The 128,167-nt window shown below is 42.3% G+C and overlaps 4 protein-coding genes and 2 long non-coding RNA genes across 7 annotated transcripts; 3 read left to right on the top strand and 3 right to left on the bottom strand.

Moving 5' to 3' along the window:
• The first annotated feature begins 6,582 nt into the window (after positions 1 to 6,582).
• si:ch211-225h24.2 (testis development-related protein) lies at positions 6,583 to 31,011 on the top strand. Its single transcript, XM_029745436.1, has 4 exons — positions 6,583 to 6,969; positions 14,090 to 14,143; positions 27,396 to 27,511; positions 28,771 to 31,011. Exons 1-4 carry the CDS (start codon positions 6,883 to 6,885, stop codon positions 29,198 to 29,200), a joined length of 687 nt encoding a protein of 228 aa, XP_029601296.1. The 5' UTR covers positions 6,583 to 6,882; the 3' UTR covers positions 29,201 to 31,011.
• Positions 25,900 to 27,315, top strand: LOC115184752 (uncharacterized). Its single transcript, XR_003874630.1, has 2 exons — positions 25,900 to 26,391; positions 26,769 to 27,315. It is a non-coding gene; the product is annotated as an uncharacterized LOC115184752 (long non-coding RNA).
• Positions 31,012 to 31,366: 355 nt separating the features above from the next.
• fbxo25 (F-box protein 25) lies at positions 31,367 to 57,126 on the bottom strand. Its single transcript, XM_029745376.1, has 10 exons — positions 57,019 to 57,126; positions 56,480 to 56,614; positions 44,057 to 44,160; positions 43,816 to 43,865; positions 43,527 to 43,619; positions 43,265 to 43,358; positions 42,320 to 42,504; positions 39,723 to 39,905; positions 39,298 to 39,441; positions 31,367 to 32,156 (listed from the first exon to the last, which is right to left on the bottom strand). The coding sequence occupies exons 2-10, from the start codon at positions 56,605 to 56,607 to the stop codon at positions 32,067 to 32,069; spliced, it is 1,071 nt and encodes a 356-aa protein (XP_029601236.1). The 5' UTR covers positions 56,608 to 56,614; positions 57,019 to 57,126; the 3' UTR covers positions 31,367 to 32,066.
• A 16,592-nt stretch (positions 57,127 to 73,718) lies between these two features.
• On the bottom strand, positions 73,719 to 76,218 carry fam110c (family with sequence similarity 110 member C). The gene has a single exon (XM_029745347.1). The coding sequence runs from the start codon at positions 75,839 to 75,841 to the stop codon at positions 74,762 to 74,764; it is 1,080 nt and encodes a 359-aa protein (XP_029601207.1). The 5' UTR covers positions 75,842 to 76,218; the 3' UTR covers positions 73,719 to 74,761.
• A 24,771-nt stretch (positions 76,219 to 100,989) lies between these two features.
• On the top strand, positions 100,990 to 113,891 carry acp1 (acid phosphatase 1). 2 transcript variants are annotated; one of them, XM_029745307.1, is made up of 6 exons: positions 100,990 to 101,073; positions 102,162 to 102,235; positions 104,309 to 104,422; positions 107,491 to 107,552; positions 109,508 to 109,613; positions 113,533 to 113,891. In XM_029745307.1, the coding sequence occupies exons 1-6, from the start codon at positions 101,031 to 101,033 to the stop codon at positions 113,608 to 113,610; spliced, it is 477 nt and encodes a 158-aa protein (XP_029601167.1). In that variant the 5' UTR covers positions 100,990 to 101,030; the 3' UTR covers positions 113,611 to 113,891. The 2 variants fall into 2 exon arrangements, with proteins under 2 accessions (XP_029601167.1, XP_029601093.1); XM_029745233.1 differs by lacking the exon at positions 104,309 to 104,422 and adding an exon at positions 104,132 to 104,245.
• Positions 113,892 to 116,988: 3,097 nt separating this feature from the next.
• Positions 116,989 to 121,263, bottom strand: LOC115184141 (uncharacterized). The gene is made up of 6 exons (XR_003874209.1): positions 120,471 to 121,263; positions 119,619 to 119,965; positions 118,953 to 119,006; positions 118,729 to 118,809; positions 118,498 to 118,572; positions 116,989 to 117,920 (listed from the first exon to the last, which is right to left on the bottom strand). It is a non-coding gene; the product is annotated as an uncharacterized LOC115184141 (long non-coding RNA).
• Positions 121,264 to 128,167: the final 6,904 nt, after the last annotated feature.

Raw genomic sequence — 128,167 nt, 5'->3', positions numbered from 1 at the left:
TTTTATACCAAAAGGCTTACAATAGGCCTATCTTTGTATCGTTGCTAAATGTAACAATGTTGTCAATGTGGTTTAGGAATGCCATAGTGAATTGAAGCATTATGACTGCTTCACAAAGCACCTTTCAATATCTATTCATGTTAGTTGTTATGATACAGCATGTATCAATACTATGAATAAAAACCTATAAAGTGATGAAATTGTCCCTCTATTCTTCACCTTTCTTGTCATGATTGGTAGTAAAAAAAAGAAGCACAGATTACAATGAAATGCTGATTCTACTCACTAGATGTCAGTAATGATTTTACTTTTGCAGGCCCACATTTTTCCCAATTTCCCATTTCATGTATTATTTTTTATTGAACCTTTATTTAACTAGGCAAGCCCATTTCATGTACCGCTAATATTTTAAGAACAATGTGCTCAGTAAGCAGATTGCTGCGGTCCCAGTAAAGTGATCACCGACTCAAACTGGTGGTTAGCACAACGCTGTTCACGGTCAAGGCTATGGCTGCACGGCCGCCCGGTGCTAAGAACTGACCCAGTTAGCGGTAAGCTCCTTCAGGGGCCCAGCCCGCTCCAAAATCCATCCCAGTAACGGCTAGTACAGGTTACGGCGACACGCCATCCGCCCAGGGCTTTCATACAAACAACAGCTTAGAGCTGAGGAGCTTTCCAGTAAGAAATGAACCGAAATAAACAGGGAATGACAAAGTACCACACACACACACACACACACACACACACACACACACACACACACACACACACACACACACACACACACACACACACACACACACACACACACACACACACACACACACACACACGCTTGTCTGGGCTTTCATGAGGTCACTATCGGCCTCAGGGACGGGAGACAGACACACATTAATACTCTCTCTCTTACATAGCTTCGTACATACAGTATATACGCATACATACACTCGCTGTAACACTTTCTCTACTGAAAAACACATACACACACACACACACTACTCCATTGTGTGTCTGTGTCAGTATCTGGTGGCTCTTGTTACACTCTCTTACAGCCAGTAACAAAGAAATGAATGTCTCTGCAACTGAGGACAGGGATAAGAGAGAGGGAGAGGGAGAGAGAATGAGATCTAACCAATCCCTCCCATACCATGCCTGAGGTCTTTTAGGACCGTTTGTGCGTGCGTGTGCGTGCGTGCGTGTGTGTGTGTGGACGTGTTTAACTATTCTTGTGGGGACCAGAAGTCCCCACAAGAATAGTAAACAAACAAACATTTGACCAACTGGGGACATTTTGTTGGTCCCCACAATGCTATTATATGAAGAGTGCCTTGGTCCTCCTTTCTTTTTGATGACCTATTCACCCCTTTTACCAAAGAGCACCTTCTGTCTACCAAAATGTACTATTGTGTACCTTAGTAGCGTTTCCCTTCCTCCTCTTTCTGCTATTTCTAGGGGGTTTAGGGTTAAGGTTAAAATTACTGTTAGAGTTAGAACTATGTTAAGGGTTAATTTTAGGGTTAGGAGCTAGGGTTAGTCTTATGGTTAGGAGCTCGGGTTAGTTTTAGGGTTAGGAGCTAGGGTTAGTTTTAGGGTTAGGAGCTAGGGTTAATCTTATGGTTAGGAGCTCGGGTTAGTTTTAGGGTTAGGAGCTAGGGTTAGTCTTATGGTTAGGAGCTCGGGTTAGTTTTAGGGTTAGGAGCTAGGGTCAGTTTTAGTTGTAGGGTTAGAAGCTAGGGTTAGTTTTAGGGTTAGGGGCTAGGGTTAGTTTTAGGGTTAGGAGCTCGGGTTAGGAGCTAGGGTTAGTTTTAGGGTTAGGAGCTAGGTTTAGTGTTAGGGTTAGGAGCTAGGGTTAGTTTTAGGGTTAGGAGCTAGGTTTAGTGTTAGGGTTAGGAGCTAGGGTTAGTGTTAGGGTTAGGAGCTAGGGTTAGTTTTAGGGTTAGGAGCTAGGGTTAGTTTTAGGGTTAGGAGCTAGGGTTAGTTTTAGGGTTAGGAGCTAGGGTTAGTTTTAGGGTTAGGAGCTCGGGTTAGGAGCTAGGGTTAGTTTTAGGGTTAGGAGCTAGGTTTAGTGTTAGGGTTAAGGTTAGGTTTTTGGGTTAAGGTTAGGGTTAGGGTAAGAGTATGGGTTAGGGTTAGGTTTAGATTTAGGGTTAGGGGTTAGGGAAAATAGGATTTTGAATGGGACTGAATTGTTTGTCCCCACAAGGTTAGCTGTACAAGACTGTGTGTGTGTGTGTGTGTGTGTGTGTGTGTGTGTGTGTGTGTGTGTGTGTGTGTGTGTGTGTGTGTGTGTGTGTGTGAGAGTCTATTCCCCTGAGCTGAGCTATCCTAATCACACTGCAGTACACAACGTACCTGTGTCAAAAGAGAACAGACACACGGCCTAATACAGTCCAATGGGACCTAACGGCCTGTGAAGAATCAGTACATTTTATATAATAGCATAAAGCCTTTAAAACAAACTGAATTGTTAAAAACCCATACACCTGTGGAGTCTGCCTGGTTGGTGCCTGTAAGATAAGAAAGATCGGCTGGGTTTTATCTGATGTGACATGGAGTTACTCTGAATTCTGTCAGTCTGAAAATGAGAACTGATGAAATAAAGATTCAATAGAATAGATGGATACACTTTACATTACAGTACCCCTATAACTGTGTAACTATTCAATACTCATGTAATTACAGGGTAACAATATTGTAATTACTCATTATTACACTGTGCTCACAGCACTAATCTTAACCTTAGCCATAACCCTAACTCTAACTTCAAGTCCACATACCGGCTCAACCCCATCCCCAACCTTAGCCATAGCCACTTGTAACACAGGAATAATTACACATTAGTAAAGACAGCAGTGTACACTGTTCAGTATCCTGCTTTTGTTAGAACATAAGGTTCAAACAATGAATCACACTCTTTTTTTAACTCTTTGAACAGTGTGTGTGTCCTCAGTGTGATGCAGCACATTCCTGTGGTGGTCCTTCTTTAACTGTGGAATGGTTAAGCCTGGTTTCAGTGTGTCCTCTTCTTCTGATCTCATTAAACCCTATCTCCTGTGTAAGGACTTTTTTCCAACCCCTCCATAACACACACACACACACACACACACACACACACACACACACACACACACACACACACACACACACACACACACACACACACACACACACACACACACACACACACACACACACACACTAACCTGAAAGGTCAGCTATTGATCTCTGGACAGAAGATAGCTGCCCACTTTTACACAATAACAAATAGGTTTTATGCAAAGACACATCCGCCCTATTTTAGGGCTCTGTTAGCATGCAGGTTATGGTGATACAGAGTTGACGACATGTCTTGAATGGATCTTGTTCTGAATGGTAATGGACCGGCCTCATTGGAAGAGTTAATCAGATACTGACAGTAAGTCATACTGTAGGTAGAGAGGATGATTCTAACACAGATGAGTTTGGTTGCTACAGTGGATTGCAAGAAGCCCAAACTCCATTCACAACCGCCTTCCCTGGGGCAAGAAGTGGAGATGGAAATAAAAACTTGAGCTGCTTCATTCAAAGCACCAAGTCTTCATTTTTGAGGAAGGGCACGTATTTTCCGCTGGTTTTAGTGTTAAAGTGTAACTGATGATGCAGTTGCTGCAAAAACAGGCAGGTTGCCCTACTACACTCAAATACCTGTTCAGCATCATTAGACCCTCTGACTATTTAAAAAAAAACGAGTTATTTGAACATGTTTTGAACATCCCCCTTTCCCCCTTCAATCTCTAACCTTTGACCCCTTCTGTTAGTCTCACATTCCATTCCCCACTGTCCCTTTTTATTTGGTACTCTTTAACGAGCCTGCCGCTAACAATCTGCTTTGACAAACACCCCTCACAAACACAGCCATTGTTGGGAGCCAGAGACTCTGAGAGGGAGAGAGAGAGCAGGAGGAAAACCCTTGAGAGAATCAACAACAGCAGTATCTCTCTGTGACCTTCTCCTGCGGTTATTATGATGAATGGAGGGTTTTGACTTGAGGAGGAGGGGAAAACGTTTTAAAATAAAAGGAAAAGGGTTTTGAACTTGATCCTACTCAGTTGTGAGAGCGCATCATAGTGACTGTCCTTCCAGGTCTTGGCTAAAGAGACTTATGATGGTCCCTCAGGTTATCATGGTGGCTAAAATCCAATCAGATAGATGCTGAGTTAGGGTAGTCCCATTTCAGACTTCTAACACTGTGTTAACCCTGAAACCCTGGGAGCAGTTACAGATCATTATTATTAGTGTTGTGGGAGAGAGCTATAATTGACCACGCACACACACACACCGTCTTGTATAACTAACCTTGTGGGGACACACAATTCAGTCCCATTCAAAATCATACTTTCCCTAACCCCTAACCACTAACCCTAAACCTAACCCTAACCCATAGCCTTACCCTAACTCTAACCTTAACCCTAACCTTAAATCAAAAACCTAACTCTAGCTCCTGACACTAACCCTAAAACTAACCCTAGCTCCTAACCCTAAACCTAATTTTAACCCTAACAATAATTCTCACTTTAACACTTAACCCACTAGAAATAGCATTTGAACTTGGGGGGACTAACAAAATGTCCCCAGTTGGTTAAAAAGAAATTCAGTTTATTGTTCTTGTGGGGACTTCTGGTCGACACAAGTATAGTTAAACACGTCCACACGCACACGTCCACACGCACACGTCCACACGCACACGTCCACACGCACGCACACACACACACACACACACACACACACACACACACACACACACACACACACACACACACACACACACACACACACACACACACACACACACAGTACAGGGATCTTCCCAGTGGATGGAGTGAGAGTAGGCCATTGAGTGCAGATCATGATGTGATTGGTAGTGTGGGTGGGGTGTGAGAACTCTGACCTTTGACAAAGTCGTCATTGTCAATGGACAGAGACGATTAAACAATTAGCCTACTGTCTGATGACGATTATGGACACTTGTTCTACAAGTGGCCAGTTGGGTCATGTCCAAGGGAAACACTAAACCCTCATTTACATATGTATACAACTCCTGGAAATGTTAATTTATGGCAACTTGCTCTTATTGTGACCCACAGTGATAGGTCAATAAAAATGATCTACCTCATTTAATAGGTAACTCTTGTTATGGACACACCACCTTGTAGGCGAGACACTGACCTTAATGATTGGACATTAACCCTCACTTACAGTACAACACATCACCAGCTTGCCATACAGAACTCACAAAAGTGGGGATGTCGTCAGAGCTAAGGCATTGAGCAAGCGCATGAGCTATTTGTTCCTAATCTAGGGCTAGAGTTAGGGCTAGGGGGGTTAAAGTTAGTGTCAGAGGTTAAGATTGCATGTATGGTTTGAAAGCACTTCCATTAATCCACGCACGCACACATGACCAGATAACGACAACTCTCAATACACCACTTTCAGGGAATTCCTCAACCTACACAGTACCTCTTCCTGTAAAGACCAAACAACATCCAGAAAGTTGCTTCCATAATGTACACAAGTGATCAAAAATTGTAGTTGCTTTAGATGTGAATTCCACATGCTATACCATCACAGATCCCTAGTAGAGTGTGTCAAAGGAACAACATACATTGTTTAGAGGTACATCTAAAAGAGGATGCAGAAACTCTGAAACCCTAATTGTTATAGTTATTCAACAATCTTACAATCCTAATTGATTTAGCTGTGAAGTTGCAGCCATAGAAATTTATCCAGATCCTGAGGATCAGGTGAACAGTGTTAGCAAGGCTATTTTAGGGACCAGTCAGCAACATAATGTGCAATTTGTTCCCGAGGCCTCAGGCTTTCTTTATTCAGAGAGGAGGGAGGGATGGAAGGGGGGGGGGGGTGAAAAGTAGCAGGAGCCCAGCTTTTTGACCGCTCTGTTAAACCACAAGGCTAACTTTAATCAGAGCTGCCTGGTTTCATGCATACTCACACCACTGAACAGAACTCCAATTGTTTTTCTGAGTTACATATAGGCTATTATGATGAGTCATGAAATCACATTGTTTTTGTTGGTTTATTTGCATTTCCTTACATTTATTGATCTTCCAATAGGGATGATTGTGATGCAACCTGCCCCCCACCACTACCCCTGATAACACAGAACACAATCTCTGAGATGATGAGAAGTATTTGCATATCACATTTACATTCAAATTACTTCAAGAGATGATAGGGCATAGTCCACTGAGTTGGAAAACATTGTGTGCTGTCTTGACACCTCATTTGTTCAACTAGGCCTATGGGCTACTAAGCCAAGGCACAATGCCCAATTCATTTCCAAATCAGTCCTAAAGCTCCCAAATCATTGCATGAATGCATATAATGGTTGGTTGGTTTGAATCTAAATATAAGGTTTCAGAAGCACTGCCATAAAAGATTTCTACAAATCCTAGTTTTAAGTTTAGAAAAAGTTCCAACACTTCTGCCTAATCTCAGCCCAGTGACTTCAAAGGTGGAAAATACAACACTCCTCAAAGTACCATGGCAACCATAAAACGGGACTCATGTGGGGGGATATGGGAGGAGCGACGTGGGAGGAGATCCAGGTGGTGGTCGAGATTCCGCAAACAGACAGGCTACATCAAATAGGCCTACACCAAAACGTCTTTGAACTGGAGTTTGGCGCTGCATAAAGTCGCTTGCCTAAAAATCTGTTTTCATGGAAAGGCTCCAAGATCTGTTGTAGTAACCACAGCGGTGGTGCTTACTTGCGATCTCTCGAGAAACGGGAAAAATTGACTCGGCCTGGAAGCGGCAGACGCAGCCAAGTTTGACAGAACGAATGTGCGCGCGTCCAATTTGATTAAAGAGAAATTTGGAAAGATGTTCAAGAAAAGCAAAAGCAAAGTGTTAGTGGACTATGCGTCGGAGGAGGACGAAATATCCTGGCATCATCAGCACACTTACAAGGTAAGGAGAGCAGCCAAGCAGCTGGCACAAATAAAGTAGAGGGATTATAGCGCACATAGGATGCAGTGGTTCACTTAGCTGTTTTAGCCGGTGTTTTCGTTTCGTGTGCTTATGATCAACAGTTAGATCTGAGGCCTAGTCCAAATAATTTGTCCCTGAAACACACACAGAGCACAGCCCTAAATATTTGACTTGTTATCGGAATAATAACGAGGTTGGCTATATACTCCAGAATTTTGGATTTGAGATCAAATGTTTTATATGAGGCAATAGTAAAGAATGTCACCTTTAGAGGGTATATTCTCGTACATATCTGTTTTACCGTTTAGAAATGAATGCACTTTATGTATGTAGTCCTCCCATTTGAAGGTGTCTAAAGAGTATTACATTTAGTCGAAAGTGTATTATTTGGTCCCATATTCCTAGCACGCAATGACTACATCAAGCTTGTGACTGACTCTAGATAGTTTGTTTTGGTTGTGTTCAGTATTATTTTGTGCCCAATAGAAATGAATGGCTAATAATGTTGGCCTATTGTGTCATTTTGGAGTCACTTTTATTGTAAATAAGAATATAATATGTTTCTGAACACTTCTATGTTAATGTGGATCAGTGGAGGCTCCTCAGAGGAGGAAGGGAAGGATCATCCTACTCAGTGAATTCCAGAAAAAGTCAAATGAGGACAGCTATTTTCTGTCCTCCTCTGGGTACAGTGTCTTCAATTCAAAACCTAGGAGGTTGATGGTTCTCAATCCCTTCAATAGACTTACATAGTAATTATTATGACTTCTGGAGGACGTCCTCCAACCTATCAGAGCTCTTGCGGCATGAACTGTCATGTTGTCCATCCAATCAAAGGATCAGAGGATGAATCTAGTACTGGAAGCATAAGCTACAGCTAGCTAGCACTGCAGTGCATAAAATGTGATGAGTAGTTGACTCAAAGAGAGAGAAAGACAATAGTTGAACAGTTTTGAGAAAATTAATTTCTGTCTCGGGCAAGTCATTTCATAATTTCAAATCATTTCATGATCATTGTAGAAAGCTAGAATAATGGCTAGATGCAACAAAAATGTTAGACTTAACCTACACGGCTACCAAGCAAAGAAATACATTTCTTCAAAAATGAAGGAGAAGGAAGCAGCAGAGAGGGAGAGCTAGCTATATTTTGTTGTATTTTTTTCTCCTTCTTAGTTTACCTTTCACTTACTTAGCTAGTGAATGCAGATCATTTAGCCTACTCAACAACCTGACTCAAACAGAGAGGAATGCAAGCAAAGTGAAATGGTGAGAGAAGGAGAAGAAATTATACAACGAGCAAAGTGATGATGGCTGCGATGAAAGTGAATTGTGTGTGCTGGTGATTCCGCCGATTCTGTTGCAAAACGATTCTTAAACGTGGTTACAGATAATGATTATGGATTATCATGAATTAATTGTGAATAATGATAAGTGAGAAAGTTACAGAAGCATAAATAGCATACCCCCCCCCCAAAGTATATATGAAAATATGTTGCCTCATAAAAAACATTTTATCGCAAATGCAAAATGCTGGAGTAAAGAGCCAAATGAAAGGTGTGAGCTTCACTGTCCAAATAAATACGTACGGGGAGTGTGGATTTCAATACACTTTAGTCATATATGCAACCCTTAAGTGCATCACTGAAGCTGTCCAATTGTACAAAATGTTTTATTGAAGCATACTGTAAATTATGGTGCATTGTGGAAATTACTGTATTTCGAATGGTGCTGTAATTCCACCCCACAGAATACAGTACCGTACCATATCTTTGGAGCACCAAACACTTTTTGACCACTACTGGGTGCGTGGTATTGTTGTTTCTAGCTTATTAACATATTTTGAGGCGTGCCTTGTTAGAGTCTATATCTGTTGCACCCTTAGGAGCTAAATTGGTACATCATTCTCTCATATGTGGTTATAGTGCCCCATGAAATGTAAAATGTATAGGGGATAGATTGGAGTGGCAGCAAGTCTAAAATGGTTTAGCATTTTAACATTTCGTCCTTTTTGTCTGTTTGGTCCTGTAGTCGCTGCCAGTTTAGAAGCCTTTGTTAAGGCCTATAATAGTGCAAGTGATATAAAACACCAAATATTCACCTCCCGAGTGACAGTGGTCTAAGGCATTGCAGGCGGGTTCGATCCCAGGCTGTGTCACAGCCAGCCGTGACCAAACAGTTCTGCCAGGTAAGTAATACAAAACAAAAATTAACCACCCACAAAACCCAAAGGAAAACAGGCTACCTAAGTATGGCTCCCAATCAGCGACAACGATGTACAGCTGTCCCTGATTGAGAGCCATACCAGGCCAAAACAAAGAAATACAAAACATAGAAAAAAGGACATAGAATGCCCACCGTAGTCACACCCTGGCCTAACCAAAATAGAGAATAAAACCCTCTCTATGGCCAGGGCGTGACAACATGGAGTTTAATTGTAGCCTACACTAGCTTCAATATCATCATACAGGTGTCGATCTTAATTTGAGCCAGTTTGCTATATCAGGAAAATAATCCTGCAGCAACAGGAAATGTGGATTATAATTAATGGACATTTTTGTAGGGGCTGCTAAATTTTTTGTAATGGCAATCATGTCTGAAATGTCAAAGTGGAAATTACAAACTTCAGAAGCCTTTTTAAACCTCAAATACACTACACGTTAATTTCCTGCTTTGTAGGACAGTTCTCCTGCAACAGGGGTATCAAAATAAGATCCTACATCTGTACACCGGCATGGAAAGTGTTCTAGGGGTCAAATCTGAAGCTATGGAGTCAGCCCTCTGTTATGGAAAACAACGGATAAGAACAGATAAGCAGATCCTCACACACAAAAATAAAATAGCACATCAGCTGCTCAGTTAAGATCCCCTTAAACAAAACTGCCTCACACACACACACACACACACACACACACACACACACACACACACACACACACACACACACACACACACACACACACACACACACACACACATGCAGACACACTCTGCTCCCATCTAGCATATTTACCAGGTGAGTACCAGCAGCATTTGTGGGGCCTAAGAGGTCCTCCTACCCCCCATACTTGCCCAAGCAGCTGGCCTCTGTCAGGCTGCTGGGGACAGGGAGAGAGCCCCAGATAGGAGAGAACATCCCCTTTCTCACATACACACACTCAGGGCCTATTACGGTGAGGATGAGGCCAAAACTGCACTGTTCCGTTTAAGAAATGTTTTTCAACAGAATCGGTGGAATGAGTACACCCCTGATCACGCTCAAACAGAGTTAACTTTCATAGTTGTATTCCTTCTCTTCACTTTGCTTGTGGAATTCAATGCACAACATATCAGTTGTATGTGACCAGGCGAAAAAAAACTTTCCAAGCCAAACCGCTACACACAGCCTACATCATTGTCACCATTAAAGTAACGTCATAGTCAGCATAGATAATATAACTAAAGCATTAGTAAGCCCGCTACAATCATGCAGCAATGTTTGTGTACAGTCAGTAAACAGTTACACCCACGGGCCCCGGTGGCAATAAATTAGTAATACTTAAAGCTCACCTTGACTTGGAAGGGTTCCAGTGTTGTGTTGGAAAGTCATAGCCAGCTAGCTAACATAGCACCCCTCTGTTTGAGCAGGATGTTTCAGTAGGCTAAGTAAGTGAAACTGAAAGTGAAAAAAATGATAATCTCTCTCTATTTCTCTCTTGATTGTTCTTCATTTTAGAATAAATTAATTTGTTCAAAACTGTTCAACTATTGTCTTTCTCTCTCTTTGAGTCAACTACTCACCCCATTGTATACACTGCAGTGCTAGCTAGCTGTAGTTCATGCTCATGCTTCCAGTACTAGATTAATTCTCTGATCCTTTGATTGGGTGGACAACATGTCAGTTCATGCTGAAAGAGCTCTGATAGGCTGGAGGACGTCCTCCGGAAATGGTCATAATTACTGTGTAAGTCTGTGGAAGGGGGTGAGAACCAAGAGCCTCTTAGGTTTTGTATTGAAGTTAATGTACCAAGAGGAGGACGGAAGCTAGCGGTCCTCTGGCTACACCATGGTGCTACCCTACAGAGTGCTGCTGAGACTACTGTAGACCTTTGCAAAATAGTGTTTTCATCAGTTATTTGGTGATGTAATTATATGTAGTATAGTTTTATCTAAAAAGGCTAACTTTTTTAATGTCTTAAAATTGAAATTTTTATAAAGTTCACTGAGGAGGATGGTCCTCCCATTCTTCCTCTGAGGAGGCTCCACTGATGTACACTATCTGAAGGCTTATCTTTAGAGGGCATTTCTGCTTTCCCAAAACAGTGTCCAAGCTTTCTAACCATCAGGGGCATATTTACACTACTTGTTCTAACATCAACCTTAGTGTTCTCTAATGTGGGATTGATCGTGTGGAGAGAAACGGTTAGCCAACACTCTCACATGAGTCTGTTAAATATTGTAAATCACCAAAGGAAAATCATGGCCCCTGCCTTATTGGGTGGTCCCTGATGCTGCCCTGGGAAAGTCTATATGTGGAGGTTACCCATAAGAACTGATTCAGGGTTAGTTTTATGTTATCATTCCAGATGGTGAATGTTATGAGTAAAACTGATCCCAGTCCAGGTTTAGTTATAACCTATCCCTGGGGCCTGGGAAAGTAATCAGGGAGGTCTCCTCATGAAGCCATGCATGGCATTAAAGTGCATCCAGGGTCAGAGGTCTAATCATAAAATGTTCTTACAGAAGCTTTCTCCCCTCGTATCAGGGAAAAATGGTTACCAGAACAAGGTCTGACGAGAGTCTCTGAATGTTCTGTTCTTTATTTTCTCTGAGAAGAGTTTTTTTCCTTCCTTCAGTTTAGGTCCCTGGGCAAAACAGGTTCTATTGGGAGAGGGCCAGGTGGCAGATCTGCCTCACCCAGAGAGAGGAAGGGAGGGAAGGGCAGATGCAAGGAGAGAGAGCGGGAGAGAGTGAGAGATGCACTCAGTAAGAGACAGAAAGAAGGTAGAGAGAACGGAGGTAGAGAGAAAGGAGGTAGAGAAAAAGTGAGAGAGGCATTAAAGAAGGAGAGACAACTATTTGTAGACAGGGAGAGAGTGTTTAGGGGGTAAGAAGGAGAGAATAGATTGGAAGTTAATATCTTCTTTCTACACCGCGCTCTAGGGCTCCGGGGCCATGCTACAGCTTGCTTTCTCTCCACTCTCCTCGCAACAAGATCCTCCTAGTCCTGACTGTCTCTGTGATATTACTGTGGGAGGAAGGTTCACCGGAGTGAGAGAGGAGGGGGTAGTGTTTGCAGGGCACTGAGTGTATGAACTATCATACTGCTTTAATACTACTGTAATACCACTGTAATACTGCTCCCTGTGAAGCAGGATTACCAGATTTTGAATCTAAATGCTGACTTCAGAGGACTTCACCTCTACTCATTTAATCATGAACGGTGGAGGAAAATAAAGGAGAGGAGAGCTAATCCTGCTGTGGAGGATCAAACACTGCCTCTGCCCCGTAGGCCCCAATTATACAAATATAATAATCATGCCATGATACAAACAGAAAAAAGTCTTTGTCATATTGCAGTAATGTGTTCCCTATTGCAATATGATGTTGATTATTTTATCTTGACTGATGCCTCTAAATCATCACAGGTGACTTTCTGAACTTGCAGTGCTAAAATCAGTTGTATGTGTATTCACCTGGATATCTGGCTTTCATCAAACACCCCAGTGCCAAAAATGGAAGCTTCAAACACCTAAAGAGATAGAGACACAGAGCGAGCGAGATGCAGATAGATAGAGATTAAAGCCCTAAGGAGGGCAACCAACCTCTCTCTGCCTATCTCCTGTTGTTGGGACATTTTTACTTAATCACAGCATTCTCCCTCTATTTCTCCTTCTTCTGCTCTTTTCCTCTCTCTCTCGCCCGAACTCTCCCCCTCTCTCCCCCCACTCTCTCTCCTCTCTCACTCGATCTCTCCCTCTTTCTCTCTCTCTCCCTCTGTCATCTTTCTACGTCTCACTCTCTTTCTTCTGTCCCCCCCTCTCTCTCTCCCTCTGTCTCTCTGTCATCTTTCTACGTCTCACTCTCTCTTTCTTCCTCTGTCTCCCTCCTCTCCCCCCCTCTCTCTGTCCATCTACCTCTCATCTTTCTCTCCTCTCCCTCTCTTCTCTGTCTGTGTGTCGTTAATGCTTTCTGCATCCATAAATAGTAGTAATTAGACTGGGCCTGTTGTGACTGTGGTGTCTTTGATCTGTTTAGGTGGCTGTGTCCCAGAAGGCTCTGCCCTGACACGTCAAACCACCACCTCACTCCCACCCCACTGACAAAACCCAATCATTTACCTCACACACAACACAGTCAGCTGTCCTCAGGGGCAGCAATGTAAAACCAAAAAATATATTATCTACAAGATTTACAGTGCAACTTTGATAATGCAACATTCACACTCTATCAATGTAAATGACTATCAATCACCATATCTATTTTTAAGTCCAGACTGATACATGTTATAGAGCAGAACAGAGGACCCCTATTTGTCGTCTATATCCTCTCCTGTGTCACTTCCCCTAGGTGGTCTCTCTGTTCTCTGAGTAAAGGGAGAGATCTGAGGCCTTCCTCTCCCCCCTGAGGCAGTGTTGATGTTACTGTTCCATAAATACCTCTGCCTTACAGGAAGGCCTGCACACACTCCTCTAGACTCAGCTCCTGTGTGTGTCTATGTGTGACCATGTCTACAACAGTGTGTTTATGTGTGTGTGTGTGGGGGGGGGGGGGGGGGGGGGGGGGGGGAGTAGTGTAGGAGATGTACTCTGAGATGTAGTTTGTGGCTGTTAGCCTCAGGGACCAGAGTAATAGGGCTGAGTATGCTGTATAGGGCTGAGTATGCTGTATAGGGCTGAGTATGCTGTATAGGGCTGGGTATGCTGTATGATGTTCCACTCAGTGTACTATGTGTATGTTATATCTCTTTAGTTAACTCTGTGTGTGTGTGTGTGTGTGTGTGTGTGTGTGTGTGTGTGTGTGTGTGTGTGTGTGTGTGTGTGTGTGTGTGTGTGTGTGTGTGTGTGTGTGTGTGTGTGTGTGTTGCCTCTGGTTACTGACCCTGCTGTTTGTTGCTTTTCAGGATAAGGACCCAGAGGGGGAGGATGAGGAAGAAGCAGTGAGCCCTGTATCCAAGGTAAACAGCCCAATCCCTCCAAACACCACAACTGTTTAGTTACTCCATCTCAACCCCACACACCTCCAGTATCTCAACCCCACACACCTCCAGTATCTCAACCCCACACACCTCCAGTATCTCAACCCCACACACCTCCAGTATCTCAACCCCACACACCTCCAGTATCTCAACCCCACCCCACACACCTCCAGTATCTCAACCCCACACACCTCCAGTATCTCAACCCCACACACGCCAGTATCTCAACCCCACACACCTCCAGTATCTCAACCCCACACACCTCCAGTATCTCAACCCCCGACACCCCAGTATCTCAACCCACACACCTCCAGTATCTCAACCCCAACACACCTCCAGTATCTCAACCCCCACACACCTACAGTATCTCAACCCCACACACCTCCAGTATCTCAACCCCACACACCTCCAGTATCTCAACCCCACACACCTCCAGTATCTCAAACCCCACACACCTCCAGTATCTCAACCCCACACACACCCTCCAGTATCTCAACCCCACACACCTCCAGTATCTCAACCCCACACACCTCCAGTATCTCAACCCCACACACCTCCAGTATCTCAACCCCACACACCTCCAGTATCTCAACCCCACACACCTCCAGTATCTCAACCCCACACACCTCCAGTATCTCAACCCCACACACCTCCAGTATCTCAACCCCACACACCTCCAGTATCTCAACCCCACACACCTCCAGTATCTCAACCCCACACACCTCCAGTATCTCAACCCCACACACCTCCAGTATCTCAACCCCACACACCTCCAGTATCTCAACCCCACACACCTCCAGTATCTCAACCCCACACACCTCCCAGTATCTCAACCCCACACACCTCCAGTATCTCAACCCCACACACCTCCAGTATCTCAACCCCACACACCTCCAGTATCTCAACCCCACACACCTCCAGTATCTCAACCCCACACACCTCCAGTATCTCAACCCCACACACCTCCAGTATCTCAACCCCACACACCTCCAGTATCTCAACCCCACACACCTCCAGTATCTCAACCCCACACACCTCCAGTATCTCAACCCCACACACCTCCAGTATCTCAACCCCACACACCTCCAGTATCTCAACCCCACACACCTCCAGTATCTCAACCCCACACACCTCCAGTATCTCAACCCCACACACCTCCAGTATCTCAACCCCACACACCTCCAGTATCTCAACCCCACACACCTCCAGTATCTCAACCCCACACACCTCCAGTATCTCAACCCCCACACACCTCCAGTATCTCAACCCCACACACCTCCAGTATCTCAACCCCACACACCTCCAGTATCTCAACCCCACACACCTACCAGTATCTCAACCCCACACACCTCCAGTATCTCAACCCCACCACACCTCCAGTATCTCAACCCCACACACCTCCAGTATCTCAACCCCACACACCCCAGTATCTCAACCCCACACACCTCCAGTATCTCAACCCCACACACCTCCAGTATCTCAACCCCACACACCTCCAGTATCTCAACCCCACACACCTCCAGTATCTCAACCCCCACACACCCTCCAGTATCTCAACCCCACACACCTCCAGTATCTCAACCCCACACACCTCCAGTATCTCAACCCCACACACCTCCAGTATCTCAACCCCACACACCTCCAGTATCTCAACCCCACACACCTCCAGTATCTCAACCCACACACCTCCAGTATCTCAACCCCACACACCTCCAGTATCTCAACCCCACACACCTCCAGTATCTCAACCCCACACACCTCCAGTATCTCAACCCCACACACCTCCAGTATCTCAACCCCACACACCTCCAGTATCTCAACCCCACACACCTCCAGTATCTCAACCCCCACACACCTCCAGTATCTCAACCCCCACACACCTCCAGTATCTCAACCCCACACACCTCCAGTATCTCAACCCCACACACCTCCAGTATCTCAACCCCACACACCTCCAGTATCTCAACCCACACACCTCCAGTATCTCAACCCCACACACCTCCAGTATCTCAACCCCACACACCTCCAGTATCTCAACCCCACACACCTCCAGTATCTCAACCCCACACACCTCCAGTATCTCAACCCCACACACTCCAGTATCTCAACCCCACACACCTCCAGTATCTCAACCCCACACACCTCCAGTATCTCAACCCCACACACCTCCAGTATCTCAACCCCACACACCTCCAGTATCTCAACCCCACACACCTCCAGTATCTCAACCCCACACACCTCCAGTATCTCAACCCCACACACCTCCAGTATCTCACCCCACACACCTCCAGTATCTCAACCCCACACACCTCCAGTATCTCACCTCCAGTATCACACCTCCAGTATCTCAACCCCACACACCTCCAGTATCTCAACCCCACACACCTCCAGTATCTCAACCCCACACACCTCCAGTATCTCAACCCCACACACCCTCCAGTATCTCAACCCCACACACCTCCAGTATCTCAACCCCACACACCTCCAGTATCTCAACCCCACACACCTCCAGTATCTCAACCCCACACACCTCCAGTATCTCAACCCCACACACCTCCAGTATCTCAACCCCACACACCTCCAGTATCACACCTCCAGTATCTCAACCCCACACACCTCCAGTATCTCAACCCCACACACCTCCAGTATCTCAACCCCACACACCTCCAGTATCACACCTCCAGTATCTCAACCCCACACACCTCCAGTATCACACCTCCAGTATCACACCTCCAGTATCTCAACCCCACACACCTCCAGTATCACACCTCCAGTATCACACCTCCAGTATCACACCTCCAGTATCACACCTCCAGTATCTCAACCCCACACACCTCCAGTATCACACCTCCAGTATCACACCTCCAGTATCTCAACCCCACACACCTCCAGTATCTCAACCCCACACACCTCCAGTATCACACCTCCAGTATCACACCTCCAGTATCACACCTCCAGTATCACACCTCCAGTATCACACCTCCAGTATCACACCTCCAGTATCTCACCTCCAGTATCACACCTCCAGTATCACACCTCCAGTATCACACCTCCAGTATCACACCTCCAGTATCACACCTCCAGTATCACACCTCCAGTATCACACCTCCAGTATCTCACCTCCAGTATCACACCTCCAGTATCACACCTCCAGTATCACACCTCCAGTATCACACCTCCAGTATCACACCTCCAGTATCTCACCTCCAGTATCACACCTCCAGTATCACACCTCCAGTATCACACCTCCAGTATCTCACCTCCAGTATCACACCTCCAGTATCACACCTCCAGTATCACACCTCCAGTATCTAGCCCTAGACCCTCTATGTGTCAACCTCAACCCCTTTTCATTCCTACTTTCCTATATCCCTCCCCCTTATCTTCATATCATTCCCACAACCCCACTCCACCCTTCCTTCCAAACCCTTCTTGCTCAAACCTTATTCCTACTCACTCTACCTCCACGTATACACTCCCCTACGTATATATTTTGGACAATGAATCAAAAACTATATTTCATCATTTTGGATTTGAGATCAAATGTTTTATATGAGGCAACAGTACAGAATGTCAGCTTTTATTTGAGGGTATTTTCATATATGTTTTACCGTTTTAAAATTAAATGTATCTAGTCCCCCCCATTTGAAGGACAAATTCATTTATAGTGTTATACATTTAGTCAAAAGTTTAGTATTTGGTCCCATATTCCTAGCATTCAATGACTACATCAAGCTTGTGACTCTACAAACTTGTTGGACGCATTTGCAATTTGTTTTGGTTGTGTTTCAGGTTATGTTGTGCCCACTTGAAATTAATGGTCACTAATGCATTGTGCCATTTTTGAGTCGCTTTTATTGTAAATAAGAATATAATACAGTATGTTTCTGAACACATCTACGTTAATGTGGATGCTACCACCATTTTGGATAATCATGAATGAATCATGAATAATGATGAGTGAGAAAGTTAGTGTCATAAATACCATACCTTCAAGACATGCTAACCCAATTGCGATTCATTCATGATTATCCGTAATCATGGTAGAATCCACATGAATGTAGAAGTGTTCAGAAACATACTAGAACAGAATAGCATACTCTGAGTTGTCCTGTTAGGCCCTGATCTGGCTATGCCATATGGCTGTGGGCTACACTAGTTCATTTAGCAGACAAGATTTGGTTAGAATTCCGAGACATTATTTTATATTATTTTATAGTATGAAGAATACAATTGAACATAGCTGAATAAAATATAAATTATATTTTCTCCAAATGATTTGAGGGAGTGCACGCACATGCAACTATTCTGTGTTGAGGTGTTAACAAAGAAACAGGTCCTCCTATATGCTTAATTTAGAGTTATTTATATAACTTATTTGTGATACAAACGTTGGGCTATATGTTTTGATTTTTAATACATTCTAAGGCTGCATTATGCGACTCTAATTTGAAAAAAATTGCATGAAAGGCAATGAGCTGTGCTTTGTTCTTTGCACAGGCTGCACACACTTCATCAGTCTCTCATTCACAATTTGATAAGCACTTGATAAAGTCTATGTCAATACTATCCCCCATAGTACAAAAGTGAACCTATTCTGTGCGAGAAATAAATATTCCAAACATAGTCTGGGACAGTTGTGGGATGCGATAGATCCCAAATTAATACAACCACTAGCATCAAAAAAACATTTTTAAGCAATGAGTCTGACGCAACAGATCAGAACTTTTAGCTTAACATGTTGATAAACTGTTAGGCTATTTCTTCACATTATAAGCACAGCAATACACACACGGCAGTAGGCTATAAGGCTGAATGTTCCAAAATGCAATCAATTAGCGGGAAAACACCATTCTCAAAAGTGACTGCAAATGTGATTATGTATGTAATGCTTTTATTATGAAGGTGCATTTTTATGGTGAAAATGATCTTCCCCAAGCTTGAAACTCACACACTGCATATGGATGCCAGATAGTCTCTTCACCTGTTGTAAAGCGGATTAATATGCTTAATTTTGCAAAGTTATTTGGCCACTTTAGTTGATATACACACCTTATGGGCTAGGCTACATGAACAGAATAGATGATGATTTGAAAAAGTTGCAAAAAAAGGCATGCACTATTTCTTACTGCACACAAGCTGGGCATCATTCACAAATGATAATATATCATTCACAAGTGATAGGCTAATATTGTCACCATTAGACTGTTCTTGATTTAATCTTGTCTTTACATATACTAAATAATATACTGTATGTGTTAAATTTGTTTTGATATAGAATGAACCATTATCATGCCACTGTCTCGAAACAGGAGCGGGGAAAAAATACATGTTATTTATGCACATAAATAGCGAACGGAGGACGCTTTTCCCGTGGTTAATTTTTATGCCAGCCAGGTAGGCTGAAATCCTGTTTTAAAGAGAAGCAATGTGCTTAATATTAGGAAAGTTGAGAAATAAATATTGTAAGCCTATAGAAAGCTGATGGGATCCTCCTCTTTTTAATAGAGGCCATCACTGTGTTTTCTCACGCAATTGCATAGCCTATAGAAATGTTGTGCAACATGAGCTCATGGGCTCTCATGGATTGTTTGATTAGATTTTTGATTACATTTGCATTGATGTCAGAGTAATTAGAGGGACAATAGAGTGATGAGTACCAGACAGTTATCAAGTTTGGTAGGCTACTAATGACCATCAGTAGCATCAGAACTTGGAGAAACCTAATTACCGTGACTAAACGGTCACATGGAATTTGACTGCCGTCATGACTCGTGACCGCCGGTGTGGCGGAAAAATGGTCACTGTAACAGCCCTAGTTGTAGCTTCACTGTCCAAATAAATACGTAGGGGAATGTACGTACACATCATTCCCTTGTATCACACCCCCTCAACCCCCATCCACTGTGGCCAGATTTTATGACACAGTGGATATCCGTCCACCTCCACCTTCAACCCTCATCATCCCTCAGCCCCGCCCTCAGTGTCTCTGCTCTGTTTCTCAGCCCAGGTCACCTTCATATCTGTTTGTGGTGATGTTATTAGGTCTGTGTATGTGTGTTTGGTGTGTTTTTGTGTCTTAGCTTTTGTTATCGGTTTGTTGTGGTACGATAAACAGGTGTCCGTTGTTGTTTCTGTCAACAGAGGTTTGTTGCTCTCCCCTAGTGTGTGTGTGTGTGTGTGTGTGTGTGTGTGTGTGTGTGTGTGTGTGTGTGTGTGTGTGTGTGTGTGTGTGTGTGTGTGTGTGTGTGTGTGTGTGTGTGTGTGTGTGTATGATCTCATGGGGTATTTCATAACCTGTTTTGATGAGATGCTGCTGGAATGTGTACAATTTGCTAAACCACAATACTTCCTAACCATGTCGTGTTTGTGTGTAGATACCCCAGGGAGCTGTGCTAACTGTTACTGTAGCTGTTTAAATCAGTGGACAAGAAGTGGTGGTATTTCATAACCTGCTTGTAAGTGAGGATGGGGGACGGCTGGGTTGGTACGAGGGGGAAGGAAGCCGAACAATCTTTCGAGGAGTCAGGATTTGTTGGAGAATAATCGGTGTGAAACAAAGCAAAGCTGAAAATAGCAAGAATTGTCCGCATTGAAAGCCATGATTAGAATCGCCAAAAGCATGGGTCAGTTTTATGCTTAGACAGAGTTATAGACTTCAGTATAATGCCTTCATTACTTTGTATGGTAAAAAACAACATATTAAATTGTAGAACTTGATGTATACCCATTTGATCATGCAGACTGCAGTAATACTAAGTTATGGACGAAAGAAATTCTTTCCAATAAGACGTCCATTGTTCTGTGTGGCATGGAGGGAAAAGTTGCCATCTCACACACAGAGAGCTTAGTGAGGTGAATAGCCTGCTTGCTGGGCTGCATGGAGATTACACTGGGCTGTTGCGGCTACGCTGGCTTTGGTGTCCTGGAGGTGAAGGTTAAGGAGATCGCTGAGTAGCTTACTGTATACTATGGTACACGCGTACACGCGCGCACACACACACAGCTGCATACCTGGGTCAGGGTCAAAGCTTTGGCGTCGCTGCTGGTCTCAGTGTTTCTGCATGGATTTGGACTGTAGTAAACCTGATCCACAGTTTACACCAGACAACACAAGGAGAGACTACACCAATAAATAACAGAACAGCCTTGGGGGGAGAGGGAGAGAGAGAGATGGTATGGAATTACATTTGAATTGATTAGGATTCCCATTAGCTGACGCCAATGAAGACAACTAGTCTTACTGGGGTCCGACACATAACGAAAAAGACATTACAGACAAAATACTTTACAATTGACATACATTTATAAGCATGAACATCTAGTGTGTGTGTGCATTTATCAGTTACAGTACTGTACTGTACTGTACACATACAGTGCATTCAGAAATACTATTCCCACATTTTGTTACTTTACAGCCTTATTCTAAAATAGATTGAATACATTTTTTTCCCTCATCAATCTACACACAATAACCCATAATGACAAAGCGAAAACAAGTTTTTAGAAATGTTTGCAAATGTATTCAAAATAAAAAACATAAATACTTTATTTATAGTACCAGTCAAAAGTTTGGACATACCTATTCATTCAAGGGTTTTTATTTTTACTATTTTCTACATTGTAGAATAATAGTGAAGACATCAAAACTATGAAATAACACATATGGAATCATGTATTATACATAAAAGGGCTCGATTTGATACACCTGTCAGTAACGGGTGTGGCTGAAATAGATGAATCCACTAACTTTGGGAAATGTAGTATATTGGAAACAATTTAAAAGTAGGCTACAGCCCACACTTCAAAATTATGAAATAACACATGGAATCATGTAGTAACCAAAAAAGTGTTAAACAAATTAGATTCTTCAAAGTACTTGAGTACCTTAAATGAAATTATGGGCAGAAAGACAAATTCAACACCATCTTTCATCGAATCAGATGGCTTAAATATCACATTTACCTAAGTATTCAGACCCTTTACTCAGTACTTTGTTGAAGCACCTTTGGCAGCGATTACAGCCTTGAGTCTTCTTGGGTATAACACTACAAGCTTGGCACACCTGTATTTGGGGAGTTTCTCCCATTCTTCTCTGCAGATCCTCTCAAGCTCTGTCAGGTTTGATGGGGAGCGTTGCTACACAGCTATTTTCGGGTCTCTCCAGAGATGTTAGATCGGGTTCAAGTCCGGGCTCTGGCTGGGCCACTCAAAGACATTCAGAGACTTTTCCCGATGCTACTCCTGCGTTGTCTTGGTTGTGTGCTTAGGGTTGTTGTCCTGTTGGAAGGTGAATCTTCTCCCCAGTCTGAGGTCCTGAGCGGTCTGGAGCAGATTTTCATCAAGGATCTCTCTGTACTTTGCTCCGTTCATCTTTCCCTCGAACCTGACTAGTCTCCCAGTCCCTGCCGCTGATAAACATCCCCACAGCATGATGCTGCCAACACCACACGTGACGCTTGGCATTCAGGCCAAAGAGTTCAATCTTGGTTTCATCAGACCTCATGGTCTGAGAGTCCTTTAAGGTGCTTTTTGGCAAACTCCAAGCGGACTGTCACGTACCTCTGTCACGGCTTCCTTTTGGCCACTCTACCATAAAGGCCTGATTGGTGGAGTGCTGCAGAGATGGTTGTTCTTCTGAAAGGTTCTTCCATCTCCACAGAGGAATTCAGGAGCTCTGTCAGAGTGACCATCAGGTTCTTGGTCACCACCCTGACTAAGGCCCTTCTCCCCCGATTGCTCATTTTGGCTGGGCGGCCAACTCTAGGAAGAGTCTTGGTGGTTCTACACATTTTCCATTTAAGAACGATGGAGGCCACTGTGTTCTTGGGGACCTTCAATGCTGCATACATTTTTTTGGTACCCTTCCCCACATCTGTTTCTCGACACAATGCTATCTCGGAGCTCTACAGACAATTCCTTCGACCTCATGGCTTGGTTTTTGCTCTGACATGCACAGTCAACTGTGGGACCTTATATAGACAGGTGTGTGCCTTTCCAATTCATGTCCAATCAATTGAATTTACCACAGGTGGACTCCAATCAAGTTGTAGAAACATCTCAAGGATGATCAATGGAAACAGGAAGCACCTGAGCTAATTTTTGAGTCTCCTAGAAAAGGAGTATTCTGAATATTTATGTAAATCATTTTTTTCAGTTTTTAATTTTTTATAAATCTGCAAAAAAATTGAAACCTGTTTTCACTTTGATATTATGGGGTATTGTGTGTAGATTGATGCTTTTTTTTATTTAATCCATTTTAGAATAAGGCTGTAACGTAACAAAATGTGGAAAAAGTCAAGGGGTCTGAATACATTCCGAATGCCCTGTAGCCTACAGTTTTCTTGTAATCTATGTTTAATTAGTGTAACCAGTGTACCCCCACAATAATTTTTTCGGCTAACTTGCAGCCCTGCTATTAGGCCTATATATAAATTAGGTGTATGTTTTTAAAATACTATTTCTCTCTCTCGCTCTTGGACACTGTGGTGGACTGTCAGCTCTCAGACCTTTGTGAAAAAAATACCACCATTCACTAAAGCTGCTCTAATTCATTCACAGTAAAAGGTATTACTATTCTGATTTCCGATTACCAATCCTTACAAAATAAGGAAGACCTGATACTCTCTGTTTTCTCCATCTTGCTTGGAAAAAAGCGTATAAAATGCACACTTTCACAGGTGTTTTTTCTTAACCCCATAAGGTCGATGAGATGCACCCAATTCAGAAAACGGATATCTCTAGCTTAAACTGACAGATTTTAATGGGGATTTTTGTTTTATGCTAATTTGATTTCCCCTGTGGAAATCAATGTGTCAATTTAAGCTAGAGATATCTGTTTTTTTGCATTGGATGAGTCTCAATCCACCACATCCACCTATGCTGCACTTCCGCATCTGCGGTGAAAAGCAACAGAGCTAGAGCGGTGTTTGTCAGACCATGAGACATGTTATTCAATGCATTTCTATGGGCTAATAGCAGTAAAGTCAAAAATATACACTACTGTTCAAAAGTTTGTGGTCACTTGGAAATGTCCTTGTTTTTGAAAGTAAAGCACATTTTTTGTCCATTAAAATAACATGAAATTGATCAAAAATACAGTATAGACATCTACATAGGCGTACAGAGGCCCATTATCAGCAACCATCACTCCTGTGTTCCAATGGCACGTTGTTTTAGCTAATCCAAGTTTCATTAGAAAACCCTTTTGCAATTATGTTAGTGTAACCGATGTGAAATGGCTAGTTAGTTAGCGGTGGTGCGCGCTAATAGCGTTTCAATCGGTGACGTCACTCGCTCTGAGACTTGAAGTAGGGTTTCCCCTTGCGTCGCAAGGGCCGCGGCTTTTGTGGCGCGATGGGTAACGATGCTTCGGTGGGTGTCAGTTGTTGATGTGTGCAAGGGTCCCTGGTTCGAGCCCGGGTTGGGGCGAAGAGAGGGACGGAACCTACACTGTTACATTAGCACAGCTGAAAACTGTTGTTCTGATTAAAGAAGCAATAAAACTGGCTTTCTTTAGACTAGTTGAGTATCTGGAGCATAAGCATTTGAGGGTTCGATTACAGGCTCAAAATGGCCAGAAACAAATAACTTTCTTCTGAAACTCGTCAGTCTATTCTTGTTCTGAGAAATGAAGGCTATTCCATGTGAGAAATTGACAAGAAACTGAAGATCTCGTACAACACTGTGTACTACTCCCTTCACAGAACAACGCAAACTGGCTCTAACCAGAATAGAAAGAGGAGTGGGAGGCCCCGGTGCACAACTGAGCAAGAGGACAAGTACATTAGAGGGTCTAGTTTGAGAAACAGACACCTTACAATTCCTCAACTGGCAGCTTCATTAAATAGTACCCACAAAACACCAGACTCAACGTCAACATTGAAGAGGCGACTCCGGGATGCTGGCCTTCTAGGCAGAGTTCCTCTGTCCAGTGTCTGTGTTCTTTTGCCCATCTTAATCTTTTCTTTTTATTGGACAGCCTGAGACATAGCTTTTTCTTTGCAAATATACCTAGAAGGCCAGAACCCCAGAGTCACCTCTTCACTGTTGACGTTAATATTGCTGTTTTGCTGATACTATTTAATGAAGCTGCCAAAAATCAGCCGTTTCCAACTACAATAGTAATTTACAACATTAACAATCTCTACACTGTATTTCTGATCAATTTGATGTTATTTTAATGGACAAAAAAATGTGCTTTTCTTTAAAAAACAAGGACATTTCTAAGTGACCCCAAACTTTTGAACGGTAGTGTATATATAGATTTTTGATACTTCTTAAAATTCTAAATCAAATAGCTAAAGGATCCTTGGTATGACCATCTTAAAATAATTCCACATAGCTTAGTAGAACCCCTTCCCTGCTTAGACAGGGCTTAGACTCTGGTGGGTTAACTGATTACCACTATTTATTGCATGTCATATCATTTTAAAGGGCTGTTTCTCATCTTTCAAAAAATGGATCATGTTTGAAACGCTCAGAATGTTATGTGGTTCTCAGAATGTTATGTGGTTCTCAGAATAACATTGTGCGTGCGTGCGTGTGTGCGTGTGAATTGAGCAGAGGATATAGTGTGGAGGGGTGCAGCCAACTATGCAGTGGTAGAGGGCTCATGTCTGTGTGTGTGTGGCATTGTAGAGAGTGTGCCTGTCTGTTGCCTACTTCACTGCAAAGAGGGAAAATAGGACCCTGCCTTTAGTAAACTGAGGTCTCTGGGTTCAACGATCTGGGATTATAAGAGCTTTCATGGCCCTTTGTGTTTCTGTTTATATTTTGTCTGCAGACTTCTGTTTGTTTGTGTTGTCCTGTGTTCTCTGTCCTGTGTTCCAGAACAACAAGGACTGAACCGGGGAAAAGGGTGTGTGTGTGTGTGTTTTAGTTCCATAGAAACAGCCTCTTACACAGTGGCTTGTTGACAGGTAACCTCAAACGTTATGAGGGAACAGATCATTTGGAGTCCAAATAATACGTCTATTACGAGTATCCTGAATATTTATCAGAAATGGCAGGAATGTACTAATGTTAAAAGAACAGGTCAGATGTGAGTTGGTGTAAACGATATGACCTTGATATTTGACATTGGAATAAAGTGGGACAAGAACAAAAAGAGGGACATGAGCCAACTACTGCTAAAGGGCCGGGATCAGGATGGGCGTTCCCTGTGCGGATCGCAAACCTGCGTTCAAATACTATTTTAAGTATTTCAGTTACTTTCACATTTCAATGTAAGTATTTGGACACATTTTCTTTGAAAATACAAGTAGTTGAATAATGGAATGTATTTGGAAATACATTTGGAAAGTATTGGCATGTATTTGAAAATACTCATACACAAATACAGTTTTCAAATACAAATATTTAAATGCTCCATGCACTTGAACCCATGTCCGTTTGGTCCTAGGCGTATTTATAATGTATTTGGAAACATTTGAAAATAGTTTCAAATAGCCTAGATTTAGAGGACATTATTTGAAAATAATAAGGCTGGAATTCCGATGTGACAGATGAGTGGGGGTTAGGTGGGAGGGTATTCTACTGGAATGTACTGACCAGCCAAGCGAGTAGTGACTGCTCTCTCTCCCCCCACTCTCTCTCTCCTCAGTGCCAGGGCTGGAGCCGAGATGACCAAGCTGTAACTGTTACCCCATTTTACACATAAATGACCAATACCTGTATTCAATCTCCATTCAATCCATTAATTTGAGTTAATCTCTTCACTTAAAAACAGACTGTTCTGGTGGTGGAAGTCAATAGTCATAAAACACCATAGAACTGTTCTGATGATCATTCTAGAGCTTATGAAAATCTATTTAGGATTTACAGTCGTGTTTACAGTAGAGCCCGACCGATATATCGGTTCACAGATATTGACCTTTTAGTGCTATATCGGCATCGTCCGATAACTCCACCTATAAATGAAAAAGGGAATCTCATGCTAATCTGAACGTTTGCGGCCATTTTCATGATGTGTCATTGTCACAATGTATGAAATCAACAGTTGAAGCATAGTTATTGGAAAATTGCTATTTTGAATGGCAATGTATGAGAATTCAGTGTGGAGGAATGCCACTTTTTAATTTCGCTGATGTAAACAGTATATTGGCAGATATATCGGTATCGGTAAGTTTTGCACCCCCCACCCCAAAAAAGTTTAATCTGTATCGGACCCCAAAAACATATAGGTCGGGCTCTAGTTTACAGTGGTGCTCTGTTTGTTTGGGTCTCCCAGGAGGTGAAAGTGAAGAAAGTCAAGTCCAAGAAGGAGAGGAGGGATAAGAAGATGTTTTCTTCTCAGGATGACGAGCACTTCCTACTGACAGGGGTCACACTGGCCGACCGCAGAGGGTGAGATTGATCATATACTGTACTACCATCATGACATATAACATAAAGTGCATGCAAGTATTCGTATGTCATACTTTTGCTACCTCTAGCCCCACTATAACTCTTATTTCCCCAATTAGCTACAAGGTGCAATAGGACTGGCCCCATAGAACATTTATTTGGGCTCAGAGGGAGAGGGCGAGGTGAGCAGTCTGTCTTCCATCCTTCAGTGAGATGAATGTCCTGTCTCCTTTGACCTCTCTGAGAAGGTGAGGCCTACAGTAAGCTCTGCTGGCGCTGCTGCTCGCCCAAAACCACCTAATCCTGGATAGAGCCTCCTGAACAGACAGACAGACAGACAAAGAGAGAGAGTCCGATAGCGAGACAGACAGTCTGCCAGAACACAGAGAGACATCCAAGGTAGTATGGCAGACTGACACTAGGCACTAGGCAGTGTTCATGTGAGGATGACACAGGGTTGAGTTCGAGCAATGCTATACAACATGGGTCATTTCATGTTAAATGGGGCTATGTTCAATGACTCATGTCATGTTAGATACAAGACAGGGCTGCATTCACTGGCTCACGTCAACATCCTGTCTCCACAGGGTAGTGGTATGTATGGAGGGTAAATCATCATTCAGTGGCAGAAGTACAATACCTCTGGTATCCCTATACAATGCCCTTCTCAATGGGGAACGCACCACACTCCTACTTTAATGTCCTACCAACGCAGTAGGGGAAGTGAGGGGGAGGGGAAGACAATATGTCTCTAAAGGAGTAGGTGTGGGGGCTTAGGATGCCCCGTTGTCATGCATACTTCTACTGGATAAGCAGAGCTGTAAATATAAAGTAGGGGTAAAAAATGTCTACTTTACCATCCCACACCCTCATGTCCTAGTATCCTGCATGTTCTACACGCTTAGAAAAAAGGGTTCCAAAAGGGTTCTTCGGTTATCCCAATAGGATAACCTTTTTTGGTTCCAGGTAGAACACTTTTGTCTTCCATGTAGAACCCTCTGTGTAAAGGGTTCTACCTGGAACCAAAAATAGTTCTTCAAAGGGTTCTCCTATGGGGACAGCCAAAGAACCCTTTTAGGTTCTAGATAGCACCTTTTTTATAATAGTGTATTTAGGATGTGGGCATGGGAGTACCATGCGTACATGTACACAACTACATTGGACTTCAAGGAACAATGATACATGTATTTTAGTATGTTCTTACTGCTTTTTGTACTCATAGTCCTCTTCATCCTCCCCTCTCTCTGTCTTTGATCAAGGTCCCACAAGAAGAACAAGGAGGAAGGGAAGGAGAAGAACAAGCCAATCACAGAGAAGGGCCACTGCTTCTGGGACAGCGTCACCATGACGATGAGGCAGATCACGCCCACCAGGAAACTGGACAAGCTGGAGGGCTGGGAGCCGCCGCAGTTGCCCGACCAAACCGAGACACCCACCGAGGAGGCAATGGAGGCTCAGAGTGGGACCAGGGACTCGCCTGTGTCCTTCCCCCAGGCCCTGGGGCTCCCGCTGGGGCTGCCCTCCTGGACAGGTCTGGGTCTAGAGGAAGACTCGTCGCACTACGCCAACCTGTCAGAATCACGGGATTCCACGGCCGTCAGGTGGACGGCCCGCGCCAAAGGCAAGCTGGCCGGAATCAGGAGGCGGAGCCGAGGCAGCGTTTCGGAGACATGGGAGGGGTTTAAATAAAAGCTTTACCCCTTACCTGCCAGCAATCCCTGCCCCTCACCTCTTTCCTCAAATTAAGAGGAGGGAAAAAGACATGCCTGTCTGTCTCTGTGCTGCATAAAGAACTGATTTTGTATTCCTCCATTGACATTCTGAGTGCAGTCCTGACTTTTCCGTACAGCATAGATGAACACAGCCCATATATCCCTATGACTGTTCACTCCTCAACATAGCAGATGAACTTACAAAGCAGACAAGGTCATTCAAATCTATTATTGTTGACTGTGTTGAAATTGTGGTGTTTTAATGTTGCAGAGACATTGAGCCTGGGAACACTTTATGCTAGGTTGATCTGAGTGGACTCATTTGGCAGTGTAGAGAAAAGGGTCACCATCTTGAAAAGGATGTCATAGATAAGAGGTTGGAAAGTAAAAAAGCAAACACATGAAGGCCTTACACTACCTTAAACTGTGCTATCCACTGGCCTTTGACCATTTTATATTATCAAGCCAAGAGAATGATTTCCAAAATAGATTTTGTATTGTGACATAGGCATTCATGTTTTATGCTAGAGTGTAGTTTGAGAACAAGACCAACTATGCTACTGTAGGCCAAATTTAATGATGCGTTTTCCATGCTGTTTGCCCTCCCTGGCCCTGCAGTAAATGTCTATTGGGAGAGGAATGTGTCAGAAGTCTTAGCTCCTAATAAGCATAGCTAAAAGGCTTAAAATGCTTTGTCCAATAACGTGTAATAAGCCTTCCAGGCTCTGAACCATAAGTGCGAATGTGTGTTTGTGAATATAGGCTGCTGAATCTGGAGTATTGTTAATGAATGATATGATCCAAATGTTGTTACAAGTCCAGCAAATGGCGGTCCACTGGAGTGTCATGAATACTGTACAGTCAAATCTAATGATAGTAAGAAACATTTTCCATGCAATAAGAGGACTGAGCGCCATTTTCTGCATGCAGTCTGTTTCCCCAATTAGACAAAATGCCATGATGTGCCTTTCTCTACAGTATGTGTTGTGGCATGCTTCTCTGCTCACCATATTGGAATAGACTACTACTAGACCAAGCTCACTATGAGGATCAAATGATGTGATGGGCAATCCCAGCATGCATCACTGCGGCACCCCTCCCTGGTTTTGACTAAATGGTTTTCAGCTACGGACAGAATGTACTTTTTGTAGCAGGCTAGGAGAACTTACACAGCAGGTTAGGATAATTTAGGTTAAGGTTAGGAAAAGGGTTAGGGTTAGCTAAAATGCAAAAACTCCCGGCACGACTAGAAAATACAACTTTTTTACCGTAGCTGTATACCATCTAGCCACACCCCTCCCTTCTCATTCACGGCCATGAGAAACTTCCTGTATTCCAGTTTTCATGGTTTCCAACAATTTTGCCAGCAGCCGAGGTGCTTTTGGGACTGTGACAAACTAATTCAACAGACAATGTTAACATGAGATCTGCTGTTGTATGTGCCTGTGTAAATGTGTGTGTTGGTGCTTTAATAGGATAGCAGTGAGTTATTGAAGAATCATTTTATTTCATTTTCATAGCAAAAACACTGATTGTTTTGTGTGTGATTGCAAATGTATATTTTAATTCCAAACAGAATCAGGCTTTCCACTTGTAGGTGGTTAGACTTGGACAATCCTTTCATTTAAATATGTGCCTTTATTTTCAAATTCTACTTAGTCCCTTTTTCCACAGCCACGTTTGTGCACAGATACAGGTTCCTTGCCGACGATGGCTGTTAGAGCTTCTGTATTTACTAAAAAGAAGGGTCACATTTGTTCAGAAGAATAAAGACCTGCCCTGCCTGGATTGTCTGGATCTGCTTATTTCAACAAGGTGTCATTGTGTTCACTCCTAGGTAAATGCACGGTCCGATTTACTGTGCCGGACTTCAACAACAGAATAGTTTACAATGTGGAGAAACATGCAGGAACACTCTCCTTCATACAGCCTAGCCGCTCGCTAGCCAACTAGCTTACATTGGCTGTCATGACTGTTTAGGACTCCAGTTATGAATGCTCTATGCATGGCCTTAACCTCAGACGGAGGGTTCATGTGAATGTTGTCGAACATGCTCTGCTCAGTCTCCTGTGCTGCTGTGATCTGCCTGGATGTTAAGGGTCTATGTCATATTATAGTGGATTTTAAAAGGAAAAAGGTCAGATGATTCCCATAGCAACCACAGCCATGAACGCCTTTATTATTTTTTATAATTAGATCGCTTCTATCCCAGGAAATGAATGATAATACCAACAAGAGTAGCCAACTATAAGTTACATATCAGTTGGAATGTTAAAGCAATATTACAAACCCCCCCATAAAGTCATGTTTACATTTCATTTTTTTACTGTCTACTTGAAAGTTCTTCTGACAAAAGGTGTATCGTAAAAAGTAATTGTTACAGCAAACGTACATTTATTTTTAGTGTTGACGCCTCAAATATGCAGGGTGAAAATACACAGAAGGAGATATACTGTACATAAACAGAGACCTACAACTACATTGGACATACATTATGTTACCAAGGAAACTAACAAAAAAAAAACAGGCAAACTGGCCTAAAATGGCCACCAAGCCATCACATGGAATAATCAGTTATTTCCCAACAAGGTGTCAATAACGAGCACTGCAGTTCTCTTTAATGCCATCCATGCCTCACACTCAAAAACGTAATATCATCTCTCCTTTTCCTCTCTGTTGTTTTCAGTCAGAGTCAAAAATATGCAGAAAAATATGAAACAACAAAACACGTCTTCTTCCTCTGAGCCCTTTGTTTTATACACACACTATACACGGTGAGGAGAGGCAAGGCGAGGAGGGGTTGAAAGTCACCCCTCTCCTGGTCTGGAGTATCAAAAGGAGGTCTAGAATTTGAAGAGGTCTATGAAGTGCTGAGGTGAAACAGGCATGAGGCAGTTGTCAGGATCGTTGGCTGTACAAGGATGTCCAGAGTCCTAGGAGACAGGAGGGAGAGCCGTTGTTACTATACTGTAGCATCACACATTCATACGAGTTCCATGTCAGACAGGACAACAGTGCCTAAAATACAGTCAACATTTTCTCAAATTAAATAAATTCACAACCTTAGTCATTTTCTAAGCAAAAATGCATAACAAACCAGAAGACGAGTGACCACAAGTCGAGTCTAAAACATAATTCATCACCAGGACAACAGAAAACAAAATGGTGGCCAGAGAGTCAGACATGATGGGAAGGAAAGTACCTTGAATAATAAGGCCAGGTGGCAGTCCTTTAGGGGTCAGGGACAAGTACAGGGGGAGTCAGGAAGAGAGGCAGGAAGTAAGGAACAAGAGAGGGATGGAGAGGGATGCAGAAAGGTTAAAAGATTAGAAACAGAAGGATGGGAGGCTGTCTGGTTCTAACAAAGCCTTGGTTGGCACTGAGAGGAAAGAGGGGTCAATCTACGATGCCAGAGGAGAGAGGGGAAATAGAAGGCACATTGCTCTAAATTTAGGAGAGTTACAGTACTTGCAGGAGGAGCCCAGTACAATACTCAGGTTGTTTAGAGTCTAGCACTGCATCATACCATTAGTTAGTGGTGACAGGAGCTGGCAAGGTGATGTACTCATATGTGCTCAGTCTGCTCACACATTTGAGTCTTAATAGCAATGGTGTGACCAGTCCTTCTATTCATGAGCATCATAAGTGGGGCTATAAAGGTGAAACAAATATTCATAATAGTCATTAACAATAACCTTGCTATAACCCATGCTTTTGAATCCAATGGGTGGTCGGTTTCTTATAAAGAAAATAGGTAAAATCTGTCAATGAGGGTTAGTCAGTTCATTCATTGATCTTTGAGCTGCATGTGAATAATTTGTCTGGTTTCACAGATTAGTTTCCTCCTTAGGTTCAGGATTAGCACAGTCATAAGCATTAACGTTAGCAAACTAAAGCCAACTAAAGCCCAACCAACATTCTAAACCTGTAGATCCCCAGGGAATAGTCCATTTATAGTGTAGAAAATTTAAATTATTCATGTTCTGGGTTCAACTGAGAAGGTTTTTAAAAGGGTAACTCAACCCCAATTTCAGCATTTTCCCACCCCTTCAAATAAAAAAAATGCATTCAGGTGAGAAGTTCTGGGTGGGTAGGTAAACATAGTTGTACCTGATCCCCACATTTTCTCACTAATGCATACTTACCAGTCCACTGGCACACTCTGATAAGAAAATGATGTTCACCGTGAACAAATATCTCTGGATATTTATCTCAGTGGTAAGGCGCAGCGTTCCTGACATCTATTGCCATTTGCGGTGTAAATTAAAATCCCTCATGGGTCGCAAAAACAATATTTGAAATGTGGACTTACATTTATTGCGGTATTGTTTTGGGAAGAAAAGTGCAATCACCTTGAAAATGAAAATTAGGGACTCAATTCAATCCAACCCGCATTGCAGTATTTACACAGTAGCTCTTTTTCCAATTGTCAAATTAACTCAGATTGGTCTTGGGTACTGTATAAAAACCTACAACTACTACAAGGGCAACCCCTCTCCCAGGGATGCTTTCACTTTTCAGAATGAAAAAATGCGTGGGTACAGGACAAATATTGTAAATAAAGGATATCTGCCCTGTGTGATTAGAACACCCAACCATTAAACTATGAGCCAAGTGTCTTCGCAGACCGTGCCACCAATCAGTCATAGCAGTTGGAAAAAGAAGAAGCCGGATGTGGAGGTCCTGGGCTGGCATGGTTACACGTGGTCTTTGGTTGTGGGGCCAGTTGGACATACTGCCAAAATCTCTAAAACGACATTGGAGGCAGCTTATGGTAGATAAATTAACATACAATTCCCTGGCAATAGCTCTGGTGGACATTCCTGCAGTCAGCATCCCAATTGCACACTCCCTGTGTTGTGCACATTTTAGAGTGGTCTTTTATTGCCCCCAGCACAAGGTGCACCTGTGTAATGACCATGCTGTTTAAATCAGCTTCTTGATATGCCAAACCTGTCAGGTGGATGGATTATCTTGGCAATGGAAAAATGCTCACTAACAGGGATAAACAAATTTGTGCACATAATTTGAGAGAAATAATATTTTGTGCATATGGAACATTGCTGGGACCTTTTATTTCAGCTCATGAATCATGGGACAAACACTTTACATGTTGCGTTTATATTTTTGTTCAGTATATATGAAGACCAGAATTGACTTGCTTCACTATAATTAAGCCTAAAACATCTGGCTTTCGAATGACTTAAAAAAAAATAATAAAAAAAAAAATCATGAAAATTACTAAGGGCTGAGGTGAGAGGAATGTGCTAGAGTTATATGCTGCTAGCAAAAAGGAGAGGGGCAGTTAAGCAGTTTGTTGGTTCTGGAAAAGAGGCTGGTTTTCTCCACCCAAATGATGAATCACTTCTAATAGCATAAGTTGAGAATGTATTTATTTAAAAAGTGCATAAACAAAAGTCTCAATACACAGAGAGACTATTCTTTTTGGGGGTGGTTGTGACTACACATTACTGATAAAGATTGTTTTGGCTGTACATTTTCCTCACAGTACATCCCTGTTTTGGCTGTACATTTTCCTCACAGTACATCCCTGTCCAGCTCTTGAGAACCCAACGGGGGCATACAGCCATCCCTAGGGTTCTAAGGTGAATGTATATGGACCACAGCTGGCTCCATGTGGACTACAATCCCGACGCTCCGTTTTAACGCTTAGAAGGGTCTTTCTATAAACTAGGGTACCAGTGAGGATATGTTTTTTCTCTCATGTCATTACATTAAGATATGGGGGGGGGGGTCATAGCTATATAGCCAACCTATGTTTAACCCTTAATCATGATTGGCGTCTTGACGGATTTGTCCAAAATCGTGTGACAACTTACTTCTCTCCTTGCATTTATGGCAGTGTAAGCTGTCGTTATATCATATGTTAATCATTAAATCAGTTAAATTAGACATCGCACTTGAACCCTGTAAGGATCCTGGACCTAGCTGTCAGACAGTTTTTTGTATAGAGATCTCAGAAATGTGAAAGTACGTAACATTTAGTGTCTCCTTATGTTAAGGGGTGAAAACAGTTTATGGGCACACAAATCGAAAATTATGTAAGCATTGCAAATTCAAATGTTCTAACAAAAAGAGCCACCTTACCTTTATACTTAAAATCGATATGATCATTAACGTGCCTCTTCAATAATTATGCATACTACTTGTTAGATGCTCATTTGGTGTCCATCCAGCTGATTAGTTACGCTGTGATATTTTAACACATCTACTGATCCAGGAAGGAATTTTCCGAATAACAGTCAAGTGCTGTGATGACACATGCGATGCAACAATAGCCCAAGTGCTGTAAAAAAAGGTGTTTGCAAGGAATGAAGAATATTTTGGCGTCTCATTGGTTACACCAGTGAAGACAGTTGGATCTAATATCCCTAGCGAATTGATGTTTACCATCTATCATTGTCTGCTTGATTTTCAGCAGGGTCTCATTAGATTTAACAGAGAAAGCAAAAAGGCAATGAGTTTGTGTTTTCATATATTTTTGTTCCTCGGCTTAGAGACAGAGTCTACTGTGTGCAATTGTGTAGAATAGACTATTGCGCAACACCAACGGTATTCCTATTAATTATTCTGGATATAATGACAACAAATTACATAACCTACTGGACTTATTCACAATAATGTATTTGACATGTTATTTCATTACCAGATCACATTAAGATCTGGTAATGAAATAACATGTCAAATACATTTTGTTTTCCATGTTAGAACTGCAATTTTAAAAACAATACAAGGGGCTTGAAGTAGCCTACGTGAACTTGTTGCTCATAAATTCAAGTACTGGAATAGGCCTACCTTGGATTATTATTTTTTTAAATCCTCAATTTTGTGCTTGAAAAGTTATTGGAATGATTGTAGCCAATTTATAAGTTCTCCTGCTCCCTTGTAACTACCCATGATTATTACTTACATTTTAGTCATTTAGCAGACACTTTTATCCAGAGTGACTTACAGTAGTGAGTGCCTAAATGTTTTTACTTTCATTAGGATGACAACATCTAATGTTGGATTCAACTAGTCTTTCTATATAAATTCTTCCAGAAAAAAAAGAAAAAAGAAAAAGGGCAGCAGGTAGCCTAGCAGTTAAGAGCATTGGACCAGTTACCGAAAGGTAGCAGGTTTGAATCCCAGAGCTGACTAGCTGAAAATTCTGCAATTAAAATCAAATAAAATTGCTCCTGTAAGTCGTTCTGGATAAGAGTCTACTAAATTACTACACTTTAAAAAGAGACCTGGTTTTCGGTCACTTACTCATGATAAAAACAGCGATGGTGAGATTAATGCTACCGCTATTCATGACTTTATTACATGTGCCTACATCTGGCACATACAAATCTCCATGCATGCATCCAATCTATTTAGTCAGGAAATGTCCACATTCTCACATTCTGTTAGGTAAAAATACTTTCAATATCAATGCATTGGCAAGGCCCAAAAACTCAAAGAAATAATAATTATTAAAGTAGTAATGGCCTACTTTTTTTGGACACTTTTTATTGTGTGCGTGGGGGGGGGTTATATTAGGACCTATATGTACAGTTATATACACACAATTGTATAACATTGAGGTTCTTTAAAAAAGTACCATTAAGTTCTTGAAAATGTCTGAAAGTCCTTGAATTTGACTAGCTAATAGCTGTAAGAACCCTGCTTAAAGGATGTAGAGCTCCATTTTTATGGAATGGTCTGCCTATCCATGTGAGAGACGCAGACTCGGTCTCAACCTTCAAGTCATTACTGAAGACTCATCTCTTCAGTAGGTCCTATGATTGAGTGTAGTCTAGCCCAGGGGTGCGAAGGTGAACGGAAAGGCACTTGCCGTCTCTGCCTGGCCGGCTCCCCTCTCTCCACTGGGATTCTCTGCCTCGGACCCTATTACAGGGGCTGAGTCACTGGCTTACTGGTGCTCTTCCATGCTGTCCCTAGGAGGGGTGCATCACTTGAGTGGGTTGAGTCACAGACGTGATCTTTCTGTCCGGGTTTCTGCCCCCTCAGGCTCGTGCGGTGGAGGAGATCTTCGTGGACTATACTCAGCCTTGTCTCAGGGTAGTAAGTTGGTGGTCTGTTGATATCCCTCTAGTGGTGTGGAGGAGATCTTCGTGGACTATACTCAGCCTTGTCTCAGGGTAGTAAGTTGGTGGTCTGTTGATATCCCTCTAGTGGTATGGAGGAGATCTTCGTGGACTATACTCAGCCTTGTCTCAGGGTAGTAAGTTGGTGGTCTGTTGATATCCCTCTAGTGGTGTGGAGGAGATCTTCGTGGACTATACTCAGCCTTGTCTCAGGGTAGTAAGTTGGCGGTCTGTTGATATCCCCCTAGTGGTGTGGGGGCTGTGCTTCTGGAAAGTGGGTGGGGTTATATCCTGCCTGGTTGGTCCTGTCCGGGGGTATCGTCGGACAGGGCCACAGTGTCCCACGACCCACCAGTCTCTGTCTCCAGTATCTATACTGCAATAGTCCACGTTCTGGGGGGGCTAGGGTCAGTCTGTTATATCTGGTGTAATTCTCCGGGCACATCTGGTGTCCTGTGTGAATTTAAGTATGCACCCTCTAATTCTCTCTTGCTCTCTCTCTCCTCCAGGAGAGACCGGAGCACCAGGATCATGCCTCAGAACTACCTGGCCTGATGACTCCTGGCTGTCCCCAGTCCACCTGGTCATACTGCTGCTCCAGTTTCAACTGTTCTGCCTGTGGCTAAGGAACACTGAGCTGTTCACCGGACGTGCTGCCTTGTCCTGGACCGGCTGTCTTGACCTCTGAATGCTCGGCTATGAAAAGCCAACTGACATTTACTCTTGGAGGTGCTGACCTGTTGCACCCTCTACAACCACTGATTATTATTTGACCCTGCTGGTCATCTATGAACGTTTGAACATCTTGAAGAACAATCTGGCCTTAAATGGCCATGTACTCTTATAATCTCCACCTGGCACAGCCAGAAGAGGACTGACTGGCCACCCCTCAGAGCCTGGTTCCTCTCTAGGTTTCTTCCAAGGTTCCTGTCTTTCTAGGGAGTTTTTCCTAGCCACCGTGCTTCTACATCTGCATTGCTTGCAGTTTGTGGTTTTAGGCTGGGTTTCTGTATAGCACTTTGTGACATCTGCTGATGTAAAAAGGGCTTTATAAATACATTTGATTGATTGATATGTTGTTGTATAGGTGGAGTTATGGGCCAATTTGCATATATTCACTTTTATTCCTCGAAGAACACGTGAAACTACATGAAAATCCTTTTGATTTTTGTTTCATACGATTTTGAAATGTTGATCCCAATGTCACACATTGTTCATAGAAAGACCCAGACACATTAATAATCCTTGCTGGCGATACAGTTTTGGAAACTTTTGTAACTTTACTTTCATATCAGCGAGAAATAATCTTTCAAATACAAAAGATACCTACTGTACGCAGTTTTAGCACAATAACAGCCTCCAGCTGACATACGTCATCCTCCCACCTTGCGCTCACATTTCCATTGTGAGCATGCATGCATTATTCACAACACAGTCATGTGCAACTGTGCTAAAACTGCATACAGTAAGTGTATCTTTTGGATTTGAAAAATAATTTCTCGCTGATATGAAAGTCAAGTTCCAAATGTTTCCAAAACCGTATCACAAGTGAGGCATATTAACACAGATAGTCGGGGCATTTCCTTCTTACGGCAGAAACATTTGTAAATCGACGCAAATGCGCTACCGTTTATTAATGGGCAAATCTCAGTCCTGAGCTGACCCCAAACTCCATAAACACAGCCAAAGGTCACCATGACATCACATGCAAAGATTTCTCCTGGCTAGGACTCAAAAACTCACTCTCCACTTTATTTAACATTTTAGTTTACTTTTCTTTCTTGCTAAGCACATTAGGAACTTGGAAAAATGCTTAATAAATCTATTATTAATATCAACCTAAAAATAGGCATATGTATTATGGGAGTCCCCCCTGACATGCAGCTATGGAACCCATATAACACGTCCGAAATGGCACTGTAGGGAATAGGGTGCCTTTTGAGATGCTGTCATGTTGTCTAGTGTGTCTTCTTGTTCTTACCTTCCAGAAGAGGATGCTACAGTGTCTGCAGAAGTGCAGTGTGTCTCCGTACTGCTCTCTCTTGGGGTAGTATTTCTGTAGGGTGAAGTACATGACCTTCCAGTCCACATGGCCCCTCTCTGACAAGATCAGATGCCTGCAGAACTACACACACACACGACGAGAAAACACGGTTGACACCAGGGGGAAAGGAAAGAAAGAGATGCTAAGGTAACTGAAGGGTAATTCCAGAGTTATTTTCTAAATGACCACCATTTCATGTTCAACTCCATAGACCTTATGTAGAATGCCTCCCTTATATTAAATGTGGCAACACTGCACTCTGGTGGTCACTGTGTACTACTCACTGAACATGACCCTGTATTCAAGCAGTTTGTGACACTGATTACATTGAATGCCATGTTTAGATACCCAGTGACTTCTACCTGTTTCTCTGCAAAGTGAAACTGACACAGCTTCTTCCACAGGCGCCGGTCCTCACTGAGCATGTGAAGAGTGGGCGTGGCCTGTCCCAGGTTGATGATGTCACAGGCGTCGGAGAACTTGTACAGGATGTTGTTCTGCATGTCTAGCGGCAGGTCACGCAGCGTCATCCCATTGGACAGTTGCTGGGGGGGGGGGGGGTGGATATACATATATGTTGAAACTATGGCAAGACTGTCACATAACTACCAGGTCAATTTTCAAGAGGTCTCGTCTCTTGAAACTAAACAGACGGCACACATGTCTAAGTACAGAAGTTACAACTTTTTACAAAGCAAACACATTAACCACCTTGATAATGAGACAGAAAATGAACCAGTCTATCTCTGAAGCCTAGCCAGTCTGATTCGGATTGAGCCAAACATCAGCACAAGAGTTGGCTAAAGCAGAACCAGATTGACACCTAGTTAAGGTTATCCCAGGCTGGCTGGGGCTGCAGCATTCCACTACACAATACAACACTGAGAGGACCCGATGACTGAACACTGTCACCGTGCCAAATCATATCAAATCTTATTGGTCACATACACGTAACTAGCAGATGTTATTGGTCACATACACGTAATTAGCAGATGTCATTGGTCACATACACGTAATTAGCAGATGTCATTGGTCACATACACGTAATTAGCAGATGTCATTGGTCACATACACGTAATTAGCAGATGTCATTGGTCACATACACGTAATTAGCCAATGTTATTGGTCACATACACGTAATTAGCAGATGTCATTGGTCACATACACGTAATTAGCAGATGTCATTGGTCACATACACGTAATTAGCCGATGTTATTGGTCACATACACGTAATTAGCAGATGTTATTGGTCACATACACGTAATTAGCAGATGTCATTGGTCACATACACGTAACTAGCAGATGTCATTGGTCACATACAATTAACTAGCAGATGTTATTGGTCACATACACGTAATTAGCAGATGTTATTGGTCACATACACGTAATTAGCAGATGTTATTGGTCACATACACGTAATTAGCAGATGTTATTGGTCACATACACGTAACTAGCAGATGTTATTGGTCACATACACGTAATTAGCCGATGTTATTGGTCACATACACGTAATTAGCAGATGTTATTGCAGGTGTAGCGAAATGCTTTTGCTTCTAGCTCCGACAGTGCAGTAATATCTAACAAGTAATATCTAACAAATTACACAACATATACCCAATACACACAAATCTAAGTAGGAATGAATTAAGACTATATACATATGGACGAGCAATTTCAAGGCGGAACGGACTAAGATACAGTAGAATAGTATAGAAAACAGTATATACACATGAGATGAGTAATGCAAGATAGGTAAACATTATTAAGTGAATGAGATACCATAGAATAGTTTAGAATACAATATATACATATGAGATGAGTAATGCAAGATATGTAAACATTATTAAAGTGACTAGTGTTCCATTCCTTAAAGTGGCCAGTGATTCCTAGTCTATGTCTATAGGCAGCAGTCTCTAATGTGCTAGTGATGGCTGTTTAACAGTCTGATGTCCTTGAGATAGGAGCTGTTTCAGTCTCCCGGTCCCAGCTTTGATACACCTGTACTGACCTCACCTTCTGGATGATAGCGGTGTGAACAGGCAGTGGCTCGGGTGGTTGATGTCCTTGATTATCTTTTTGGCCTTCCTGTGACATTGGGTGCTGTAGGTGTCCTGGAGGATGCGTAGTTTGCCCCCTGGTAATGCGTTGGCCAGACCGCACCACCCGATCATCTCCTTTGTTTTGTTGACGTTGAGTGAGAGGTTGTTTTCCAGGCACCACACTCCCAGAGCCCTCACCTCCTCCCTGTAGCCTGTCTCATCATCGTTGGTAACCAAGCCCACTACTGTTGTGTCGTCTGCAAACTTGATGATCGAATTGGATGCGTGCTTGGCCCCGCAGTCATGGGTGAACAGGGAGTACAGGAGGGGGCTGAGCACGCACCCTTGTGGGGCCCCAGTATTGAGGATCAGCGGAGTGGTGGTGATGTTTCCTACCTTCACCACCTGGGGGCGGCCCGTCAGGAAGTCCAGGACCCAGTTGCACAGGGCGGGGTTCAGACCCAAGGCACCAAGCTTAATGATGAGCTTGGAGGGTACTATGGTGTTGAATGCTGAGCTATAGTCAATAAACAGCATTCTTACATAGGTATTCCTCTTGTCTAGATGGGATAGGGCAGTGTGCAGAGTGATGGCGATTGCATCGTCTGTGGATCTATTGGGGCGGTAAGCAAATTGAAGTGGGTCTAGGGTGGCAGGTAAGGTGGAGGTGATATGATCCTTGACTAGTCTCTCAAAGCACTTCATGACGACAGAGGTGAGTGCTACGGGGCGAGTCATTTAGTTCAGTTACATTTGCCTTCTTGGGTACAGGAACAATGGTGGCCATCTTGAAGCGTGTGGGGACTGTACCCAGGTCAGTAGAAGCCTTCCCTTATAGAGCCATGGCTGAACTATTAGGTGTGAGGGCTTTTAGGTCCATAATCATCTGTTTAAAAAGGACCCACCCCCCCATACTCTACCTTGGGTATCTGCAGGTTGTTGAGCTGCTGCTGCCAGTTGAGGATGGTCTCCAGCCTGCAGACCCAGATGTTGATGTTGCCCACCAGGACAGACTTGCCCATGCCCCGGGTCAGGATGCACAGGGTGGAGCTCAGGTCCTGCAGCAGCTCCTTGATAAGGCGAGGGTTATGATGGTCCTCCAGAACTGGACACAAAGAAAGAACAAAGACGTTAAAACAGTGTAAAGAAACCCACCATATAACTACGTCAACATTCACTGTCGTTCATACCAGGTCTCTCGAGAGATAAATGTTATGTTTTTTGTAATGGAATAAACATAGTCAAAAATTCAATAATTAAAATAAAATAAAAAACCTTTAAAATCTTTATCAAAAGTTGAAGCATTTTGCCATTACTCCCAAAGCAAAACCACCATTTGAAGAACGTACTGTACTCTCAAGGCATCCATGAAGCCAAAGCAAAATAGGTCTTTATATACTGCAGCTAATTCATGTTTTCCTTCCTGAGGCGTGTGGTTGTGTGACATAAAGCTTAGATCTGATGGCTCCTTTGATCCGCCCGGCAACAGCAGCTAAGTAATGATGGGGCACTACAGCTGTGTGGTTTAGTGGCGGGACAATCACTGACACAGCAGCAGTGGGACCGGTTCTACTGCCACACTGATGAGACCAAACAATACCAAGAAACCCAGTATTAGACTGTCAGTTTGAGGGCATAGAATTGAGGACAGAGAGACGTGTGTTCTCAGAGAAAGCATGAGGCTGCATTTCACTTCTCCAACCAGGGAGCAGTGCCAACACTAATGTAAGTATGGCTCAGAGCTAAAACCAGGGGCTGTGCCATTAGGCAATGTGCTGTGGTTACACTGTGTTATTCTGACAGGCCATTGAGTACAGACCAGGGAGGTACAGCATGATGAGGACATATCCCTCTGTCTCTCTCACCCTTCCGTACAATCTTCTCCAGCACGTTGAAGTAGTTCTTCTGAGCTGCTCCACTTAGGGATGGCAGCTGAGACCTGGCTATGAGCTGGAGGAGCTGCACAGAGGGAGAGAGAGGGGGTGAGAGAGAGAGAAGTAAAAGAGTGAAAGGACAGGACACAAACCAAGGACTAGTATCAACACATATCCAGTAGAATAGATACACACAGTTTTAGTGATCAAGCTAAATCATGCTTATAATTCAGATAGTTAGCCAGCAGCTTACTTTTGCCACATAGGTAAATCTCTGGATGTCCTGAGTGGCACTGGAAAAATCTAGACGGTTGAAGGCTTCCCCTAGTGTGCAGTATCCATGTCTCTAAGGTAATAACACACAAACTTAATTACCAAAACACATACCATGTATGGTAAAGAGTAGAATGGGCAATAAATAAAATCTAGTGGACATTCTCAGTATTATTTACTGTCCATTAAATTTTGCATAAACAGTGTATCCACATTCCAGGTCTTGGGTCACACAGTTATATGGTGCAGTTGACCTAAACTTTCCTCACCTCTCTTGTGCTCTCCTTCTGAACATAGATCCACTTCTCCTGGTAAACAACTGGGAAAAGAGAGAAAATAAAGAGTCAAAGAGAGAGAGATTTACTTTGCTATTTATCAGAACTGTTTTGTTAAACCACGGTTGCCAAACCTCATATTAGTTGGCTAGCATTCCTAACAGCTCTTGTGGTTGGCCTTTTTCCCCCAAAGACCTTTAATGGGAATAAAATGGATGTGGTCAGTGCTACTCACACTGTGATTTGGTGTTGTTGTTGTACAAGTCTTTTTTCCTCTTTTTGGCGACTACCTCGCACACATTTCCAGTAAACAGATTCTCTTTGTTTTCATCGCAGAGTCTGTTTCAGAAAAACAAGGTAGACATGAAAGGAGTGAGTTAATAGCATTGTTTATGAGCGTTGGCATGGTGGACGTCAGTGTATTTATGTAACAAACTAAGTGGCTGTCCACGCTGCAGAAGCACACAGCCTGGCCATGCCCAGATGACTGCCTGACTACCCCTCTGAGGTGATTAAGACTGGCACAGCCCTGATCTGACCTGGCTGACCTCTTGTTTCTCAGAAAGACTCGTGGAGAAGGTCAGGGACTATTTTCTGACCATAACATCAGCTCTAATGCTGGACAAGATCTGCTAATCTCTATCTCGGAAACCACTTTGGGACAAACACTAACTTCAGATTTCCGAAAATCTCTGATTTGCATTAATGCCAGGTAGTGTATATGGCTGTATGCCAATAGGTCAGAGATAGCAGCTTGTATCCATGAGGTTGTATCACTGTCATTGTATAATTGAGGCAAGCATAAGATATCTAGCAGCAAATCAACTTCCTATCATAGGCAGCTAATCTCAAAACCCAGATTATATCGCAACTATCAACTTCCTACAGTCCTGTTTAGGTCTATGTTCCGTGTGCACCCGTGGCTACACGGCTGCCTGTAGGGTGGAGATGCAGAGTATGTCTTGTTTTGCGTTCATGGCTACAATTCATAGTGATACTTCTGTTGGGGCTATACTTAAGAGACGTTTCAGTACTCTGACAAATTTCAGATTACATCTTCAAACAGGTTTGTGAAAGTATGACTCGAGGCCAGTATCTCTGAGGGCTCCAGTATACTAAAACACAAATTATGAATGCACTTTTTAGCCCAACTCAGACCATATGATAATCTTCCTGAATCTTCCACTGCCACGAAGGCCAAAGGAATGAACGGAAAATAAATAGGTTAAATAAATAAAACTTCTGTTCTTGCCCTTGACAGAGATTGGTTTGCCCTCTTTGTATCAGCAGAGCTTTCATTACTTTCAGTGGACTTCATTACATTTCAAATATTTGGCAACAGGCTTTCATCCTCAGTCCAACAGCATACCTGTAACACAGGGAAATGTATTGGCTATATCAGTCAGGTTTTTGAAATATATTTTAAAAAGACTAAAAACTATTTCCCAGATTAAATAGTCAACACAGGTTCTCCATAAAATGAGTTTATAGTAATTTGGGTGAACTACCTCTTTAACCCCTAGTCCATGTTGTTGCTCCTACATGGTTTTATGTTGTTGCTACTGTTATCTGAACATAGTGCATCTGGAACATCATTGACCATTACCTTGCTCTGATCTCTATGGGTGTGGCGTTCTCTCTCTACACAGACAATCAGCAGGTTTAATGAGGACTGGCTGCTAGATCAAAGTGAGTGGTCCACTGATGTTCTCCATGCATTAGTAATCCACGTGCTCAGTCTTATCACGTGACCATCTCGGGATGCAGAGCTCTGAGACTCTCCCTCCAGCCTGTCTCAGATCCACACAGACTGACCACAGGTAGGGGGCTGGAGATGAAGCAATGCATTGGTGTGGATCAAAGTTTTTTGCGTGTGACACATACAGCTTATCTAGGCTGGAGGCTAATTCAGGCCGTTTTATGCAATGGTTCCACTGCTTAATGCATGCACGCACGAACGTGCACACACACACCAATCAGTAACAGGGAATTAGAGGTCAGGAATGCAATAACCTAACATTTTACAGAGGATTCTCACTGCAGCATGCCTGGACAGAGAAGGAAAAACAAAAACCCTCAGACAAGAGGAACAGAGCAATGTTGGCTCTCAAACTACTCGAAATATACTCTGTACAGTCAATGTAGGTCTTTGACAGTCGATGTTTACCTTTTACATGGCATCAGCTAAATGGCTGAGAGAGGGCTGAACTACTGTGTTGGACTTGGATCAGTACAATAGCAGGCATAATGATGTCTGTCTGTCTGTGGGAGTGTTTGTTTAGCAGTCAATGGCTACTGTGGGGGGGGGGTACTGTATGATGTTATTGGCCTTTGAGTCGGGATGTTTTTTGGAGGATAGTCACTGAGAGGAAATTATGTCATCGGTTATTGTGTGGTGCAATGTCATTGTCTGTTTTTCTGTGAGGTATTTGTAGGATGTTTATTGTCAACTGTTGTACTGTGAGGTACTGGATGGCCAACTCTAGATTTGATGACATCATAAAAAAAAGGTACTCAGCGACTAGCCTATACTATTATAACCATCTGAGATAAATAGCGACTGCATCACCACATTAAAAAACATGTAGCAAATCATAACAATGAGATTTAATACTCTGCCAAATCTAGAGTTGGCCATCCAGTACCTCACAATCAAAATAGAAGATTTTTGTTTTGTTTGTCTAGACTGGAGCACCAGACTGGAGCACCACAGGCGTTAGACAGAGCTAGCTCTGAATGGGAAAACCCATGGTCTAAAAGCCTCATCATTCACTACCACCACAGTCCACAACAGAACATGTTTCCTGCAGATAACAAGCCAGCACTCCTGCTGAGAGAAGTCAAAGACCGCCCAAAACACTACTTTAACAGACAAGAGAAAGAGACAGACAAAAATAACTTGTTTGTAGCCACTGCTATAACATAAAACGCCATGCTGATTTGATGAACACAATAACTCCCTGCATAGTACATCCTTCTACGGCAATACGATGCAGGGTCAAACCCATGCACCCAATTATAGCAATCCATAAATATGAATCAGCCACAAAACCTGACAGAGAGAGGAGGGTAGAAAAATTCATTATTCATAAATTCTTTATTCAATAGGTTTGCTAGTGAATGTTAAATTGAACCACATGTCAGAACAGATGTGAGATAGAGGGTGTTAATATTTCATTCAGTACAGAAATGTGTAGATGTGGATTTTTTTTTACCTCAACTTACACTGTCCCTATACTCAATTTAGGCTACCCCACAACCAGGATAAGTTGTGCCAAGAGATGAGACCACTTTTTTTGGACAAGCTATGTTTACATTAATGCGGATTATTTCCAGGGATCCACAACATCCTGAAATATATGTAGATATCTTTGTTAGAAAGAAAACTATATTTCTCTTGGCGTAGTGAAGATGAATGTCATTTCTTTTCTTTTTTAACGGCTCCAAATACCCCCCTCTCTCCTACTGACTTATGAATCTGTCAGTCATGTCTATTTCACAGGTTGCATAGCTGGGGACGGAAACTGAGAGAAACTAGACACGTTTGGGTATCCTTCTCCGGCTAGTGGGTATGGAGTCAGTTCCCTCAGACAATCAGTCACAAACAACTATTATCAGTACTCACACTTATTGTCTGACAGGCTGTGGGAGAAACAGGAACCAGACACATCTGTTTAAAAACACTCTGTCCTTAACCCACACTGATGATAACACACACACACACAGATCTTTCCTACTCGCTCAGTTTACCGTCATCCTACGGCACATCTTCATCAGCTGGATCTGTTTTATTAGGTGACCTACTCACTTTACTCTGAGTCTTGCTTCAACAACCCCATCATTAAATTGCCTTGCCATGATGCCCTGGTGATGACAGGTGCTAACCATGGAATGGAAATCACTTCCTGAATGAGGTCTCTCTTAGTATGAAAATAAGAACAGGTTATGGCTCGTGCTTTTGATACCATCGATCACCACATTCTTTTGGAGAGATTGGTCTACACGGACAAGTTCTGGCCTGGTTTAGATCTTATCTGTCGGAAAGATATCAGTTTGTCTCTGTGAATGGTTCATCCTCCTCAAGGATCCGTTTTAGGACCACTATTGTTTTCACTATATATTTTACCTCTTGGGGATGTAATTCGAAAACATAATGTTTAATTTCACTGCTATGCGGATGACACACAGCTGTACATTTTAATGAAATATGGTGAAGCCCCAAAATTGCCCTCGCTAGAAGCCTGTGTTTCAGACATAAGGAAGTGGATGGCTGCAAACTTTCTACTTTTAAACTCGGACAAAACAGAGATGCTTGTTCTAGGTCCCAAGAAACAAAGAGATCTTCTGTTAAATCTGACAATTAATCTTGATGGTTGTATAGTCGTCTCAAATAAAACTGTGAAGGACCTCGGCGTTACTCTGGACCCTGATCTCTCTTTTGAAGAACATATCAAGACTGTTTCAAGGGCAGCTTTTTTCCATCTACGTAACATTGCAAAAATCAGAAACTTTCTGTCCACAAATGATGCAGAAAAATTCATCCATGCTTTTGTTACTTCTAGGTTGGACTACTGCAATGTTCTACTTTCCGGCTACCCGGATAAAGCACTAAATAAACTTCAGTTAGTGCTAAAGACGGCTGCTAGAATCCTGACTAGAACCAAACATTTTGATCATATTACTCCAGTGCTAGCCTCCCTACACTGGCTTCCTGTTAAGGCAAGGGCTGATTTCAAGGTTTTACTGCTAACCTACAAAGCATTACATGGGCTTGCTCCTACCTATCTTTCCAATTTGGTCCTGCCGTACATACCTACACGTACACTATGGTCACAAGACGCAGGCCTCCTAATTGTCCCTAGAATTTCTAAGCAAACAGCTGGAGGCAGGGCTTTCTCCTATAGAGCTCCATTTTTATGGAATAGTCTGCCTACCCATGTGAGAGATGCAGACTCGGTCTCAACCTTTAAGTCTTTACTGAAGACTCATCTCTTCAGTGGGTTCTATGATTGAGTGTAGTCTGGCCCAGGAGTGTGAAGGTGAACGGAAAGGCTCTGGAGCAACAAACCGCCCTTGCTGTCTCTGCCTGGCCGGTTCCCCTCTCTCCACTGGGATTCTCTGCCTCTAACCCTATTACAGGGGCTGAGTCACTGGCTTATTGGTGTTCTCCCATGCCGTCCCTAGGAGGGGTGCGTCACTTGAGTGGGTTGAGTCACTGACGTGGTCTTCCTGTCTGGGTTGGCGCCCCCCCTTGGGTTGTGCCGTGGCGGAGATCTTTGTGGGCTATACTCGGCCTTGTCTCAGGATGGTAAGTTGGTGGTCGAAGATATCCCTCTAGTGGTGTGGGGGCTGTGCTTTGGCAAAGTGGGTGGGGTTATATCCTTCCTGTTTGGCCCTGTCCGGGGGTATCGTCAGATGGGGCCACAGTGTCTCCTGACCTCTCCTGTCTCAGCCTCCAGTATTTATGCTGCAGTAGTTTATGTGTTAGGGGGCTAGGGTCAGTCTGTTATATCTGACATGATGACTCCTTGCTGTCCCCAGTCCACCTGGCCGTGCTGCTGCTCCAGTTTCAACTGTTCTGCCTGCGGCTATGGAACCCTGACCTGTTCACCGGACGTGCTACCTGTCCCAGACCTGTTTTCAACTCTCTAGAGACAGCAGGAGCGGTAGAGATACTCTCAATGATCGGCTATGAAAAGTCAACTGACATTTACTCTTGAGGTGCTGACTTGTTACACCCTCGACAACTGTGATTATTATTATTTGACCATGCTGGTAATTTATGAACATTTGAACATCTTGGCCATGTTCTGTTATAATCTCCACCCGGCACAGCCAGAAGAGGACTGGCCACCCCTCATAGCCTGGTTCCTCTCTAGGTTTCTTCCTAGGTTTTGGCCTTTCTAGGGAGTTTTTCCTAGCCACCGTGCTTCTACACCTGTATTGCTTGCTGTTTGGGGTTTTAGGCTGGGTTTCTGTACAGCACTTTGAGATATCAGCTGATGTAAGAAGGGCTATATAACTAAATTTGATTTGATAATTTCTAACTGGATCCGTCCTACCGTGACTTACCGTAAACTCGACAGTATTTCACGAGTTTACTGTGCCTCTTTTATAATCTAAAACAGCACTTCCGACTGATGTTTCCTGTTTCATGGGCTGAGAACATGAACACTTCCTCATAGGGTCACTGGCAAAGTTACTCTCTCAGTCCAACTGATCTCAACACTAACTGGGATGCATTTGTTATATCATGTGATTCCATACAGATAGGCTACAAGAAAAACCTACTACCACCAATTCCCTTTCTCTGTTTATCCTGAGCATAAAGGTATGCATCAATGTGAACATTGTGAAGTTTCACCAGTAAAGGAGTAACAGCTGGTGCATAAGTACAGGTGGCCAAGGAGAGGATCATGTCCCGTGATCCTTATCACCAGAGTCAAAGCCTTGAGCAAAGCCTGCTGGGAAAGACTCCAGCACAGCAACTATGACAGAGAGCAATATCCACCATACATTTTCATGAGTTCTATTTCAGTCTCACTGAAAAATGTTCTGGTAAAACTGAACTAAATTGATAAACTAAAAATAAAACAGAAATACAATAAGGTATAACAGCCATATAACCCATAGGGATATGTCAAGGTATTGCTTGGTATTACTGCACTGTTGGAGCTAGAAACACACGCATTTTTCTGCACCTGCGATAACATCTGCAAATATGTGTACGCGACCAATAAACTTTGATTTGATAATGATTTGCAAATAAATTACTGACATTCAATAATGAAATATAAGCTTCAAAGACTTTAGTCAAAATAATCCCTTATTCCCTTCAGCAAGGAGATCAAATAGAATAGGGGTTGAATGTATAAATAAAGCTATAAAAAAAAAAGAAAATTATAATTATTAATTATTCAGCTGTGTTTCATTTTATAATATTCCATGTCCCCGGAGCCATTAAAAGACATTCAAAATGAACAGTATACCATTAAATAAAAGCATCAGCTGATCGGAAAGAAGAGAGCAGTCTTTCCTAGGTTCTGTTCTGTGACTTCTGTCATGAATGGGCTCCTGACTGGTGCAGTGGTCTAAGGCACTGCATCTCAGTGCTAGAGGCGTCACTACAGACCCTGGTTCAATTCCAGGCTGTATCACAACCGGCTGTGATTGGGAGTCCCATAGTGCGGTGCACAATTGGCCCAGTGTCATCCGGGTTTGTCCGGGGTAGGCTGTCATTGTAAATAAGAATTTGTTCTTAACTGACTTGCCTAGTTAAATATAGGTTAAATAAATTTAAAAAATGTAAAAAATTAGATCATGGATCCATGACCCTCTATACCTTGGGTCAAACAAATATATAATTAGAGTTTAACAACACACAGTGAAGACTAACTGGGCAGGTGGTTAGAGCGATAGGCCAGTAACAGAAAGGTTGCTGGACCGAATCCCCGAGCTGACGAGGTAAAAATCTGTAAGGCAGTTAACCCATTCTTCCCCGGGCACTGTGGATGTTGATTAAGGTTGCACATTTTGGGGAATATTCAGAGGTGGAAATTAATATTAATACCATTTAAATGTAGATGTTTTTTTGCATTGGATATATTTACCATACCATATGGAGACAGAAACATAAACCTTTTACCTTATCATAAGTAGACATGATTGCAAATTATTAAATCCTTCCAATAGAAATTTTTCAAAAACAATTTAGTTACGAATTCAACTTCAATTAAATGAGTTGACTCTTCACATGGGAGGATTTCACTGAACAACAAAAGAAAGGGAATATTGAATGATCTCCAATGATCCATCTACCAAAAACGTTATCAACATACATCTGTAAAATGATAGTGGAGAAACTAAAGCTTCGGTTGTCTTCCATGTCTTCTCCCTGGACCTCCTCAATGTCCACCTCTTGAACATCAGAATCGGAGGCCTCATCTTCGCTGTCACTTTCCAACCTTGAGGATGGCTCGTTGTCAGGCTCAAAAAGCCTAAAATTTGGCCACCAATCTTTCAACCCTTGTATTGGTCAGCCTGTTGCGTGCTTTGGTGTGTTCCCAAACAAGGACCAGTTGCGCTCTGAGGCGGCTGATGTTGGTGGGATTTGGAGGATGGAGGCAACGGGGGAAAGAGCCTCAGATCCACAAAGTCCCTTCCACCAGGTGGCTGATGAGATATGTTTGCAAGACTGCCATATTGCATCTCCATCCCAAAGCCCTTGCTTGGAAGTGTACTTCACCAGACTGCCAAGAACCTTGCCCTCATCCAGGCCAAGGTGGCAAAACATTGTAGTGATGACACCAACGGCCTTGTTGATCGCTGAACTCTGCTCTTGCCAGCATACTTGGGGTCCAACATGTACGCTGCGGCGTGTATGGGCTTCAGGCAGAAGTCTTCATGATTTTTGATTTATTTCAGAACTGCAGTTTCCTCTGCTTGGAGCAACAGTGAAGTAGGCAGGGCAGTACAGATTTCTTCTCTTACATCTGCAAGCAGAGTCTTAACATCAGACAGGATGGCATTGTCTCCCTCAAACCGTGCTATGGCTACGGCTATAGGTTTCAGGCTGCTTACCACTCTCTCCCAAAATACATCACCCAGGAGGATCCTCTAGATGGGGCTGCCCATATCGGCAGACTATGATATGGCCATTTTTTGGAGAGACTCCTTCCCCTCCAGGAGACTGTCAAACATGACAACACCACCCCAACGGGTGTTGCTGGGCAGCTTCAATGTGGTGCTCTTATTCTTCTCACTTTGCTTGGTGAGGTAGATTGCTGCTATAACTTGATGACCCTCCACATACACTCTACAAGAGAGCCAAGGAAATGGTTGGATACCCACTGTTTTCAGTGCCATTATGTTCTTGAGGAGCAGATTCAATGCATGAGCAGCACAGCCAATGGGTGTGATGTGAGGGTAGGACTCCTCCACTTTAGACCAAGCAGCGTTCATGTTCGCAGCATTGTCTGTCACCAGTGCAAATACATTCTGTGGTCCAAGGTCATTGATGACTGCCTTCAGCTCATCTGCAATGTAGAGATTGGTGTGTCTGTTGTCCCTTGTATAATACTGGTTGAGGGGTGGAGATGTAGTTAATTATTCCTTGCCCATGAACATTCAACCACCCATCAGAGATGATTGCAATACAGTCTACTTTCTCTATGACTTGCTTGACCTTCACTTGAACACTGAACTCTGCATCAAGCAAATGAGTAGATAAACCATGTCTGGGTGGAGGGGTGTATGCTGTGCAAAGAACATTCAGAAATCTCTTCCAATACACATTGCCTGTGAGCATCAGATATGAACCAGTTGCATACACAGCTCGAACAAGACATTCATCAGCATTTCTCTGACTACGTTCCTCCATTGAGTCAAAAAAACTTGTGATTCCAGGAGGACCATGAGCTGTTGCTATCGATAAGGTGTCTGAGTCATCATTTTCACCTCCAATAGAAGTAGAGGGACTTTTGTCAGAGGTTGCTTGTTGTGAGCGCTGAGGGAAATGTATGCACATGGGCAGATGATTCTGCATCTTTGTTGCATTCTTCACATTTGATTTGGCACAGTTTATACAAATGTACACAGCTTTTCCTTCTACATTAGCTGCATTGAAATGTCTCCACACATCAGATGGTGCCCGTGGCATTTTCCTGTAACGATTCGGGAAACAATGAGTTACATTTTTTTTTTTAAATACAACTCCATGTACAGATAAATAGTTTAGCAGTTAGATTAAACAAGTCCTTTGTAAGATACATTTTTTTAAATGAAACATGTATGGAAACAGGCGAATTTACACTCGGTTAGCAGGCTCATACAAGCTAAAACCCATATGGTAGCAAAAACTAACTAGCAGAAATTGTTAACAAGTTAAAAATGATTTAAAAACACGCTTTGCTGTGCTATTTACCAGTTAACAAAAAAATCATGCATGTCAAATAAAATATATTCACTCCACCCAGTATTGTAATCAAAACTTACCAGAAAGCATGTAGTCCTTGGCTCAGACAGTGTAATAGTGTGGGCTCAATAGCATCTCATTAGTGTGCAAGATCTTGAGAATCAGCTGTACATATGATGGAAGAGTACACTGCACATGTGATGGAAGAATGCACTGTACATGTGATGGAAGAATGCACTGTGCATGTAGAGGGTTGCAATTCCATTGAATTGAGGATAGTTTAACCAAAATATGCCACAAGACCTAGAATTGCCTTATGTGTATCCCACAAAAAAAGGTTCACTGTTGTAAGCTAACTTTTGATGAATTTAAGCAAAATTCCAGGGCTTAACTTCCCATGGAAAATTTCCAGAAAAATTCCTGAAATTTCCTGGAAAGTTTCCAACTCTAATGTTGCTGCGGAAGACAGATTTCAGCTGAATGCACTCAGTTCTACAGCTGACTAGGCATCCCCATTTCCTTACCACGCATGCGCACACGTTCAGTGGTGTAAAGGACTTAAGTAGTTTTTTGGGGTATTTGTACTTACTATTCATATTTTTTACAACTTTTACTCCACTACACTCCTAAAGAAAATAATGAACGTTTTACTCCTTACATTTTCCCTAACAACAAAAAGTACTCCTTACATTTTGAATGCTTAGCAGGACAGGAACATTATATAATTCACACACTTATCAAGAGAACATCCATGGTCATCCCTACTGCCTATGATCTGGTAGACTCACTAAACACAAATGCTTCATTGGTAAATTGTCTGAGTGTTGAAGTGTACCCCTGGCTATCCTTAAACTGAAAAAAATTAAATAAAAGACAATTGTGCCGAATGGGTTGCTTAATATAAGGAATTTGTAATGATATTTACACATTCATTTTTAATACTTAAGTATATTTTAGCGATTACATTTACTTTTGAAACTTAACTAGATTTAAAACCAAATACTTTTACTCAAGTAACATTTTACTGGGTGACTTTCACTTGAATCATTTTATTTTACAAAAGGTATCTTTACTTTTACTCAAGTACATGTATGACACTTGGCTACTTTTCCCACCGCTCCACACGTTTCAGTGAGGAAAGCCATTAGATCAGTTATAAATGGCAGACTATATCTCTGCTCAAAACCCTGTTTTTCAATGGAAACCAATATCCAAATGGTGAAATAGAGTGTGGGGAGTGACAATGGTAGATTGTTCATACAGAAAGGCTACCAGGTGCTGCCTGACTGTACATAACAGCTAATACAAGACAGGACAATATCATAGATGGTGCAGCATGTCATGTAAATATGACCACAGTGTGAAAAAGCTCAATCTATTATTTTGAGCATTTTTTATTTGTGTGATGATATTTACATGACACGGGGCTTTTAATGGGGATCATTTCAAGCATGTGAGCATCAGTTGATTCATTGTATAGTTCTCATCTGCAATGGAGCCAAAAAGCAAAGTCTATAGCCAACTTAATAAGATTTAATACTAACCAATCAAAACAGAGTCAATGTCAATTGTCATTGATCTGAATAATAAGACTTTACATGAACTAGATTAATTTCACATGGTTATATTACTGACATGTGTATGATTGTATGAATGTTATTATGCATTTTTTTTTTTTTTTTTTAAAGGTGGCATACCTTGTGTGTTCTACAAATCAACTCAAGCATACAGCAACTCATGAGAAACAGGCAGAGTAGTATATATACACAGTACCAGTCAAAAGTTTGGACACCTACTCATTCAAGGGTTCTTCTTCATTTGGACGATTTTCTACATTGTAGAATAATATCAAAGATATCAAAACTATGAAATAACACATATGGAATCATGTAGTAACCCAAAAAAAATTAAAGTGTTAAACAAATCAAAATATATTTTATATTTGAGATTCTTCAAAGTAGCCACCCTTTGCCTTGATGACAACTTTCCACACTCTTGGCATTCTCTCAAACAGCTTCACCTGGAATGCGTTTCCAACAGTTTTGAAGGAGTTCCCTGGAATGCATTCCAATTAGCATGTGTGCCTTGTTAAAAGTTAATTTGTAGAACAAATTATTATTTACAATAACGGCCTACTCCGGCCAAACAGTAATGACGCAGGGCCAATTTTGCGCCACCCTGTTGGATTCCCAATCACGGCCGGTTGTGATACAGCCTGGAATCGAACCAGGGTCTGTAGTGACACCTCTAGCACTGAGATGCTAGAGCCCTGCATCAGGGGTGCTGCATCAAAGCACTGCATCAGATGAACAGGCCTCCACAATCACCGACCTCAACCCAATTGAAATGATTTTGGATGAGTTGGACCGCAGAGTGAAGGAAAAGCAGGAAACAGGTGCTCAGCATATATGGGAACTCCTTTAAGACTGTTGGAAAAGCATTCCAGGTGTAGCTGGTTGAGAGAATGCCAAGAGCGTGCAACGCTGTTATCAAGGCAAAGAAAGGCTACTTTGAAGAATCTAAAATATAATTTGATTTGTTTAACACTATTACTACATGATTCCATATGTTATTTCATAGTTTTGATGTCTTCACTAGTATTCTACAATGTAGAACATAGTAAAAATAAAGAAAAACCCTTGAATAAGTTCGTGTGTCCAAACTTTTGACTGGTACTGTATGTATGTATATACCAATAGGTGAATTATTAAGAGCGATGAGGACACGCATGTAAACGGCACTTACTCTTCCAAGTCTATTCCGTTGTTGTTGTCCCTCAATTCATTTCCATAGAACTCGATCCTCTTCCAGCCATCCTCGGTCTTGATCCAGCTCCATCCTGGCGACCTCCAGTCCTGGCCCAAGAAAGGCATCCTTCACCTGGGAGTGTGCAAGGAGATATTTGCTGTTTGTGTAGCTAGCTAGCTGCTAGTTAGTTACAGTACCTGTGTGTGTATTGTTGTATTGCCACGATGAAAATAAATCGCTGTGAGGAGAGATTACATTTTGTAGCTAGTGACTTCTAGTAAAACAAAATCAACATCAGTTGTCAACACTGTCGAATGTACAATAAAGATAAAGTCATTGTTAAATACTGACTACTACTGCGGATATCTGTCAAGCACAGTTCTCTGGTTGAGCCGAGTTAGAAAATGTAGCGCAAATGACAGCTAGCTCGCAAACTGATTATCCGGAAAACGATGAACAGACTATAGAGACAGAGGACTTTTGTGTTTCTTAGTTAAACATATATATTCCCAATAAAACAATCAAACCAAACTTACTTAGATTGTGATTAGGTTGTTGTATTGAGAAACGCAGCTTTCCTCTGGAAATATTGACGGAAGTAAACATATCGTACAGTGGAATGTGACACGCCTCCTGCCTTTCTGTGATTGGACGTGTTGACTTTCTTTATCTTGTTGCTACCCGGAATTATATCGCTGATTGGCTGTCACTGTTGTCAATCATTAGCTTTTTTATCTACTGTGTTTTGCTAAGACATTTTTCTACACGTGATAGAAACCTCGCACATGTTACCGGAGTGTATTGGTTTGGATATGGGGAAGGGATATAATGCGGAGCTTGCTAAGCTGAACGGTATGGGTTGACTTCGCTCTAAGACATTTAATATTTTGATACCACTATAGGCTATTTAGCTCTGACATGATATCCCAGTTACAAATCGTGACCTTGGGACTATCAGGTTCGATCTGACATTTTGGTTTTAAAAAAGTACATTGACAATAAAACAATTTTAAATCAGAAATTTATATCTGCGCAAACACCTTTTAACTTGGTGCTATATGGTTATATCAGCAATCCAATCACACAATTCTGGGTTGTCAATCAAAAATAATTGTATGTAAGGTGATATACAGTGCATTCGGAAAGTATTCAGACGCCTTGACTTTTCCACATTTTGTTACCTTACAGCCTTATTCTAAAATTGATGAAAAAATAAATGTAAAAATGTAAACAGAAATACCTTATTTACATACAGTACCAGTCAAGAGTGTGGACACAGCTACTCATTCAAGGCTTTTTATTTATTAGGACTATTTTCGACATTTTAGAATAATAGTGAAGACATCAAAATAATGAAATAACACATGGAATCTTATAGAAACCAAAAAAGTGTTAAACAAATCAAAATATATTTTATATTTGAGATTCTTTAAAGTAGCCACCTTTTGCCTTGAGGTCAGCTTTGCACTCTCTTGGCATTCTCTCAAGCAGCTTCATGAGGTAGTCACCTGGAATGCATTTTAATTAACCGGTGTGCATTGTTAAAAGTTAACTTGTTGAATTTCTTTCCTTAATGCGTTTGAGCGAATCAGTTGTGTTGTGACAAGGTAGGGTTGGTATACAGAAGACAGCACTATTTGATAAAGACCAAGTCCATATTATGGCAAGAACAGCTCAAATCAAATAAGCAAAGAGAAAAGACAGTCAATCATTATTTTAAGACATGAAGGTCAGTCAATCTGGAAAAGTTTCTTTAAAAAAAAACCCATCTAGAGCTATGAGGAAACTGGCTCTCATGAGGACCGCCACAGGAAAGGAAGACACAGAATTACCTCTGCTGCAGAGGATAAGTTCATTAGAGTTACCAGACTCAGAAATTGCAGCCCAAATAAATGCTTCACAGAGTTCAAGTTTTATTTTATTTATTTAACTAGGCAAGTCTGTTAAAAACAAATTCTTATTTTCAATGACAGCCTAGGAACTGTGGGTTAACTGCCTTGTTCAGGTGCAGAACAACAGATTTGTACCTTGTCAGCTCGGGGATTCAATCTTACAACCTTTCGGTTACTAGTCCAACACTCTAACCACTAGGCTATGCTGCCTAGTAAGAGACACATCTCAACATCAACTGTTCAGAGGAGACTGTGTGAATCAGGCCTTCATGGTCAAATTGCTGCAAAGAAACCATTACTAAAGGACACCAATAAGAATAAGAGACTTGCTTGGGCCAAGAAACACGAGCAATGGACATTAGACCGGTGGAAATCTGTCCTTTGGTCTGGTGTCCAAATTGGAGATTTTTGGTTCCAACCGCCATGTCTTTCTGAGATGCGGTGTGGGTGAACGGATAATCTCTGTATGTGTATTTCCCACCATAAAGCATGGAGGAGGAGGTGTTATGGTGTGGGGGGGGCTTTGCTGGTGACACTGTCTGTGATTTATTTAGAATTCAAGGCACACTTAACCAGCAAGGCTACCACAGCATTCTACAGCGATACGCCATCCCATCTGGTTTGGGCTTAGTGAGACTATCATTTGTTTTTCAACATGACAATGACCCAACACACTTCCAGGCGGTGTAAGGGCTATTTTACCAAGAATGTAAGTGTTGGAGTGCTGCATCAGATGACTTGGCCTCCACAATCACCGACCTCAACCAAATTGAGATGGTTTGGGATGAGTCGGACCGCAGAGTGAAGGAAAAGCAGCCAACAAGTGCTCAGCATATGTGGGAACTCCTTCAAGACTGTTGGAAAAGCATTGCAGGTGAAGCTGGTTGAGAGAATGCCAAGTGTGCAAAGCCGTCATCAAGGCAAAGGGTGGCTACTATATTTAGATTTTTTTAAACACCTTTTTGGTTACTTTATGATTCCATATGTGTTGTTTCATAGTTTTGAGGTCTTCACTAGTATTCTACAATGTAAAAAAATAGTAAAAATAAAGAAAAACCTTTGAAGGAGTAGGTGTTCTTAAACTTTTGACTGGTAGTGTACATTCTCCTGTTCTATTGTTTTTAAAAAAACTTTTTTTTCATTGTCTAGCATCTATTGGCATTATCCTAGTCAATTTGCAATGCAGGATAGTTTTTACATCTTTACATCTCCCCTCTTTCTAAATTTCTAACAGATGTTTTCATATCTGTCCATGAAACCCCTTGCATGTGTTGTGCCGCAAATTGCATTTTGGAACATTCACGCGTAGGCCTACCACCATGTGCACATTGCTGCACCTAAAATATGAAGAAATGATAGTTTATCAACATTTTAAGCTAAACGTTCTGATCTATTCCATCAGCCTTATTAATTGATACGCGTATACCTCCACTACACTGATTTGATACACATCGTGGGGATTAAGAAGTGAGTATACGCAATGCCCCTGAAAAATAAGTGGGTATATATGGCATATACCTGCGCATACCCTCCACTACACCACTGTTTGTCATTTTAAGGAACTATCGTTTTAACTAATGTTTGATGAACATTCATTAATATATTTGATGACGTGATTAAAAAGAAGGAATAGTATTCTCATTATTTCATCATTAAATGATTAAACATTCTGTGCCAGATAGAACTTTCCCATTGGGCACAGATGTCAACTCAACATCTATTCAAATCAAATCTTATTGGTCACATACACATGTTTAGCAGATGTTATTGTGGGTGTAGCGAAATGCTTGTGTTTCTAGCTCCAACAGTGCAGTAATATCTAACAAGTAATACCTAACAATTTCACAACAATACACACACAAGACACACAAATGTAAAGTAAAGGAATGGAATTAAGAATAATCCCAAATTGGTTCTACGTAATTTAATTGAAATGACTGTCACGACTTCAGCCGAAGTCGGTCCCTCTCCTTGTTCGGGCGGCGTTCGGCGGTCGACGTCACCGGCCTTCTAGCCATCACCGATCCACTTTTCATTTACCATTTGTTTTGTCTTTGTTTTTACACACCTGGTTTCAATTCCCCAATTACATGTTCATTATTTAACCCTCTGTTTTCCCCATGGTTTCTTTGCGTGTTTGTTTTATGTATTTCGGTCCTTTTGTGTGGGCTTGGTATTACTACATGTATTTGGTAATTTTGAGTAAAGTTACTTTTATTACTCATCTCTGCTGTCCTGCGCCTGACTCCTCTGCACCAGCTACACCCAGACCTTGACAATGACGTGGAAACAACGTTGATTCAACCACTGTGTGACTAGTGGGTTATGGCTGAACCCAGATTGACATTTCTGAGCCATAAGATTATATCTGCCATTGCACCCCCACATTTCACTGCAATTATCCGGTGTATGTGACAATTAAACATAAACAAAAAACGTAAAGACTGATTTATAAATGTCTTAGGATTTTGAAACTCTGCACTTTAGGTAGCTAAGGTGAGGATCTTATTGGCTTATGAAATGATAATTCACAAAAAAACTGTTCTGAGATCTGGGATATGAAAACGTCAATCTCAGAACTATGCTTTGCGCAGATAGAACCTTACAGTCGAAGGTCTCGAATTGTCAACCTGTGTGCGGAGAGAGGCTTTGGATAGACAGATGCTGTGTTCAAGACAACTCGGAACTCGAGAAACTCTGGAATTTGTTGATGTTTTCAAGACAACTGTGAACTCGAAAAGAAAATAGGTCAAATCGTAACGTCAGTGATCTTCAGGTCAGAGACATAGACTGACCAGATGAAAGCTATGGTCACTTTTTAAATCCACTTCAATAAGTGTAGATGAAGGAGAATAAATATGTTGAAGAAGGATTTTTAAACCTTGAGACACGGATCATGTGTGCAACTCAATATTAGGAAGGTGTTTTTAATGATTTGTTCACTCAGTGTATATTGTATATTTTAATATTGGGAACTTGGAACTCTTCTGACATCTGACTTCAGTGCGTTCAATATTAGGAAGGTGTTATTAATGATTTGTTTACTCTGTGTATATTGCATATTTTAATATTGTATTATCTTAAAAGTGATTTGCTAGTTTAGGATTTTACTATTTGAAAATGATTTATGATTTGTGTTATGATTGTAAATTGCTGTATAATTCGGTCTATGACTGCGAGAAACAAATACATTCTACTACTACAGTACTACTTCTTCTCCACTTGGAAGGTATCAGAATCAACCAATAGGAAGCTCTACGCAAAAAACATATGCACATTTTAACTCTGAGGTTCTTTGTTGTCTTGAAAGCACCATTGAACAAAGTCATATATCAGATGTCGGAAGAGTTCCAAGTTCCCAGTGGTCTTGAACTTGGCATCTAACTTGGAAAATCGTTGAAGAAATATGAGCTCCAAGTTTCCCACTTGAAAAGTATCAGAATCAACCAATAGGAAGTTCTACACAAAACAACGTACCCAAATTTCAACTCGGAAGTCACAGGTTTCCGAGTTGTCTTGATGGAACCAACTTGGAAAGTATCAGACTCAACCAATTGGAAGCTCTACGAAAGAAAAACGTACACAAATTTGAACTTGGCGGTTCTGAGTTGTCTTGAAGCATCAGCTTGTGAACACTGAGGACAGTGACTCATTATGTGGGCTCAGCATCTGTGAAGGGGACACGGGCATGGGACACACAGGACATGGGAGGGTAGGGGGGGATGGGGGGGACCTGCGAGATGTCACCAAACAATAGCATCATGCACAATGCTGCCAAGTGGGACAGTTCGTGTCACTTACTCATCATTGGGCTTTTGTTTCAAATGCATCTTTCACTCTGAGTAACCTACCAACCATTACAGCTAGCCAATGTAAGCTATAGGATGAAAATAACAGCTTGACAGCTACAGTGCATTCGGAAAGTATTCAGATCCTTTGACTTTTTCCAAATTTTGTTACATTACAGCCTTATTCTAACATGGATTAAATAGTATTTTCACCTCATCAATCTACACACAATACCCCATAATGACAAAGCAAAAACAGGTTTTTAGAATTTTTTGCAAATTTCAACAACAAAAAACGGAAATACAACATTTACATAAGTATTCAGACCCTTTGCTCAAGACTTTGTTGAAGCACATTTGGCAGCGATTACAGCCTCGAGTCTTCTTGGGTATGATGCTACAAACTTGGCAAATCTGTATTTGGGGATTTTCTCCTATTCTTCTATACAGATACTCTCAGGCTCTGACAGGTTGGATGGGGAGCGTTGTGTACTTAGGGTTGTTGTCCTGTTGGAAAGTGACCCTTCGCCCCAGTCTGAATTCCTGAGCGCTCTGGAGCAGGTTTTCATTAAGGATCTCTCTGTACTTTGCTCCGTTCATCTTTCCCTCAATCCTGACTAGTCTCCCAGTCACTGCGTTGAAAAAACATCCCCACATCATGATGCTGCCACCACCATGCTTCATCGTAGGGATGGAGCCAGATTTCGTCCACATGTGACACTTTGCATTCAGGCCAAAGAGTTCAATCTTGGTTTCATCAGACCAGAGAATGTTGTTTCTCATGGTCTGAGAGTCCTTTAGGTGCCTTTTGACAAACTCCAAGAAGGCTGTCATGTGCCTTTTACTGAGGAGTGGCTTCCGTCAGGCCACTCTACCATAAAGGCCTGAAATGTTCTCCCATCGCCACAGATGAACTCTGGAGCTCTGTCAGAGTGAGCATTGGGTTCTTGGTCCCCTCCCTGACCAAGGCCCTTCTCCCCCGATTGCTCAGTTTGGCTGGGCGGCCAGCTCTAGGAAGAGTCTTGGTGGTTCCAAACTTCCATTTAAGAATGATGGAGGCCACTGTGTTCAATGCTGCAGACATTTTTTGGTACCCTTCCCCAGATCTGTGCCTCGACACAATCCTGTCTCGGAGCTCTACGGACAATTCTTTCGACCTCATGGCTTGGCTTTTGCTCTGACATGCACTGTCAACTGTGGGACCTTATACAGACAGGTGTGTGCCTTTCCAAATCATGTCCAGTCAATTGAACTTACCACAGGTGGACTCCAAACAAGTTGTAGAAATATCTCAAGGATGATCAATGGGATCAGGATGCACCTGAGTTCAAATGTCAGTCTCATAGCAAAGGGTCCTAATACTTATGTAAATAAGGTATTTCTGTTTTTTATTTTTAATAGATTTGCTAACAATTCTAAAAACGTGTTTTCGCTTTGTCATGACGGGGTATTGTGTGTAGATTGTTGAGAATTTGTTTTATTTGGAAAAAGGGAAGGGGTCTGAATACTTTCTGAATGTTTTTATTTGACAATAAGTAGTAACCATTGGTGAAGCTATAGTTAAGTAGCTTTAAATTATGTGTTCTTGTTTGTGGACGTGAACATTTTATGTCAAGTAAATTAAACGATTATGATGACGAAACATGTATCAATGTGACGACAGCAAAACGCCACAGTAGATTGCGTCATTGTGCTTGGATGACTACATCGTCCTAACATTATGAACAGGCAGTTTGCGACTGTCTGGGCAGACTCACTCTCATGTGGGTCTCCAACAGTAGCCTAAGTGTCTGTTTATGTTATCATGCCAGCTCCTTGTCTCTCAATGTCATTCCAAGCATGTTTGGCTCACTTGACAATGACATCATTGGAGTTGACAAGAGCACAAACAGTTCTGGGACCAGGCTACTCCAATAGTAAGTAGGTGTTTACTTCCCTAAGGTACATTTGGGATTCAGCTACAAACTTCTACCAGATCAATAAAGTGGACAAAGGCTGGTAAGCTTTGGTGAAGAGTGCTGCCAGACATCAGACAGCACTAGGACCCATTGCGAGTGGGAGTTGACTTCTGACATGACACCACAGTACCACCCTATGGCATCGTCCGGGACTGTCTAAGACTCATTGCTGCAGAATTAAGGGGGCTTCGTGCCCCCTTAAAGTGTATTATTGTTCTACTGCACATTTAGATCAATAAATATTTTGATGAACTACATCAGCATTGTCTCTTTTTTTTAGGTGTCAGCACACGCACATGCAAACACCGGGCCTTTTTAAATCCATAAAAGAAAGGCCCTATCTGTCTGTGTGAGTGTGTGAGTGTGTGAGTGTGTGAGTGAGTGAGTGAGTGAGTGAGTGAGTGAGTGAGTGAGTGAGTGAGTGTGTGAGTGAGTGTGTGAGTGTGTGAGTGTGTGAGTGTGTGAGTGTGTGAGTCAGAGAGACAGAGAGACAGAGAGACAGAGAGAGAGAGAGAGAGAGAGAGAGAGAGACAGACAGACAGACAGACAGACAGACAGACAGACAGACAGACAGACAGACAGACAGACAGACAGACAGACAGACAGACAGACAGACAGACAGACAGACAGACAGACAGACAGACAGACAGACAGAGAAGCAGATCACAAGCAGACACCTTGTTGTAAGGACACTTCCACAGAGTGAGTAACACTCTACACTGGACTGCAAGAATGCCCTGATGCAATTCACAATATATATATATATTTATTTTGATCTCGTTTTAGTCAGATTTTCTTAAATAAGATATTACTATTGGATGTATCATGAGAACTAACTTCAAGCAGATAAGCAGCTCATACAGTAAGAAAGACATTGGCCACATACATCGTTTAGGTTTGTTATGGAGAGCAAGGCCCAGTTCCAATTTGATGCTGCCTCCTAGGGGCTGCCTTCAAATGTACATCAAACCACATACAGGCTGCTACTAGTAGCAATGTACTGCCTCTGCTCTAAACTGGATTCTTAAAAAAAAAAAAACTTTATTTAACCAGGTAGGCTGGTTGAGAACAAGTTCTCATTTACACCTGCGACCTGGCCAAGATAAAGCAAAGCAGTGCGACACAAACAACAACACATAGTTACACATGGAATAAACAAGAGTACAGTCAATAACACAATAGAAAAAAAAGAAACTCTATATACAGTGTGTGCAAATGGCGTGAGGAGGTAAGGCAATAAATAGGCCGTAGTAGCGAAGTAATTACAATTTAGCAAATTAACACTGGAGTGATAGATGAGCAGATTATGATGTGCAAGTAGAAATACTGGTGTGCAAAAGAGCAGAAAAGTAAATAAAAACAATATGGAGATTAGGTAGGTAGATTGGGGGGCTATTTCCAGATGGGCTATGTACAGCTGCAGCCATCGGTTAGCTGCTCAGATAGCTGATGTTTAAAGTTAGTGACTGAAATATAAGTCTCCAGCTTCAGCGATTTTTGCAATTCGTTCCAGTCACTGGCAGCAGAGAACTGGAAGGAAAGGCAGCCAAAGCAGGTGTTGGCTTTGGGGATGACCAGTGAGATATACCTGCTGGAGCGCGTGCTACGGGTGGGTGTTGTTTTCGTGACCAGTGAGCTGAGATAAGGTGGTGCTTTACCTAGCATAGACTTATAGATGACCTGGAGCCAGTGGGTCTGGCGATGAATTTGTAGCGAGGGCCAGCCGACTAGAGCATACAGGTCGCAGTGGTAGGTGGTGTAAGGGGCTTTGGTGACAAAACGGATGGCACTGTGATAGACTGCATCCAGTTTGTTGAGTAGAGTATTGGAAGCTATTTTGTAAATGACAGTCGAGGATCGGTAGGATAGTCAGTTTTACGAGGGTATGTTTGGCGATGTGAGTGAAGGAGGCTTTGTTGCGAAATAGGAAGCCGATTATAGATTTAATTTTGGATTGAAGATGTTTAATATGAGTCTGGAAGGAGAGTTTACAGTCTAGTCAGACACCTAGGTATTTGTAGTTGTTCACATATTCTAAGTCAGAGCCGTCCAGAGTAGTGATGCTAGCTGGGCGGGCGGGTGTGGGCAGCGAATGGTTGAAAAGCATGCATTTGGTTTTACTAGCGTTTAAGAGCAGTTGGAGGCCACAGAAGGAGTGTTGTATGGCATTGAAGCTTGTTTGGAGGTTAGTTAACACATTGTCCAAAGAAGGGCCAGATGTATACAGAATGGTGTCGTCTGCGTAGAGGTGGATCAGGGAATCACCCGCAGCAAGAGCGACATTGTTGATATATACAGAGAAAAGAGTCGGCCCGAGAATTGAACCCTGTGGTACCCCCATAGAGACTGCCAGAGGTCCGGAGAACAGGCCCTCCAATTTGACACACTGAACTCTGTCTGAGAAGTAGTTGGTGAACCAGGCGAGGCAATCATTGAGAAAGCAAGGCTGTTGAGTCTGCCGATAAGAATACGGTGATTAACAGAGTCAAAAGCCTTGGCCAGGTCGATAAAGACGGCTGCACAGTACTGTCTTTTATCGATGGTGGTTATGATATCGTTTAGTACTGTCACATCCTGACCAGTAAAAGGGGTTATTTGTCATTGTAGTTTGGTCAGGGCGTGGCAGGGGGTGTTTGTTTTGTGTGTTTTGGTGTTTTTGGTTTAGCTTCTATGTTTTCTATTTCTATGTTTAAATCTAGTTTTCTATTTCTATGTTGGGTTTTTGGCAATGACCTCCAATTAGAGGCAGCTGGTTGCCGTTGTCTCTAATTGGAGGCCATATTTAGTGGTGTTTGTTTCACTTGTGTTTTGTGGGTGGTTATTTTCTGTATAGCCTGGGAGCCTTATGGAACTGTTATTGTTGTTTGTTTATTTTCTTTAAGTGTTTTCTTTAAATAAATTAAGAAGATGAGCACTTTCCCCGCTGCGCCTTGGTCCAATCCTTACGACGCCTATGACAGAACCACCCACCAAAAAAGGACCAAGCAGCGGAAGAAGGAGCAGCAGGAGAAATATTTGGAGTCGTGGTCATGGGAGGAGATTTTAGACGGAAAGGGACCCTGGAGGCAGGCTGCGGAGTACCGGCGACCGAAGGAGGAACTGGAGGCAGCAAAGGCAGAGCGGCGCTATTATGAGGCGCTTTATAGGCCCAAAGGCAAGTGTGAGAGGCAGCCGCAAAACATTTTTTGAGGGGGGGGGCACACGGGGAGTTGGGCAGAGTCAGGGTGGAGTCCTGAGCCAACTCCCCGTGCTTACCGGGGGGAGCAGGTGATGAGGAGAGCACCAAGCTATGCAGAAATGCGCACGGTGTCGCCCATACGCACGCACAGTCTGGTGCGGCCAATAAGGGCTCCGGCAGCGTTGCCGGGCGAGAGTTGGCCGGCAGCCAGGGAGAAGTGCGCCGGCGCAGCGCATCTGGCCACCAGTGCGTCTCCTCGGTCCAGCTTACCCTGTGCCTGCTCTACGCACGGCAGCCCTCACTCTCCAGCACAGCCCAGTTCACCCTGTGCCAGCGCTCCGCCCGTGCCGGGCTACAGTGACCACTCAGCCAGGACGGGGTGTGCCAGCCCTGAGTTCCAGACCGCCAGTGCGTCTCCTCGGTCCACCAGCTTACCCTGCGCCTGCTCTATGCACGGCAGCCCTCACTCTCCGGCACAGCCCAGTTCGCCCTGTGCCAGCGCTCCGCCTGTGCCGGGCTACAGTGACCACTCAGGCAGGACGGGGTGTGCCAGCCCTGAGTTCCAGACCGCCGGTGTGCCTCCACGGCCCAGTGTGCCCCGTGCCCGCTCTGCGCACCCAATCTCCTGTAAGTCTCCCCAGTCCAGGGAGACCGGTCCCAGCTCCACGCAGGAGGCCTCCAGCGATGCTCCTCAGCCCTGAGCCTCCAGCGACGCTCCTCAGCCCTGAGCCTCCAGCGATGCTCCTCAGCCCTGAGCCTCCAGCGATGCTCCTCAGCCCTGAGCCTCCAGCGACGCCCCTCAGCCCGGAGTCTCCAGCGACGCCCCTCAGCCCGGAGTCTCCAGCGATGCCCCTCAGCCCGGAGTCTCCAGCGACGCCCCTCAGCCCGGAGTCTCCAGCGACGCTCCTCCTCCAGGAGCCTCCAGCGACACTCCTCAGCCAGGAGCCTCCAGCGACGCTCCTCAGCCCGAAGCCTCCAGCGACACTCCTCATCCAGGAGCCTCCAGCGATGCTCCTCAGCCAGGAGGCTCCAGCGACACTCCCCAGCCTAGAGTCTTCTGAACGGGAGCTACGCCCAGGGCCAAAGCCACCTCCGTAGTGGGAGGATTGGGAAGGGGGGGGTGTAGCACAGGGACCGTCGTTGATGGTGGCCACCCTCCCTTCAAGTTTGGGGTTGTTTTTGTGGGGTTTTTGTTTTTGAGGTGCATTCGGGGTCTGCACCTTTGGGGGGGGGGGGGGTACTGTCACGTCCTGACCAGTAAAAGGGGTTATTTGTCATTGTAGTTTGGTCAGGGCATGGCAGGGGGTGTTTGTTTTGTGTGTTTCGGTGTTTTTGGTTTAGGTTCTATGTTTTCTATTTCTATGTTTAAATCTAGTTTTCTATTTCTATGTTGGGTTTTTGGCAATGACCTCCAATTAGAGTCAGCTGGTTGTCGTTGTCTCTAATTGGAGGGCATATTTAGTGGTGTTTGTTTCACTTGTGTTTTGTGGGTGATTATTTTCTGTATAGCCTGAGAGCCTTATGGAACTGTTATCGTCTTTTGTTTATTTTGCTTAAGTGTTTTCTTTAAATAAATTAGGAAGATGAGCACTTTACCCGCTGCGCCTTGGTCCAATCCTTACGACGCCTATGACAAGTACCTTGAGCGGGGCTGAGGTGTACCCGTGACCAGCTCGGAAACCGGATTGCACAGCAGAGAAGGTACAGTGGGATTCGAAATGGTCAGTGATCTGTTTATTATCTTGGCTTTCGAAGACTTTAGAAGCACGGCAAGATGGATATAGGTCTATAACAGTTTGGGTCTAGAGTGTCACCCTCTTTGAAGAGGGGGATGACCGCGGCAGCTTTCCAATCTTTAGGGATCTCGGATGATACGAAAGAGAGGTTGAACAGACTGGTAATAGGGGTTGCAACAATGGCAGCTGATCATTTTAGAAAGAGAGGGTCCAGATTGTCTAGCCGTAGAGAAATGCTTATTGAAATTCTCGATTATCGTGGATTTATCGGTGGTGACAGTGTTACCTATCCTCAGTGCAGTGGGCAGCTGGGAGGAGGTGCTCTTATTCTCCATGGACTTTACAGTGTTCCAAAACATTTTGGAGTTAGAGCTACAGGATGCAAATTTCTGTTTGAAAAAGCTAGCCTTTGCGTTCCTGATTGACTGCGTGTATTGGTTCCTGACTTCCCTGAAAAGTTGCATATTGCGGGGATTATTCAATGCTAGTGCAGTCCGCCACAGGATATTTTTGTTCCGGTCGAGGGCAGTCAGGTCTGGAGTGAACCAAGGGCTATATCTGTTCTTAGTTCTACATTTTTTGAAAGGGGCATGCTTATTTAAGATGGTGAGGAAATTACTTTTAAAGAATGACCAGGCATCCTCGACTGACGGGATGAGGTCAATATCCTTCCAGGATACCCGGGCCAGGTCGATTAAAAAGGCCTGCTTGCAGAAGTGTTTAAGGGAGCGTTTGACAGTAATGAGGGGTGGTCGTTTGACCGTGGCCCATAGCGGATGCAGGCAATGAGGCAGTGATCGCTGACATCCTGATTGAAAACAGCAGAGGTGTATTTGGAGGGCAAGTTGGTCAGGATAATATCTATGAGGGTGCCCATATTTATGGATTTAGGGTTGTACCTGGTGGGTTCCTTGATAATTTGTGTGAGATTGAGGGCATCAAGCTTAGATTGTAGGACTGCCGGGGTGTTAAGCATATTACAGTTTAGGTCACCTAACAGAACAAACTCTGAAGATAGATGGGGGGGGCAATAAATTCACATACGGTGTCCAGCACACAGCTGGGAGCTGAGGGGGGTCTATAACAGGCGGCAACAGTGAGAGACTTATTTCTGGAGAGAATTTTTTTTAATTAGAAGCTCGAACTGTTTGGGCATAGACCTGAAAAGTATGACAGAACTTTGCAGGCTATCTCTGTAGTAGATTGCAACTCCTCCCCCTTTGGCAGTTCTAGCTTGACAGAAAATGTTGTAGTTGGGTATGGAAATCTCAGAATTTTTATTGGCCTTCCTAAGCCAGGATTCAGTAACGGCAAGGACATCAGGTTTGGCGGAGTGTGCTAAAGCAGTGAGTAAAACAAACTTAGGGAAGAGGCTTCTGATGTTAACATGCATGAAACCAAGGCTTTTCCGGTTACAGAAGTCAACAAATGAGAGTGTCTGGGGACACGCAGGGCCTGGGTTAACCTCCACATCACCCGAGGAACAGAGGAGGAGTAGGATGAGAGTACGGCTAAAAGCTATCAAATCCGGTCGTCTAGTGCGTTGGGGACAGAGAATAAAAGGAGCAGATTTCTGGGCGTGGTAGAATAGATTCAGGGCATAATGTACAGACAGGGGTATGGTGGGGTGCGGGTACAGTGGAGGGAAGTGGGATTGGTTTTTACAGTAGTGTTGCAGTCCTCTGAATGCTTGGGAGTGTAGAGGCAGGATGATACTTGTCCCTGTGCTGCTGTCAACCCCTTCTAGGGAACCCTGGAGGAGACATGGGTGTGCCCATAACATAGGTGAGGCTGAAAAGTGTGTACCTGCCTACAATAGACAGGAAACAGCACATTTGTGAGTGGAGGGGGCGTTAGTGATGGCCTGATTAGGACATTTGGCAAATAAACGTGTGTAATAACATCCCCCTGGGCACACCTTATCATTTTAAAGTGAAAATGTGTGTCATTTTTGGTTGAGACGTTGATAAGACGTTAATAAGATTTAAACCTTTATTCACTCACTCAAAAAGACAGAAGTTTTTTAAATTCGCAATGTGTTATCACTAGGTTTACAACAACCAAATTTCAGCATTTAAATGAGATGTATCTAATGCTTGGATAGTTTCATCTGAGCCACTGGCCTAATTCTATTCTTTAACTTTTATTTTTGGTTTAGCTGGAGACCGTGAATCCAACATATTATTTCTTAAATTGTCGACAAGTTAATAAGCTGTTTACTGAATTGCAAAAGTTATATTGAATTGTGTTTGGTTGTCAATGCAACCAAATATCAACATATGAAGAAGATGTATATTATGTGCCACTGACTTAGTCTGACTTTAATTCCAGTTTGTTTACATAATAATAATTGATATGTTGGATTCTCCATTTCAACCAAAAATCGAAGTTAAAGAATTGGAATAAATCAAATCAAACTTTAACAGCACTTTAAATAAAGTTTGATTGATTTAGTCCTATTCTTTAACTTAGATTTTTGGTTGAAATGGAGATCTGAATCCAAAATATTCATTATTAACATGAAGATTACATTTGACATCAATCAAAGCATGAAAACCCTAGGCTTACAGTGCATTCGGAAAGTATTCAAACCCCTTGATCTTTTCCACATTACAGCCTTATTCTAAAATTGATTAAATTAAATATTCATCAATCTACACACAATACACCATAATTAAAAAACGAAACCGGTTTTTAGAAATGTTAGCAAATGTATTACAATAAAAACAGAAATAGCTTATTTACATAAGTATTCAGACTGTTTGCTATGAGACTCGAAATTGAGCTCAGGTGCATCCTGTTTCTATTTATCATCCTTGAGCTGTTTCTACAACCTGATTGGAGTCCACCTGTGGTAAATTCAATTGATTGGACATGATTTGGAAAGGCACACACCTGTCTATATAAAGTCCCACAGTTGACTGTGCATGTCAGAACAAAAACCAAGCCATGAGATCGAAGGAATTGTCCGTAGAGTTCCGAGACAGGATTGTGTCAAGGCACAGATATGGGGAAGGGTACCAAAACATTTCTGCAGCATTGAAGGTACCCAAGAACACAGTGACCTGGAGGACGTTTGGTACCACCAAGACTCTTTATAGAATTGGCAACCTGGGAGGGAGGTGAGCAAAAACCCGATGGTCACTCTGACAAAGCTAAAACATTTACATTTTACTAGACACTCTTATCCAGAGTGACTTACAGTAGTGAATACATACATTTCATGCATTTTTTTTTTTTGTACTGGCCCCCACATGGGAATCGAACCCACAACCCTGGCGTTACACACACCATGCTGGCATTGCAAACACCATGCTCTACCAACTGAGCCACAGGCACAAAGGCACATGACAGCCCGCTTGACAACGCAGGAGGGACTTCGGGACAAGTCTCTGAATGTCCTTGAGTGGCCCAGCCAGAGATCTTGGGTGTTTCAACAAAGTACTAAGAAAAGGGTAAATGTGATATGTAAATGTGTTATTTTTCATTTGTAATACATTTGCTAAAATGTCTAACCCTGTTTTTGCTTGGTCAATATGTGGTATTGTGCGTAGATTGATGAGGAAAAAAACCAATTGAATTCCTTTAGAATAAGGCTGTAACGAAAAAGTCAAGGGGTCTGAATACTTTCCAAATGCACTGTATATGTATTGTATATTTTTAGTTGAACCCTGGGGTTAAATTTAAAACAAGAGCTGTTGATGACTTTGCAAATGTTACATTATATAGGCCTAAATAGTATCATTGATGATATACTGGATAATTTGTAAAGTCTGCTTACACTTCATTTGCTCTGTTAAGCCTTCCCTTTAGAATGACTTTGATAGCAACAGTGAATCTAGTCACAACATTTACATTTTAGTCCTTTAGCAGTGACTTATCAGAGCAGTTAGGGTTAAGTGCCTTGCTTAAGGGCACATCCAACAGTTTTCACCTGGTGTATTCAAACCAGCAACCTTTCAGTTTCTGGCCCAACTTTCTTAACCGCTAGGCTACCTGTCGCCCGCTTATTAAGAGATCTCAATAATCATTCTCACGATAGCACATTGGTAGTAGTTGCTGACAAATATCAAAGACAAGTGGGGCAGGGCTTGCTTAAAACCCTGGAGGGGGGACATAATGGATAGATGTAGATAGCTCAATTCTCCAGTAGGAGGGACTGCTCAGCCTATTGTTTTGTTTTTTGATAGTGGATATAATGTTGAAGATCTGACGTTGTTTCAAATGTACAACTTCAACATATTTAATACAAGGTTTGTCTATGTTAAAAATTGGTTACCATGATGACATAATTCTGTGGTTGAAATTTCACCCTCAAAACAACAGTTAACGTTGATTATTTTTTTCAAATCAAATGTATTTTCCACATAGATTCCACGTCACAATACATTGACAAATTACATTGAAACAACGTTGATTCAACCAGCTTGTGCCCAGTGGGATGTGTGTGTTAACAGATGGACATGTGTATGAAGAACGTATAATCCATATACACACATGAGTAGGTGACTGTGATTCTGTGTTCTCTCTCTCCCCCTCACTTTTCTTCCTGTCATGTTACTGCCTGTGAGCTGTAATTACAGGGAGTGAAGAAGGTAGGGTTGAGGGGAGAACAGAGAGGGAGTGACATAGAGACGAGTGGTAGTGGTGGAATGTGCAAGGAAAAAAAGGAAGAGATATTCAGTTACATTCAATCATTGACCTTTAACCTAATACATTTTCAAATTACCAGGTGCACTCATGGCTGCTTCATGACTACCTGCCCTAGAGACAAGAAACTTTTGTTCAGGTTGCCTCGGGCTCAGACAATTATAAAACCCCTGAAACCATCCATTTAATCTGTACCAGAGATATTTATGCCCAGTATTGATTGACCTGTTTAATGATTCTACAATGTGGCAATAACTAGATGTGCTTTGGCATTCCAATAGAACTGTTCATGAAATTACAATCCGGAAGAGGTTAACGGTTTAAATGACATAAGAACACATACTGTACAAAGGTCTATTTCCACCAGAAATACAGGTAATGTCTATAAAAAGAACAGCAATAAAACCTATAGTCCAAAGATAGACCTCACAGATTCTCTTGGTTGACTATTTGGACTTGTAACATTTGTACTAACACATAAGCGTTCACACACAAGTGTTTTATCAGCGACGTAGTGATCCGTGAAATCACACACACGTTTGTTTTACTATCCTTGTAGGGACCAAACAATTGATTCTCATTCAAAATCATATTTTCCCTAACCCTAATTGTAACCCAAACACCTAAGTCTAAAATGGCCTTTTTCCTTGTGGGAACTAGCAACATTTCCCCACTTATCGGAATTGTCCTTATTTTACTATCCTTGTGAGGACTTCTGGTCACCACAAGGATAGTAAAACAAACACACACAAACATATAACCTGCAATAGCCAAGAAAACATTGTGTGATGGGGCCTACACTGGCTTTTCCATTCCTCAAGGCCAGGAATGTCATGTAGTATCCATCTGTTAGACTATGGTAGACAACTTGGCAGTCAGTAGTCTAACAGATATATTTATGTCAATTGCTTGGCTTGAAATAATGATGCATTTCAGAGGCAGACGCAGCTTAACATGTTAGTGGGTAAGGAATAGCTAAGGTTATGTTGTAGGCCTAAAACAGGCAGCCTATAGGCAGGCCTAATAGAGGCCTACACAGCTAAATAAGCCTATATGTAGGCGTTGAATACAGAAATGTCAGTTTAGATCTCGTAATTTCTTCCCAGACTCTTTGGCATTTTTACAGCTGTACAGCCACTTTATAATCCTGGCATTGCGCTCAATGACCGATGTCCCCTGTCGAACAGTTTCATGCATCTCCTCTTCCAGTAATCCTTCGTTACTGTCCTCTCCGCTATTCCGTGTGAACCCGTCATCTGACGTCGAGATGCTGACGCTTCGGATTTTATTGGAAAGTTCATCCGAACATACGGAAAAGTTTTCTTTGCCCAGGGACTCTATGACTTCGCCATTCAGTCCGCAGTATTTAAAGAAGGCATCAAAGTCGGCAAAGTTTTTGGAATATCTTGAGCTGATGTCAGAGTGAGAACGGCCGACCCCTTTGCGAGTCCTCCTCTGAACTTCCGCTACTCTTTTGTGAGTGGGTCTCTGCATCACACCTGGGGACCCTTTTGGTACCGGGCTTCTTATGTCCGTCCATTCTTCATCTGTGGATAGAGATTGTGTTTCTGGCTGTATGGGTTTCAAATAGCCAGCCTTTGAATCACATTCCTTGGCAAGTCCTTCGGGTATCGTAAATTTGGTATACATTTCCTCTGCCTCACATTCCTTACCTGATGCCTCAGGTAGTAAACTTGCCTTATCCAGAGAGCTGAGCAACAACCTGCGCCCCAAATTCAGTTTATTTTTCTCACGCGTCGATCCTTTCACAAGTTCACATTTCTGTCGGTACAGTAAAAGTGAGTCTCTTCTTTTGGAGCTCGTCCGATGCACCACATTTTTGTCCTCCGGCGGTGAAGGCCCTCCTTGCACACTGCTTGTACCCGCAGGCGAATTCCTCCCACTGTTCCTACCGTTCCAGTTGGAGCTCCGGTTAGACGATCCGTTACTACTAACAGAGGAAGATCCAAAACTAACCACTGGCACCTGTATCGAGTTGACCACCTGTTGACTTTTGACATACTGTTTTTTACTTGCGGCAAGCATCTCCACTGCGCTCATGCGTCCCGTCTCCTCGCTCTCCAGTTCCATCTGTTTCCGAAGGTATTCCGGACCCTTCTCTAGAATTCTAGTGGCATCTACACCTTTGTTAGTCATATTGTTGGTTTTTGCTTTCAAAACACTACGCTAGCTGACATTCCAAAACTGTACTCAGAATGTAAAGGGGTCCCGCGTTGCCAATCCATGTTCGCGCAGTGCCCAAATGTCCAGAAGCTCGAAGTAAGAACAATTAAATGTTCTACTGTACAAGCAAGCTCGTGTCTTGTCCAAGCACGTACTAAAGCGGGTGTGTTCACCTTTCTGCTTAAACACATTACACAACCCCATCCCGTCTTGCGCAAGGCCAGGTTGAACCAAACAAGTGTTATGCAAAGTACACCTGATCATCACCAGAGTTTTTGATATCTACCCCCCCCAATTTTTTTTTAAACTGGCTACAAGTAAGTAAGTTAGGTTTTCTCAACAACAAAAAATAACTACATTTGTTGAAACCAAATTTATGATTAAATGCCACTGTTATATTTTATTATTAACAAATCTATATTTCATGTTGCAACCTATTTCTTTCAACACTCAACTTGCTTTCCCATTTGGTTAAACCTAACATACAACATAAATACAAACTAATATTTAATGTTAATACAGCCCATTTTTTAAAATATTTTTTAAATGTATTTTTAATCCCAGCCCCCATCCCCGCAGGAGACCTTTTGCCTTTTGGTAGGCCGTCATTGTAAATAAGAATTTGTTCTTAACTGACTTGCCTAGTTAAATAACGGTTAAATCAATAAAAAATAAAACAAATAAAAGTAGATTTTTCACTTTGGAGTTACCTATCCAAATTTCTTTAATTAGGTTACAAGCAATTAGATACATTTACTGTAAATAAAGATATTAAGTTGGTTCCATAACATTAACTAATTTCACGATTTACCAAATACATTCTTTGCTAAGATTTTCACATTTACTGGCTACAATATTGTAACCAAATGGTGGCAATCTCGACAATGGAAACCTTTCCATGGTTTTTCGTATCACATGCACTTATACAAATATAATTTGGGATTAAGTGCTGGCAGAGTACAGGTATAAGCTTGATAATATTAAAACATAACACTTTAACTGTAATGACATTCACACACTGAAAGCCACGCCTCCAACTCTTCTAATAGGATGCCTCTGCTTTACCGCCCCCACTGCTATGCAATGCAAATGAGCATGAGGTGTTGAAAGCAATTTCACTCTTTCTGTGAAAATGTTATCACCTACACTGCCATTGGATGCAATGAAACCACACAACTTTATATCCGGAAAATCCCATGCAGCATTCAAAGTTCCTGCAGCCATGTTACAAGTTCAAACACTTGAAGGCGTGATGTTCTGTTGTAGGCTATAGGCCCTAGATTGACAGGTTTAAATTCCCCCCCATATCATCGTTTGAACTTCTAACTCGGTAGGAATAATAACCCACTGGGCACAGACCTCAATTCAACGTCTCTTCCACGTTGGTTCTACGTAATTTCATTGAATTTATGTGGACACAACGTTGATTCAACCAGTGTGTGCCAAGTGGGAAGGAAGGGAGTGGTTTGTGACACACGAGAGCAACCGCGGGGTAACGCTGGATCTGATTGAATCAAGACCCTAATTTTAGAAAGATAAAAAGGGCTGGAGTACAGCAGAGTCTATATGGAAACTAGTGACGAGTTGCCACTGATCAAACCAATCAAGTTTTTTGCATGGGTGTAGTTGACTGGCAGCAGACTGGGCTGTGGGTGAAGTAGGCCAGGTACTGGTAGCAGCAGACTTGGCACTGGAGGAAGCAGGTTGGACTGTAGTGGGAGAAGCCTGGGTGGGGATTGCAGCAGAGAAGTCAGCAGTAGTGGTGGTGAAGTCATCCAGAAGACTACCAACTGTGGGGTCCATTGCATAGTCCTCAAAATCAGTCTCCTCCGAGTCAGGGTCCATGTCCTGCATGGCCTTCTCAGTCTGCCTGAGCAGATAGTCCACACACCAATTAGCTCTCCTGAAAATGAAAAAGACAACAGAATACAAAACGAGACAAATAAATGAATATGACTACAATATCTTCATCGAAACACTGACACATAGTTTTGTTTCTGCCATGTTTTAATGGATGTAATGCTATTAGTTAAGAAATGACAGTGTGTTATGTACTGAGGTTCCTCTTCAAGGCTATAGCAGAGGAGAGCACTTACAGAAGCTCTACCAGAGCTGGTGGTGCGCTGAGAGACAGCAGAGACAGTGGTGGTCTTCACAAAGGCTGTAGCAGAAGGGGTCTGGGAGAAAGGTGAGGTGGTCTTCCCAGAGGCCCGTAGCAGGGCTGGAGAGGGGCCGGTAGAAAGGGCAAATGGTTGATTATTTTATAACCTAATATGAAAATGATTTATGACTAAACAGTATTAAAACCAAATATATGTAATCAAAAAAGCTATTTTTATTTGACCTTTATTCAAGAACAAATTCTTATTTTCAATGACGACCTAGACAGATTTTTACCTTGTCAGCTCGGGGATTTGATCTTGCAACCTTTCGGTTACTAGTCCAACGCTCTAACCACTAGGCTACCTGCCACCCCCTATTGACAGGTTAAGCCATTTAATATTTACACGAACAGGCTTTTTATTTATTTTTATTTTATTTATTTTTTTCTAGGCTTCCTAGGCACATCGTGCTGAAATGATGGAGGAAATACAGAAAAATGTTGATATGAATACTGACAATTTTCTTTCTCCATCATGTTTTGATTGATGTACAGTGCCTTCAGAAAGTATTCAAACCCCTCATCTTTTCCCACAATTTGTTACGTTAAAGCCTTACCCTAAAATAGGTTAAAAAAAATACTTTTCCATCAACAATCTACACACAATACCCCACAATGACAAAGCAAAAACAGGTTTTTAGAATTTTTTTGTAAATGTATAAAAAATAAAAACAAAAAGTATTCAGACCCTTTGCTATGAGACTCGAAATTGAGCTCAGGTGCATCCTGTTTCCATTGATCATTCTTGAGATGTTTCTACAACTTGATTGGAGTCCACCTATGATAAATGCAATTGATTGGACGTGATTTGGAAAGGCACACACCTGTCTATATAAGGTCCCGCAGTTGACAGTGCATGTCAGAGCAAAACCAAGCCATGAGGTCGAAGGAATTGTCCGTAGAGCTCCGAGACAGGATTGTGTCGAGGCACAGATCTGGGGAAGGGTACCAAAACATTTCTGCAGCATTGAAGGTCCCAAAGAACACAGTGGCCTCCATCATTCTTAAATGGAAGAAGCTTAGAACCACCAAGACTCTTCCTAGAGCTGGCTGCCCGGCCAAACTGAGCAATCGGGGGAGAAGGGCCTTGGTCAGGGAAGTAACACAGAACCTGATGGTCACTCTGACAGTGCTCTAGAGTTCCTCTGTGGAGCTGGACAACCTTCACTGCAGCAGTCCACCAATCAGGCCTTTATCGTAGAGTGGCAAGATGGAAGCCACTGCTCAGTAAAAGGCACATGATAGCCCGCTTGGAGTTTGTCGAAAGGCAACCAAGATTGAACTCTTTGGCCTGAATGCCAAGCGTCACATCTGGAGGAAACCTGGCACCATCCCTACGGTGAAGCCCATGCTGTGGGGATGTGTTTCAGCGGCAGGGACTGGGAGACTAGTCAGGATCGATGCAAAGATGAATGGAGCAAAATACAGAGAGATCCTTGATGAAAACCTGCTCCAGAGCACTCAGGACCTCACATTGGGCCAAAGGTACACCTTCAAACAGGACAATGACCCTAAGCACATAGCCAAGACAATGCAAGAGTGGCTTCGGGACAAGTCTCTGAATGTCCTTGAGTGGGCCAGCCAGAGCCCGGACTTGAACCTGATCGAACATCTCGGGAGAGACCTGAACATAGCTGTGCAGCGACACAATTTTTTTTATTTCACCTTTATTTAACCAGGTAGGCCAGTTGAGAACAAGTTCTCATTTACAACTGCGACCTGGCCAAGATAAAGCAAAGCAGTGCGACAGAAACAACAACACAGAGTTACACATGGAATAAACAAGCGTACAGTCAATAACACAATAGAAAAGTCTATATACAGTGTGTGCAAATGGCATGAGGGGGTAAGGCAATAAATAGGCCATAGTAGCAAAGTAATTACAATTTAGCAGATTAACACTGGAGTGATAGATGAGCAGATGATGATAAGCAGATGATGGTGTGTAAGTAGTGATACTGGTGTGCAAAAGAGCAGCAAACTAAATAAAAACAATATGGGGATGAGGTAGGTAGATTGAGTGGGCTATTTACAGATGGACTATGTACAGCTGCAGCCATCGGTTAGCTGCTCAGATAGCTGATGTTTAAAGTTAGTGAGGGAAATGTAAGTCTCCAGCTTCAGCGATTTTTTGCAATTCGTTCCAGTCACTGGCAGCAGAGAACTGGAAGGAAAGGCGGCCAAAGCAGGTGTTGGCTTTGGGGATGACCAGTGAGATATACCTGCTGGAGCGCGTGCTACGGGCTGTTATCGTGACCAGTGAGCTGAGATAAGGCGGAGCTTTACCTAGCATAGACACTACCCATCCAACCTGACAGTGTCACACCCTGATCTGTTTCACCTGTCTTGTGATTGTCTCCACTGTCTCCAGGTGTCATTGATTATCCCTGGTGTATTGTATCCCTGTGTTTCCTGTCTCTCTGTGCCAGTTCGTCTTGTTCGTTTTTCAAGTCAACCAGCGTTTTCCCCGTACTTCTATTCTCTTTTGCTAGTCCTCCCGATTTATTATTTTTTTGACCCTTGCTTGTTTTCTGGACTCTGTACCTGCCTGCCTGACTATTCTGCCTGCCCTGACCTTGAGCCTGCCTGCCACTCTGTACCTCCTGGACTGGTTTTGACCTTTTGCCTGTCCACAACCATTCTCTTGCCTACCCCTTTTGGATTGTTTAATAAATATCAAGACTCAAACCATCTGCCTCTCGTGTCTGCATCTGGGTCTCGCCTTGTGCCCTTATAGACAGAGCTTGAGAGGGTCTGCAGAGAAGAATGGGAGAAAGTCCTCAAATGCAGGTGTGCCAAGCTTGTAGCGTCATACCCAAGAAGACTCAAGGCTGTAATCACTGCCAAAGGTGCTTCAACAAAGTACTGAGTAAAGGGTCTGAAAACTTATTTAAATGTAATATTTCCATCTGTAAATTAGCAGATATTTCTAAAAAACGTTTTTTGCTTTGTCATTCTAGGTTATTGTGTGTAGATTGATGAGGGAAAAAATGTTTAATACATTTTAGAATAAGACTGTAATGTAAAAAAGTGTGGAAAAAGACAAGGGGTCTGAATACATTCCGAAGGCACTGTAAGTTCTAGGTATTAGTTCTAACATGACAACAGTGCAAGATGTAGTAGGCACAATATCAGACTCACAGAGGCCAGAGGATGGGTTGAGGCACTCACAGAGGTTGTAGATAACTTGGCTGGGCTACGGACAATTTGTGTGTGTAAAAATATGTAGTTGCATGAAGATTATTTAAGGTTATACTATTAGACACAGATCAATACAAACCCAGATTTGCAAAAACATTTTTTTCCACAATTTCAATCTTGTCTCATCACTGCAACTCCCCAACGGGCTCGGGAGGCACGCGTCCTCCAAAACATGACCCCCAAACCACACTTCTTAACACCCGCCTGCCAGCCGCACCAATGTGTCAGAGGAAACACTGTTCAACTAACGACTGAGGTCAGCCTGCAGGAACCCAGCCCACCACGAGCCAAGTAAAGCCCTCCCACAGCCAAACCCTCCCCTATCACAGATGACGCTCTGCCAATTGTGCGGCACCCTACGGGACTCCCAATCACAGCTGGTTGTGATAAAGCCAGGGATTGAACCCAGGTTTGTAGTGACACCTTTAGCACTGTAATGCAGTGCCTTAGACTGCTGCACCACTCGGGAGGCCACAAACCAAGCCTTTGACAAGTTAGCCTGCATTTAATTTACCTGAGCAGGCTTCCTTGCCAAGTTAAGTTTGTTCTTGCTGCAGTCATATGAGAGCCCCCAAAACCTTTGCCTTTTGAACTGCAAAATATATTTTTTAAAAACTCAGTCACAATGAACAGAGGTAACCAAGTCCCCTGTCAAAAGGATTATCTGAATAGGTGTTCTATCATTGCGGCAGAGCTATTGTAGTTGAGGAAAATGTTGTGACAAAGAAGTTTATATTTACCATTGACAAGTTGAATGCAGTCCTCAATGGAGTAGTCTGAACCCAGACCCAGAAGCAGGCGCTGGCAGAACTGTAGGTGCTGGCCCAGCAGGTCCCCTGGTAGAGTCGTGCTTCAAATATAGGGGCGGGGGAATACAGAGACAACACTACAGTATGGTATTTAATTTCAGTAAATCAGAAAAGAGAATACATGTTGTTTAAGCTTCTAAGCTTCATTAATTTGACCTCCTGGGGGTGAAATCCACAGACACGTCTCTGAAGCTCCCCTAGCAGAGTTGTCCACAGACCTGCATTGTACAATTCTCTATCTGTAACAATACATAAGGAAGCCTGTGTTAGGAAGTCCCCTGCTGGTGACTGCACCACCTCCCAGCCCACCCTACCACCCATCCCCCACACCCGAAATCGGAAGTCAAGGGCTGATGAACTCTAGAGCTCTCTGGAACTTTCCTTAACCTGTTGTTATTGGTTGACAAGATCACAGCTTGGGACTTTGACACAGTCTCTTTGTTACAATATGCAATGACAATTTGATGGCCAAATATTATAATAAAGTTACTGTTCACTAGTAGTAAAGGTCTAGATTTAATGACAGGTATTTCTATTGCAGTAAAACAGTATGTTTTCTAGATGAACACAACGTTCATGTCATAGGCCTATGCATGTTTTCCCATTATCTTGTGTCATAATACATACTGAGACTCTAAAGAAATAACATGTTGCCACTGTAGCATTTGATTGATGCCAGCGAGCATTTGTCTCCCTTGATACAAGAAATAAAACATAATTAGCCAATCAGTTGTCCCTGGGTTGCAGCAAAACGCCCCCCAAGGGAGGCCAGTTTGGATTTGACTGCATACCAATCAAATCACGTCATCTTCAGAAAAACTTATGTTTCTGGTCTGCTTGTGTTGATGTCCTGCAGTAGCTAGCTTGCTAAATAGGCCCTTTCCTAAGCCATGGATGGAGATGGGGATTTGTACTTAATTCTCTGTACAGGCCAATGATTATGATGCCGATTCTGATCTGAACCATAAATGAATATGTTGTGCCACTGGCCTGAGACAATTGAAGTTCAATATGTAGCCTAGAGGTAGCCTAGTAGGCTCACATTAACTAGCGAGCTAGCTAGATAAATTAGCTGGTTCATTGTTGCCCATGCGAGGAAGTCAGGCTAGCAAGCATTTTAGCTAGGTAGCCTATGACAACAAAAACTAAAAGTGTACTGTATGACAGTATGACACTCTTTCACATTTTGCCAACATGAAAGAGAGGAGGATGGCATTGGCGTTCAACTAGTCTACAAGTAGGTTGAGTCAAAATGTTTATTTTTTACCTGCGGGTGCACGCACATACAAAAATCAATACCATGGACAGCCACATGATATTTAGCAACGTTGATTGGACTAAATTATTTTGGTATCTCTAAGTTTATTTTCAGTGTATTAAACTAAGCATATATAGCCTTGTTGATTTGATGATGTTTAAATGTTTAAGTATACATGGTGCTGGAACAGCGAAGGCAGGGCTCCTGCTGTCTTTGTGCTGACTTGCGGTAACTCTGTGGTTCTAAATCAGTAGTTGTTTAGTAAACTGTGGAAAACATTAACTTGACCATGCTACAGATGATTTAACTGTTGGTATTAAATATTTGCTTTGTGGACTTCACTGGACAGATGTTGCTTTCCGGTTTTGTGATGAAACAGACATGTGTGTAGTTGAATTTGTTCCTCCACTGTGTGACTGTTGTCTTTTTGTTGTCTCTGCCTTATTGTTTATCACGGTGGCGTATGAACCAATGCGTTATAGGGCAAACAATGCAATTATCACAACATAGGTTGTAATATGGCTTTTTTACTGGCTTGACTTCCCTAGTGATTTTACCCACGCACCACTACTGAGTACTGTACAACAATAGTGCATAGTTCTGACGGGTCATCTATCGGTCATTTCTCTTCCCAGCACATCCCTCCTAGAGGTCAAAACCTCACCATGATACGATGGGAACATTGTTGAGGTCAAAACAAATGAGTCCAGGAGGGAGCCACCTAACAGACTGACTAACCCCCCCAATGAATTTCAGCACTCCCTTGTTAGACAAGATTGAGTTCTTCTTTCTGGCTCTCTTTCACTGGGCGTTGACCCATTCCAGTGAACGTCTGTTTGATGCCAGTAAACCTTAATGCACTCCCAATGGAGATCTGGAAACTCTGTGTGTGTGTGTGTTTGTAATGCGTGTGTTTCTTTGTCTGTATTTGTGTGTTTGAGTTTATAATCCTATTCACGCCAGATCCTGGATGTAAAATGTAATCAAAACTGAACACGATTCACTCATTTTGTAATGTACAGTAAGTATTCCAGGAATCACTGTTACGTTTTGATTTCCCTGCTTGTTTAACCTCTGACCTATGTGGGTACACAAACAGGCCTAGTGAAGCACTGTACGCAGATACCCTGAGTGATAAATCCTGCTTTCACCCTCTAAATGTAATGACTGGACTTAATAAAATGACATTTAAAAGGAAATTGGCATTTACATCCACTATTACATCCATTATGTTAAGGAGACAAAAACTCTTTCACCCTCCTGTAATTGAAAACATGGATTCAATCAATTTAACCACAAACATGTGTATGTGTGAGTCAAGCTGGAGATATAGGCTGTCAGACTTGAATTAACAGTCAAAACAGTAGATGGCAGCATGTTCATGGTTAGCATAGTTTGAAAACCCTTAATGTGTTGTTGTATTATGATTAGTTGAAATCCATTATCTGATGATGACCAGGCTGTAATGTTTGTTTGCTGTTCACCTGACGGAATACCTTCCCAAGAGCAACATTAGGGATGACACATATTTTTCCTATTTTCTTTCGATAATAAACTGCTTACTGTATATTTTGCATTAGGTCATTGTTGTAACAGCCTGTTACAAAATTGCTGCCTGCTCAGTTTGCACACAGGGTCATTGAGAGGAATCAATCAAAAAAGTAAAGGTGTTATTTCATTCAACTCATTCAATTAGAGAAAATTAATTTAAAATAATTGTTTTCTCAAAAAGTCTATTGACTTGTACTACATGTTCTAGCTAGCAGTTGACTGGTTACAATTACAGTCACCCTTTCCCTTGATTGGCTGTCTTGGCTTGTAGAGCCTCACTCTCACTATTCATTGGAGGTTTTTGGTGTTCCTCTGTACTGTATCCTCACTTTCCCCATGAATAATGACCTTGTCCTGAAGAAATCCCCAAGAACATGTAGTCCTTGGCAAGGACAATGTACAGCAATGAGAAGTGTGTGATTTCTCACAGGGGCCTCCTCATAACAAGGCTTTAATCTATTACTCTTTGAATGTTGTTTTAGTAGTTAACTGTGGAATTAGATGGCCAGAGACTCCATAGATGCACACACGCGCACACACACACACACACACACACACACACACACACACACACACACACACACACACACACACACACACACACACACACACATTCCATCTAGTGGATTACAGAGTTAGAATCCAGTGATGACTGTGAATAAAATAATAACATCCACTTTCATTTCTAATAATAAAAAAAAGGATAACGTTGTTTCTTGGCTTTGTGTTGACAGCCAGATGGTTCTATATTCTCCTGGCTTCTCTTTTTGATATAAAATGTATTCTTCAATAGAGAGATTGTGATATGTAGCATATGTCATTTTGCTGTTTTTACTTTCATTTAAATATTTGAACACTTTGTGTGTAATGTTATCCCGCTACTGAATAAAACCATGAATCCACATCAAGCTCCCAATTTACTGAAATTAGATTTCACAGGAAACTCAGTTGCACAGATATTTTGGTTGGTAATACTGTAGTATTCAACCTATTTATGTTTGCAAAACTAAATTAAATGTCTCACTTTCTCTCCCAACATAATTTAACAGGGTTGGTTCTATACCAACGGCAAAGCCACAAACCAGCTCAAATTCCAGACAACCTGTGGAGGAAAACAAAGCTTTAGTGAGCGAAAACTGTCCATAATCTACTGTAATTTAACAATGTCCTATAAAACATAAAAAAATACTGGAAATCTAGAGGAGAAGATGAGAGGTTAGCCACTCGGCTAACACTGGCGGAGCCAAGCACATTCCACATGAGCGTGTGCCATTGGAGATGCCCAGAAAGGGATATTGAGTGTGTTGCAGGGAGGCAGCTCAAACCACATCATCCTCCTTGCCAATCTAGAAATGGGTAATAAGACCACCCCATAATAATGGGCTCTATGTAGTTAAACTTGCCTCCTCACACAGATGTGCTGTCAGTGGAAATGATAACCAATCAATCAAACGTATCCTCCCCCCCATAAGATTTTTGTTAGGCTCGGTATGTCAACCGTTTATCATGCCACGAGGAGACATAAGCCTATAGATTTACATGTGGTTCACATGATAGAGGATCTTGGACACAATAGGGGGGCATTTGGAACACAAAAGAAAATTGAAAAGTGTTTTATTCAGGCTTTTGGGGATTCATCTCTTTGGAAATTAATATTTTTGTTGCACAACAGCCACTAAAGTTCAGTACGTGGCAATATTTTCCCGAAGATCCTTCCAGTTAATACATTTGACAAATCTCAAAAGAAAGACCTAAAGAAAAAACAAGATCCCATGTATCACTCATTGGCACTGTCTTAGGCCAATAGATATATATACAGAAAATACTTTTAGGGGTGAATACAACATATGAGGGATGTGTTGCAGTGTGAGCGTATCCTAAATAAAGGGGATTGAACATCATGTCTGATGGTCCCACTTTGTTGGGTGACCTGCGCCAAAGTACAGAAACAGACTGCTGAACCCTGAGCAGATCCTTGGCTCAGATGTGTCTTAAATGTGAAATCCAGATGGGACAAGTATCTATTCAAACCGATTATACGCCCTTCCACCTTTCCCTTTAACACGCTCTCTCTTCCTCTCTTTCCGTCTCTCATTCTGGATCTCATAATAGTTTGGGGACAGGGGTCCAAAGAATTCAACAGATTGAGACACACAACCTCATTAGTGTGTTATATTGGTGAAAGGAAAATGGGTGGCACACCGAGACGACCCCGGCACACACCCTGGGCCAACCACCACTCCCCCTCCATATGGCCTGTCAGCATGGGAGCCCACTATAATAGCAGTCTTGGCACCCGCCATAGACTGGCTCACATTGTAGTCTCTGATTCATGAAATAGAGATTTCTGAGGTCTGTTTGTGATTATGAGCAAGAATAGCTTAATGGTGAGAGAGAGAGAGGGAGAGATGAGAAATAGAGGCAAGACGGATATATAATGTAGAAAGAGACAGGGGTAGATAGAAAGAGACGGGTAGATAGAAAGAGACAGGGGTAGATAGAAAGAGACAGCGGTAGATAGAAAGAGACAGGGGTAGAGAGAAAGAGACAGGGGTAGATAGACAGGGGTAGAGATTTGTAAGTCGCTCTGGATAAGAGCGTCTGCTAAATGACTTAAATGTAAATGTAGAGAGAAAGAGACATGGGTAGCTAGAAAGAGACAGGGGTAGAGCAAAAGAGACGGGTAGAGAGAAAGAGACAGGGGTAGAGAGAAAGAGAGGGGTAGAGAGAAAGAGACGGGTAGAGAGAAAGGGGTAGGGAGAAAGACGTAGAGAGAAAGACAGGGGTAGAGAGAAAGACGGGGGTAGAGAGAAAGAGACGGGGGTGGAGAGAAAGAGACGGGGGTGGAGAGAAAGAGACATGGGTAGATGGAAAGAGACGGGTGGAGAGAAAGGGGTAGATAGACAGGGGTAGAGAGAAAGAGACAGGGGTGGAGAGAAAGACAGGGGTGGAGAGAAAGAGACAGGGGTATAGACGGGGGTAGAGAGAAGGAGACGGGGGTGGAGAGAAAGAGACGGGGGTGGAGAGAAAGAGACGGGGGTGGAGAGAAAGAGACGGGGGTGGAGAGAAAGAGACGGGGGTGGAGAGAAAGAGACGGGGGTGGAGAGAAAGAGACGGGGGTGGAGAGAAAGAGACGGGGGTGGAGAGAAAGAGACGGGGGTGGAGAGAAAGAGACGGGGGTAGAGAGAAAGAGACGGGGGTAGAGAGAAAGAGACGGGGGTAGAGAGAAAGAGACGGGGGTGGAGAGAAAGAGACAGGGGTAGAGAGAAAGAGACAGGGGTGGAGAGAAAGAGACAGGGGTAGAGAGAAGGAGACGGGGGTGGAGAGAAAGAGACGGGGGTAGAGAGAAGGAGACGGGGGTAGAGAGAAGGAGACGGGGGTGGAGAGAAAGAGACGGGTGGAGAGAAAGAGACGGGGGTAGAGAGAAAGAGACGGGGGTGGAGAGAAAGAGACGGGGGTGGAGAGAAAGAGACGGGGGTGGAGAGAAAGAGACGGGGGGAGAGAGAAAGAGACGGGGGGAGAGAAAGAGACGGGGGTGGAGAGAAAGAGACGGGGGGTGGAGAGAAAGAGACGGGGGTGGAGAGAAAGAGACGGGGGTGGAGAGAAAGAGACGGGGGTGGAGTAAGGTCATGAGCAAACATTAGTCTATCAACCCAAACAACTTCTCTCCTCCTGACCTGGAACATTATATTTTTTGCAATTCATATCATATCTCTACCTGCTTGTTATAAAAATACATTCTACCCTTTAATGTGCTACTGTCTGTGTGCATCATCTATTAATTGTGGTTTTAGTGATTCATTCACAACAATTAACAGCACTCTCTAAGACATGAATGAACCCCTTTGAGTCATTCATTAAAACCGTCTCACAAATTACAAGATGTAATTGCTACAGGCATCTTTGCGTGTAACCCATCTTTAATGAGCCGTTATGCATACAGCACTAATTAACAGGCCTAAGGTCACTTCCTTGTCACTCAGCAGCTGATAAACACTGTTTATCTTCTTACACTAATTGTCAACTAATAACATCATCAGTGGAATAATTTAAGAGCATGTTCGCAAAACAACACAATCGTCAAAAAAACGGTTGAAATGTAAGTTGCAGTCGTTTTAAAATGGTTATTTGTTTCTTCTTGTAAGTCTACAGTAGCAAAACAAAGTAAGAAGTTGCAAAACATACCTTTTAACATTTTCTTTTTGGCTTTACAAAGCATTTTTCACACAAAAATGCCCCAGGACAATTGCACAATGTCAATAATGACTTCTGACTACCTGTTGCCCTCCAATCATTGTACTCCAAACACCGGATTAGAGGATCGTTTTTTTTAAATGTAGATTGGCTTTTGTTGCTTTAGCAAATATCAACTAAGAGAATAACTCTCCCTTTCAAAATGGCTGTCATTTCAGGCAGACAAGAGTACACTTAATTTTTTTTTGCAGTAAATTAGCCCACGTCCCGGAGATAGCTAATTTAGTGAGGTAGCTATGATTATCACGCACTTGAACAATAATTACTTGAATGTGCTGAGGAAATCTACAGATCAGTGCCAGCCGTAATAGTCTTCGCATGGCTGGCATAGGCCATTGGAAGATAGATATGTGGAAAGAACACATCTTGTCTTTATTCCACTTGAATAGACAAACTGATGGATGAAGACCTGGTCAAATTAAAAAAAAGTGATGAAATGTCTAATTGTGATAATTCAGATTTATGTTCTTAGAGTTTTATTAATACCATTATAGATTAAAACCTCTTAAGGAGTAGCCCCTTTTTTTAAAAGATTTTCCCCTAAAATGACATACCCAAATCTAACTGCCTGTAGCTCAGGCCCTGAAACAAGGGTTTGCATATTCTTGGTACCATTTGAAAGGAAACACTTTGAAGTTTATGGAAATGTGAAAGGAATGTAGTAGAATATAACACAATAGATCTGGTAAAATATATATTTTTTGTACCATCATCTTTGAAATGCAAGAGAAAGGCCATAATGTATTATTCCAGCCTAGGTGCAATTTAGATTTTGGCCACTAGATGGCATCAGTGTTTGTCTAAAGTTTTAGAATGATCGAATGAACCATTGCATTTCTGTAAAAGAAATTGTATCAAGACTGCCCAAATGTGCCTAATTTGTTTATTAATAACTTTTCATGTTCAAAATTGTGCACTCTCCTCAAACAATAGCATGGTATTATTTCACTGTAATAGCTACTGTAAATTGGACAGTGCAGTTAGATTAACAAGAATTTAGGCTTTCTGCCAATATCAGATATGTCTATGTCCTGGGAAATTTTCTTGTTACTTACAACCTCATGCTAATCACATTAGCCTATGTTAGCTCAACCGATCCCTTAATGTATTCTCCCACATGAACCTCTGAGCTCTCTAAAACAACATGAAAAAGATAATGCTGGTCTATGTGAACCAGTACAAATGGGAAATACAGTGTATTTCTTTTGTAAAAATTACCAAAGGGCAGCTTGAGTTATGGGTCTATTTCCGGTTTTATTTTCCCTTGTTCGAATCAAAGTAAATAAAATGTAAACCGTGTTGAAAAAAGACTGGCCCGAGTCAGACAGGGCCAAATCCTGTCAGGGAGAGAAGCTGTGAACCTAATTCTCAACAAGAGCCAAACATCCCTTTAAAAATATGCACATATTTACTTTTATCCATTAAGATTCTTGCATGTGTGGCTCTCCAAAGCAGCATGACATGAATCACTGAGTATCGGTTTTCTGCACAGCCTCAGAAATGGTTGAGTCACCCTGGCACTGATGCTGTATTTCTCGCTCTCCAAACAGAACAAGACTGCCTGGTAGAAACGAGGTGATGTGAGATCCCCAATGGCCTCAACCAATCACAGAGCCCTAAAGATAGTCCATTTGTTTAGTAGAACCTCATGACAACCAATTACAAGACTTGAAAACCATTCTGGTCATTGTACTCAGAATCGGTCCAACTCCCTGATGGAGTATCAGAGTCAGAGAGAGTTTGGAAAAGTCACTCCTCAGAAATCAGAGCTCTTAGTTTTTTATCTGACAGTTATAAGTGTGTGGGGAACAACACAGAGTAGGCCTATAGGCCTAATCTGCATGTGAGAGGAAAGCTCATGGTAAACAGGTTGTAGCACAGCCAGAAAGAACAACAGCCTGTTGAAATAAATTCCTTACTCAGTCAGGACTTTCTCAGAACTTCCTTGTGACCTGCATAGTTCTTACTGTACCTCAGAGCAACAGTCTCTCTTGTCTGAACATCACGTTACATTTAGCCTACCTTTGGGTATGAAAAGCTCATCTCGTTGGGACGGCAGGCAAAGTACAGCCTATGGCAGTGGTTTTCAACCTGTAGTCCGCAGACACTGCAGGTGGTTCATACCGATTTCATAGTTCATACTGTACCTCAAGCAAGCATAACTTTTCATGGAAATATAGTGCCGTTAAAAACAGGACAATAAAAGGTATACTAAAGGAGATTTCAATCTGGGGTGAACCGGAGGAGAAGAGTGGGATTGGTCCGTGCTTGAGCTAGACGTCACGTACGGATCTGGAATGTGTTTAAACTGGATTCATATTTGCAAACATGGATTTTGAGAGGAAAGGAGCCTGGCTGGCTTACAAAGCTTATTCAGGCTGGCTGAACAAGACTCATAGGAGGTGACAAAATATTATTTGTTCTCGCTGACCTTTCTGACCCTACTGTAGGCCTATACAAGGTTCTTTACATGTGAAAATGTAAAGCATCCAGACTACATTGGCAACATTTTATTATTTTCTTGAGAAGTGGGATATACTCCTACTAATCTATCAATAGAATATGAATAATCACTTAGTGACTCACTCTTACTATTGGGTCATGAACCAAGTTTGCCCATTCATAGATGGTAATGTTTGTCACGACTCCTACCGAAGGTGGCCCCCCCCTCCTGCTCGGGTGGCGCTCGACGGTCGTCGTCACCGGCCTACTAGCTGCTACTGATTCCCTTTTTGTTTTCCCCCTTTTCGTTATTAGGTGCACCTGTTCTGAGTTGGGCTGATTAGCGGGCTTTATTAGCCAGCAGGCCCGCCTGCTCTTTGTGCGGGATTCTTTTTCCCATTGTATGATGTGCGTGATTACACACGGTTTGTTGCACATTCTTCAGTGGTGCATATGTTTGCGCAAACTGTGTTTAGTCCCGTGTGTTTGGGGCACTTTGCTTTGTTGTGCGCTGTTTGGGTTGGCTGTCATTTTGTTTGGAAGCCTATTAAAGCCCATACACCGAATCGCTGTTCTCCTGCATTTGATTCCTCATCTACCAACACCCACGCCTTACAATGTTAAACATTTACGTCTATTCACAAAAATGGCTGCCGGCTGAGGGCACCACCCCAACACTCCTGAAGCTCTGTCTAAACATCAATACGCCTCGCTTGCGATACGGTTTTTGAAATATTTGGAACTTTACTTTCATATCACGAGATTTGTTTTCTTCAAAAAACAAAATACTAAATTACTACACACCTTTATAGGGTTAGGTTTCCCACAAGGCCATATTTCCATGTTACATTGCTTGTTTACGGAAGACAGATGGGAGACAGAGGCACCCACCTGTGCTAATTATCTATCTAGTATGCTCCGAACACCTATGTGTAACAGAAGAAGGACTCCAGAAAAGTGCTGTAAATGAAAAAGACTGTCGACTGCAACTGTGTTAAAACTAGCTACAGTAAGTGTATATTTTGCTTGTGGGAAATGATTTTGATGTGATATGAAATTAAAGGGCTTTATGTTTCTAGAACCGTATTACAATTGAGAATCGATTCACGTTCTGAACATAATATATAAAGTTCTTGGACGTTAAGGAGTAAAGGTAGGCTGGCCTATACTCCTTCACAGTACATTCTTGAGATAGAACCGAGTCAAAAGTCAGCCACAGGAAATGCATTGAACACATTCTTTACTACTGACCAAATTCAGTCACCTCTGTTATCACTATCAACATTTAACACTGTGACTTTTGATTGAGTCATGCTGAAAATATTTGGGTTGGTTTGTAAATAGATTTGACTTGAATAAAAAAGGGCTAGTTACAGATCTAGGATCTTAATTTGAGCCAGTTTACTACAGCAGGAAAATAATCCTGCAGCAACAGGACATGTGAATTATTATGTGGATTTTAATTAATTGACATTTATTTAGGGGTTGGTACATTTTTCTTAAAGAAAATCAAGTTATAATTTTTAAAGTGGAAATAACAGACTTCGGAAGCCTTTTTAAACCTCAAATACAGTACACATTTTTAAAATCTCCTGCAACAGGGCAATCAAGTTAAGATCCTACATCTGTAATATCCTCTTATTTCACTGAGTTGATACCCTGTCCACTCTGTCCACTAGAAGGTGCAACAGGTGTAATCTCGGCACTCAGAACCACAACAGGTGCAGCAACATTCTCTCTTTTCTGAGCATCACATTACATTTACTTTATTTACCTACAAAATGTTGATGAATTCAATAAAAAAGCTCATCTCGTTCACCACTTCCACCTTGGGACGGAAGGCCAATAAAGCCTAAGGTGCAAAAATGTTAATACTTATTAGGTAGGCTAGAAGTAGTGGTAGGAGGGGTATTTAATAATTAAAAGGCTGGCAAAAATGACAATAATTGACTCACAAAACAGTCAAACAGGGTGAAAAATCTAAATCAAACCTTCAAATGAATTCAAAGTGGTTCTGCCCTACAATCAGGCTGCAGGCACTGTGGTCAATGGCTGCCTACCCGCATAGATGATCTCAAACAAAATGTACAAATTACAGATTACATAGTAATGTAATTACACAGGTATACATTGAGTAAATTAAACATTAAGAACACCTGCTCTTTCCATGACATAGACTGACCAGGTACATCCAGGTGAAAGCTATGATCCCTTATTAATCTTACTTGTTAAATCCACTTCAATCAGATGAAGTGGAGGAGACAGGTTAAAGAAGAATTTTTAACCTTGAGACATTTAAGACATGGATTGTGTATGTGTGCCATTCAGAGGGTGAATCGGCAAGACATAAGATTTAAGTGCTGTTGAACGAGTATGGTAGTAGGTGACCAGCCGCACCGGTTTGTGTCAAGAACTGCAATGCTGCTGGGTTTTTCACGCGCAAAAGTTTCCCGTGTGTATCAAGAATAGACCACCACCAAAAGGCCATCCAACCAACTTGACACGACTGTGGGAAGTATTGGAGTCAAGATGGGACAGTATCCCTGTAGAACGCTTGACACTTTGTAGAGTCCATGTCCCAATGAATTGAAGCTGTTCCGAGGGCAAAAGGGGGGTGCAACTCAATATTAGGAAGGTGTTCTTAATGTTTTGTATACTCAGTGTATATACACCTAGCACCACCCCGGGCTAAACTGGTTTTATCTAGACGGGATACTGACTTTTCATAGCAGTTTAGAAGAACTTACGCAGCAGGTTAGGATAAACATAAATGACAATAATATCGCTGGAAAAGAGCGCGCCTCTTTATTTGCAGAAACACGAGCACACCCGCGGGTGACAGCAAGCAGGATTTCCTAGATTTTCAATCAGGCATGATATTTTCCAACCCAGTGAATGTGACATTGACATAAGGAGCCAGAAGCATATTGGGAGGTGGGAGGATAACTTGAGGCAGAAAGAATAGCTCACATACCGTGTTCACCTGCTAGTCAGAACTAGGATCTTGGAAATGTCTGACTGGGGTGCTGAGGAGTATTTCTGTCTGTAATAAAGTCCTTTTGTGGGGAAAACGAATTCTGATTGGTTGGGCTCCCCAGTTTTTATTTAACTAAGCACGTCAGTTAAGAACAAATTCTTATTTACAATGACAGCATACCTACAGCCCCTGGAGCAAATTAGGGTTAAGTGCCTTGCTCAAGGACACATCGACAGGTTTTTCACCTTATCAGCTCGGGTATTCGAACCAGCAACCTTTCGGTTACTGGCCTTACGCACTAACCGCTAGGCTACCTGCCTGACTGCCAAGTGTGTGGGCCTATGCATTTTTGTAATGTTACCCATTGTCACATCCTGACCAGTATAAGGGGTTATCGGTTATTGTAGTTTGGTCAGGACGTGGCATTGGGTATTTGTTTTGTGTTTCGGGGTTTAATGGGATGTGTATTTATGTAAGAGGGGTGTTTGATTTATGTGTTCCGTGGTTTTTGGGAAATGTTCTTGTTTTGTATTTCTATGTTGTATTTCTTTGTTGGCCTGGTATGGCTCTCAATCAGGAACAGCTGTACATCGTTGTTGCTGATTGAGAGTCGTACTTAGGTAGCCCTGTTTCGCCTGTCCCTTTGTGGGAAGTTGTTTGTGCATTGCTGTGTGTAGCCTGCATTACTGTGCGTTTTCTTGTTTTGTGTTTTCAGTGTTCTAAATGAAAAGTTAAAATGAGCACTCAACCCGCTGCGCCTTGGTCCCTTTCATACGACGACCGTTACACCCATAATGTTCCCCTAATGTTTGAGTGTCCAGTTTTCAGTTTGTTAGTGGAACATTAAATCTATTTTAGCAAAAACCTTCTGAGAACATTTGTTATTATGTTTTGGTGTTAGAGTTAGGTTCTACTTGACATTAAGGCAATGTTATCCTATCTAGAACGTGGTTACAATGTTCTCAGAATATACAACATGAATGTTCTAGATGCGTTTTATCAGATGTTGCAAGAACATTCATGTGTCCAGTTTTCTGAGGGTTAGGAGAATATTCCATGAACAAACCACCAAACCTATTCAGAACATGGTTGCCATGTTCTCAAAATATGCAATATGAAGGTTCTTGAAATACTTCATGGCATGTTGCAAGAACATTAATGTGTCCAGTTTTCTAAGAGTTAAGGAGCCTACCTTTACTCCTTAACGTCCAAGGACTTTATATATTATGTTCAGAGGTAGACTGGCTCTGGCTGCCAAAACAGCCAAATACTCCATCTAAACGGGAATCGATTCTCAATTGCCACACTGTTCTATAAACATAAAGCCCTTTACTTTCACGTCACATCAAAATAATTTCACAAACGCAAAATATACACTTACTGTATATTGTTTTAACCAGCTGTCTCACAGTTGCAGGCAACAGCATGTTTCAGTGACAACACATTCTGGCAGTGAGTAAGGTGACTCTCCTAACGGGTCTAGAAACCAGGCCACCAGCACCAATGACAAATGCCCTAACTACTGTCCCAATATGGGATATCTCTAGGGAATGTGCTTATTGGGACAATATACACTGCTCAAAAAAATAAAGGGAACACTTAAACAACACAATGTAACTCCAAGTCAATCACACTTCTGTGAAATCAAACTGTCCACTTAGGAAGCAACACTGATTGACAATAAATTTCACATGCTGTTGTGCAAATGGAATAGACAACAGGTGGAAATTATAGGCAATTATCCAGACACCCCCAATAAAGGAGTGGTTCTGCAGGTGGGGACCACAGACCACTTCTCAGTTCCTATGCTTCCTGGCTGATGTTTTGGTCACTTTTGAATGCTGGCGGTGCTTTCACTCTAGTGGTAGCATGAGACGGAGTCTACAACCCACACAAGTGGCTCAGGTAGTGCAGCTCATCCAGGATGGCACATCAATGCGAGCTGTGGCAAGAAGGTTTGCTGTGTCTGTCAGCGTAGTGTCCAGAGCATGGAGGCGCTACCAGGAGACAGGCCAGTACATCAGGAGACGTGGAGGAGGCCGTAGGAGGGCAACAACCCAGCAGCAGGACCGCTACCTCCGCCTTTGTGCAAGGAGGAGCAGGAGAAGCACTGCCAGAGCCCTGCAAAATGACCTCCAGCAGGCCACAAATGTGCATGTGTCTGCTTAAACGGTCAGAAACAGACTCCATGAGGGTGGTATGAGGGCCCGACGTCCACAGGTGGGGGTTGTGCTTACAGCCCAACACCGTGCAGGACGTTTGGCATTTGCCAGAGAACACCAAGATTGGCAAATTCGCCACTGGCGCCCTGTGCTCTTCACAGATGAAAGCAGGTTCACACTGAGCAAGTGACAGACGTGACAGAGTCTGGAGACGCCATGGAGAACGTTCTGCTGCCTGCAACATCCTCCAGCATGACCGGTTTGGCGGTGGGTCAGTCATGGTGTGGGGTGGCATTTCTTTGGGGGCCGCACAGCCCTCCATGTGCTCGCCAGAGGTAGCCTGACTGCCATTAGGTACCGAGATGAGATCCTCAGACCCCTTGCGAGACCATATGCTGGTGCGGTTGGCCCTGGGTTCCTCCTAATGCAAGACAATGCTAGACCTCATGTGGCTGGAGTGTGTCAGCAGTTCCTGCAAGAGGAAGGCATTGATGCTATGGACTGGCCCGCCCGTTCCCCAGACCTGAATCCAATTGAGCACATCTGGGACATCATGTCTCGCTCCATCCACCAACGCCACGTTGCACCACAGACTGTCCAGGAGTTGGCGGATGCTTTAGTCCAGGTCTGGGAGGAGATCCCTCAGGAGACCATCCGCCACCTCATCAGGAGCATGCCCAGGCGTTGTAGGGAGGTCATACAGGCACGTGGAGGCCACACACACTACTGAGCCTCATTTTGACTTGTTTTAAGGACATTACATCAAAGTTGGATCAGCCTGTAGTGTGGTTTTCCACTTTAATTTTGAGTGTGACTCCAAATCCAGACCTCCATGGGTTGATAAATTGGATTTCCATTGATTATTTTTGTGTGATTTTGTTGTCAGCACATTCAACTATGTAAAGTATTTAATAAGATTATTTCTTTCATTCAGATCTAGGATGTGTTGTTTAAGTGTTCCCTTTATTTTTTTGAGCAGTATAGTTAGGCCCTGTCCAGAAGAAACCATAAACCCTCCTTCCTAGGCAATTGTGTAAATCTGAAACAACTTGATATTGTAGGTGTAAGCAATAGGGTTAATGCATTTTGAAGTAAATCTCAGGTCTGTTAAGTACATTCAAGAAAATATTTTATTGAACATAGTGATTCAAATACCAGTACTGACAGGTGGGGAGGAATTGGTGAGGAGTGAGCCAGCAACTGGAGGATAGCTGGCATCAATCCTCAAGTGCCAGGGTTAACGCACTTAACCCGCTAAACTGTTCATTGGGCACTGCACAGCGTGTGTGTTAAAAGCAGAAGACACATTTCCATCTCGTGGGGACTAATAAAGTTGTGTCTTGTCATTAAAACAGGCTAATATACCCCACCAACATTATACAACTGCTGAAATAAGTAGTTTTTTTTAAATGATGAAAATACTCAGATGAATTGATACCTGACATTGTGGTGTAGCAGGAAGTTCAGAGTACCATGAACCAAGAGGTGAGTTCAAAACCCAGGTGAGGACATGTTGAATAATATTTACTGTGTAACTAAATATGTCAAATGTGTGTTGAGAACACTGTCTAAATATCCCTAATCTTGCCAACAGACAAAGAGCTAACCAATCAGGGCTTTCATTGGCTCGGTAACATGTGTAATTTTTTTACACATATACTGAACAAAAATATAACACAACATGCAACAATTTCAATGAGTTACAGTTCATATAAGGAAATAAGTAAATTGAAATAAATGAATTAGACCTTAATCTATGGATTTCCCATGACTGGGAATACAGATTTGCATCCGCTGGTCACAGATACCTTTTTTTTTTTTAAGTAGGAGCGCCGATCAGAAAACCAGACAGTATCTGGTGTGACCACCATTTGCTTCATGCAGAGTGACACATCTCCTTCGCATAGTTTATCAGGCTGTTGATTGTGGCATGTGGAATGTTGTCCCATTCCTCTTCAATGGCTGTGCAAAGTTGCTAGATATTGTGGGAACTGGAACACGCCGTCATAATCGTCGATCCAGAGCATCTCGAACATGCTCAACTGGTGACATGTCTGGTGAGTATGCAGGGCATGGAAGAACTGGGGCATTTTCAACTTCCAGGAATTGTGTACAGATCCTTGTGACATAGGGCCGTGCATTATCATGCTGGAACATGAGGTGATGGTGGCGGATGAAGGCACGACCATGAGCCTCAGGATCTCGTCACTGTATCTCTGTGCCTTCAAATTGCCATTGATAAAAGACAATTGTGTTCGTTGTCCGTAGCTTATGCCTGCCCATACCATAACCCTACCGCCACCATGTGGCACTCTGTTCACAATGTTGACATCAGTAAACCGCTCGCACACACACGGATCTGCGGTTGTGAGGCCGGTTGGACGTACTGACAAATTCTCTAAAATGACGTTGGAGGCGGCTTATGGTAGAGAAATTAACATTAAATTCTCTGGCAACAGCTCTGGTAGACATTCCTGCAGTCAGCATGCCAATTGCACCCTCCATTAAAACTTAAGACATCTGTGGCATTGTGTTGTGTGACAAAACTGTACATTTCAGAGTGGCCTTTTATTGTCCCCAGCACAAGGTGCACCTGTGCAATGATCATGCTGTTTAAATCAGCTATTTGACATGCCACACCTGTCAGTTGGATGGATTATCTTGGCAAAGGAGAAAAATCTCACTGACAAGAATGTAAACAAATCTGTGCACAAAATGTGAGAGAACTAAGCTTTTGGTGCGTATGGAACATTTCTGGGATCTTTTATTTCAGCTCATAAGACAATAGGCCAACACTTTATATTTTTGTTCAGTGTATATACATTTCAAATCAAAGTTTATTTGTCACGTGTGCCAAATACAACCGGTGTAGACCTTACAGTGAAATGCTTACAGGCTCTATCCAATAGTGCTAAAAAGGTATTAGGTAAACAATAGGTAAGTAAAGAAATAAAACAGTAAAAAGACAGGCTATATACAGTAGCGAGGCTATAAAAGTAGCGAGGCTACATACAGACACCGGTTAGTCAGGCTGATTGAGGTAGTATGTACATATGGTTAAAGTGACTATGCATATATGATAAACAGAGAGTAGCAGTAGTGTAAAAGAGGGGTTGGCGGGTGGTGGGTGGCGGGACACAATGCAGATAGCCCGGTTAGCCAATGTGTGGGAGCACTGGTTGGTCGGCCCAATTGAGGTATGTACATTAATATATAGTTATTTTTTCTTTGGACACGTACTGTTTTACTGTGGATATAGATACTTTTGTACCTGTTTCCTCCAGCATCTTCACAAGATCCTTTACTGTTGTTCTGGGATTGATTTGCACTTTTAGCACCAAAGTACATTCATCTCTAGGAGACAGAACGCGTCTCCTTCCTGAGCGGTATGACAGCTGCATGGTCCCATGGTGTTTATACTTGCGTACTATTGTTTGTACAGATGAACGTGGTACCTTCATGCATTTGGAAATTGCTCCCAAGGATGAACCAGACTTGTGGAGGTCTACAATTTTTTTCTTCTGGGGTCTTGGCTGATTTCTTTTGATTTCCTATGATGTCAAGCAAAGAGGCATTGAGTTTGAAGGTAGGCCTTGAAATACATCCACAGGTACACCCCCAATTGACTCAAATGATGTCAATTAGCCTATCAGAAGCTTCTAAAGCCATGACATCATTTTCTGGAATTTTCCAAGCTGTTTAAAGTCACAGTCAACTTAGTGTATGTAAACTTCTGACCCACTGGAATTGTGACGCAGTGAATTATAAGTGAAATAATCTGTCTGTAAACAATTGTTGGAAATATTACTTGTGCCATGCACAAAAAAGATGTCCTAACCGACTTGCCAAAACTATAGTTTGTTAACAAGAAATTTGTGGAGTGGTTGAAAAACGAGTTTTAATGACTCCAACCTAAGAGTATGCAAGCTTCCGACTTCAACTGTATGTACAGTAGGTTTAGATGGTGGTGCAATGCATTTATCCCATTCTCCTTTTCCCTTTTTTTGTGAACAAATGTGAAATTCACACTCCAACCTGTAAAAGCCAGCAATATGCGACAAAGCGTCTTGTCTGCCTGAAAACTACACGAAAAAGAAGAAGAAGAAGAACGTGCCAGTGATGTGAACATAGGATGTATCCCATCTAGCCATGTCAAATTAACGTCAAAAGTTGATTTTAACCCTAACTATTTTTCTGACCTTAACCCAATTATCTCAAACTGCTACGTAAACTATCCTAACCTTCCGCGTAAATTCTCCTAACCTGTTCCGAAATATCAATTCTGACATAAACTGTATCCCTTCTAGCCAAAATTGAGTGATACTGACGTAAGACCCTAAAAGCAAAATGGCAGCCAGCAGTGGAAAATCTGTTCTGTTCGTGTGTCTGGGTAAGAAACGACCAAGAAAAAACCCACAGTCTCTGTGATTTCATGCACATAACGAGTCAATGGTGTGTCAAGGTGATAATACATTTAAAAAATTGCTATACACTTGGAACTGACTGCCGTGTGTACATGAATGGCAAGTGATGCTAACGGGTGCTATGCTATGCTAACTCCAGTAGTTACTTTGTAACTAGCTAGCTAAACCATTGAAAACGTTGGTACAATAGCTATTGCAACCGCAATTGTAGTTAGTTAGCTAGCTATCAATTTCTGTATCCAACTTGCAATACCAAAACCTTACATTAACTGCCATGACTTAATTTGGAATCTGTCCATTAGTTCATGCAGTTGGGCCACACAGTTCTTTCACATCTTCCTCTGAAAAACTAGTGACTACTCATCAAACTTGCCTAATATCCCTTGCTAATATATCACCAGATTCTCCTTATCTGAAATGCAAAGGCAATGAAAAGGTTGCCCAATGATTCTACCACGGCCTAAGACCTTTGGACAGTAGAGTCCAATGTAAAAGTATGTACGAAGATCTTGTGCCATAGCCAGGCAGGCTAAGGTGATGATGGGAATTCATTTTGTAGTCAACAGCCAGCTATCAAAAGTTTCAGATGTTTCCAATATGTTATATTGAACTGTTAATTGGAGATTTCATTTCAACGATGTTCCATTGTTCAGATTGCATAATGTAAAACATTGCCCTGTAATACCACAATTCAAACACTGTAGTTGACTCACTTGGGTCTCAACAAGTTCAGTTATTATTTTTCATTCAGAAATATAGGGTAGATATTAGCCAAGACTCCAAGGGATATTGTGAGATAATCAGTTTTTGCTGATGCAAGTGTAGCAGATGGGTATCTCCACTAGCGCTGCCAAATAGCTAACTTTTCTGTGGCTCGACTGTGTAAGACCCTTCAGGAGGGCGGTCATATGTGTTTGCGAGGCAGAGGCCCCAAGTTCGAGCCTCGGTATGAGCTGAGTTAGGAGGAAGTGGTACTGGTGAAGCAAGCAGTGTGACCTAATTTAGCCAAGCACTCTAATGATAGTCAGCTTATTATGTCTTTTTTTTTTAACAGGGAACATTTGCAGGTCCCCCATCGCCGAAGCCGTCTTCAGGAAAATGGCGACAGATGCTGGTGTTGTTGACAAGGTAAAGGCTTAAATGTATATGTGTGGGTAGATCTTCACAGGAACATATTGACAGCTCTGTTACATAGAAGTACTGCGTTGAAGTAATGCAAATATTTGATAACTTCTTTTGTGAAGACTTTGCTCCACATATGTTGTGCGTTTGTTGAGCTACTGTACTCTTTTGATTGATAAAGATTTGTTCCCCTACTGCATCATATTCCAAACTGTTTAAAACATTTTTTTCATATATATATATATATATAAATAAATAAATAAATAAATAAATAAATAAAACCGTTATTTAACTAGGCAAGTCAGTTAAGAACAAATTCTTATTTACAATGACGGCCAACCAAAAGGCAAAAGGCCTCCTGCAGGGACGGGGGCTGGGATTAAAAAAATAAATACAATATAGGACAAAATACACATCACAACAAGAAAGACACAACATTACATAAAGAGAGACCTAAGACAACAACATAACAGCAAAACATGACAACAGCATGGTAGCAACACAACATGGCAACAACATGGTTGTAGCAGAAAAACATGGTACAAACATTTTTGGGCAAAGTCAACAGAACAAAGGTCAAGAAGGTAGAGACAACAATAAATCACGCAAAGCAGCCGTAACCGTGTCCATGATTGAGTCTTTGAATGAAGCGATTGAGATAAAAGTGTCCAGTTTGAGTGTTTGTTGCAGCTCGTTCCAGTCGCTAGCTGCAGCGAACTGAAAAGAGGAGTGCGACCCAGGGATGTGTGTGCTTTGGGGAGCTTTAACAGAATGTGACTGGCAGAACGGGTGTTGTATGTGGAGGATGAGGGCTGCAGTAGATATCTCAGATAGGGGGGAGTGAGACCATTCACATCTACTGATGACCGCCTTTCCCAGGGAGGAGTTTAGCAGAATTCCAGAAAATGTACCAGGTTTTTCAGAAATCCCATTTTGAGGCTGCTTATTCTCTTCTGTTTAAGGAATCCTCCTACTGGTATTTCTGAAAAATGTTCCTAAAGTTCCCGTTTTTTTTTCTCAGAAATACCAGTTGGAGAATTCCGGAAGGTAATAAGCAGGGAGGGAATTCTCAAAATGGGATTTCTGAAAAACCTGGGATATTTGGGAAAGGTTCAGGAAAAATTCTTATTTACAATGACGGCCTACCAAAAGGCCTCCAGCGGGGACGGGGGCTGGGATTCAAAATAAAAATGAATTAAATACAAATATAGGGCAAAACACACATCACAACAAGAGAGACAACACTACATAAACAAGAGACCTAAGACAACAACACAGCATGGCAGTAACACAACATGACAACAAAATGGCAGCAACACAACATGGTTGCAGCACAAAACGGTACAGACATTATTGGACACAGACAACAGCACAAAGGGCAAGAAGGTAGAGACAATACATCACGCGAAGCAGCCACAACTGTCAATTAGTGTCCATGATTGAGTCTTTGAATGAAGAGATTGAGATAAAACTGTCCAGTTTGAGTGTTTGTTGCAGCTTGTTCCAGTCGCTAGCTGCAGTGAGCTGAAAAGAGGAGCGACTCAGGGATGTATGTGCTTTGGGGACCTTTAACAGAATGTGACTGGCAGAACGGGTGTTGTATGTGGAGGATGAGGGCTGCAGTAGATATCTCCGATTGGGGGGTGTGAGGCCTAAGAGGGTTTTGCAAATCAGCATCAACCCGTGGGTCTTGCGACGGGTATACGGAGATGACCAGCTCTGCAGTCTTCTGCTTCTAGAGATGGAGATGCATTTTTAACAGTATAGGCTAAGGAAACAAACAAATTAGACTGAACTCTATCAACCTATTATTAGATTGCTCTAATGTGCTGCATGTGCTGAGTCATTGTGTGCATATGAATACATTTTGCTTTGTTGTTGCTGTTCTCCTGCTCTGCATAGTGGAGGATAGACAGTGCTGCCACCTCCACCTATGAGATAGGCAACCCTCCAGACCACCGTGGTCAAGCCTGCATGAAGAAACACGGGGTGCCCATGAGGCATGTAGCCAGGCAGGTACGACCAACCCCTTTATCCTTCCTATTAGCTAGCTAGCTCCTGTGTTCTCTGTTGTTGCAGTGGGTCATAGACAGTGGTGCCACGACTGACTGGAATACAGGCAGCTCCCCGGACGCCCGTGGTCTGGCCTGCCTGAGGACACATGGCATTGAAACAAAACACAGGGCCCGACAGGTATATGATACATCAGTCACCCTGGGGTCCTTTGGAGACTATACAAATGTGTGTGGCATGGATAGTGTGTGTGTGTGTGGGGGAGAGTGTGTGTGAGTTGGATGTATTAGGCTAAATCCCATGAATAAACACTCGAGCACAATGACTTTCCTAACAGTACTAACTTTTATTGCCAATGCTTAGTATTGCATCCTTATAGACGCTGTTAAATCACACCAAGATGTTATGAAGTCTGGTATCTAGGCTCTCCAAATCTACTCAGTGTATTGAAAGAGACAAGCTTGGGGTTCATTCCATTTTAATTCCAGTCAATTTAGGAAGTACACTGAAATTCCAATTCTTGTCAACCCTTTTCATTTTGGAAAATGTGTAAATTGGTTTACTTTTTTAATTGACTGGAATTTAAATGGATTTCACCCCAACCATATTTGCCAACTGTGTTAGTGGGCCTCATGTTTTGCTGGTCTTTTTCTCCAAAGTTTTTCCAGCTCTCCCTGTCTCTCCTGCCAGCTCTCTGGTGTCCTCCCTGACCCAGTGCTGGGAAGGGGAGCTGCCGTCATGTTGGTTTGTCTCATAACGGACAGAGGCCAACCCCGTTCTAATCTCCACAAATTAGGGATGGGAGCTCAACGCTGCCCTGGCTCTGAGCCACCCATGTCTCCACGCAATGAACTTTGATAAGCTCTGAGTTTCTCTCTCTGTTCCCCCCGTTCCCTGCTAATTTCAGTCAACTTTAACTAAATGTTTCTTGCCTCTAATGTAATGTCTCGGCTTGCCTCAGAAAATATTGTTTGGAGACAGAGGGTGCTCTGTTCAATCAAAAACGGGAGTTTTGTTTGTTTTATTGAGAGACAACGGCAAGGGGATAGAAGGGGGACTATTCATTTTTTTTTTATTGAGTTAATGAATCCATAAATGCATCTTCACAGAGAAAGATTAAGTTATTTTAGTCTTAACACTGGAAATATCAGATAATTGATTGGAGGGGGCCCTGCAAGGGGTTTGAAGCGATATGATTTTTTGCCCTGAATGCAAATTGTCAGAATCAAGCATAATTTTTTCGGTCTGGGTATCATCCCAATTCCCATCACCACATTTGACTTACTGTAGCTTTAGACTGAGCTCTTGTTAGCGGATAGTTCCCTGCTCCACTCACTGCACACCAAGAGTCATACAATAACTCAACAACTCCACACGGTTTCTGAACTTTTTATCTGTCTGACCTCAGACCGGGTCCTCGTTCTCCCTTATTTTTCCTTATATCTCTCCCCTCCTACCCGTTCCTCATATAACAGCCTCCCTGACTGTCAGTCAAAAATTCCAGAAATCCAACCAGGCTCTATCGCTGCATTGTGGAGGGGGTTCACATGAGGATTTTGGCCAGAGATTATTGCAAAGGGAGAAGACAAATATTGTGTGTGTGTGTTTGCGCTGTAAAGCCCAAGCGGGGAACTACAGAGTTGAAATAGTAGTGGATGGAATTTGACATTTTGCCAACTTAACTTTGATTTTGCAAGGGTTTTTGGATCAATACAAATACTACATACACAACACCTAGTTATTATATACTCTTGTTATACAAATCTGGAATGGTCAAGTTTTGGCTAGCTTACATGTAAATTGCTCTTTCTCTCTTTCTCTCTGTCTTTACTCCCTCTACTTCTTTCTCTTCACTCTTTTAACCTCTCCATTCCCAAGTCCCACCCTAGAAACCCTTTCAACCCATAATTGAAGCATGGCCTCACTCTCTCCTGAGTCATGGCTGCTGAGTAAGTGTTGCACAACAAGATTCACATACAGTGCATTCAGAAAGTATTCAGATCCCTTGATTTTTTTCCACATTTTGTTACGTTCAGCCTTATTCTAAAATGGATTAAATTAGTTTTTTCTTCTTCTCATCAATCCACATACACTACCCCATAATGACAACGCAAAAACAGGTTTTCAGAAATTTGTGAAAATGCATTACAAATATAAAAACATATTTCATTTACATAAGTATTCAGACCCTTTACTCAGTACTTTGTTGAAGCACGTTTAGCAGCGATTACAGACCCAAGTGTTCTTGGTTATGATGCTACAAGCTTGGCACACCTGTATTTGTGAGGTTTCTCCCATTCTTCTCTGCAGATCCTCTCAAGCTCTGTCAGGTTGGATGGGGAGCGTCGTTGCACAGCTATTTTCAGGTCTCTCCAGAATGTTAGATCGGGTTGAAGTCCGGGCTCTGGCTGGGCCACTCAAGGACATTCAGAGACTTGTCCCGAAGCCACTCCTGCATTATCTTGGTTGTGTGCTTAGGTTCGTTGTCCTGTTGGAAGGCGAACCTTCGCCTTCGGTTCTGAGCGCTCTGGAGCATGTTTTCATCAAGGATCTCTCTGTACTTTGCTCCGTTCATCTTTCCCTCGATCCTGACTAGTCTCACAATCCCTGCCGCTGAAAAACATCCCCACAGCATGATGCTGCCACCACCATGCTTCACCGTAGGGATGATGCCAAAACAGGATGCACCTGAGCTCAATTTCAAGTCTCATAGCAAAGGGTCTGAATACTTATGTAAATAAGGTATTTCTGTTTTATATTTTTTTATAAATTTGCAAAAATTTTAAAACCGGTTTACGCTTTGTCATTATGGGGTATTTAGTGTAGATTGAGCAAAAGTATTAATTTAATCAATTTGAGAATAAGGCTGTAACGTAACAAAATGTGGAAAAAGTTAAAGGGTCTGAATACTTTCCGAATGCTCTGTACTTGAAGATGTACTGCTTTGATCCCTTTCATAACCCTGAACATGGAGGGACCCAGACACTGCTCCTCTCCATCTCGCTCTCCCTCTCCTTTCTCCTTCCTCTTCTCTCTCTGAGTTCTCTGGAACCTCTCAATTTGACTCAACGAGAACCAGGGAGAGGTCTTTACCACTGTAATGGAACATATATACCAGGCAGAAGTTATATAGGGCCTAGTGCCTGACAGTTAAACTTTATAGAGAATGCACAGCATCCAGTCTTGTGTTGTCAACACACACCAGTACCAATGTTAACATTTTGTCTTATGTGTTTTTTTTCTTCTAGGTGACAAAGGAGGATTTTATGTCATTTGACTACATTCTGTGCATGGATGAGAGCAATTTGAGGTATATGCATCTTAACCCTATGTTCGTGTGTGAGTGCATGTGTGTGTGTGTGTGTGTGTGTCCATGCGTATATATGTGTGTGTGTGTGTGTGCTCGGTCTGCTTCCTTTGTTCAAGAGGGGGGTGAACACAATTTGCAACATCTGCACAGATACTCTGACTCACAGAACAGTGTTCTGTGCCATGACATCACAAGTGTATTCTATTCCGGGCTGCCATTCAAAATGATTTATTGGAGTAAAAATACAAATGTTTAAGTAAGTAACATCCTTGGGGTTTACTTGTTCTATGACCCTATGGCACTTACCCGAACATGATTACCGGGGTCACAAACTAAGTCAGAGAAGAGCTTATGCGGAGTGTAGAAATGACCCGGGATATTGAGATATACAGAACAGACCGAGCAATAAAAGTACAATAGGAACGAGGTAATTGTCAGATCCAACTTTATATCAGGAACTTGGTGATGGCTGTTGTCCATTCAAAATGCCATTATCTGTATTTTAAAGTTAGGCTTTCCCTGGTAGGGGGACGCCTTAGCGATTGTAGAGAAGTATACTGTGTACACACACGCAGATGTGACATACAGGCAGACATGTACACCTCAAGGTCTATGTAAAGTGTAGGGGTAAAGTCTGTCTAACAAGTGAGTGTCCCTAAGCTGTTTGCATGTGAAGCCTGGGCAGGGGGAGGGATATTTCTTGCTACTTTGAACATTCAGGGATCATTTAGAGATCACATGCCTAAGGCAGTGCAGTCTGTAAGCAGCTTACTGAGGTCTTTGGATGCCTCGTCTTTTCTGTTTGGGGGCGACTTTTCCCTTTTCTTCCTCCATTCTGTTTCTCTCTGGTTGGCTAGCGAGAGAAAGGGATTAACCTTAACTCCCCGCCAATTATTACCAATGACCTAATTAATCATCACCAGTTAGTTTTTACATGTTTTATGTTGGATTATAGTGCTTTACTTACATTTCAGTTTAGTCAGTGGGAACCAGGAGCTTTCAGCTCCGCTGCATTCTACATTTACAATGCAGTGCTATACAACTCACCTTAAACCCCCCCCCCATGAAAGCGTCAGGGGGCCGCTGCTCTACCACAGGGTTAGGCACGGGAGGTGGCAGTGGGGCGGTAGTTCCCTGTTTTGAGTCCCATTCCTAGTATTGGAAGCTTCCCAGCTTGGCCCCATATCCTCACTGTGGGGGAATCAGTCCCCTCGGTCCAAGCAGTATGGCTGGCCATCTCATTTGAGCCATTACACTAGTTCCAATGGGAAGGACCTGGCAACCGCTTCCTTTTAGTGCCTGGGTTAGTAATGGTTTTTTTAATATCCATCCGCTGCATTTCTAAACCCCTGTGGTCTGGTTTACAGCCAGGCATGGTGCATGGATCCTTTCTAGCTGCTTTTATTACTGTCTGAGTGTATTGTTGTATTTATAAGCCCAATTACCCAAGCATCAAAATAAAAGAAACCAGTTGGGTCAATAAAAGACTCATCTCCACAGTTGGATTGTGAGGACTTGTTTGAAGAAGTTGTGTAGCCTTTAAGTAACTGTTCTAGTAACTGTCAAAATGATTTAGTCACAAATACATTCTCATCTATTGATATTTGGTTTCAGAGTTCGACTTGTTGCACACTGATAGCGTATACCACAGTAAGCCATTTAGAAGACTTGGAATAGAATAGATGTATTCTCTGTGATAGGCTCTTGCGTGTCACAGAAACGCCAAACCCAACAAAATGGGTGTCTAAGACTTATTAAACCTTTTTTTATTTGGTTCCATTTGTTATGGACAGATGGCCATTTATACCACAATAAAAGTTGTTCTATCAAATGGGTGGTTACATTTGTAAAAGTCTGTCAGATATTTGGTCCAAAATAGCACTGGTGGTATTTTGATTTTAGTATTGTCACAGGAACAAATCCTAACAGTCTCTGACTTTTCTCTCTCTTTACAGTGACCTGAAAAAGAAGGCAAACTCTGTGAAAAACAGCAAAGCCAAGATTGAGCTGCTGGGCTCGTACGACCCAGAGAAACAACTGATCATCAAAGACCCATACTACGTAAGTCTACTGCACTGACAGTGTTTTCCTGCCAGTACTCAGGGGCCCTATCACAACTGGGTTACTAGGTTTAGACAAAAAAAACTGATTCTGCTGCTCGCCTTGTGAGTAAAAAAGAAACATGACTGCATATGGCTTAACCCACCAACATTATTCTAAAGTACTGTAGGCTACATGAATCCATACACTTACAGCGAGATAAGGTAACACATTCAGTAGAACAATGTCCTGTTCTCTACAGGGTAAGTTTCCATGTTAACTCCCATAATTCAGAGAGTCCTTGTGTCCTCACACCAGCACTATCTATGCCTAAGCCTCACTCTGGGCTCCCGAGTGGCGCAGCGCTCTAAGGCACTGCATCTCAGTACAAGAGGCGTCACAGTCCCTGGTTCAAATCCAGGCTGTATCACATCCGGCCTTGATTGGGAGTCCCATAGGGCGGTGCACAATTGGCCCAGCGCCGTCCGGGATTGGCCGGGGTAGGCCGTCATTGTAAATAAGAATTTGTTTTTAACTAACTTGCCTAGTAAAATGTTTTATTTTTTTAAATCATCCCCAGTTAAAACCACTGTATGGAACAATTGGTTTCTGATGGGAAACCAGTAGCAAGATCTTGTCTTCCTCTCATGTCCTCAGATACGATATTATTACGATACCATATTATCACGATACCTTGGTGCCGATATGATATATATTGTGATTTTCACAATTCTATATGTATTGTGATTCGATAATTCGATTTTATTGCAATTTGATCTTCCAAACATTATTGCTCACCATATGTCTGCTGCAGAGGGACAAGAGAGCCATGAGAAAGTTTTGATCAGTTATGGAAATAAAACTGTTAAAAACAAATTGTCTCCCTACTTAAAAAGATGGAGAACAGGCTATGAAGGAAAAATACTGGAGTTTTGGTGCAGTTACAGCCAACTAGCGCAAAAATAATATTGCAAAATTGTCAAAATGATACGATCTATCGTCAAAAATAATATCCTGATATGTACAGTACCAGTCACAAGTTTGGACACCTACTCATTCAAGGGTTTTTCTTTATTTTGACTATTTTCTACATTGTAGAATAATGGTGAAGACATCAAAACTATGAAATGACACATGGAAACAGCATTCTGCAGCGATACGCCATCCCATCTGGTTTGCGCTTAGTGGGACTATCATCTGTTTTTCAACAGAACAATGAGACAAGAAAAACCCTGGAATGAGTAGGTATGTCCAAACTTTTGACTGGTACTGTAACTATCGATTTTTGTCCCCCATCACTAATGTCCTGTGTCCTCAAGTCTCTCTGCAGCACCTCCTTTACCATCTCACAACATGTTTAATGGCTTTGTTAACTTTTCCCAGCTTTAAATGCTTCCTATGCATTCGTAAGTCCTGCCAAATGGCATCGGAAGTGGAGGCCGGTTTGTTTGTGCAGAGTAAATAGAATTTTACATGGATGTGATGAGCGAGGTAGGGAGGGGGGGTGACTGATACTGGGGGAGCGAGGTAGGGAGGGGGGGTGACTGATACTGGGGGAGCGAGGTAGGGAAGGGGGGTGACTGTTGTTGGTCTACTACGGTCTCTGTTGTTGGTCTACTACGGTCTCTGTTGTTGGTCTACTACGGTCTCTGTTGTTGGTCTACTACGGTCTCTGTTGTTGGTTGCGGAGGAAGATAATTAGAAAAAAGGAGGGAAATGTTTCAGCAATGTGAATGCAGGCAAACTGCATGTTTGGTTTGATGAGGAATGCTATATAAATCATATCCTCTGTCCTATATTCTTGTTAAAATAATAAATGAATGAATTTGTTGTGTGGTCTTGACTAGGGACATGCATGTTGCGGGTAGACCTCTGATCGCATAATGTCATGTGTGGGTAATTGAGATTTTTCTATTAGGGTTTCAGGAAAAATCCCTTTTGATTGAATAAAGTATTAATGTTGCGACGGTTGTGGTTGACCAAAATAAAGTGTCTGTGTGCACTCTGGTTCAATCATCTGTGTCCCTCTTCGTGGCTGTCTGTCCCTGTGTGTTAAAATCCCAGTGCTGTCAAAAATGTGATTTTCCTATGCTTTATATATATTTCCACAGTGAGGTTGTAAAAATATTGTGATAATGATAATACCCTTTTAGTGTAAGAGCTGTTTGAAAAAAAAGAAAACGCCTGTTTTGGTGGGATGGAGTTTTGGCTTCACCAGGCAGTAAATTAGTTAATAGACCAATAAGAGTTCTAAATCTCTTTGCCAATAACAGCTAATTTTCCATTTTACCCTCCCCACTTAGACCACTACAACAGTCCTAGCAAAATTCTTGCTTGAGAAATTACTCTTTACTAAGAACCTATTTTTGTTTCTTTTTGATCATTTCAATTAAAAACAGTCACAGTAAGGTATCTAATTGTTACCCAGAAATGATTTGATATTGAGATAAAAATGTCTGCATTGGACCTTTAACACCAGCTGTGAGTGTGTGGTAGCCAGAGGGAGCTTAGCCTTAAACATGGTTTCAGAGAAGCGTAAATAAATATTTTGGCGTGTTGACAGCGCTGGGCTGTGGTCCGTCATCCATCGCCACAACGCATGGCAGAGAAGCACAGTAAAGGACGAGAGCCAGACGGCTCAGTTGTTTTGATAAATTGAGACATGAGTTTCTCAGTCCAACCTTAGAGCCGATGACAAGCTCTGAGGAGGGCGTAGCTGAATGGGGTTCCAAAGACTTAGTTTGGAGCCTTTTTGTTTGGATCAGAGACTGGGTTTGAAGGGGGTGGAGGAACTGGGTGGGTGTTTTAAGAGTCTTCAGGTGTGGTTGGCTGTTCTCCTGCCAGCGAAGGAGTATATTAAAAGGCGAAATGGCAAATGTGTCCAAGTACATTTTGTACAGGGACTCATTTCTGAAGGTTTCTGCTTTTGATTTTAGTTCCAGTATGGTATAAAACGAGCAGTCCGTTATAAAAAACAATAACATTTTTCTGACGGTTTTTACCTTTTACAATGGCCTGAACAAGTAAAAAACACTTTAAAACGTATTACAAAACGGCATGTGCACTCCTAGACCATTTCTGAGGAAAGAAAATATCTTTCATTTTTGGATGAACTTTTTAAAATTAGGGTTACATGCCGCTGTCATGCATAGACTGAGTTATCGGGCATCTTCCCTGGTTGTTACAGATATTATTGTTTATGAATATGAGATCATCGCTTTAAGAGTCCCCAGCCGGCCTCTTCACCAATGCATGTGGACAGATATTACATCTATAGTTTTTTTTTTTTTTTATTGCTTCTCTCTGTTTTGTATATTTTTCTGGAAAGAGTCTCTTCTTGATGTTTTAACATTACTATTCACACAGTGTAAATTTCAGTTTTAAATGAGTTTGCCACTCAACACGAGAGAGAGAAGTTAAGAGGAATGTGCTTTCTAAGGTTTCTAAAGGCAAAAGCTGAACATTTCAAAGGATAAGACATGCCCTTTTGGCACTTTGGATTGGTGTCACAGGTCTCTGAAAGGTGTAACGTTATTAATGGTGGGCCTGGAAAGTTGTCTTGGGCTGTTTTCTTCTCTATTATTGGCTAATTTAATCACGAGCAGCCAATTGGCCAGAATTGTGTGAGTTTTGGGGGGGGGGGAAACGTCACTGAAGAAACCCCCTATCCAATTTCAGCTGTATATTCTACTGGGTTGGGAAATGATTGAGCTCGTAACTAGAGGCTTTCTGATTCCGATTTGGAGAATGATGAACTGCTTCATTGCTCAAGGAAAAGGCTCTTTCCTGCAGTTTTATTTTGATGCCTTATAAAAACAATATTGATGAACACATCAAATTTTATTTTATAGCTTTCTGAAAAGCAAAAATGTATAACTTTTATTCATACAATATTTTGGGGCAAAATTCATTGATTTCCCTTTTTTTCTGTTTTTTATAGGGGCATGAGGAAGACTTTGAAAATGTGTACGAACAATGTGTGAGATGCTGCAAAGTGTTTTTGGAAAACAACTCGTAACCAGACCCAAGATCTGACCGGTGAACATCCACCCAAATACTAGACTGATAGTAAAGAAACGATCCTCCCTTATCGGCCATAGTTGTGCAGTTACAATACACATCTGCCAGGTCACACCAACAGTAGTTCCCATCAATATGGTGTAGCAATCAGTTGATTGTCACATAATCTACAATATGTCGTTAAAATGAACGGTTTACTGTGTCCTAAATAAAATGCTTTTTTGGAGGAATTTGCAGATTGTCTGGTCTCTTCAAATAAACAATACATACTCAACAGAACTAACAATGCATTATTCTTTCTCTTCATCTTATTTCTCTCTTTTACATCTTGTAAATTGTTAGTCTAATCTAGTCTAACATAGCCATCACCGTTTATAGAGATTAATATGGATGCATTATGGCATGACCAGACATTTTAGGGTTCAGAGGGCAGGGTTAAAGGTTGAGACCAGGGTCAAAGTTAATGCTTGCCCAAATGATAATCTTGTTGGGTATTTGACAAGGGTTTAGTTAGTTACTTTCATGTCACAATGTTTTTTTTACATTTTGAGTTATTCTTCCATTTGTACTCCTCCCATGACATCCTACTTCGAACATCAGGGCTTTGATAAAACAAAACCTATAAAATCACTTTAATGAGTGTAATTACTGTAGTTCAGCTATTGGTATTTTAGAGAGATGAGAGGGCTAAAATAGTCTGCAAGGATTTGTTCTCATAACTAACTAATGATGCTACTTAGCCTCTTTATCTTACCACTGGCACCTCCACCATTATGTCTGATTTGAACCTGCACATATTCCTCCTTATGTCAAAGATGATTAAAATCCTAAACCATGGCAGCCCAAGGTAGTGCAGAATGCTGCCCGTGAACATAAACCCTGAATTGTACGTTTTCAGGTGTATATCACTGTGGATGTACTTCCTAGGCTGTGATTGACCGAAATTGGGAGCGGTAATACATAATAAACCAGAGGAAGTAGATGAAGGCATTGATATATCGTGTTTGAGTGGAACGACCAAAGGAATGTCCCTCCACACACTGTTCTCTGCTAGTGTGGTCCAGTCTGTCCTCTTAGGACTGTGCTCAATCCAAACCAGCAAGCAGAAGTTTGTCATACTAGGGTAAAGCCAAAGCATGGTGAATTATTTATTCAGCATTGCACAAGAGAGTATTTGAATTAATCTAAAGTTGAGTGTCTGATTTTGATTGAGTAGGACTCTTACTAGTATCAGGCTGAGAAAAAACTTAGGGTTGATTAGGGTTGATCACTTTGCCTGCTAGCTTGTACAAACATATGTTGGCACGGGGGAATGGGATCCACAACGCATAAATCCTGCAATACAACAAATGGTTGATTGTTTGGTTGGTTTGTCATTTGAACTTAAACAAATAGACATTTTGAGACAAATATTTACTCTCTCTTAGGTAAAGAGAACTTCCATTGACAGAATACATTTTCCCAGATGGCAAGTTCACTCAATGCTCATTAAGCAAAAACTACTTGGCTTTAAAGGGATACTTTGGGATTTTGACAATGAGGCCCTTTAATTCCCCAGAGTCAGATGAACTCGCATGCTAATGCTAGTTAGCATTGGCTTGTGAAACGACCTCTTACTTCCTTCATACTGGACACGGAGACATAAAAATAGTACCCACAAGTTCATCTGACTTTGGGGAAGTAGATAAAGGGCCTCATTGCCAAAATCCCAAAGTATCCCTTTAATGCTCATTGTCCATTACTATTACAATACATAATGTGAATTTTAGATAACTGACTTTGCCAAGTGTTTTATTTGTCTTTTAATCTACAGTGAACAAAAATATAAATGCAACATGCAAACATTTCAAAGATTTTAATATGTTACAGTTCATATAGGGAAATCAGTCAATTAAAATAAATACTTAGGCCAATGGATTTCACATGACTGGGAATACAGATATGCATCTTTGGTCACAGATACCTTAAAAAAAAGGTAGGGGCGTGGATCAGAAAAACAGTCAGTATCGGGTGTGATCACCATTTGCCTCATGCAGCATGACACATCTCCTTCGCATAGAGTTGATCAGGCTGTTGATTGTGGACTGTGGATTTTTCCCCCCCACTCCTCTTCAATGGCTGTGCGAAGTTGCTAGATATTGGCGGGAACTGGAACACGCTGTCGTACATGTCGAACCACAGCATCACAACATGCTCAATTGGTGACATGTCTGGAGAGTATGCAGGCCATGGAAGAACTGGGCCATTTTCAGCTTCCATGAACTGTGTACAGATGGGGCTGTGCATTATCATGCTGAAACATGAGGCGATGGTGGCGGATGAATGGCACGACAATGGGCCTCAGGATCTCGTCACGGTATCACTGTGCATTCAAATTGCCATAGATAAAATGCAATTGCATTCATTGTCCGTCGCTTATGCCTGCCCATACCATAACCCTACCGCCCTCATGGGGCACTCTGTTCACAACGTTGACATCAGCAAACCGCTCGCCCACATGGCGCCATACACGGTGTCTGCCATCTGCCCGGTACAGTTCAAACTGGGATTCATCCGTGAAGAGCACACTTCTCCAGCGTGCCAGTGGCCATCGAAGGTGAGTATTTGCCCCCTGAAGTCAGTTATGACGCTAAACTGCAGTCAGGTCAAGGACGACGAGCACGCAGATGAGCTTCACTGAGACAGTTTGACAGTTTGTGCAGAAATCCTTTGTTTGTGCAAACCCACAGTTTCTTCAGCTGTCCGGGTGGCTGGTCTCAGATGATCCCGCAGGTGAAGGAGTGGGATGTAGAGGTCCTGGGCTGGCGTGGTTACAGGTGGTCTGCGGTTTTGAGGCCGGTCGGACATGCTGCCAATTTCTGTAAAACGATGTTGGAGGCGGCGTATGGTTGAGAAATTAAAGTTCAATTCTCTGGCAAGAGCTCTGGTGGACATTCCTGCAGCCAGCATGCCAATTCCCTAAAAACCTGAGGCATCTGTTGCATTGTGTTGTGTGACAAGACTGCACATTTTTAACTTGTATTGTCCCCAGCACAAGGTGTACCTGTGTAATGATCATGCTGTTTAATCAGCTTCTTGATATGCCGCACCTGTCAAGTGGATGGATTATCTTGGCAAAGGAGAAAAGGCACACTAACAGTAAACAAATCTGTGTACAACAATTTCTGTGATCTTTTATTTCAGCTCATGAAACATGGGACCAACACTTTACATGTTGCATTTATATTTTAGTTCAGTGTATTAATCTAGAACTGTGAGGAAGCCAGAGACCTGTGCAACCTACTGGATTCCTATAGATTCCAATTGAATCATATTGCCTGTTATAGTCAGTGATGAACAGCACCACGTACTTTAAGAAACAACAGAGAGAGGCCGCTCATATTTGTACCAATCTTATAATTTATTTAAATATATTTCATGTTTTTTATATTTTTTAACACCAAGTTAATATACGTCAAACACTTTAATTTATGGTCGTTATGTGGATTCCTTTTATGCTTTTTACAATATGTACATATTGCACTCAGGTTAGAATGTTTATACATACTGTATACAGAGGAAAACATATGACAACTTGAATATATAAATATACTATGTACCACACTACCACACTCAGACTCACAGGAGGGTTTCTTCTTACACACAACTTCTGACTGCAACCAGTGCCTAATATATAGTGTCTCTTGTTTTAATACATGTCTTACAAAGACATAAAAAGGCAAGGATATTGTCATGCAGTTAATAATTTAATCATATGTTTCAGTGTGGTCACAGGTAGGTGAGAGAATGTCCGAGATAGCCTTTTATCCACTAATAGGTAGTGCTGCTGACAAAGATATGACGCCGAACCACAACATAAATACAACCTAAAAAGGCATGTCGCAACCCAACCAAAAGATTTGATTGATTTCAATTGTTGTTGTTTTTTTTTGGGGGGGGGGGGGGTTAAAAACAAACAAAAGCAATCCCTTTTCTCTTTTGGTAAAAACCAAGAAAGAAAGAAGAAAGTAGAGTTTGTCCAGCCAGCAGGACAATAATAACCACGAAATCTGTGGTTGCTGCCATTTTTTCCCTTCACCTGTATCTTCTGTATAGTCTCTTGTCAAGACCCGCAGTGACCACAGACTGTGTAGGGTCCAGGGAGGCCTGTGGGTGGTAATCCATGCCTTTGTAAAATAGTGAACTCTGGTGACGGACACTGCGTAATGGCGGACGTGACTGGTTCGAGTTTGTTTGGTTTCCCTGTTGTTGTCTAAGGCACTTTTTTTCAGGGCTCTCTCTTCTGGACAGCTCTGGTTTGGCTTCAACCTGCGAGAGAGAGGAAGTGAAATTTAGTGCTCTCTCGTACTTGGCAGCGCCCGGAAATTCTTTCCTCTCCAAAAGTACCATGAAAAATGGAGAAAGAAACATGATTTGTTACAGATCTGCATTTCATGCTGTGCGCCAAAAAGTGTGTGGACACCGTGCATGGCACTGATTAGATCTACCTATAAGGCTGAGAAAGACATTTTAACATGACTTAACTTCTTCCTTTCAACTTAATGCTATGACTCTACACAGTGAATTGAAACCATGTGAGGTGTGGGTTACCTTGGCCAGGTGTTTTAGGTCACATTTCACTTTTGCAACAAGTATTTTTTATGTGGGAAAAGTACCATTGATTTGTGCCAGGTTTAACAATGCATATTATTATACATGTAACAGGTGTATTTGATTAACACTTTCTGTTTGACCTGTGTGAAGCCCATTAGACTGTTGTTAGTTTCCCTGAATAGACAAGGACCTCAGCCATAAACAAACATACACAATACTTAGGGCCCTGCTCTCTTCCAGACCATGTGACCTGACTAGGAAAAACTCTTAAAAAAATGATATGCACACTTACTTGATTTCTGCTACCCTTCTGTACATCGTGGGCTCCCAGCTAAGCGTGTGAGAAGCCGTGCGCATCTTTTGAAGTCTTAAAAGGAAAGAAAAGAAATGGAGGGATGAATGAATGCCTGGGAGACAGTACTAGGCCTTCCCTTATACATAACACATGTGATGTGCCTATAAACACTGCTTTAAATCCAGGGAAAATGTACTCTTTGTCATTTGAAGAGGTTGAGGAACTTACATGCAGGTATCGTGCAGTCTCTGGTGTTGTGATATAGTCTGTATACGTGCTTCCTGCATTTGGGATTGAAATACAGAGGACCTGAGGGACAGAGAAAGCCTTTGAATTAAAGCAGAGCAGACCAACTACTATCACCTTTCTCTCCCTTTCTTGTCCTTTACATCTTGACCCACCGCACTCAAATCTCTCTCTCACACACACACATCATATGATGTATATCTCACCTGTTAAGTGTTTTAAAAACTTTTCTTTCTTTCTGAGATCTCTAGGAAATATTTCTGAAAGACAAAAAAGAAGGCAGGGGGTCAGAACAGGAGATCAAAGTGTGTTACGAACTGTAAGTCGCTCTGGATAAGAGCATCTGCTAAACAGGGGCGGTTCGGGGGGCAGTGCCCCTGTGACAACAATTTTGGACCCCCTTGTGGCCCCCCTAAATGTGGAGTATGAAATCATTTTTACATAACACATTTTTGCTGTCATTCTTTTTTTACATTAGTTATTAGACAGTGGCAATGCAGAACACTAATGATTATGAACATGGTCTTTTGCCTGCTAATGCCTGCAATGCAGTGAAGAAAACGATATGACAACAATAACGTCTAATGTAACTGGCCCCTCTAACAGTACAACTGGCCCCAGCTTGGCCCCCCCAGTTGAAATGGTCTAGAACCGCCACTGCTGCTAAATGACTAAAATGTCAAATGTAAATCACTTTCTTAAGATTCAGCAACTTCTAAATTCCCAAGGCATAACATATTTGAACGATGTGCACCCAGTACCCGCATAGCGCTTTACATTCCGTGGTGGTCTTTTTACACCACCACTTAAGACTGTTATACAACATATTTTGGAGTTCATGGTAACGCCCAGCTGTCAATGTGCGAACTCACCAATAATTTGATCGCCACTATCTGTTTTGAGGTTTCGTATATCCCGTTTTGTCTCATCCGGGGATTCTCTCCTAGAAGTTGACTGCGATGCTGCGTTCGTGCCGTTCTCACCGCGGCTTTCCTCCACGTGCTTCACTATGTCTGCAATCCGCCTGAGTAGGCTCTTGTCGTTCCTCGCGTCCGTGGGAGCCGTGGCTGGCGCGCTCTCCTCACAGTGGCTGGTAGTACTGCAGATCAGCAATATGAGTCCCATAACTACAGGCTTGCACAGTCCGCTCATTGCTACCGCAGGCTGAGGAAAGGGATCTATCTCCCTCTCTGACGCTGCCGTGAGTTTAACGAGACCCCTGCAAGAGTTAAGACTTGGGGGTCACAAATGAAGTCCTCTGACGCACAGAATCATTACATTGTGTTCTTATCTTCAGCATTTCTCCAACATAAATGATTACATTATATAACCCCACATCTACCATGCCTATATATCCTGTCCTCTCAAACAGAGTATTTCACTGTTAGTTTACACCTGTTGCTTAAGAAGCATGTGAAATACAATTTTATTTTATTTGATATAGCCTATTCACACCCATTGGTGCAAGCAAATAGGATGTCTACTTTCTGTAGGAGATCAACAGGCGAAGAACCAACTTTCATTGGTCAAATCGATCCATATTTGTTTATTCAAACAAAATAGACTTTTTCTTACAATTCCTTATAGCAATTCCAAAAGTTCTGCTTATATGGGACAGTAATGTTGCCTTTATGAAATAAAGTGCTATAGTTAATCAGAATGCTGTGCACTTGAGAAAGTGTCAGAGAGAAAGAGAGAAGTCCGATGGAAAACTGTGAAATTACCTGTTTTGTCTCCGTTTCTAATATCCTCCAGTAAATCCGTCGATGTTTTAATGCCAACGCTATTGAACCGCGCCGGATAACTCAGTCTTCGGCACCGTTCTGCCCCATACCATTCCACGATTTAAAACACGACCACAGAGGAAAGGAGAGAATCATCAGTTTTTATAAGAAGTGTATTTGGGCTGCAAGTGCGGTCATCTGATCCTTCCTTGACCGACTTGATGGGAGAGAATGGAAAAGTAATTAAAAGGTCTGCTCCATATAGCCTATAGGCTAACTTCTGTGTGCGCCTTGATGAAGTCTCAGGTTGTTTGCCAGGGTGCCGCTCACTTTTTATTCTCGCTCTCATACGTAAGGAGCTGTCCCTCGAGGATCACCATGTCTTCAATTAGAATGGCGTAAATAGGAAATATCACTCAAATTTCCCGATCATCCGCTCTGCCTTGTCAATTTCTTTGCGCTCTCCCTTTTTCGTCACTCCACTTATAGCCTATCTGCAATACGCGCTTACCAGGAAGCTTTTTTTAATTGTTTCCTTGAACTGAAATTCCAAATGACCGATGTGAATGTTCACAGATAACCGCATCTCGTCTTGAATATACTCATAATAACCTCGTCACTTTACAAATCAATAACAAATAAACTGAAATACAATACAATTACCCACCATGACACAAGCTTTCGTAATTATTATATTATTTACGTAATTCCAACATCGATTCAATAATAGATACCAACGGACTGAGAGGAACAAGTGAACTGAAGCATTCGCCCGGGTTAAGATTCGTTTTGTTTACTTTCGTTGGTACAACTCAATCTAAGTAAAGCCTCATTGTGTAATTGGCTTGGTTTCACTGACCTGCCTCCCCCTAAACGCTCATCATTGGTTTCAAACTATTGGATGAAAATTGAGATTTATTAGATGATGACCAATAGCCTACTTATCAATTTGTTGCAAAACCTTCACCTGTTTGAAACTTTTCCCATGTGTCTCTTTATTTGTGTTTATGGAGTCTTCATGACAGCCAGTAACAAATGTTGCCAAGACTCCTTCGTTTATCGGATGTTCAAATTATAGCAGGCCTATATAACGATAATTGACACGACATCAGGTGTCTTTCGATAAAGGCAACGCCCAGGTTAAATGTTACTGCCGTGCGTAAGGACAGTGTGGTGCTGAAAGGATAGCGCTCACCTGCAGTGCGCACCTTCAAGTGTAGCTGCTGCTACACCAGAAGGGAGTGGGGACTAGTGTGTAATAATACAATTGGCTAGAGGGTTGTGTATAATAATATATCGTTATTATTATATTTCGCTTATTTTATCACTTTTTTCAATCTTTCTACCTATTATTAACAATGTAAATCAATCAAACATGTCTGAGTGACCATTCCGTTCGCCTTCATCCCCATAGCTTACTCACTGACATGACATCAACACTATACCTTTAACACACACCGGTATTATCTCTTTGGGCATACAGATACAGGCTATCAATCTACTAGGGAGGGAAGGAGAGTTCTGATATAGAGAGCGCATCCGTGTAGGTAACATTAATATATAACGTTAATAGGTTCTAAACTAAAACTAAAATCTACTGCTGTGAACGCTGTATCAAGTCTGTGACTAGCGAGTGAGCTCTATAATGAACGAAGGCGGGCGTTGAAACAGAAACGCTGAACGCTCTCATGCGATCCTGAAACACCTTGCATACTGGGCGTATCTACCACCACCAACAACCACAGCGAGTCAACTCAATCACCCGAAGAAGAGTGCGTTTAGCCGTTCTCTGTGTGAGCCCTCGTGCCTTTCCCTATAACAAAATGTCGTGTTCATATCCCCTCCACAAATATGCCTTACACCCGCTGATAACACCACATCTCATGTCACATTCCGCTGGGACTTTTGGCCAGGCGACAGACCCACCATATGTCACAATGTGACAACTACCTGTCCTGATGAAAAGTGAGTGATAAGGAGTAAAAGCTACACATACAGCCAGCCACATGCCATGTCTCAGTCACAAGGCCTTTGTCAATGCATAAAGAGATGGAAGAAAGAGGTCAATTTAGGCAGTTGGTGTCCCAGTCTGCTATAATTTCAATGAATAAAAGTAGCCTAGTGTTTGCCTGTAGTGAAATACCCTATTTAACCCTGTTAAGGTTAAACTCTTAAACATTCTTCTGACTCATAGGAATTAGCAGGGGCACAACTTTGGTTTTAGAAGTGGGGGGGCATAGTAAAAAAAAAAGGTTTATCCAGTCTGATTAACACTCCAAACAGTCTACCCGACCGCCCAGAGGCATCCGCATGGTCCTAAAGCACACTGCTGCCTCATTTTTTTATCACATTCCAATGATAAAAATGGGGGGGGGGGACAAAAATGTAACCCAAGGAAAGTTGCACCCCTGGGAATTAGTCACCCTGAACAAACATATTCACATGAGGATTAGTCATTGTTCACCTTACTTGCCCACAAATGTTCCCTTTCTGAACTTATCTGTTTTTCTTATACTCATACCACAGTGATGAATGATTTTTATATCTTAGAGTGATGACCTACATGTCCAGAACATGCTGAATGTATAAATCACTATGATTAACCTCTGTTCTCACAATATGTGACCTCTGCTGGTCACCTGATTTTCTGTCTGGTGGGTTTTGGGGGAGGCCTCTAATTTCTTCTCCCTTTTCTGTGCTGTGCGTGTTCTTCCTGGGTGATGATATTGTACATTTGATATTATACATTATACCTCTGTCATGCACCTTTCTCCTCAGGGTGTCCCATCATCAGTTGGTTTTTACTTCCTCAAGGTGATATTTGAGATGGTTCTCTGTTCTTTGTCAGAATAATGAATGAGATGTCCTCTGCACTTGGCGCCACAGCAAAGGAACCAATGTTGTCGTAATCAGGAATGTTGGAATATCTTCAGTTGTGAGGGTTGGTGACACTTTTTAGATTTTGGCTTTTGGAATCCACTAACTGTTACGTTAGGGCGATGGGTAACGATACTTCAAGGGTGGCTGTTGTCAATATGTGCAGAGGGTCCCTGGTTCTAGCCCAGGTAGGAGTGAGGAGAGGGATGGAAGCAAAACCGTTACATTGGTGACGTGACCCGGATCATTGGTTGCTGCGGAAAAGGAGGAGGTAAAAAGGGAGGTGAGTGTAACCGGCGTGAAATGGCTAGCTAGTTAGCGGGGTGCGCGCTAATAGCGTTTCAATCGGTGACGTAACGCGCTCTGAGACCTTGAAGTAGTTGTAACCCTTGCTCTGCAAAGGCCGCGGCTTTTGTGGAGCGATGGGTAACGATGCTTTGAGGGTGGCTGTTGTCGATGTGTGCAGAGTGTCCCTGGTTCAGGGCGGAAGCGAAACTGTTACAAAAGCAAAACAGTAATTCAGAACTTAATCTAGATAAAAGTTATAGATTCATCCTCTTAGTAATTCAGTGCAAAAAAGAAACTGTCGTTTTAATTGAATAGGGCTCTTAAGCTCTGATAAATGCAGGAAGGAGAATGGCATCCACCCTAAAACATATGTGTGCTTTTGGGATGTCTTCCTCCCCCTTTCCACACGTACGCCTGTTATCTTAAATATTAGCCCCATTTCCTATCCCAAATTACAAACTGCTGTACACACCATTGTAAACCATTACAAGACCTTCTCTGCATGTGTTTCTGGTCAGTCTTAATCCTGTTCAGATATAATACAGACTCCTGTTACTGTGTCTTTCCCTCCCTCCATCACAGTCACACTCTGTCTCCCTCCCTCACTCCATCACAGTCACACTCTGTCTCCCTCCCTCACCCTCTATACAGCTCTCTCTCAATCTCGTACTCTGTCTCTCGTTACATCTTATCTATTCATACATTTTCCACTCATTGTTCACACTAGTAATCCTCTCTTAAAATCATCCATAACCCCCAGATGTTGGTTTCTTACTGTGATAACCGTTCCCACTCCTCCTTCTGGATCCCATCATCTCTCCTTAATTCCTGCTTTGGTCCTCCGCTTAGGTGAAAATGTTTTTGGGCCAGCCAGCCATCTCTCAATTCAATTTAATGGGCTTTATTGGCATGGGAAACATATGTTTACATTGTCAAAGCAGGTGAATTAGATAAACAAAAGTGTAATAAACAAAAACATGTACAGTAAACATTACACTTAAAAGTTCCAAAAGAATAAAGACATTATAAATGTCATATGTCTATATGCAGTGTTGTAATGATGTGCAAATAGTTAAAGTACAAAAGGGAAAATAAATAAACATACATATAGGTTGTATTTACAATTGTCACAGGTGTCATAAGGATTGGACCAAGGTGCAGCGGGAACGTGTATACTCATCTTTATTTATTATTAAAAGAAGGAAAAACAAAAAAAACACGTATACAAAACAAACAACACTAAACAGTCCTGTCAGGTGCACAGTGTCGTAGGGTGTAGACCAAAACACAGCGGGAAAATGTATACTCATCATCTTTTTATAGAGTGAAGAAGGAAAAACACATACAACGTATACAAAAAAACAAACGAACTGGACTGTCTCGTCAGGCACACAGCAAAACAAGAAACAATCTCCCACAAAATCCCATGCCAAACACATACCTATTTATAGGACCTTCAATCAGAGGCAACGATAGACAGCTGCCTCCAACTGAAGGCCCCAACACCAATTAACTAAACATAGAAATACAAACGACTAGACTGAACATAGAACTAAACTAACATAGAACAATAACCAAAACCCTGGACTAATAAATCAAATACCTCTCTACATACATAACCACCCCAAACCATATAAACCAAATACCTCCTCTACATGAACACATACACACCCTGAAACACATAAAACAAATACCCCCTGCCACGTCCTGACCAAACTATAAGAACAAATAACCCCTTTACTGGTTAGGACGTGACACACAGACACAAAACAGGAGACAACTACCCACAAATCCCATAGAAAAAAACACCCCTCTTAAATAAGACCTTCAATTAGACGCAACGAGGAGCAGCTGCTTCCAATTGAAGGTCAACCCCATTAACTAAACATAGAAATAGAAAGACTAGAACTAACATAGAAATAAACTAACAAGAACATAGCCCAACAAATCCCGAAACACTCTAAACAAACACCCCTCTTACATAGGAACATAGCCCAACAAACCCCGAACCACATAAAACAAACACCCCCTGCCACGTCCTGACCTGCAATAACTGCAATAACTGCAATAACAAATAACCCCTTAACTGGTCAGGACGTGACAACAATAGTGTTTGTTCTTGGTTGCCCTTTTCTTGTGGCAACAGGTCACAAATCTTGCAGCTGTGATTGCACACTGTGGTATTTCACCCAATAGGAATGGGAGTTTGTCAAAATTGGATTTGTTTTAGAATTTTTGTGGGTCTGTGTAATCTGAGGGAAATATGTGTCTCTAATATGGTCATACATTTGGCAGGAGGTTAGGAAGTGCAGCTCAGTTTACGCCTAATTTTGTGGGCAGTGTGCACAAAGCCTGTCTTCTCTTGAGAGCCAGGTCTGCCTTCGGCGGCCTTTCTCAATAGCAAGGCTAGGCTATGCTCACTGAGTCTGTACACGGTCAAGATTTCCTTAATTTTGGATCAGTCATAGTGGTCAGGTATTCTGCCACTGTGTACTCTCTGTTTGGTGCCAAATAGCATTCTAGTTTGCACATTTTTTTGTAAATTCTTTCCAATGTAATTATCTTTTAGTTTTTTTCATGATTTGGTTGCGTCTAATTGTGTTGCTGTCCTGGGGCTCTGTGGGGTGTGTTTGTGTTTGTGAACAGAGCCCCAGGACCAGCTTGCTTAGAGGACTCTTCTCCAGTTCATCTCTCTGTAGGTGATGGCTTTATTATAGAAGGTTTGGGAATCGCTTCCTTTTAGGTGGTTGTAGAATTTAACGTCTCTTTTCTGGATTTTGATCATTAGCGGGTATCGGCCTAATTCTGCTCTGCATGCATTGTTTGGTGTTTCACATTGAACACTGAGGATATTTTTGCAGAATTCTGCATGCAGTGTCTCAATTTGGTGTTTTTCCCATTTTGTGAATTCTTGGTTGATGAGCGGACCATAGACCTCACAACCATAAAGGGCAATAGGTTCTATAACTGACTGAAGTATCTTTAGCCAGATCCTAATTGGTATGTCAAATTTTATGTTCCTTTTGATGGCATAGAAGGCCCTTCTTGCCTTGTCTCTCAGATCATTCACAGCTTTGTGGAAGTTACCTGTGGTGCTGATGTTTAGGCCAAGATATGTATAGTATTTTGTGTGCTCTAGGTCAACAGTGTCTAGATGGAATTTGTATTTGTGGTCCTGGCAACTGGACCGTTTTTGGAACACCATTATTTTTGTCTTACTGAGATTTACTGTCAGGGCCCAGGTCTGACAGAATCTGTGCAGAAGATCTAGGTGCTGCTGTAGGACCTCCTTGGTTGGGGAGAGAAGCACCAGATCATCAGCAAACAGTAGACATTTGACTTCAGATTCTAGTAGGGTGAGGCCGGCTGTCATGTCCTGACCAGTAAAGGGGGTTATTTGTTATTGTAGTTTGGTCAGGGCGTGGCAGGGGGTGTTTGTTTTATGTGTTTCGGGGTTTTTGGTTTATGTTCTATGTTAGTATATTTCTATGTTTGTTCTAGTGTGTTTATTTCTATGTTTAAGTTTCTTGGGTTGACCTTCAATTGGAGGCAGCTGTTCCTCGTTGCCTCTAATTGAAGGTCCTATTTAGTAGGGGTGTTTTTTTTCCTGTGTTTTGTGGGTGGTTGTTTCCTGTTTTGTGTATGTTGCACCTGACGGGTCTGTTTTTGGTCGTTTGTTTGATTTTTGAGTTAAATAAAAGTAATTATGAGCACGTCACATGCCGCGTCTTGGTCCCCATTAGACGACCCGGGTGCAGCTGTCTCTCTCTCTCACTCACTCACACGCATACTCACACACACACATGCCCTTCTTGTTTCTGTGCCAGTATCTTAATCTCTGTCTCTCTTTTCCCTTCACCTCTTCAATTTTCATCAGTTATATGGTGGAACAAATGGTTCCCACTGCCAGCTTCTGAATTCCACTGTCTCTCATTGCATTTTGTTCCCTCCAGGGGACCGGGCAGTGGATATTGGTGGGTCTCAACACAAACACTTTGGGAACCACTGAGACATGATTTTTCTCTAATAATAAATCCCCTATTTGTCCGACCAACTTGGTCCCTCTTGTGGTCTTACAGGAGATTTAATTGTTTCATATTGATTGTACGTTTTTCAATTTTTAGCTGAGTCACATCGGGCCTCTGGCCTCTCACATAAAAATATGGTATGAGCTGGGTAAAAGCTGGAGACAGAGTGCGAGCAACTTTGTCTTGAGTGTTTCTGGATTTTGTTGTTTGTTTATGGTCCCGAGTGAAAAACAATAATGTTTAATCATGGCACAGTCGTGCTGGATATGATTTGTTCCATGCAATAATTTTCAGATGAAGAAATGAGAGTAAACCAATACTTTGAGCTGAAATGTTTCTGCTTTGAGTGTGTTCTGTACTTATGGTTAACAGACTATAAAACACCAACAACCATACATCGCAACCAATTAGCTTCATCTTTCAGCTCCCATCCTCTCGCAGAATACCGCTGGTCTTGTCAAACATGCAGTTGTCCTAATACTTTATAAAGTGTTATTCAATATC

Source organism: Salmo trutta, chromosome 1 (genome assembly GCF_901001165.1).
Source record: "Salmo trutta chromosome 1, fSalTru1.1, whole genome shotgun sequence".
Classification (NCBI taxonomy): domain Eukaryota; kingdom Metazoa; phylum Chordata; class Actinopteri; order Salmoniformes; family Salmonidae; genus Salmo; species Salmo trutta.
This window is presented reverse-complemented; position numbering and strand designations above follow the sequence as displayed.

Bases quoted from the DNA above. Each gene is read 5' to 3' on its own strand.
- si:ch211-225h24.2 (XM_029745436.1), top strand. From the start codon at position 6,883: ATGTTCAAGAAAAGCAAAAGCAAAGTGTTAGTGGACTATGCGTCGGAG. The intron at 6,970-14,089 runs GTAAGGAGAGCA...GTTGCTTTTCAG, and splicing joins ATCATCAGCACACTTACAAG to GATAAGGACCCAGAGGGGGA. The intron at 27,512-28,770 runs GTGAGATTGATC...TCTTTGATCAAG, and splicing joins ACACTGGCCGACCGCAGAGG to GTCCCACAAGAAGAACAAGG.
- fbxo25 (XM_029745376.1), bottom strand. From the start codon at position 56,607: ATGCCTTTCTTGGGCCAGGACTGGAGGTCGCCAGGATGGAGCTGGATC. The intron at 43,620-43,815 runs GTGAGGAAAGTT...TTATTACCTTAG, and splicing joins AGAAGGAGAGCACAAGAGAG to AGACATGGATACTGCACACT. The intron at 39,906-42,319 runs GTAGAGTATGGG...CCCCCCCCCCAG, and splicing joins ACAACCTGCAGATACCCAAG to CAACTGTCCAATGGGATGAC.
- fam110c (XM_029745347.1), bottom strand. From the start codon at position 75,841: ATGACTAACAAAGGTGTAGATGCCACTAGAATTCTAGAGAAGGGTCCG.
- acp1 (XM_029745307.1), top strand. From the start codon at position 101,031: ATGGCAGCCAGCAGTGGAAAATCTGTTCTGTTCGTGTGTCTGG. The intron at 107,553-109,507 runs GTATATGCATCT...CTCTCTTTACAG, and splicing joins ATGGATGAGAGCAATTTGAG to TGACCTGAAAAAGAAGGCAA. The intron at 109,614-113,532 runs GTAAGTCTACTG...TGTTTTTTATAG, and splicing joins TCATCAAAGACCCATACTAC to GGGCATGAGGAAGACTTTGA.